General features: G+C 36.6%; 1 protein-coding gene across 1 annotated transcript; it reads left to right on the plus strand.

Annotated features, from left to right (window-relative positions):
* Positions 1–4,105: 4,105 nt before the first annotated feature.
* On the plus strand, positions 4,106–118,935 carry LOC149783613 (uncharacterized). The gene is made up of 5 exons (XM_089931865.1): positions 4,106–4,372; positions 93,226–93,363; positions 93,818–94,384; positions 95,885–95,997; positions 116,005–118,935. The coding sequence occupies exons 1-5, from the start codon at positions 4,207–4,209 to the stop codon at positions 116,356–116,358; spliced, it is 1,338 nt and encodes a 445-aa protein (XP_089787991.1). The 5' UTR covers positions 4,106–4,206; the 3' UTR covers positions 116,359–118,935.
* The last annotated feature ends 25,244 nt before the right edge of the window (positions 118,936–144,179 follow it).

Here is a 144,179-nt window from a genome sequence, read left to right on the forward strand (position 1 = left end):
ATTTATTTGTAAATAGTACGCTACAGAAACGAAGTAATGTAACTGATGTATTAAAAATAAATTCACAACCCTAGATTAATCAATACACATTAACAATATTAATGCTCACATAGCATTAATCAACTGCATTTACGGACAAGACGCTATTGAATGTTAGTGCTGTCAGAGTTGCCGCAATTATAGTACAGTTGCGCAGTGTGTAATCAAGCTTAGGAAAGCATGACACAGCTCATGTGTTTGGAGTTTGCGGAACTAAGAAACCACATGTTAAGGAACTTAAAGATGTAAAACCGTAAGTATGTTTTTGCCATCCTTATTACCAACTGAAAAAGATATGTTTCTGCCTCGTCACCTGAATGTACTTGTTATAGCACCAAGCTATGTCATGACCTGCATGGCGCGTGCCGCAAGCCTAAAACCCAAACATGGCATTAACAAAGGTAACGCGGACAATTGCAAAGCATCTGCTGTGTGACAGTCCATTCAGCCACCGGAAATAACAATTCTTCCTAGGATGTTTTGACTCATAATATTAATTTTAAAATATCTAACCTGAATAAACTATAGTTCCAAATTAATGTTTCTGTTCACGATCATTATTCATGATTATTTTATATTTCCAGTGATGAATAATTTTAGTAAGTAATTACACTCAAACGAAACACAATAGTAAGACATAGTCTGCTTCCGTTATTTTAAGGAAAGAAGAAGTACTGTATCACACAAACTACATTGTATACAAAACTAACATACAAAATTAGAAGCAGGAGGAGGTTCAAAGTACATTTGTATAACATTATAAGTTGTCAACAAGATATCGACTATTACACCAATGGACAAAACTCGTATTAAAATAAACTTGTATGCCTCCTTTGATAATGATCCTGATATTTAATATATTCTCACATAGAAATATTCGCTATGTATTATCATGTTTGTAAAATCGATGTCCCAAGTCAGGTACACCATTAGGTTGTTTTTGGATGTCCCAAGTCAGGTACACCATTAGGTTGTTTTTGGATGTCCCAAGTCAGGTACACTATTAGGTTGTTTTTGGATGTCCCAAGTCAGGTACACTATTAGGTTGTTTTTGGATGTCCCAAGTCAGGTACACCATTAGGTTGTTTTTGGATGTCCCAAGTCAGGTACACCATTAGGTTGTTTTTGGATGTCCCAAGTCAGGTACACCATTAGGTTGTTTTTGGATGTCCCAAGTCAGGTACACCATTAGGTTGTTTTTGGATGTCCCAAGTCAGGTACACCATTAGGTTGTTTTTGGAGTATGGTCAAACGCAAAATACAATTACATCTAACATAATAATGGAAGAATAAGAATACGAAAACCAAGAACACAAATCCATGCGAATTAAACGCACCTAACCCCTCTCCACACGAAGATAACAATTTATATAATGAAGCACTCATTCAGTTATGTATGATTAAAAAGTACATGAGAACAAATATTTTGGAAGACACAAAATATATATGGGGCAACATAATACTCACAAACAAGAAAAACTTTATCTTCGATTAGAATATATATGCCTTGATGTATCTGATGTTAATGTTGTATAAATGCAACATCAAACTCAACTTTAATAATTACTGATTTTTGTTTTTTATCTTGCCTGTGAAAGTAAGGGGGTTGTGATCACTGAATACATTAATCGGAGAAAGAGTGAACTATGATTCACATTAAATGTTTGCAATGCCAAATGTTTGCAATGCCAATATCAAAACGGACCTTTTGTTCTCATTTGTGGAAAATAAATTCTCTGGTGCTTATTTGATATTTTAGAAAGATATTGCATACTGGATGATCTACGCTATTTTTGTCTTCTTGAATGAATACTGCTTATACTACATGATCACTTTCCGTAACATACATTCTAAAGGATTGACCAAAATTCGGTTCAGGACGACCTGGTGTACACTTTACTTCCTGGCATGTTTTATACCAAATAAACTTGGTTTTGTTACTCAAAATGTTGTCATGGTTTCAACATTTGTGGAAACATTGGAGCACCGCTTTCGATAATATAGAGCCATGCCCAAAAATCGCATTAAAAATTCTTTGTCCTGACACAGGGAACTGACACAGGGAACTCAGAAAAAGCATTTAACCTTAACTTATATAGGTTTCCTAGAACGTTTCTCTCGATACGTCATATAAATGTATAGCAAGCACAGCAAATACTCACTTTATAAAGTTCATCTGGAGTTGTCAATGTCGAACACAGTATGCCATTATTCTGCTAAATAGTTCATCGCATAAAGGAATACGTCGAAGATGAGCCTTAGGTGTCCTCGGATCAGCTTTTCTTACTATTTGACAAGTGAGACAATACCTACAATATTCAAAAACATTACTTTTAATTTCCTTGCGAATATAAATCATATAAGATCATTTAACAGGACACACGCGTTTCATGGATTATACTACGAATTTCTGTCGATATGACGTAGGAAAAATAATGTGATAGCTCAGTGACCACTTTTCACCAGCCGGTACCTCAGATGGTCTCTCTCCATCCCTTCAAAAGCACCCCATTTATAACAAAATAACAGGTACATTTTTGACAACATTATCAGTAATAGCCCTCTGAAACAAACATAAACTTTCAGGTATTGGTCCTTTTCGACAATGAGAGTTTTTCGTTTGTCACCCTTATTAGAATAAGAAAAATAAGTAAAATGACGATCACTGTGATAAAAATACATTACACGGTATAAACTAAACAGCAGTAAAGAGCGAAAACTAACGCGTTTTATACAGTTCAAAACCTTTTTTTCCCTAAAATACAATTTGAAAATTTAAAAAGAACTTACATTATTGTGAACTAAATCCCAAATAGTCCTAACAGTTTATGAAAGGTCAAAATCTGTCAGTTCCAAATGAATTTAATTTTTTTTAAATAGAAATCCAAATGAAATTGAAAGTTGAAAAGGTCGATGAGGTGCCTATAATGGCTGAAGTGCAAAGAGTCTTTAGCCGTATCCCATGAATACAAATCAAGAATTTGATCCTTATTTGAAATTTCGCTATAATTCAAATCTCCAAGAATCTCATTTGTGATGAAAACTCTGTATTTCAAGCTGATAAATGATTTGGAAAACTATAGCCCAATGAATATCCAGAAAAACACAATTATATTGAACTTGGGTCATAATTAATATTTTCTCAAAAACACTATAGGAATGTTTGCTTCTGGAAGTTTCATATTCTGGAAGCTTATAATCAAACATCAGAAAATAAATAAATGACAGCTAGCAAACTATGCAAACTGAACATACATAACTGATATAATCCAAACATGTTCTTGTCTGAGTTCACTTTAATTCAAAAGTAATATTTCTGTCCAATAATTATTTTTTTCATCAGCATCTTGTATTTCTAGTGAATTAAAATTTGAATAAATAATTTCACATAAATGAAAAGCTTTAAAACAACGACAATATTGACTCTGTGCAAAACAGTAAGATTGACTATGTACACAAAAATAAGATTGATTCTGTACACCACAATAAGATTGACTCTGCTTCAAATATTATAATCTAAGAATGAGTGATTTCCCAGGTGCAAAACATTTAAAACAAAGCTAAGACACAAATAAGAACCCGGAGTAGCGTCAAAATATCATTTGCAGAACACCGTAAGTTATCAGTACTAAACTTCAACAAATAACATGGTACAAATCATGTACCCTTGGCTTTCCATGGAGGAAATCCAATGTCTTCGACTCCGATTAATATAAGCATGTTTACCTCTAATTGGTAATGTATAATGTTAACGAAAGATAAAGAAGGACAAAGTATAATAATTCAAATATATGCATTACTTATGTGGTAGCATGTAATATATACGGACTGGAAATGTGATGAAAATGATGAAAATGAAGAAAACGTATGAAAGCATGGATGTGAATCAATAACATTATGAACATAAGTTACATGATCAAGTAGTTTATTTGTGAATCAAAAGCGCTAATCAAGGTTAACCCAAACGCGATCTTAAATCATGCAATGGGTGTCGATGTATAGGAAGAATTGTGCAAAAAGAAAACATAGTTGAATATAGTTGAGCAACGTAACCCGTACTAACACACAGCTGTTGTTCATAATACGATGTAGGCAGGTAACGCCACTGTGCATACAATCTCCTGCATTAACGTTTCTCTTTCGGGACACTGTCAACACGTCCTTGCGATGAGGCGTTTTAGAAAGTTCAAACTTTTGGTATCAATTGTCATTTTTGTTTGGGGATTGAAATGTTTATGTCAGTTCATATTTCCTACTTTACTTCATATCTTCGAGAAAATGGACGCGACATACAATATGCATGGCATAGTAATGATGCAGCAGAGAACGTCTGGTGAGTATATTTTACCTTCATATCACACTGGGTAATAGCAGGCGTTTTTGTACATTGCAGTCGTCGTCTGCTACTTGGGTACGTAAGGATTTTAAAGACATTAGCCAAATATATCCTTATGTCTCCAACAACATGCGAAAATTGCATTGGAAACATATTCTCGCTATTAGTTAAAAACTTGAATATGGGGATAGTATGTTTTGTATGTTCAAGTTGTTTTTGCGACATTTTTAACAGTTCTTTTATTCTTCTATCAGACCTCTTCCGCATGTTCAACGAATTTGAGAAACCTTTCTTCATTAACATTGTTAGCAATAGCAGACTTTGCAAAGTTCCCCAGCCTACGTTTCGGACTCTATACTGAGGTGGTATCACACTGCCCTACTATATGCAATGAGTTTTAAATTGTGCATTACAGCTCTTAAGTTCTTATCTACAATAATGTTAGGTGATTGAAACTCCTTAACACATTATATACAGAGGATGTAACGGTGTTTGTCAGAATTTTGTTCTGCTCTTTTACCGTATACACGAATCGATGCATTGTACACCCTCCAATAATTTGCGTACATATTGAAGTTCATTTAACATTTTGGATTGTTTTACAGTTTATGTTTGGTGTTTTAAAATTGTTAATGATACAATATTATATGCTGTCGTGGTTATTACTGGAAATAACCACAACATTTGCATTTTCTATATTTTATTATTCCTATAAAATATATAATTTCCTTATTTCTCGAACTCTATCAACTTGCTTACATAAAATAACTGAGAAAACGATTTGCTGTTTATGGGATGGCACTGAGAATTATTTCCTATTCAGCTCAATAAATGTATCGATAGACTTAGTATGCTTAGTGTTAGTATAGTAATCCAAAGGATCTTTAAGCTGGCTATAAAGGTGTACATTGATATAGAAGAGCTGGAGAAACGGATAAAAATAGAATACATTTGATACATGTGTAGCAAGCAAAGTATCAAAGTATACAATAAATATAAATGCAGTACGCATGCTGTAGGCTTGATTTCACCTTGACATTTGAAACTACATTATCAGTAAACACACTAAACGTCTGTAAATACATTAAAACAAGACAGTCAGAAAGCAATTTGGTCTTCAGACATGTTGGTCCTAAAATGACACATACTCCAAATGGGTATAATTTCAATCTCATCGTTCCATTCTATATTGTTTAAAATATTTCATAATTCTAGTTTGAACTAGAATTTTATTTTCCCTCCCAATCAGGAAGATAAAGACATACACAGTTGTGGGCTTGCTTCCAACTAGCCTAAAGGAATATACGTTTATCAGTGAGATGCATGAATTGATTTTTGTTTTCTAAATTATATTGTCAATTTCTTTTTTTTATAAATATAGCAGGTATACAATTTTATAAAATTACGAATTATTACTTAGATGTAGTTGGTCAGATGCATTGCTATTTGATCTATATTATGTATTGTAATATGGTAATAAAATATTAAATACTACTTTGCGTGATCAGTGTGTGTCTGTGCTTTAAGATGGGGTGAATTAGTCAAAACCTTTCATAGTATCAAGAAAGTGAGCCGTACGTTTGCTGAAGTAAACATGATGATATGAGTCTAGCTCCATGCATGGTGTCTTGTTGATTGCATAACTGCACGGCTAAAGTACTAGACCTTGTTGACAAATTTGGATTCATATAGAATAAATATTCGACCCTCCTTCGTTTATATTATTGCGTCTTAGTTCTTTATGTAAGGGATATTGACTTAAAAATTAGCTGTTCCTAGCATACATATCAGACTTAAAGGTATAACGTACTTCTGATCATTTAAAAGGATGTTTAATTTACCACACTTATTCATTGGAATTAGAAAGTGCTCAGATTCTCGGATTTATTACCTGTTTTGGGATTACCGTGAGTTAGTTTAAAGACATTTTAAATTATATCATTGTGATACGTCGAGACTATTGGCATCGCAGCAAAATATTGTGATCGTCATTCAGAATGCCACTGAAATTCATTTATAATATTTGATATTTTTGGACATGTGATATAAATATGTCTATTCAGGATTACATTCTCCACACTTAAAGTTATTTTCAAGATTGACTTTGCATTCTAGTAACATAAATTTAAATTACAATTTACAAAACTTGTTGGTTTTCGTACCTTCTGTTACATAGTTTAAGACCATAAAGTCATATCAAGAAAACTGGGATGCTCATCCGCAATACGAACTTCGTTAAAATATAATAAAGAAATTACAATTGCTTGTGAAACTTACTTTTGCTTTTGCTTTATAATTTGTTTGATCCCTGATATTTTTATTTCCCAACTGTATGAAACATACAGTGAATCCAGCAAGTTTCACCATGTAATCTAAAGTGGAGAACATTGGTTCAGGAAGAGTTAGAGTCCTTGAAAATGATGAACATCTTGAGCTTGAGTCGTAATAATATCCATATTAGCAACATCTACTACTGCTTGACGCCTGGAAACGATATTTATTTGGAGCGTTATTACCAGATGCCTTGAGGAAATCGTGTAACTTTCTTTTTTATTTCTGATGCTGAACATGTTAGAATTTAAATATATTACTGTTAATCGTTTTGTATCTTCCATGTAACAGTAACAGAAGATTGCTCAAATAAGGTAATGTAAATTGTACTGGGCTATCTGAATATTCATTCTGTTTGGACATACACGTATATAAATAAGATGGCCTCGCTGTCTAATATAAAATGGTCGTCACACAATATTCCAGGATGGCTTATTTTTTTTTAAACTACAGCTTGTACATATTTTGCGAAGAGAACTGCGACGTACATTTTCACACTCTAACATATACATTCACACGTTAATTAATTATGCTTTGTGTTTGCGCAGTACACTGACAAGAAGTCCGTTTTGCTGTTTCATTTATTCGGCCTTGTATCGACGTTGGTCAATACTGAGTGAGGTTATTGAAAATAATAATGTTAGGCGATTACATAAGATCAATCAATAATGTGTTGTCTTATATATTTAATTTTCTTTGTTTGTTAGTTAGTTTCATTTTATGTTATTTCATTACATGATATTTTAATGTAACATTGTATTTAGATTTGACCTTGTCCAAAACTGAGTTCATTTGTGCTTGATCAAAATTGATTTTATATTTTATTCATTATAAACAACTAATAAATAGGTAAATTATTATCTGTGTGAATGGACTTAAAATTACTATTATTATTATTAGAAGAAGAAATTTGTTTATCTGGGTCAAAGAATTGGACTTTCTGAGTGTAATCCAGTTATGGTTTTGATTTTGTAAACAAGAGGATCATTCCAGATGGTTATTTTCCATTATTGTATATATATTGTAACTGAAAGGATTTTATCATTATTGCTTTAACATCTAGCACTTTATATTGATATTGTGTTGTGATCAGTTGGGATGAGTTGTAGTTCTTAAAATTTGTTTATTTATGTGATTATTTGATCTGGAAATGGAAACAATATTCTGATAAAAATACAGCTATTTACTGTAATTTATAGTGTATTCAAGCATGGAATTATATGTCTGCTATTCAACAAAAGACCATTGTCAGATCGATATACTAAGAGTGATAACAGACACGCCATCAATGTTTTTAATATTTATTCTAGAGACACGCCATTGCTATCAATGTGTTTAATATTTATTCTAGACTGTTTCTGAATTTTATTCAGGACTTTAAATTACAAGGATTTGTGTCTGTGATTCATGCATTAGTTCGAGATTTACGTCTGAATTCCTTAAGTTATTTTTCCTCATTTTCACTTGTAATCTAAGTTAATAAAATATTTATTAAATTTTACGCAACTTTTTGTATTGCACTGTTTTCTGTTACTTCTTTTAAGACCATTACATATTGGCATTGTGAAAATGAAGATTATTTTAAAAATATTTCATAAAAATTAAACATCACTGTGATGAAAAATTAGATACTGCGCCTTTACAGCAATATAAAAAATTGTATGCAATCAATAAGCACATTTGAAAAGATTATCTTGGAAATTAGAGGAACAATAATTTCATATGTTCAACGCGGGAAAAGATGCTTTAGATTAACACGAAGATCCCCAATGCAGAGATGAACAATTCATGCGAAAGAGCGTAAACAAATTACTAAATGTGTTAAACAGATGAAAGAGAAAGTATTACGATTAAATTATGGATGTACTTAGGGTTTCGGCTAGAGCTATATGGATCAAAGTACAAAATATGACAAAATATTAACCATCTTAAAGCAATTGTTTTTACATAAAGAAATCATGCCGCCTGGTGATAAAGAAATGTTCTTGATCAAACATCCATAAATAAAATGATTGACGAAAATAACTTGAAACCCATGTTTTAACAAGATCGTATGGAGGCTTTTAATCATTTGACACTGCATACACCATTACTGTAATCCTGCAATAGATTTAGTTGAATAATATATGATAGATTCCGTTGTTTGCCATTAATGATATGAACCCATTACCAAACCGTTCACATTTATATATGAAATGTAAAGGCGTTCTGCAGATGGTATTATGAATCATATACGGTGGCGAGTGTGGAAGTTTTAGTTCTTGGCACCAATTTTAGATAGTCTCGTTTCATCATATGTAAATGTTTGACATAATAGATATTGACTCCCTATTTTCAATTAGGATTATTATCATATGCAAACATTTACGCTGACAGTCAACAGGTAAAATTCAGATTTAATGTTCTACTCCTAAGAAAGCACTTAGCTTTCTTGGATAACAAGTGTATTCTTAATTCGCAATAACCGTATACCATTCTTCGCAATAATCAATTATAATAATTTTTAATTTATAATATGTTCAGGTTCCCATTTCCCACATTGCACATCCAATTTTGTCTTTCGGTACTGTTGCAAAAATTACAATATGACATTAGATGCAGTAATTAAAGTATAATAAAGATTAAAGAGTACTACAATTTATAAGAGAATACAAAGGCATATTCTATAAAGAGTAAAACAAAGATATATATATATATATATATATATATATATATATATCTTGCGATAACTTTATTCACTATATCAATTCTAACTCAAAATTTGATTACCCATCTCAACAAGATAAGAGGAAACTACTACAGGAGTAAGATGTTTTACTTGTATAACTCGTTAGTAACATGCAAATAGCCTTGACCTATTTCTATTATAGAATTTACAACACCTCACATCCTTGAATATTTTCCCATATACAGCAGTATTATTCAATCATGTCCAGTAACCGTCTCTGCATACCATAGCATAAGAGACCAATCCACAAAATTACAAAACTATGTTTCATGTTTCTATTTGAAAGTTCCATTAAGGAAGAAGAGCCAAAATATCATCTTTTTGGAGTATCTAAATATATATAATTCAAAACAGTCACAGCTGAAGCTTTATAGAGACATATGTATAGTTTTATCCTTTCAAACGCGTACTAAAAATAATGCTTTCATAACATTAATAGGTTTATAAATAATTGTATATATAAGGATGGGATATAGGTACATTCTGATATTTATCACAGACATATGTACTATTCGCGATGATTTCGTAGCTTTCACGAATAATAATACCAAAACGGTCGTACAAAATAAATGCAATACCAATTGTGGCCATGATTTAAAACAAAATTTAATAAATTATGATATGCATACGATTATTGGTAACAAAAATGCGTGTGGAGCTTTTTGTGAAGAAATGATTGAAAACAAGGAAATATCAAGTTGTATAAAGTCGACTTCTGATTTAGAAAAATACAGACTATCTTTCTGGTTTATTACTACGATCACAATTTCAAATATTATGGGAAGTTTGATCAAAAAATGTTTTCAACAGAATCAGGGTCATTTTAAACTCAGTTGCATTCCATTTGATATGTTGCCTGCAAAGATAATAATATCTCAGGTAACAACTGCTATAATGATAGTTTTAAGACTGATTAAAAGCAATTATAGCCGCAAAAAATGGATATTCATGAAAAGCAAAGATTATCTTTAGAATGAAGGACAGAAAAAGCTCATGATATAATTATTTTATTAAAAATGATTGTAAATAATATAATATAATATAATATAATATAATATAATATAATATAATATAATAATTTTATCAATGTTGAACGTTAACCTTTCAATTTGGTAGAAGGTAAAAGGATGTTTATTGCTTTTATCATAAAAAATTAAGTTGTGCAAATTTATTTTTAAAAGAAAGATACGAATTTCCTTTCATGAACATAGAGGACATTATAATGAATTCGTCTGATTTGTACAATGTCCTCGTGTTAATAAAACGACGCTGTCCTTGTGATCGTTGGTGATATCTTCGTGATCATCACACAGTTTCTTTCAAAGAAATTGTCAAGGTTTTCTGTTAAACCGCCCGAACTTCAAATATCCTATGCAAATAATATGGAATCAAATCGTATTTGTTTTGCAAGGTAAACTGTAGGCACACTTATCTAAATATTGGAAACGCATTTCTGCATTTTTTTTGGGACACTGTATTGTTTGTACTGTTCAAGTATTATTGTAAAACGGAATTTTTACAGTTTACTTTCCAAAACATGATCGAATATCACCTAATATTTCGTTTGACAGAAAGAGTAGTGCCTACTTTTATTATGGTTTGCCTATTTGACAGAAACGAGTAATGCCTACTTTTACTATTGTATGCGTATTTGACAGAAACGAGTAATGCATACTTTTATTATTGTTTGCCTATTTGACAGAAACGAGTAATGAATACTTTTATTATTGTATGCCTATTTGACAGAAACGGGTAATGCATACTTTTATTATTGTTTGCCTATTTGACAGAAACGAGTAATGCCTACTTTTACTATTGTATGCCTATTTTACAGTTAAAAGACGATTTGCATTTTAGTTCTTAGGATTGCATGGTATAATAAATGTCACTACACACATTTAATGTTTGATATGGATCTTAATTGAACCTTATGATTGCGTTGTACAATGAATATCACTACACAAATCTAACGTTTGATAATGAGCTTATTTGAACATTGAATACGTGAAATAGTGCAAAGAGGTTTATTTTGTATTTCTTTCAAATCAAACCACGTGACCTCCAACCAACTATGCTTGTAATGAAATGACATTTCCCACAATGCAAATGAAAGATAGTTATAGTTTACAGTGAAAACGGTGTTAAAATATGATCCGCTTTTATTTTGCGTATCGAAGCATTCTGAAAACTCTTTTTTTGAAGTTCTGTGGCGCTACGTGACTTGCATTAATGAACTGTTTACACATCCGTCCTAACATGTATTCATACCCATTAATATTATACAACTGAGTTCAGGTTATTCAAGGAAAACACATATCAGTTGTTAGCAGCATTCAATGGCACGATAACTGGAGACGATAACTTAATTTAACGCAGTGACTGAAAACACCATATATGACCCGGCTTTTTCATTTGAATCACATTGGTCGGTGGAATAAAAATATCCAAGGCAAATCAGTTGTGAATTTGGCATAATGCCAGAAACGCAGTTGAGTTGGATGATGTGGCATGTCTAATTTAGGACCTACAGTGTTCTTTTGAAAAGCAACTTTATTTTTTTGCCTATCTTTTTACGATAAGATTTCATATCTTGCTGGTATCAGTATTAAACTTGTACCTGCATTCGGACGTAAGTGTGTTATTCTATGATAAGATGTGAAAACATTATGTCAGTAAAAACTTGTCTTCTCTTATGATGTAGAAAGAGGAGCGAAACATAATTACATGCGATTCAGTTCGTTACTTTTTTATCTAAGTTGTAAGAACACGTTTATTCAACGTACATATTTGTATTCTGTGTGTGTATAGCTACTCATGTCTACCTCCACTATTCATTATTGCTGAGTCTAAAAGTCACAAACGGTTAGTCAATTAATGAAAGCATCTTTTTAAATTCCGAAATACATTTTCAGTTTTTCAAAACAATAAACAATTCACCGAAACATAAATACATTTTTAGCTGATTATTGCTACCGATTTAAATATTACTATTCGACATCAATTTATTGCCGATAACTTGGCATTGTGGAATGGTCTCTGTCTAGATTTAAACAGATGGTTTAGAATCATATTTGTCAAGGTAGCGAAAGGTGGGTGTTCAAGGGAGATTTTAGTGTAGTTTTTAATGCCCTGTTTCCGTAAAGAAAAGTATAACCAAAGTTATCATGAATAATTATTGTACTATTGATTCGTTACATTAGGATATATATTAAATTCATGCCTGAATCAACAAGTTCTGTTGTCCTTAGTTGGCCCTAGGATTGAATCCCGATCAAATGGATGACATGTATATGAGTTATAATGAACACCAAACACGTATGCAGAGTCAACATGAACGATTACGTTTTGCCTGCCTATGACGTGTCATTAATCACATGTCAGTTAATAAAAGCGCTCATGCAAAACGTGTACAACATTGTTATAGACTCTAAATGTAACATTTCTCAAATCAAGATTCTTTCTTCATTTATTATTGCCTCTAATGTGCCATTCTTCAAAAATAGATGCATTATTCCTTTGATATTGCCGCATTATTGCTGTTCTTTTAATCAAGATTCATTCTTCCTTTGTTATTGCCTCGTAATGTTTATGTTCCCCAAATCAAGATGCAGTCTTCTTTTGTTATCGCCTCTTAATGTACAATTCCTCATATCAATTATCATTATTGCTTTCTTAATGCAACTTAATGTGTCATTCCTCAAACAGAGATTCATTCTTCTTTTGTTATTGCCTCTTAATGTACCATTCCTCAAATCAAGATTCATTCTTCCTTTGTTATTGCCTCTTAATGTACCATTCCTCAAATTAAGATTCATTCTTCCTTTGTTATTGCCTCTTAATGTACCATTCCTCAATTCAAGATTCATTATTCCTTTGTTATTGCCTCTTAATGTACCATTCCTCAAATCAAGATTCATTCTTCCTTTGTTATTGCCTCTTAATGTACCATTCCACAAATCAAGATGCATTCTTACTTTGACGTTTCGTATAAATGTATTCAATTAAATGTAATACTGTTTTAGATCCCCACATAGTTGAAAATTATGACAGTTCTGGGTGACCTTTTAGATCAGATAACGACCAATTTTCAGAACATCGGTTTTGGTGGAGCGATCGAGGTATTCAAGGATGCCAACATGTGTGGTTTCAGCAGTATCTCTTTGAAAGGTTTAAAAGATGGCAAACCATTAACTTGGAAGATCTTTAATGGTTCTCTACAGTCGATCACGATACCATTAATAATATATTATGTTTCTGTACAAATGAATGTCCAATAAATAACATAATGACCAGCTCCTTTCCGTTTCTAATTGTTGTTTTTCTGTGCTACATTCATTAGGGCCAATGATTCTTAATTGGCGAGTTCAGCCGCTCTATATGACATGATGCTGCTTTAAGATTTATCCCTATATATGATTTTTTGAGAGGTTCAGCGCCGTACACGTTTTTCATTTCGTTGCTAATTACCGTGGGGAGGTTTACTCAAATACAATGGTTGCTCATTGCCTTATTGAAGTTGAACTCTTAAGATGGCTTAACTTAATTATGGCGGGAATGTTTAGCTGTATATTGGGCTGACGCTGATGGACGTAAGCACTCTAAAATCTATATACACATTGTGAAAGTTAATGTTGATGAAAAAATATTTAATTTATTATATGGGTCCTTCATCATTCATGTGTTGTTTTACGTAAGTGTCGTCTAAAATAAAACTACCTAAATGGTAACTCCAAACCAATGTATTTATTTCACTTAGTCAATGATTATTTATGTTCGAGTATCATTGAATAAAATTTAATTTTAATTTATATTTAAATCAATGAAAAACTTAAATCTTTTATTCGCCAAATTTCGTGCAGATATCAAATATTGTATTTGTCTCATACACATATCTTACACATTTAAACTCTTGTACTTATTGCATATGAATTCAAAGGAGTACATACAATATGGTCAACAAGAAGACAGCACTGTATGGTATCCAGTGACGGACTTCCTTGAACCAATAACCATCCAGTCCTGGATAACTAATGATATTACATGTTTAGACATGCCTGATCTTGTTCGTTTACTTTCCGTCCCATATTCAAAGCCTGTTTCGTTGCTTGTATATGTAAATATGTGATGAAAAGATAAAGACAAATTCGTTGTTTGGCAGGTGTGCACTGTTTGTTTAAAATATGCACATGAACAAAAATATGTTTCTCATATGTGATTAAGATATATCAAATGCGTAGAGAAAATAAAATATGTTTAACTCCTGTGGAAAATGAACATGTGCAGGGCGACGAAAATATGTCTTCCCAAAAGACTATACACATCTATTTGAAATACATCTTATGACTCAACATATTATGAAGCTTTAAACCATGAACATTTATGACCATCTCAGCTCTTTCCATTATTATCGTAGTAATTTCAATGCAGAAGATGTGTGCAAAACGTGACACGGATAAACTGTAAGGAGGTTTTTCTAGCTGTTGGGATGAGTTGAAAAAACAAGAGTCGAAAATGCAATTTTTCGTTCACGCAGGTTGGTGTCATGATCTTAGGTTAATCACAAGACTCTATTCAATATTCGTCATGTTTTTCTTACATTTATGGTAATTTAAAAATTAAATCTACAGCGAAACGTTTATATTCACACCGGGATCTCATTCTCATTAAATAAGACATGTTTCTCCCCCTCTAGTTCTGTATATACTGGTGTGTCAGCAGTCTCTTGTTGAATCACAGAAAATATTATTCAAGATTTTGAATACGGTATAATTTCCGGTAAATATCTTTGTCGCAGAATTACAAGAAAAAATGAGTATTTCCAGGACAAAGAAACACTTGAAATTGAATAATTTGAAGAAAATAAAATTCCATTCCCAATCTGTACACGACATAAGACAACATGACATCTCGAGTGTTAAGGCACCACTGATATAATTCTTATCATAGCATCATTTTTAAAACTAACTGAAACGCAACAGAGATTCTCGGGTGGAGGTCAACTGTTCATCGTTCTGGAAATCCAGTAAACACTGTTATATTAAAATAGCATGGAACGAAAACAAAATGTTTTAAAACTAACAGACAAACAATTAATTCAAATATACATAACAATAGAAAGACAGAGACAGAGCTAGTGAAACACTTAGGGCATGTGTTCTTGGTTGTAATCGTCCGTGTATTAGATTTTAGGGATTCGGTTTTCGTTTTTGGGGAGTCAGTGCTTGGAACATATTTCTTAACTAGAGTACTTAGCCGACAATATACGTTATGATGCATGTCATTTACGAGACTTTATAACAGTTATATGAGAAGATGTTTCCATATAACGTTCTTCTCACGTCTTGTTATGCAAAGTATTTACTTATGATTAATGAAATGTTGTTGTATATGGTGAGAGAGAGAGAGAGAGAGAGAGAGAGAGAGAGAGAGAGAGATAATAAAATAGCATTGCCTATTAATTAAAAAATATTGTATCTTCAATTTTTGTTTTACTAAAAGGGAAGTTGGTAGCGAATTTGGGTATTACAATAATCAATAATATAAATGCAAGTGAAAGAAATTCTTTAAACAATTGTTATGGACTACAATTATCGGCTCCTAAAATACTTTTTTTTTATAGAAAGCCGCAGAAACCTGGCGCTGATTTAAAGTTTTCCTTATGTTTTATATATGGCAACAATTAGCGGCTCCTAAAATGACGGTGATTACAATTGTTCCCTATGTTTTGGTTTGGAGTAGTTTATTCATCGTTAATCAGTAGGGTATGTCTTCCTTACGGGTAAGCTATAGTGTTTCTCCGTAGACTATCTTTAGGTAAAGGGACTTTTATTGTTCAAGATTGTAATGGTAAACATTCATTCTAGGCCCGATATGTTGCAACAATTTTTTATATTCTTCTTTTTTTTTTTTTTTGTATTTCATAATGCATTGGAAACGTTGGTTTTTCTTAGTTTATACGCAGTTTTTGGACGTATCCTAAACATCAAACATGGACATTCGTCTACTGCGTTTATTCATCGGGATTCAGAAAGAAGCCATCGTCCTCCCCATTGCCATTCTCTGTGTATATGTACGTCATCAGACAGAAGACATGCTGTAACAGCTTATGTTTTTGGGTAACACGTGAAATTTTTCTGGTATACACAGTCAAAAGGAATGTGCATGCTCAACACAATTGGCTGACTTATAATAGAAAAGAATTGATACGTAGTGCAGGAGATCATTTACAATTTTTCATAAACGTTCGATCTTTATTAAAATAATAAACACTTGTAGTACAAAAGAAATAAAATTGATTTCAATATAATTTAGTGAAAAATTCCTTTCAATACATTTTAGAGAAAAATTTAATCCCAATAATTAATTTTGCTGAAATTTCAATCCTAATTACAATCCTATAGGACGTTTTCAGGATATTTTAAAATAAATGTGTTTACTAATTTAACATCGGAATAATTATTTGCATCAGGTGTTTATACCGTATTTTGTATTTCATATTGTGAAGTACAAATATTCGACTTCTAATGGTTTAATGCCGGATAATACAAATGTGAAAGAAGAAAACATGTAACTGTGTATTTTGGGATTCCTGATATGTAATCAAAAAGTGGTTAGAGAAAACCTACCTGTAGTAATCTCGCGCTAAAGATGTTTTCGGTTGCCAATGTCAGTCACCTTGAGGTCAATGAAAATAGGTCAAATCAGCTGATTACAAATCATGCTCAGGTATTTCATTCTTTCAGTAGAGAGACTCCTTGGGTGTAAGAAAAAATATATTTTAGAAGCAGTTGTGGGGTTGAATGATAGCGTTGTTCTTTTTAGTTATGTTTAGTTAGGATGGTAAAATCAATATATACAAATTATAATCCCAGAATTCAAAAACACTAGTCCTATCAATGAAACGTTCTAAGTAAATCACATTTCAAATCCCGATAAAAATCGAAGATCGAAGGAGACTACGTATGCAGTTGTCAGCGTTGTGCGGGTGTGTGAACAGTCTCTTGTTGAATAACAGTCTTTGAATTCGGTATAAGTTCCGGTAAATATCCTTGTCAAATAATTACTAGAGCACTTTATAATTTCCAGGGAAAACAAACACTTGAAATTCAATGAAACAAGAATTTGAAGACAATAATAATTCAGCCCTAATCTAGACATGACAAAAAACAACTTGATATCGTAAGTGTTAATGCATTACTGATAAAGTTCTTATCATAGCATCAGTTATAAAAATAACTCAAACGCAAAACAGATTCTCGGGTGGAGGTCAAGAGTTCATCGTTCTGGAAATCCAGTAAACAATATTACATTACAATAGCATGCAATGAAAACCAAGTGTTTTAAAACCAACAGACAAACAATTACTTGAAATATACAGTACAATATATATATATATATATATATATATATATATATATATATATATATATATATATATATATATATATATATATATATATATATATATATTCCTCCCTTTTTTAGATCTTAGTGATTCGGTTTTTGGCTGTGGGGTCTCAGCGCTTGGAACATCTCTCTTAGCCCGAGTATTTAGCCGACAATATACGTCATAACGTATGTCATGAGACTTTATGACAGTGGTATGAGAAGATGTTTCCATATAACGTTCTTCTCACTTCTTGTTATGAGAAGGATTTACTTATGACTAATGAAATGTATTTGTATATGGTGAGAGAGAGAGAGAGAGAGAGAGAGATTTCAGGCTCTCTTAAACCACGTGTCACTTTTAATGGTGTAGATGTGTCGATGTCTTGGCGAATATTACGAACGGAGGTACGGGAATGACTGTATGGAAGACACGCCCTCTTAATTCACCGTGAATTAACTTTCTTTAAATAATCGCTATATAGAAACTTACATTCTTGACATACATCTACAAAACGTTATATTTCAAGTGTTTTGCAATAATTTCCATAGGATGTTTTATGTGAGTAACTTTGCGCTGATTACGCTGGGGAGAGAGCTTAATGTTTTGTTGCAAAATTTTTGGGGTGTGCTTGGCAGTATTATGAGAATAAATCTGATCACCTCTGAGCCAGGTTATGCTCATGCAAATAATTTACAACCACACAGACACATATATGCATATAGTGTAAGTGTAGGTCCTATACTAGCTGTTTATGTGGCAACAGTTTGATAAGAAACTTAATTGAACCTAATGATGCGTTGTACAATGAATACCACTACACAAATCCAACGTTTGATAAGAAACTTACTTGAACCTAATGATTGCGTTGTACAGTGAATACCACTACACAAATCCAACGTTTGATAAGAAACTTAATTGAACCTAATGATTGCGTTGTACAATGAATACCACTACACAAATCCAACGTTTGATAAGAAACTTAATTGAACCTAATGATTGCGTTGTACAATGAATACCACCACACAAATCCAACGTTTGATAAGAAACTTAATTGAACCTTATGATTGCATTGTACAATGAATATCACTACAAAAATCCAACGTTTGACAAGGAGCTTCGTTAAACATTGCATACTTGAATTAGTGCAATGAGCTCTTTTTTATTTCTTTCAAATCAAACCACGTGACCTCCAACCAACTATGCTTGTTAATGAAACAACAGTTCGCACAATGCAAATCAAACATAGCTATAGTTTACAATTGAAACAGTGTTAAAATATTATCAGTTTTTATTTTTAGCAACGAAGCTTTCTCAAAACTTTTTTTGACTTACGTGACTTGCATTAATTAACAGTTTGCACATCCGTCGTAACATGTATACATGCCTATACATATTATACAACTGAGTTCAGGTTATTCAAGGAAAACACATATCAGTTGTTAGCAGCATTCAATGGCACGTTAACCTGAGACGATAATTTAATTTAACGCATTGACTGAAAACACCATATATCACCTGTCATTTTCATTTGAATCACATTGGTTGGTGGAATAAAAATATCCAAGGCAAATCAGTTGTGAATTTGGCATAATGCCAGAAACCTAGTTGAGTTGGATGATGTTGCATGTCTACGTTAGGTGCTACAGTGTTCGTTTGAAAAGCTACTTCATTTTTCTACCTATCTTTTGTAAGTCAAGATTTGATATCGTGCTGGTATCCAGTACTTAAACTTTTACCTGCATTCGGACGTAAGGTTGTTATTCTATAATAAGATGCGACAAACATAATGTCCGTGCAAACATGTCTTTTTTATAATGTAAAAAGAGGAGCGAAGCATGATTACACGCGATTAATCCTGTTACTTTTTTTTATCTAAGTTGTAGGAAAACGCTTTATTCAGTGTACATATTTGTATTGCTTGTGTGTATCACCGCTCATGTTTACCTGGACTACTAGCTATTGCTGATTATAAATGTTACAAACGGTTAGTCAATTAAATGGAAGCATTTATTTTATTCCGATATCCATTTTCAGTTTTTCAACAGCAATTTAGGGCCTATAAAGAGCCGTTGTGGAAGGGTCTCCCTCTATATTTAAACAGATGGTTTATAATCCTCTTTATCTAGGGGGCGATGGGTACGGGGTTAAGGGGAGAGTTTTGTGACTTTTCCAACGCTCTGTTTCCATACATAACTTTATAAACGAAATAATAAGGAATAGTCGTACTATTCATCCGTACCAATAGGAATATAAATGCATATGGCTTATACTGAATACCAAACATGTATGCAGAGTCAACGTGAATTTCTGTGTTTCGCCTGGCTCTGACTTAGCTTTAATTACATACCAGATAATACAACTGGTCATGCAAAATGTGGACAACTTTATTATAGACTCTGAAAGTATCATTTCTCAAATCAAAATTCATTATTCCCTTGATAATGCCTCGAAATGAACCATTCCACAGATCAATATGCATTATTCGTTTGTTATGTCCTCTTAATGTGCAATTCGTCAAATCAAGATGCATTATTCTTTTGTTATTGTCTCTTAATGTACCATTTGTAAAAGTAAGATTCATTATTCCTTTGTTATTGTCATTTTTGTCATTCCTTAAATCAAGCTTTGTCTTCCCTTGTTACTGCCTCTTAATGTACCATTCCTCAGATCAGGATGGATAATTCGTCTGTTATTGCCTCTTAGTGTTCCATTCCTCAAATCAAGATTCATTGTTCCTTTGTTATTGTTTCTTAATGTACCATTCGTAAAAGTAAGATTCATTATTCCTTTATTATTGCCTCTTCGTTTGCCATTCCTTAAATCAAACTTTGTCTTCCCTTGTTACTGCCTCTTAGTGTTCCATTCCTCAAATTAAGGTTCATTTTCCTTTGTTATTGTCTCTTAATGAGCCATTCCAAGTATAAAGATTGATTATTCCTTTGTTATTGCCTCTTAATGTGGCATTCCTCAAATCAAAATTCATTCTTCCTTCGTTATTGCCTCTTAATGAGTCCTTCCTCGAATCATCATTCATTATGCTTTATTATTGTCATTTAATGTGTCATTCCTCAAACCGAGATTCATTCTTCATTTGTTATTGCTTCTTAATGGGCCATTCCTAAACTCGCGTTTCATTATTTCTTTGTTATTGCCTTTTAATGTTGCTGTTCCTCAAATTAAGATGCATTATTCCTTTGTTATTGCTTCTTAATGTACCATTCCTCAATTCAAGATTCATTATTGCTCTGTTATTACCTCTTAATGTTCCATTCCTAGATTCAAGAGTCATAATTCCTTACTTATTGCCTCTTAGTGTGTCATTAGTCAAATCAAGAGTCGTTATTACTTTGGCATTGCCTCTTAATGTGCCATTCATCCAATCAAGATTTATTCTTCCTTTCTTACTGCATCTTAATTTATTATTCCAGAGATCAAAGTGATTTATTCCTTTTATTCCTATGTTATTGCCTCTTAATTTGTCCTTCCTAACATCAAAATTCATTATTCCTTTGGTACCGTCGCCTAATATGATATTCCTCTTATAAAAGATGAATTATTCCGATAGTGTCCCCTCTTAATGTGCCATTCCTCAAACAAAGATTCATTCTGCCTTCATTATTGCCTCCTAATGTGCACTTCCTCGAATCATCATTCATTTTCATTTTGGAATCGACCTTTAAAATGCCATTCCTCAAACTGAGATTAATTCTTCCTTTGTTATTGTCTCTTAATGTACCGTTCCTCAAATCAAGATTCATTATTCCTTTATCAATGTCTCGTAAAGTCCCATTCCTCGTATAAAGATTCATTCTTCCGTTGTTATTCCATTTTAATGTGCCATTTCTCAAATCAAGATTCAGTCTTCCTTCTGTATTGTCTCTTAATGTATCCTTCCTCGTATCATCATTCATTATTATTTTGTTATTGCCTTTCATTGTGTTATTCCTCAAACTGAGATTCATTCTTACTTTGTTATTGCCTCTTAATGTACCATTCCTGAAATCAAGATTCATTATCCCTTTGTTATTGCTTCTTAATATGTCATTTCTAAACTCACGATTCAATATTCCTTTGTTATGAAATCTTAATTAGCAGTTCCTCAAATCACGATTCATTCTTCGTCTTTTATTGCCACTTAATGTTGCCATTCCTCAAATCAAGACATATTATTCCTTTGTTATTGCATGGTAGTGTGCCATTCCTCAAATCAGAATTCGATATTCCTTTGGTATTGCCTCTTAGTGTGTGATTCCTCAATTCAAGATTCATTATTCCCTTGTTATTGCCCCTTAATGTACATTCCTCAAATCAAGGTTCATAATTCCTTTGTTATTACCTATTAATCTACCATTCTTTAAATCAATATTTATTATTCCTTTGCTATTGCCTCCTAATGTACAAATCCTCAAATCAAGATTCTTTCTTACTCTTACGTGTCGTTTAAATGAATTCAATTAAATCTAAGAATAGTTTAGATCCCCACATAGTTGAAAATTATGACGCTCTTTGGATTAACGTTTAGCTCAAGAGAAATTTTCAGATCCTTGATTGGGTGCTGCGATAAAGCATAAAACGATGGCAAAACATTAACTTTAAAGATCATTAATGGTTCTCTACAATCGATCAAGAAACCATTAATAATACATTGTTATGTTTCTGTACAAATGAATATCTACCATAGCAAAATGTCCATCTCCTTTTCGTTTCTAATTCCTTATTTAATGCAAAATTCATTAGGGCCAATGATTCTTAATTGGGGAGTTTAGCCGCTCTACATGACATAATGCTGCTTTAAGACTTATCCCTATATATGGTTGTTTTCGAGAGGATCAGATCCATACGTGATTTTGTTCTGTGCTAATTACCGTGGGGATGTTTACCTAAATACAATTGGTGCTCATTACCTTAATGAATTGAACTCATAAGATGGCTTAACTGAAAGCTAATGTTCATACAAATATTTAATTTAATCTATGGGTTCTAGCAGCAGGGGGGGCGAATCGGACATTTTGTCCAATCGTTATTTGGCTTAATTATTACTTTCTGCAACTCAACGATCTAGTGTCGTCAGCGCCTGGTAAAAAAAAAACGACGACGTCGTTGGGGGTTCGTCCAATCGTCATTTGGTTTAATTAACACCTTCTGCGCGCCGATCCCCAGCGTCGTCAGCGTCCGGTAAGCACATCGACGACCGCGTCGATGTCATCGCCCCCCCCTGCTGCTAAGTGGTTATTTACAATGATCTTACAAACAGAGTGATCACTAACTCCTCCTCTTGTAGATCAATTAGGTTATTTGACTGATCGGTTAGTCTAAAATTAATTCTCGTTAAAAACCGATCATGGCATCGCATATAGACCGGATTAATCGGACTCTCAACGATTAAGAATCCCGGAGGGGCTGTTGGTGAAAATGAATAAAGGATATACCCCTGTTGAGCTTGATTTGATTGCTTGGTATCCACCTGGTAACTCCCTTCGATAGCATCACACACTAGATTAATTGCTATCACCGATGCGATATTTACGTTGTATGGAGCAATATGCCTACCATCATCTCCGTTATCGTGTCTGAGGATATGAGTTGATGAACTGATAAAATCATTAAGAGACTTTCTTAGTTCTGGCGCGTTGTATCCCGGTAGTCTTAGACCCTTTCCGGCCACGGGTCGTTTTTTTTTGTAGCCTTTCCCGGTTGCCTTCTTTAATGCCATTCCCGCCGCGGTACCAACGGCCCCCAACGCCGCCGCCTTAGCCACTGCTGGTGCGGCCGCGGCAATCAACGCTGGAATCGCAGCTAACAGCGGAAATATCCCACCGGTCTTTTCCATGTTTTTAATTGCTGCGGCGGAAAAATCTATTTGAACACCCTTTTTATTCTTCATCGCATCATTGAAATGTTTTATTTGACGCGCCGTCAACGATATCTTATGATTACCACCCGCCATCTGTGACGGCTTCAGCGTTATTGTGGTCCCGCATTGTTTAGCCGACTTTGATCGTAATTTCTTGACTTGACCATCAGTCAACTCTACACTGACGAAACTATACGACATTTTATTGTAGACGCGTTTGTGTTTTCAATTACATGTTTTCCACTGGCGCATCAACGATTCTCATTCGTCCACCAACACCTTCTAGCAGCATTGATTTATCGCTGAGAATGACAGCAACCGCTCTATAATTAACATTACCCGGGGCTATATGAGCTCGGAAGTGTATATCAACGACGGATTGTCTCGTTAAATCAAGATGTTCCAGCGAAAAATAATAAATCGGATACAGGTTTTTAAAATCAAGTTGTGATATTTGCAAACCAGTGTCGACGTTTTGATCACGACCCATATACGACAGCAATCGATGATACACACGTGCGATATGGTTGTCGCCGTAATTAAGCTGTATATCCTCGGATGGTTCCTGTTGTCCGTTTATTCTCAGCGAAACATCCCTGACTCCTAATTGATCAAATATCATATGGCTGCGTTCTTGACTACCCAATCGTTCCCTATTCTGTAGCGCTATGAATATATGACGCGGGGCTGAAACACCCTGTTTTGACGCCAAGTGCCATGTAAACGTATCGGCGACGTTATCCTCTTTAGCATCAGTTGTTACCGCTAGCCAACTCAACAACGATTTCCCTCCCTGTTCCATAAATGCTAATAATCGTGCTTCCGTGGTAACTGTTGGAGTCAGCACCGGCATCCACAATGCCATTTTAGTTAAAATGACTTTACCGGCAGCGACGCCAGCAGCACGCCATATTGCATTGTTATCATCGCCCCTTCGCGTCAGCGCGATTGTATAGGGCGGTATTTGAAGCATTTAACGGATTAATCGAGAATGGGCTTGTTATTGATCATATTAATAATAATAAGACTGATAATTCTCTTACAAACTTGCAAGCTATCTCGCAAAGTCAAAATACCAAAAAAGGGGAAACTGGTAAATACTCAAAGAAAGCAAAACCCGTAAAGTCATTTGATACAACAACTCACGAGGAAAAAATATTTCAGTCGATGAATGAGGCAGGAAAATATTTTGACATTTGTATCGCCTCAATACGAAGAGTAGCAGAACGAGTATATCAAACAGCGATCTCAAAAAGGACCGGACACAGAATTCGATTTTCATATATAACATCAAAGGGAGATAACTCGTTTTGTGATAGCGTCGCATGACAAGAGTTATGTCCCTTGAAGTCCAATTAATGTTGCGATTAATTAATCATTTTACGATGAAAACTAATGAAATACACGCTGTTATCTAACAGCTGTATTCTTTTTTTTAATGTTTTATTTGAGTATTTGGTTTCATTTAAATGCCGTGAAACACCATTAATAAGTATTTAAGGGTTTAACGATTCAAGGGAATTCAAATTAACACACACCTTGTGACTGACGCCGCTGTATTAGTCACTTTATATATAAGATGACTCGTTATAAGCCTGGGGCTTTCGAAAGCCAATTCAACTAATGCAACCGGGTTAATTTAATTGGATTGCTTTTGATTGGTTGAATTGGCCGTAGAGTTCCGCCCCGCCGTTTTATGTTTGTGCTGTCTTGTGCCGTCCCCATCATCCATCAATCATTTCATTGTAAATATATTCATCCTTAATTAAGTACATGTAGTGATGTCCCCAAGCATATCTTCTGGGCGGTCTACGATGACGTTTGTCACCCTAGGCCTCCCTCCCGGAGATGTATGTTTGGGGTTCCAAGATGTGAATGTCCTTAATTAAGTATATGTGTATGCCTGTAATCTGCCACAACACTCGAGTGGAGATTTACGGCATTGTACTGTCCATGTATGCCTGTAATCTGCCACAACACTCGAGTGGAGATTTACGGCATTGTACTGTCCATACAAAAAACGGGGTCAAAAATGACCCCCAATAATTTTATTAAACTTTAAACTTAAATTTTATTAAAATTTTTGATATTAGAAATAAGATGTTTATAAGAATATGGATTCCCAAGACATCAATAATATATTAACTGAGATTTCAAAATTAAAAAATCAAGGAATTGAATTATCTGATGGTCTCGACAGTGAAAAAATATTATCCGATTATGAGATTATTAACGAACAGTCGAAACGGGGGCGTTTTACCCTGGCCCGCGAGTACTTTTTTATAAAACGATTACAACATACGATTAATGAGAACCTGTACCACAATGACGCAAATGCATTCATTGGACTATTCACTGCCGTTGAAATAATACGAAAAAAACTCGGACGTGTTTATGAACGACGCCGGGAGATTTCTAGTAAGATCTAAAACATTAGAAGGATTATAGACGAAAACTCCGTGGAGCCCCCGATGGTACACTCGGCGGAAAATTAGAAAATTGCGGATCAATTTACAATAATGGTAGGTGAATCACTTACTACTCGGCTAGCCAGAGAGCGGCTAGCAGCGCTTAAAAAGTTTATACCGTTACGAGACAGAGTGAGAGAGAAACTTCAAACGCGACAACAAATGCAAACCGATTTTACTGTTGGAAGCGAACAACTCTTTGCCCCGGTAACTAAAGCGACCAAAGATGTTACGGCGGCAACTGTGCCCGTCCTCGATGCGCTTGAAAAGATAGCGGCAGAGACAAAACAAACAAAAAGGTCTTTAGAAACACTCCCTGCAAAAATAGCGGCTGCTACAACACGGAGGCCACCACCACTCGCTATAACGGAACCACAAGACCCTTATGTTACAATGGCCGACGAGGAAGAACTAGGCGCTACTGCGAAAGAACCAGAAGAAGAAATACCAGAAGAAGAAATACCGGAAGAAGAAATACCAGAAGAAGAAATACCGGAAGAAAAAGAGGAGAATATACCCCGTATTGTACTCAAGAAGAGCACAATAGATGAAATTAGAGGCTTCAGCCATGAAGAATTAATTAATTTTGCTGCCAACAATTTTGCTAAGGGCATACGAGATAAGAAGCATATCAATAGCGGTTACGAGAAAAATATAAAGTCGTTAAAGGATTGGACAAGAATGGTGTATTTAGCGAGTAAATATAAAGATGCATTACCACTGCGTGATAATAAATATATAATATTCCACAATAAAGTAAAAAGTATAAAACCAAAAAAAGGAAAAGGATACTCTGTTGGTAAAGAATCCTACGGCGTTACCTGTCCTGGTAGTGTTCTCAGTGATATATCACGGCTAGAGGTACTAATTGGAGGAAAACGAGCCGGAAATAACTCTCCGGAAATAATCAATGAGGCCGCTGATATTTGCAAGCGGTTATTTGCAGGCGGTATTATGGACATTAATGCATATCGAACGCTCATAGACGAACTCGTGAATGATTAAAAAAATTATAAAATTATAAAATTATCGTTTTTGTTAATTTTTGACCGTTTTTTGACTGTTTTTGACCGTTTTTGACCGTTTTTTGACTGTTTTTGGCCATTTTTTGAGGGCAGAAACCCAAGGAAATCATTTAGAGAAAATCGATGTTTTTCTGAAAAATCGAGAAGAAAACGACTATAGGCAACAAAAAACGACCAAAAATGACTAAAAACCAGAAAAAAACCAGATTTTTATCGAGGGCAAAAACCCAAGGAAATTTTGATAAAATTTATTCCGGTTTTCCACACGGCGGTGGCTGGGGGGGGGTAATCAATCACTGGTGATCACAATCACTGGTGATCACAATCACTGGTGATCACAATCACTAATTGGAAAACTGGTGTTTTTAATAAGGATGATCATACACTACAACCACGATAAACCAGTACTCGTCTACGTGGTAAACTCGCGATTGCCTGTTTACCGCGCGTACTATGGAGATGGTCTCGGTAGCACCATTGCGGGGTTATTTACAAGAATGGCTCCAAAAGTAGCGCCGTTAGCCAAACAATTAGGAATGAAGGCTATTGATGTTATTCGTGATAAGGGTATTAGTGCCATTGGAGATGTTGCCGGAAAGGCGCTTTCAGCCGCGCGGGACAAACTAATGTCATTGGTGAAATCCAAGAGATTTTCAAAAAGAAAACAGAAACCACCGGTAATGCCATCAACGACAGTGATGCCTGCAAATGTCAGTAAAGTAATAAATAACGCCGTGGAAGAAAAATTAGAGTCGTTGGCGGCGACTCCGTCGTTGGCGACTTCGCCATCCGCCGATGCGGCAACCAACGCGCTCATGAACGCGATAGCGGGGAGTGGTCTACGACGAAAAAATCGCAATTGAAAACATCAACATGATAAATAATAGAATGTTTGCGCGTACCGCTGATCCCGCGTTTGATATGGATGCCCCAGTGCGCAGGGATGATTCTGTCCGTGATTATCAATATTATTCTTATTATGCAGCGCAACCCGACCTACGATCGCGAATTGAACTTCAAGTCCAAGATACCAGTAAATATTTTCTGCCGTGTGAAGCGTTTATCGAAATTGAGGGAGAACTCGTGACAAATGCCGCCGATAATGCACCATACGCAGATGACCATCGTGTTCGAGTTGGCTTCGTCAACAACGTTATCATGGCGTTATTTGAGAGCGCCAGATATCTTATTGACGGGCGAGAAATTGAATCAATAGAACGCGAGGTTGATGTTGCAACAACGATAATTGGGTTGGCGAGATACTCGGATGATTATACAAGATCGGCGGGCCCATCTATGATGTTTGCGAAGGACACCACCAATAACGCTGACCATATTCAGTACATCAACGTGCTGGCGGAAAGAGATACCGCAGTTGACCCACAGGCTGAAGCAGCCAATCCAGACCGCAGAGCAAGACCAGGCGCTAATTTCAATATTATAAAAAGCACCAACAATGATAAAACAACGAAATGTTGACGCCGTTACTTATCACAGCTTTTTTCGATACAGCGGCGGTGAGTGGACTCTTGATCGAATGGGTGAAAAATTTATTCCCGACATTATCATCTGGGATGAGATATGTACTGTTTCGTTAGATACTTTACAAATGTTTCTTGAGTGGTTGCTGCGCGCGAATACAGCGGTAATCATGTGTGGGGACCATGGCCAACCACCACCATTTGTCGGCGAGGGTCCACATGATTGGTTGAGCGGGTTCGTAGACTATTATGAAGAAACCGATACTGATTACCGAGCACTTGATGAACAACTGCGCGAGGTTAAAAAACTAATCAGATTACAGCCGGATAAAATTCAATGTGAAATAATTCGCGAGGTGATTCCGGAAACGCCGTTAAATGAATTCTGGGAAACATGGAGACCAAACGATTTGATTGTAGCGAGTAGAAAGATAGTCAGAGACACACTTCAGCGGAAGTTGTTTGCGTTGCATAAGGAAAAGTTTCCAACGCGTCCAGTGCCGTTATGTTATAGACCCGCGGACACACGGCGGCAGAACATTGAAGTTGAAATTCCAGCCCCGACAGCGTCGGGGACAAAAAAACAAATTCTCGTGCTGAATGATATCGTGCTCGTTGATATCGGTGTCGTCGAGGACGCGCTACGTGCTGATAAATCCCCGTGGACGCTAGGATACGCAACAACAATACATTCCTCGCAGGGACTAACCATCACGGACACAATTGTTTGGATGGTTGATAATCGCATCGAATGGTCGAATCTAGTCTATCTTGCAGTGTCCCGAGTACGGAGAATAAATCAGCTTCGAAGAATTGTTGTTGACGAAGTCAGTGACGGAGTCACCAACGACAACGACATTATCGATGCAAGCGTCATTGATAGAAAACTCTCGGGTTACCGCCAACAGGATAAAAAAAAACAGCGGCGTTTTGATATTGATGCCGAATTAATAACTGCGTTACGACAACAACAGAATAATCACTGCGCGAGTTGTAATTGTGTAATGCGCTGGCGTTATTCGGATAAAGACGCTCGCCAATTTACCGTGGACAGAATCGATAACAGTCTCGGTCATGTTAAAAACAATGTGAGGTTGACATGTCTTGAGTGCAATAGACGCAACGGCGCTAGTTAAGACCACGCGGGGGTAATTGAGTATCGTCAGGTATCACTTGTAGTTGCTCGCGTGTAAATCCGCGCTGAGGAGCAGTTGAATCCAGTCTGTAGATCGGTGGTCTACCAGTTGATCGTGTTATCGTTGATATGTTATGTGTGGTAACACTCCAAATAGGATCAGTAGCTCTTTTTTTACCGCCTTCAAGCTCTCCTGGTTCATATAGATATCTAACAGTGACATCGCCAAGAATCGGCTTGGAAACGCTATTTATTTTTGATTTTCCGGGTATATACACGTATTTAATCGCGTCGCTGGGCTTCATGTTGATTGCTCGGGTAATCTCGTTATTTAACGCTGCAATTACACCTGGCAACCTTTTAACCCATTCACGAGATCGTTTTTCTTGGATGAATTCCTTCGCGTATTGATATCCAAATAACCGTTCAGCGAGAGTCCGATTGAATCGTTCAACAATTGCCTGATCACGATGTAGCGCAGTATGACCTCGTCGTATCGCGACGCTATGATGTTTCAGCGTTGATAAAACAGCGCCGCGAAATTCACTACCGGGATCAACTTGTAATAGATTTGGCCAGCGCAGAGGGCCTCTTCGATAAATTCTTTCAAACGCAGCGGCTACTTCAGTTGCCGACTTTGTTTTTAACGGCTCCGCTTGTTTGTATCGACTCGCAACATCAACTACGGTTAGCGCGTATTTGTAACCGTTGTCATGCGGCAAAAATAGTATATCAGCCTGATGAACTTCATTAGGTACGCTGACATCAAAGGGCGAGAAGTTGATTTGTTTAGGCGGTGGTAGATAGATTTGCCATATAGCCTGTTTGGATAACCAATTAGCCGCAGTGGTCCTTGTTACCTTTGCAGCGCTTGCAAGCTTACCAATTGCGGCCTTCCCCTTCCAGTATCCTCTCGGAGAATAATAGATGGATTCCATGTTGTTATTAATTACCAGCGCCCATCATTAATTTACCTTTCATAGCCGATTTTACCAACCATGAGGCCAATTTTTCTTTGACGGATTTATCAGGAATAGCATTTAATGCGTGAATTAATTTTACATCCGGGATATGACGCTGTTGCAGATCGCTACTTTTGTAAGCAACATCATGAGCATGACACGCCTTATCGATAGCGTTTATTGGATACTCACCGGGTTTGGGCTGATTTTGATCATCGAGTCTAATATCTAATCGTGTTCCGGGGCCAAAGTAGTTATATCCTGGGAGGTGTTTTTCTCCTGGATACTTTGCCCACGGTGTTCCGGGGAGTTTTGCCAATTTGGCTGCGATGTCACCTCCTCGCTTTTTTTTAAAACATCTCCGGGTCTAATAGAAATAAATCTAAATTTCTTTGTACCGCATTGTACACACTTACCAGTAAGCGCCGATCTGTTATTTCTTGTTGTAGCGGTTGTCATATCATTTGTGCCAGTACGTACTCTACACTTCACACAATATAGATCCATAATTTATGTATAGAAATATGAATATAATTGATTTTTCGGCGACTAAAACAAGAGAACCAGTTAAGCATGTTGCAGCGTTACCAAACTCGATCCGGATGATTATCATCGGACCATCTGGATCCGGCAAGACGCAATTGTTACTCAATTTAATAATGAGATGGATGAAGTGGGATAAGTTGTATTTGGTTGCTCCTAGCGTAGATGATCAACGATGCTACGAGGTGTTGAAAGATTTCAACGAGAATGCATCAGCGATCGCTAAAAAAAATGTCATCGAGTTTATTACAGATATCAATGATGCACCGGGTATTGATGATATTGATGGCGATGTTAACAATCTAGTCGTGTACGATGATGTTATGTTAGACAATCAAAAAAACCCAGCTAGGATATTTTCCAGAGGCAGGCATAAAAACACCGACGTGATATATGTCACTCAACGATACACTCAGATTCCAAAAGTAATTAGAGACAACTGTAATATTCTTGCTGTGTTCAACGGCGTTGATACACACACGCTACGAAATATTTGGCAGACATGGTGCGGCGGTGACATGGACTTTAATGTTTTTCGAAACTTTTTTAGTCATGCTCAGTCGACCCCACATGGATTCGTAACGATAAATTTACATGATCCTCGGACACGATATCGTATCGGACTTGACCAAATATTCGGTTAGTTGTAAATAATTTTCATTGTAAATAACCACTTAGCAGCAGGGGGGGGGGGCGATGACATCGACGCGGTCGTCGATGTGCTTACCGGACGCTGACGACGCTGGGGATCGGCGCGCAGAAGGTGTTAATTAAACCAAATGACGATTGGACGACCCCCCAACGACGTCGTCGTTTTTTTTTTACCAGGCGCTGACGACACTAGATCGTTGAGTTGCAGAAAGTAATAATTAAGCCAAATAACGATTGGACAAAATGTCCGATTCGCCCCCCCTACTGCTGTTCTTCATCGCGTATGCGTTGTTTTATGTAACAGTCGTCTAAAAAAATACCTAAATGGTAACTCCAAACCAATGTATTTGTTTGACTTAACCGATGTTTATTTAAGTTTGAGTATCTTATCTTTTAATTAAATTTAATTTTAATTTATTTTTAAATCAATGAAAAACTTAAATCTGTTATTCGCCTTAGCGTGAAATACAAATATTCTGCTTATAAAGGCTTATTGGCGGATAATGCAAAATGTGACAGAAGACAAAGTTTAACTATGTGTTTTGGGATTCCTGATATGTAATCATTAAGTGGTTAGAGAAAAATTACCTGTAGTAATCTCGCGCTATATATGTTTTCGGTAGCCAACGTCAGGTACCTTGAGGTCAGAGAAAATAGGTGAAAACAACTGACTACAAATCTCTCTCAGGTGTTTGATTCTTTCAGTAAAGAAACTCCTTGCGAGTAAGACAAAATATATTTGGTATCAGTTGTGGGGTGAATGATATAGTTGTTAATTTCGTTTTGGGATTATGATTTTGTTTAAATATCAAATTAAGTAAGGTTTTTTGACATGACAATTGGAAGAAACCTTCGTTCTCTGGGAAAAGAAAAGCTTCAGTGGAAGTTCACTTCGCAACTCACAATAATTATGGCATGAACGAAGATTTATTTCTTTGTTTTAATTTCCACTGAAGCGTGAGCAGATATAGTTTTTATGAACCGATACTGTTATGGGTCAGATATAACATGCAGGTGGAAAAGACTATAGTTATCTATGGATGTCACTAACGGTTGTGCATTTACAGTCAGAAGTCACATTATTTATCACTGGTGAATTAGAATAAGCAAAATGACAATGTAACGACTTCCTTGCTATTTAGGATTCGTTTGCTTGCTTAATCAAAGCACAACCTACGGAACCACCGCATGCACACACAAACATCCCCTCACTGGTATACCTGTGGGCAAAGGTTGTGTTACCGTGACTGTTTAATGATTAGACCGTAACACGGGGGTGAATAAACAAAGACAATGTACTAACTCGGATATTTACGTGATCTACGGTGATGCACATAGTATAAGTATGATATATGTTTCTAATATTCAAATCTGAATTCGTTTGACTCTTTTTTGCATTTGGCGAATAGCGTGGGATTCGTCATGACAACTAGAACCATTGGATAAACATTTTATGAGTTTACTGCTTTGAGGAAACTTTAGGTTAAGTTATAATTGGTGCCTGTGCCTGTAAATACGAAATCCTCAATAACTCGAAAAATTTTAAACTAGACTGTTGGAATTATTCGTAGTGTTTTTGGCATCGGATTGAGTCTTTGGAATTAGCTGTACGAGTGGAATGTGCTATTCTAAGTTATGTTGTTTTAGATGCTAATTAACTGTTTTTGTTTTCTTTAGGAATTGAATTTTAGCGGCGATGTTGATTTAAGGACTCGGCGTTTGCTAGCACCGCTTGGTGATTTTACGATTGATTTTACGCCGTTTAGTATGAGCGCTGAAGTCCTGACATTTTGGTACTGGTCGAGATGTGATATCCTGTAGCAAGTTCAGTCTGTGTCGTCGTTGTATGCATGTTAAGCCTGCCTTTGTGAAGTGTGAGATACCTATTTTCTCATACGCTTCTCACAGAGTGGAAATCGAAAGTCATACAGTGTAAATCGAAACTCATACAGTGCAAATGGAAACTCGTACAGTGTAAATCGAGTGTGTGTGATTAGTATTTTTAACATAGCTTTAACAAATGTTTCAGTTATATCGCTACGATGTATGCAGTGTGGCAGTTTATAGTGATGTCTAGAACTGGGGCATCATCCCACAGCTATGTAGAATGATGTCCCACCCAGCCACATTAATAATCGAATATGGCTTGCGTCATCCTTACATTGAAGACTCAGCGTATCAAGAGCGTTATTTGTTTTGGGGGGAACCTGCTTTTAATATGCGAGATTGTGTAAACTTAGTCAAAGTAGTGTCATATTTAGTTAAACTGCATACACTTCGCTTGCAGTTTATATTTTTCTTTCGGCAATTAGTGTTTATATTGCATATTTAGTCCAACGGATCCTGGCTGATCTAGGGTCCAGATCCATTGATTTCGAGTCAGATTGAAAACATATTTGGGAATCTCAGATTGGGCTGGTGTTTGATTCTGGCGGAGTAACCAGTTATGATTCTTGACCAAAACTTTGACTCATGTGATCACTTGGGGACGGGTGATTTTCGAAGACTCGGGTAATGTGATAACTCTGGGGTATGTGCTATTTGTACTTACGTCTTCGTTTTTATGTTTGTTAGATTTCATTGACTATTTATTGATTGCATAGAGTCTATGTTGGATATTTCTCAACTGCAGTAATTGGTTTCTAAGAATATACTCCACAGTGTACAGCATTCACGAGACTTTACGAAAGTATATATTAGCTTTTCAAAAATGACCCTCCTTATAGTCTCTCTATATGATTACTTCCTGCTATCTTTAAGTATATATGTTTAGTAATGTGACATATGAATATAACTTTGTATCAGGACTTCAGGTCTTGTTTTGTATTGACTCTTTATAAATAATAATGCTCGACTTTAACAGACCTACTGATGAATCATGCAAAGGAAGAACAATCATGTAAGTGTGAAATTATAGTTTCGTGATGTGTGATCATTGGATGAATGGAGCAAAGTATATACAGTATTTCCACGTTTACAAACTTTTGAGTTGAGAACGAATTTGTCCTTGCGGTCCTAACAAATGGAGGGGGAGGTATTGGCTCACGCTGGTGCTCTATTCTGAAAATGCGTCCTCTGTGGCGTTAAATCCTTCCTTGAAGTTCGCATTTACCACTCTAGCATTAATGCAATAAAGAAGATATATTTATTTTTCTTACTTTATATCCAAATGAGAGCAAATATAGATCCACATGAGGCGATGCTGTTACCGGGAACTTATTATCTGTTGGTGGAAAAGTATAAAGTTATAGACATATTGTCAATCATAAGTATTGCTTTCTCTGGACAAGACATTATATCAGTATTGCTGCATTTCCATTTCGAATGGAGTGAATTGAAATGACTGAATTAGTTTCCATTTTAGATATTAAAAAGTCGTTTTCGCCTATTTGTGAAACATTCAAGTGAACTGTATCTTCTAATCTCCAAGTCCATTATACGCTATAGGACTTCAAGTATGCCACTCTCGGATAAAACGATTGCATTTGTTCGATTAATATCCCTAAAAACTAACCAGACCTTTAGGGCCGTAGTTTTAAATTGTTTTATTTATTAGTGTATGACATTCATTAATAAAAGTGTGATGGCCTTCAAATGTATCTGTCATGAAAATAAATACTCACCAGGCATAATAATGTCAACTCCCGCATACCCTAATACGCGCAAATATTCCATCGGTGTACATAACATTGTAGCAGTTGTTTACTTTAAATGTACACATTATTGACATTCTTACATACAGGACCCATTTGTAACCGACCATACATTTAGTGTTGTATTATGAATACTATAAATTTAGTTCTTTGTATGATTATGCCGATTAAACATTAACTGCTGATTACACAATTATGAAATAAGCAGCGAAATGTTATCTTTCTAAATAGGTTTACAAGATCTTAGATAGTAACATATTATATTGCCACGTAGCCTTCCTTTAGCGTACGAAGACAGCCTTGTATCGGGTCTAACCTGTCTGGCCTGGCCTTCCTTTAGCGTACGAAGACAGCCTTGTATCGGGTCTAACCTGTCTGGCCTGGCCTTCCTTTAGCCTACGAAGATAGCCTAGTATCGGGTCTAACCTGTCTGGCCTTCCTTTAACGTACGAAGACAGCCTAGTATCGGGTCTAACCTGTCTGGCCTTCCTTTAACGTACGAAGACAGCCTAGTATCAGGTCTTACCTATTTGGCCTTCCGTTAACGTCTTAGATAGTAACATATTATATTGACACGTAACCTTCCTTTAGCGTACGAAGACAGCCTAGTACTGGGCCTAACCTGACTGGTCTTCTTTCAGTGTACGAAGATAGCCTAGTATCGGGTCTAACTTGTCTGGCCTTCTTTTAACGTACAACGATAGACTAGTATCGGCTTTAACCTGTCTGGCCTTCCTTTAGGGTACGAAGACAACCTATTTACGGGTCTAACCGGTCTGACCTTCCGTTAAGCGTACGATCACTGCCTAGTATCGGGTCTCGCCGGTCTGGCCTTCTTTTAACGTACGAAGACAGCCTAGTATCGGGTCTAACCTGTCTGGCATTCCTTTAGCGTACGAAGACAGAATAGTATCTGGTCTCACCTGTCTAGGTATGCATATTGTGTCCCTGGCGTATCCTTGTGATGCTTCGTGGTAATTAACTCGTCCATAAACTCATAATGTTATTTTCTATACAAAACCAAGCTGGACCAGCATGTGACAAGTGTAATTTTTTTTAACGTGGAACCTCCGGCAATTTTTGTATCATAAATGTAAAACATTTTTTGGAATTTAATAAATCTAAAAACAAATCTAAGTTTGAAATTAACTTCCGTTCTGTGCTTTTATTATTTATGTTTGGTTTTTTTTCTATCAGAGTGCAACTTTAATCTGTCAACGAAATTTTAGTATGGCTTTTAGAGTAAAAGGATTTTGTTTTTGGGTAACAAAGCGATGGAATTAATGAAGAACTAACTTAGGAATGACGTAGTTTTTCAGGCTGAAAGGAATTTGCTATAATGGTTCATTTTTACGGGCTTCATGTAGATAATATTTTAAATAACCTGGTTGACACTATAGAATTTTTTGTGTTTTAAAATTAAACTTTAAAATGTTTCAAATCGTTTTAATATTTTATGTTTACTGGGGTGGATTGGGGATGTGTGGGAAGAATGACTGGTTTCCTGTATATATCAGTAATAATAATATAATTACCTTGACACAGTGGAAGTATCTTCAGTCCATAAATCTAGAACATTAAGTATTTGTAACTGAGTGACATGAGCGAATCGATTTAAGCGTCAAAATTATGCGTAAAAGCAGGGGACTTTTTTTTTGGCAGTCAATGTTGGTATTTTGCGATATTTTCATAGGATGTTATGTAGGAAACTTTGCTCTGATTACGCTTGGGGAGAGACGTTTACTGTTTTGTTGCATAATTTTGGGGGAGGGTGTCCTTGACAGTATTATAAGAACAAATCTGATCACCACTGAACCAGGCTGTTCTCATGCAGACAATTTACACACACACACACACACACACACACACACACACACACACACATGTGCATGTAGTGTAAGTGTAAGTCCTTTACTAGATGTTTTTGTGGCAAAGGTTCAAGGTTGGCTTTATTTACAGTTAGCATAGCATTTCCATTCAAAATCTTCACATTCTGTACTGTATAGATTAAGTAAAAATGTGTATAAATAGGGGTCTGGTAAACAAATATTTCATTCCTGTTTAATGATGATTCTGTGGAATTATTTAAAGATGAGCTCTGATATAATTTATGAGAAATTGTGTATTTAAATGATTCACGGGTGGGATAAACAAAATAATATTTTAAACATTAAAACTATAATTGACTACATGAATGAAACTGGTACGAAGGGTGCTATGGTACTCTGCGACCAAGAGAAATTTTTCGACCGATTAGAACAAAACTCTATACAGAATGTATTTTAAAAAAATTTGTTTCGGACCCAACTTCCGAAAATGGACCGAAATCCTATACACTGGAATAACTTCATGTGTACAAGTAAACGGGAAATGCACGAAAGAATTTGAATTACAACGATCGGTGAGACAAGGATGTCCACTATCAATGCTATTATACATAATGGCAACATAAATCCTAAGTCACAAGATAAGAAACAACCCAGAAATACAAGGCATAAAAATACCAAACCTAAAAAGAAAGAATTAAAAATGCAGATGATTGCACCAAATTTATAAGAGAGGGGAAATGCTATAAGCATATAGTAGAAGAATTTGAAAAAATTGGTAAAGCGTCGGGTTCCAAAATAAACCACGACAAGACCGAAATCTTAAAAATAGGTAACTGGAGGGGCAACCACCCTGTATTACACCCCCCACCCACCCACCTACTGAGAGAGATGGTAAAGGCTCTAGGTGTTTACTTTGGTAAAAAAAAAGAAGCTGTAGAAAAATGTAAACATATTATCAACAAAATAAGAGAAAATATCAAAAATATGGGCCATGGTGCCATTATGTATCATGGAGCGGGCCCACGTGGCTAAGACTTATTTATACTCAAATATTAACTATATAATTAAATCAATAGATATGGAGAATACAATTTTAAGCAAAATAGACAATGAAATAATAGATTATACATGGAATCATAAAATGCATTATGAAAAAAATGAGACATTATATAGGGCCAAAAGTAGAGGCGGCTTGGTGTTGCCGAGCCCCTACTACTAAAGTTAACTAACATAATCAATAGATTAAAATAAATACAATTAGACCCGGCTACAGCGTGGAAAGCACTGTACATGTACTGGTTCGGCTTCACCTTGAGAAACCGACCAGAGATATACAAAAATAACAAATTTAAAAAACTAAATTCGAAGTACCACGCAAATTTAAACATATAAGAAAACTAATATTTAAATATAGGGACAAAACAGATTTATGGAAAATAGAAACAAAAGCCACACTTGAATTAGGGAGGAGGTAACCAAACTGGACAAAAACTTGGAAAAGTTGGGGAAAAATAAGATCTGTCAAAACACAAAGTATAATTTTTAAATACCTGAACAACGCCTGGCTAACAGGCGAAGAACCAAACAAATGTGATCAGGATAATACCAAAATGCCCTCTATGTAAAACAGCGAACTTCACCAAACTACATACGACTGCCCAGTGTGATAAAACTAAACATAATAGAATAATATTAATAATGGAAATTTGCAAAATAATATAAGTATAACAAAAATAACATTTTATTCATAAATGTAGACTACGAAAACAAAATCGTTGTAAAAGTTATAGACTATGTGGTGACTACGATGATATCCTGTGGACATGTGATAAAGATTTCTAAATAAGATACGTGGTACAAATAAGAATATTAACCACAATACAAACTGTCTACTTCTTACGACGAACAGATACATACGTCAGGCTGATATAACGCAATTTATTTTAGAACTGGGGGAGAGAGGGGGAGTGAGGAATTGGTGTTACAGACCAAAGGGTCGAGTAGCGCAATTGCGAGCCGATGCCATACCCATACCCCCACTTCTCAACCAACAACAGCCATATTTCAAAGAAAATGTTAAATTATAATTCAAATATTTCAAAAAACCCATATAACCTTTTTTTAAAAAAAAGCAAAGAAAGAGAAAAGGAAAAAATGAATTCTTGAATTAATTTTTTAATTGTTTATTATTTTTTTTTATTTTTGTTTATTTTTTTATTTTTTTTTTTCTGAAGGAAAATTCTAAAGACATATATAGTAAGGGATACAGTTAAACTATATGGAGAAGTGAAAGGCGATGACATCATGGGGCTAAGCCACACAGCGCTACGCGAAGTGGACAGGCTCATGAAAGAGTCTTTGAAAACACCCCATGTAGAACATAAACAGACAAAACAGAGACACAAATACATGCTGGATAACACTTAGTTTTAAAACCCTACTAACTTCTATATCTTAAAAACCATACAGCTCCCGCACTGTATATTTGACCACTACACAATAATTTGGTCTCATAAACACTTTTGGATCTTTGAGTAAAGAATAATAAAATAAACTAAATAAAGGAGGCATAACTCGACCCAGAAGTAACACATAGAAAATAAAGAAGTGTGGAACTTGGATCGATCGTAACCTACCTATCAGCATCCTTAAACACTATTACGAGAAAGACACATATTATCACTCGAATAATACAATAGAATTTTTTTTTAAAAACAAAATCTAAATAGTACACCGTTCCATCGTCAAAATTCGAAAACCATAAAACAAATTCAAAGATAAAATATAACATATAATAACGGATCTTAAATCCAAATTAGGAAGAAATACAAATGGGAAAGATATTTGATATATACTTGCTGTCTCAAACATACAGAAAATATAGCATACGCACAATATAGCACCACTACATATAGCAAACACTGAGACCTAGGCGACCTAAAGCAAATGTCACAAAAATTGCAAGGGAAGGAACTTCGAGCAAGGTGAGGGAAGCCAGGTTCGGACGAACAACCGTTTAAATAACACTAAGCAAACAAATACCCCATCAAAAATTCTAAAAACTAATTTTTTTTATATAAAATTTTGTTTTTAAATAAAACATACAACATATCTGAGGTGGAAACACACAAACATAAAATACTTTTTATTTTTTTGGAAATGGGGGTGGGGCATCTGTCTGGTGCCCCCCCCCCCCCCAAAAAAAAAAGTAAAGTTAACGGGGGAAAAAATGAGCATTTAATAATCTGAAATATTTCCCTAAAGTCAAACCATATGATAACAAGCACGAAGCTTAAGATTGTATAGAGCCTTAACAGACTTCAAGCTCTCGTAGAAACAACTCTATCAATGCAGAGCTATGCTATGTCTGTGATAATGTTACAATCAAGTTGGAATGGGAACTAAATAGAAAATATGAAGAAGAAAAAAAAGCAGTTTAAATGAACACATCCGATTTGCAAATACTGCAGTGGTATTATCACATTTTATGATACAAATCGTAGAACATACTTTAAAGCAATGACCCGGAGTACAAGAAGGCGAAGAGCTATCAAACGACAGAATATATCCAATCGGAACAGTCGTTTCAAGTGCACGAGGAGCAAGGGTAGTTTTTATAATAAACTTTTTTGATTATCTCATACCCGCAAAAGCCCGATTATCACTCAGAAACACATTATCTAATAATACAGCACATTCATCCATTGGGATGGGTCTCGTACTGTGAATATAGAGTGTCAACATGTGAATAAGTACAGTCCGCGGGGTTGTTCCCCAATGAAAGGATGATATTTGTATAGTTATAGGCATATAAATATGTCAGTAGGACATACAGTTATGTTATTTATGTAACAGCTGGGAAATTGAAGATGAAATCCATATTGTATTACAATGACTAAAGCACACATAATTAAAATTTAAGTTTCTTCCAAAGTACTATCACGAATACCCATCTTATGTACAGGGTAGGAACTCTAATAGTAAATATCGACCCATACACGAATATACATAAAACTTATATACAGAATACACACCTCTATCTTCGTTGTATTTGAATTTGTTTATAATTTTAATAAAGGAAACTATGATGGAGTAAAGATAACGTGTAAATGAGGTGTCGTTTACCGTGTTGGCGTATCAACTATTTTCAGCTTATTCTTGATCACCTTAAAGATGTCGATCTCAGTTTCACATGACTTTTTTCATCTGCGGTAATAGTGCTGTCGTCTAGCGCGTTTGATTACAAATTTGTGATTTTTTTTATGAGGCGCCGTAGTGGACAAAAGCTTATCCAATTAGAACATTGCTTTTAAATTGTGAATGTCATATGTCCAGAATTCCATTTGCACATGTTGTGTTGAAAATCTTGTACTTTAAGTTCCATTGTCTAGGTCAAGATTGTATATTGTATCTGTTGAATTAAACAGTAGTGGCTGAAAGTTATATTTTCCATGTCGAGGTTTAAGATTGTGTCGTTTGAATTACACGACGGTGGTTCAAAGGTCAATGTCATGCTTCGAGAATTCCTAATTTACATAATAGATCAAAGAGTTTATGTTGAAATTTCCATTTCATATGTTGAGTAGTTAGATTTCATCTGCTGAATTTTACAGCACTTGTTGTAAATTCGATAAAGAAAGTAGAATTTCTAGATTGTATTTTCTGAATTTCACCGCGGTTGTTGAACTTGTAATGTCATATGTCGAGAGTTTCAATTTAACATGTTGAATCACATTGATTGTGCTGAAAGTTCCATTTCGTACGTTGAGTTTTCAGATTTTATATGTTGAATTACACAGCCGTGATTGGACATTTTATTGTGCTTCTCATAATTGTTATTTTTAAATAGTGAAATTATGGGTTGGTGTTAAAAGTAACACATCACAATATCCCTTTTGTACAATTAAATATAATATCGAGTATTAAATACATCATTCATGTATTCAATTATGAGGCGCAATTTCATTTCATGCATTTACAGTTTGAAAGTTGCCATTCACATGTCGAGAATTACAATGAATTCTTCTCGAGAGGTCGCCCTCGTGAACGGACCGCTTTATTTTTAAACAAGGCGGCTGCTTCTCGTTGTTGTGAAATTCAACAGATGAAATCCAAATACTCGCCGTATGAAATGGAACTTTCATCACAAACAGTTGCATACAACGTCTTAATTAGTGATTCTCATCATAAGATATTGCAATTTCAACCACCGCTGTGTAATTCAATATATACACTGTAAAACGTCGACATAGCAAATAAAATTTTAAACCACCATTATATAATTCAACATAATAAATCTAAAATCTCGATCTAGAAAATGGAACTTTAAAGACATGCAATTTCGTCCAAAACGTGATATTGGATTTCTTGACTTACGATATCGAAATTTCAACTGCATCTTTCTCATTAACCCAGCTTTTGACAAACTTCTTTAGCGGCTGTCATGACGTTTATGTGCTTTTGCATCCCTGTATGGAGTCGTGACGATAATATACCGGCCGCTTGTATATATGAAACAAAGCAGCTTCTTTGTAAATTTAAGTGTATAGCTACGTTTTAGCGTCGTTGCTTTTATCAGTTTGGTACCCTTATGCGTCATTCGTCAACGTACTCATTATTGTTATCATGGCGAGAATAACAAATGCGCGTCATACCCTGATGGCTAAATTTTGGGGGACTTTTCTGATCAACTGGACTAAGGTGCAGGTACAACATCGAAGTGCGGCAGGCTATAAATAGTATCTAGTCAATGTAACCTCTAGACACTTGTCACCGTTGGGTTTTTGTTGTGAATGCACAATGAAGTCCTTAAAACGATTGTGACCCATGTCACTGGAACGGCATGGTGAGTCAATGTTTCTTTTCGGGTGGGGGTGGGTGGGCACCAGACAATTGCGCCCCCTACTTGTCCAAAAAAAGGAAAGTGTTTATATGTATGTCTTTTCCCCAGGTGTGTTGTATGTTGTTCTTTTAAGAAAAGAATTCCGATGAAAAATTTATTTTAAAATAGTTTTTGACCGGGTATTTGTTGGATTTCCTAGTGTTTTCTACAGGGTAGTTCTTCCAAGTTGGTTTCTATCACTTTACAGGAAGTCCCATTCTTGATTTTCTAGTTGACCTTGACTAGAGGTTACCTATATCCCGTGTGTGGTATATGTATATTGCTATATGTACGTGTGCTATATATAGTTTTCTTTGTAGGGATAGCCAGTTATTTCAAATTTTAACCCAGTTGTCTTACAATCTTATATTTTATTAAAGGTTATATTTATTTCAAATTTGGAATTTGGCGAAGAAACGGTGGACTATTGATTTTGAAAGAAAAAAGAAGCTATTGTTTTATGTGTGTGTTGGTCTATGTCGTTCTTCGCTTAAGTTAATATGATTAGGTCGGTTGGGCTCGAGCAGGGGTCCACACTTTCTTTATTTACTGTATTTCTCCCTACTTGAGTTAGTCCGCCTTTATTTATTTAAGATTGTGTTCCCAGAAAAAACGTATGCTTCAGTGCTGTTGAACAACATTTAATATGGCGTTGCCGGGGACCACTTTCGCAAACTGTACTGTCCACTGCATCACAAAAATTACACATTGTTTTTTTTGTGAATTCCACTTGAAAAAATGCTCGCCAGGTTTGTTTGTTTGTGCAACATGAGATTATCCTTACAACCAGGGTTGTTGATAATCTATGCTATGAAAGACAATGCCACGTTTGCCTGCCCGCGATTACGTAAGTCAGGAACAAAGGAGTGGGTTAGCGCCATGAGTATGTCGATCCTGCACTGTCGTGGCGATTCGCGTTTGTACATGAGCCGCCCCGTTAGGTGTCAAAACTAACATGTAGATGTTAGAAGCTTTGTGCTCGAACAAAGGACCCTCGATGCTGTTGTAAATCTCCCCGCTTTGACAGATGGCCTGAGGCTCGTCTGTTAAACTGGACCGACTAGGGTAGAATTGATATCCAATCAGAGCTGAGGAAGGGTGGGGCCATCAATTCGAACCAGAATTTAACAGTCATTTGGGCTGGGAACGAGTTAGTCATTGTGAAGCATCGTGCTGACAAGTTGTAGCAATAACTCCGTGAGCCACTCGTGATTTGGCGGAACAAACCTTGGTACATTCAAGGACAAAAAGCTTCGTAAAGGTCAGTGAGTTATTTGCTCGATTGTTGCAGATTGTTACGGCATTGTAATTGTAATTATGCGCAGTATGTATATTTACTTACTAGAATCGTTAGTACGTAGAATTATCTTTGTATTGTTTAATTTACATGCGTACTTGAGAAATGAACTATGATTATGTAGATTGCTCGCTCGTCAGAATTAATATTGTAATTCGCTATTTAGTTACGTCGTGGTCAACTAGTGCATTTATTTATGTGATATTCTAGATTTTGCAATTGTTGAATTAAATTGTAACTTTCGAAATGGTTGAAGTGTGTAAATTTAAATAATATGGATATTTGAATATTTGTGTACACTTGTGGGAGTGTAATGTACAGAAATGCGTCGGAATGTTGTGATATTGTTGAGAATAATGAGATTAAGAATATATATATATATATTGATCTGACGCCATTTAGTGATTTCTGTATGATAAGTAGGATACCGCTCTTATTGTTTTCTATAAGAACGTGTGGGTTTTTCGATGTGCACGAATGCATGACCAGAGATGTAGATAGCCTTTATCTGATGATTGATTGATTGTTGATGTAGTGTGAGGCGAGATGGCTAACACAAATGCTAACGTCCTTGTGTTTTTCGTAAAGGAAGCTTTTTGGGACATAACTACAGGGTGGTCAAGTCCCGAGTGTCAGAGAGACAGGATATAAGTAGGCGGAGAACAAGCCTCGTTGTTGGAGAAAAAGAGAGAAAAGGAGACAAAAGGGGAAGAGGATAGGAAGAATCGGAGTACGGAAAACGCCGGAAGGAGGAAAGGAATTGGCGGAGTAAACACAGATGAGTAGAAACCAAGTACAGATGAAAGCCATCTCACACTATAATCACGTGATGAAATAGGTTGTTACATGGTCGAAAGGAAGAAGATTAGTTGAGAAATTAATATCGTTTAATTTATATTAAATTATTATTCTTTTGAATTTCACCTTTGTGTTCTTAATAATTTAATTGTCGGTATTGCTGACTCGGGGCTCGGAGCTTTACCTAATTTCACTTCCTACAAAAACGAGCCAGGGTGGGAATTCCACAGTAATTCAAATAAATATTGGGAACATCCCACCCCAACGCATAACAGTGGGTCACATAGAACTTCACAGACAATATATTGGTTGGTGTCAAGTTATTGTAATTCAATCGATTATTTAAAGGCGCCGTTCCGTTGACAATTTAGCGAACGCAGAACACTTCGATTGAAACGTGACGGTCGAGTGGCTATCCAACCAGGCAATAAAGCAGATATACTAGCCGAAGCCAGAAACAAATTCACGTGAGTGGTTTGACGTCAGAAGCCAAAATGAACTTCCTCGGCTGGGTGACTTTCTCTTACCAAACAACGTTTCCACTCACACGTATATGTACGCGTTGGCTGTCTTTGATGTCTCTGGTCAATACAAAGAAACTGAGACATTCAAAAATGTACAATCATTTTTGTCTGCTCAAAGTGCAATATCGCCAATGAGACTGTGCACTTTACCGCGTTGGCCTGTAGTTATTAGTGAAACTTTTTGATGCATCAATACACTCGTCCAAAGGCAGCACAAACTGAAGAATGATGTTCTATATGTAATCACTGTTAAACAATTAAACTTATTCGTGTTGTCATTGATAATGTCTGCGATTGCCGAAGAAGTGCTATCGCAATCAAATCTAACTGTGCGCCTGACGCGAAAACGCAATTATAGCGAGAACGTTTACCAGTTATGCTCTATCAGCGAAATGATGAATCGGTGCTGAAATTTATCAGAATATCACACGTTATTCTTTTCATGTCGATCGGGCAATTTATTTCGCTTTCTAGCGTTGGTAGGTCTGTGACTTTTACATCATTTTCGCGAATTATTATTTCTCAGTGTAGGGGGCAGGGTGGGGTTGCACGCCTATTCAATCAATCCCCAACCACAAACAGTGTTAGTAAAATGTTCAATAACACGTTGAAGTAAGTATCGCACAATCCCTGAGCGCTCTGATGCTAGAATGTCTACCACGTGGTCGTACATCGCATAAATATCGCAATCTGGTAACCGGATATACATCCTCATAGTAAAATTGTATCATTACCAGTCAGTAGTCCGAGGGGGGAAGTTAGATAATACTGCAACTTGCTGTCCGGGACTCTTCGCTCTTCGTGTATTGATACCCACTTGTCTCGTATCTGCCAAGCGTCGCTGTCCCGATTCTGTGCGATAAAAATCCTCTGAAGATGGTTGTTTCGGGTAGACAGCTAATAATCTCACACTCACATATATCATGCATGCGTGCCTCAACAACAGGCTCGATTTTGGATCGTGGTTGTAATTTCAATATGAGAAAAATCTTGTCTATTTTCGGGCGTGAATTGTTTATTTGCAAGTTAGATTGTGGCCAGTATTAAGCTAGCACATTTTTGTAGTTACGCCAACATTAGATAGATAGATAGATTGACAGACATATGTATATACATAGAGATAGATAGATATATAGATATTTCTATCTTAAAACAGAATGGGGTTTCTTTGCCTATTTGTCAAGTTATTGTCTACTGTGATCGTTATAGAGTACGTGACATACACTGATATAGAGTACGTGACATACACTGATACAGAGCACGTGACATGCACTGATATAATTTCTAAGAGCTTCCAATTACAACAGCTTCTTAGGAAATCCATATCCACCAGTCAGTTTGCAATACTCACGAAGCGTACGGATGTGGTACTGACATCAACGGCATACAACTATCTGCCGCTATCCTTGACCGACATCAACGGCATAAAACTGTCTGCCGCTATCCTTGACCGACATCAACGGCATACAACTGTCTGCCGCTATCCTTGACTGACATCAACGGCATACAACTATTTGCCGCTATCCTTGATTGTTCTTTGCTGGCATGTTCCAGTATACGTAATCGGATAGTGACGATGGTAGTTTTCTAAAGTTCAACCACATATCTGAGACAACTTGGAAGTAGTATCAGCTTAAAATTAAATTTAAATATAACTTAGTCATTGTTGCAAGACCTTGTTGCCTCATCTGCGCTGTAAAACGCATGATGCCGTATGCGTGCGAGGATATCTCGTGTTTTTGTTATATTTACGTAGTTACCACTTAAACACAATGGAATTGATATTTCTAACTATAAACGACCACCACACGCTTGGTATAAAGCAATTTTTTCAAGCAAGCCCCACACTCTTAACACGGAACGCTCCCCACCCACCCCGTCATTACAAACATTCTCATCTTGAATCTAATAATATTCATTCACACATTACTGTCCGCATCGATTTGTTCCTTCCCAAAAGAACCAATGCCCATTTGATTTTCCCAATCATACGAAGTAATAGGATAACTTTTCATTTCCAAATTTATTATTTGCGCGTGTTTGTTTCCGTTTATTTTTTTTTAACTCTTCGAAATTGCACAGTTCTTTTCGCGCTTGTTGTTGTTGTTGCATGGTATAAAGCCACTTTTCAGGACACGATAGGCTATACATGGCGGCCAGTATTAATGGTGGAGGAAAAACCTGGAAAAACTCCGGAAAGAGCCACCGACCCACGAGAAGCTACTGGCAAGCTTTCTCACAAACCCACATTGGCTGAATCCTAGACTCGAACCCACGCAGACAGAGGTGAGATGGCAGTGATCCGTAAAGGAGAGCGCTATAGATAACTCGGCAACTGGGGGACCCTCTTTTCGCGCTTGTAAATATTATCCCAATGGCGTTTAGAAACCCTTAAATCCGATCATTAGCACAGTATTTTTGAAAATTGCTATTGAGGTATTGCAAGTACTACAGATAGCCACGTGACTGCATTCGTGTGAGAATGTTTAGATCTAAGGTATCATTTATACAAAAAGTAATATTCCTTCTTTCCACACAGCCGACCCCGACCACCCAGTGTCAAAATTCAACCTATCCCACCTGTAATACCATTCTAATTACAAAGTCCTTTTTATGTCTTCTTCTCGCATGTCAGACTATGGTAATGAAATTCCAAGTGAATATTAAAGAGAGAGAGAGAGCTATATCCTTCCATCCATCCATCCGTGTATCTATCTATCTATCTATCTATCTATCTCTACATCTATCTATATCTATCCATGTCTATATCTATCAATATCTATCTCGATATATTTATCTTTCTATCTTTTTTTCTTTTATTTCGGTGGGGAGGGGGGGACCAGACAAATGCCCTCTCCCCCACTTGTCCAAAAAAGGAAAGTGTTTATATGTATGTGTTTTCCCCCAGGTGTGTTGTATGGTGTTTTTTTTTTAAAAGAAAATAATTCCAATCAAAAATTTATTTTAAAATAATTTTTGACCGGGTATTTGTTGGATTTCCTAGTGTTTTCTACATGGTGGTTCTTCTGAGTTGGTTTCTATCACCTTACTCGAAATCCCATTCCTGATGTTCTAGTTGACCTTAGCTAGAGGTCACCTATATCCAGTGTGTGTTATGTGTATATTGATATATGTATGTGTGCAATATATAGTTTTCTTTGTATTGATAGCCAGTTATTTTAAATTTTATCCCAGTTGTCTTACGATCTTATATTTTATTAATGATTATATTTATTTCAAATTTGGAATTTGGCGAAGAAACGGTGGACTATTGGTTTTGAAAGAAAAAAGAAGCTATTCTTTTATGTGTGTGTTGCTCTGTTTCGTTCTTCGCTTAAATTAATATGATTAGGTCGACTGGGCTCGAGCAGGGGTCCATACTTTCTTTATTTACTGTATTTCTTCCTGCTCGACTGAGTCCGCCTTTATTGATTTAAGATTATGTTCAAAAAAAAAAAAAAGGTAATTTTTATATTTCTTTCCCGCTAAATGGGGATTGATACACAGTACGGGAGCTGTGTAACAGAGACAGAGTGCAGAGTGAATTAGGTCGAGAGTAAATACGAGTAGTTATTTCTTTGTGTTGTACGCATGAGTTTCCCACCTGGAGATATTTCCAAAAACTCTTTCACGGACCTGTTCACTTCGCATAGCGCCATGTGACGTAGCCCCGTGACTTTATTATCTGGTACTTCCCCCATTAGGGATCCCTGTTTTTCTCATTCCCTATACCCATTAAGAATGAGAGAATGATGACAAAAAAAAAAAAGTTTCTTTAGGTTTAGGAAGTTATATGACTGGACGATTTGAGTCATAATAACAATTTATGTGTGAGATATTTCTACAAATATTTAGTTTTAGGAGGTTATGTGACTGGGAGATTTTTATATTTACTTGTTAAATGTTTGAAATTTAAATTGCGATTGAAATTTTTAAAAATAGAATTTTTTAAAATAATTTTTTATTTTATTTTTCTTACCACTATGATCTGGCCGCAGGCTTTCATTGTGTCGACAATATAGTCAGTTATTTTATACAGTGTTTCTTTGTCAAATCTCCCATCTAAGTATAGTAAGTTTTCTTTTCTATATTTGTCGTTCTTACTAATTTTCCCTATAACTCTAACTATCTATCTGTCTATCTATCTATCCCGACTGTTTTTGTTACGATTAAAAGTCTCCTGTCGATAGACCGCTCCGGTGGCCTAGTGGTTAGAGCGTCTGCCTCGGATGCGGGAGGTCATGGGTTCGGTCCCCGGCCGAGTCATACCAAAGACTTACAAAAATGGTACTAACATCTGCCTTGCTTGGCATTCAGCATTAAGAGGTTAGTGTTAGGACTGGTCGGCCTGGTGTCAGGATAATGTGACCAGGTGGGACATCATGCTACATGTCTGCAACATGATGCCCCAGTGCTAGACATCACTATAAACTGTCACAGGGCAGATATCACAGCGGTATCACTGAACACTTGTAAAAGCTACATTAAAAAATTCAAATCACATACACACACACTCCTGTTGGTAACTGAAGACATCTAGTTTTTCAGTAAATAAACAGCTGAAATTAAATCTTATCATAAATTACTTGTCTATAGAAATACCACAAATGACAGTATCTGATATAATACCCAAATAATATTTATCTACATATTTGGATGACACTTAAGAAACCGGCACTTCAACAATAATAATTTATCACAGATCCTTCATTCAAGGAAGTCGACCATGGGTAGAATATATTAGGAGGTGTTTACGAACTGCGGAAAGTCGGTAGACAGTGGCTCATAGTAGAGATATTTATCCGATGTGTCATAAATATGTGCCAGGAAGTCTAATAACTTGTGTTGTTGTTCAATATTTGTTTTGAGTTGTGATAACACTTATTAATGGTTGAAATCACTGGTTTATACTGTCATTTCCTTTATATTATGTAATGTACCCCGACCACCCAGTGTCAAAATTCAACCTATCTCACCTGTAATACCATTCTAATGACAAAGTCCTTTTTTGTCTTCTTCTCGCATGTCAGACTATGGTAATGAAATTCCAAGTGAATATTAAGAGAGAGAGAGAGAGAGAGAGAGAGAGAAAGAGAGAGAGAGCTATATCCTTCCATCCATCCATTCGTGTATCTATCTCTACATCTATCTATATCTATCCATGTCTATATCTATCAATATCTATATCGTTATATTTATCTATCTATCTTTTTTTCTTTTATTTCGGGGGGGGGGGGACAAGACAGATGCCCTCTCCCCCACTTGTCCAAAAAAGGAAAGTGTTTATATGTATGTGTTTTCCCCCAGGTGTGTTGTACGGTGGTTTTTTTTAAAGAAAATAATTCCAATCAAAAATTTATTTTAAAATAATTTTTGACCGGGTATTTGTTGGATTTCCTAGTGTTTTCTACATGGTGGTTCTTCTGAGTTGGTTTCTATCACCTTACTCGAAATCCCATTCCTGATGTTCTAGTTGACCTTGGCTAGAGGTCACCTATATCCAGTGTGTGTTATGTGTATATTGATATATGTATGTGTGCAATATATAGTTTTCTTTGTATTGATAGCCAGTTATTTCAAATTTTATCCCAGCTGTCTTACGATCTTATATTTTATTAATGGTTATATTTATTTCAAATTTGGAATTTGGCGAAGAAACGGTGGACTATTGGTTTTGAAAGAAAAAAGAAGCTATTCTTTTATGTGTGTGTTGCTCTGTTTCGTTCTTCGCTTAAATTAATATGATTAGGTCGACTGGGCTCGAGCAGGGGTCCATACTGTCTTTATTTACTTCATTTCTTCCTGCTCGACTGAGTCCGCCTTTATTGATTTAAGATTATGTTCAAAAAAAAAAAAGGTAATTTTTATATTTCTTTCCCGCTAAATGGGGATAGATACACAGTACGGGAGCTGTGTAACAGAGACAGAGTGAATTAGGTCGAGAGTAAATACGAGTAGTTATTTCTTTGTGTTGTACGCATGAGTTTCCCACCTGGGGATATTTCCAAAAACTCTTTCACGGACCTGTTCACTTCGCGTAGCGCCATGTGACGTAGCCCCGTGACTTTATTATCTGGTACTTCCCCCATTAGGGATCCCTGTTTTTCTCATTCCCTATACCCATTAAGAATGAGAGAATGATGAAGAAAAAAAAGTTTCTTTAGGTTTAGGAAGTTATATGACTGGAAGCATTGAGTCATAATAACAATTTATGTCTGGGATATTTCTACAAATATTTAGTTTTAGGAAGTTATATAAATGGGAGATTTATATATTTACTTGTTAAATGTTTGAAATTTAAATTGCGATTGAAATTTTAAAAAATTGAATTTTTTAAAATAAATTTTTATTTTATTTTTTATTTTATTTTTCTTATCACTATGATCTGGCCACAGGCTTTCATTGTGTCTACAATATAGTCAGTTATTTTATACAGCGTTTCTTTGTCAAATCTCCCATCTAAGTATAGTAAGTTTTCTTTTCTATATTTGTCGTTCTTACTAATTTTCTCTACAACTCTAACTATCTATCTGTCTATCTATCTATCCCGACTGTTTTTGTTACGATTAAAAGTCTCCTGTTGATAGACCGCTCCGGTGGCCTAGTGGTTAGAGCGTCTGGTTCGAATGCGGGAGGTCATGGGTTCAGTCCCCGGCCGAGTCATACCAAAGATTTACAAAAATGGTACTAACATCTGTCTCGCTTGGCATTCAGCATTAAGAGGTTAGTGTTAGGACTGGTCGGCCTGGTGTCAGGATAATATGACCAGGTGGGACATCATGCTACATGTCTGCGACATGATGCCCCAGTGCTAGACATCACTATAAACTGTCACAGGGCAGATATCACAGCGGTATCACTGAACACTTGTAAAAGCTACATTAAAAAATTCAAATCACATACACACACACTCCTGTTGGTAACTGAAGACATCTAGTTTTTCAGTAAATAAACAGCTGAAATTAAATCTTATCATAAATTACTTGTCTATAGAAATACCACAAATGACAGTATCTGATATAATACCCAAATAATATTTATCTACATATTTGGATGACACTTAAGAAACCGGCACTTCAACAATAATAATTTATCACAGATCCTTCATTCAAGGAAGTCGACCATGGGTAGAATATATTAGGAGGTGTTTACGAACTGCGGAAAGTCGGTAGACAGTGGCTCATAGTAGAGATATTTATCCGATGTGTCATAAATATGTGCCAGGAAGTCTAATAACTTGTGTTGTTGTTCAATATTTGTTTTGAGTTGTGATAACACTTATTAATGGTTGAAATCACTGGTTTATACTGTCATTTCCTTTATATTATGTAATGTACCCCGACCACCCAGTGTCAAAATTCAACCTATCCCACCTGTAATACCATTCTAATGACAAAGTCCTTTTTTGTCTTCTTCTCGCATGTCAGACTATGGTAATGAAATTCCAAGTGAATATTAAGAGAGAGAGAAAGAGAGAGAGAGCTATATCCTTCCATCCATCCATTCGTGTATCTATCTCTACATCTATCTATATCTATCCATGTCTATATCTATCAATATCTATATCGTTATATTTATCTATCTATCTTTTTTTCTTTTATTTCGGGGGGGGGGGGGGGAGGGGACAAGACAGATGCCCTCTCCCCCACTTGTCCAAAAAAGGAAAGTGTTTATATGTATGTGTTTTCCCCCAGGTGTGTTGTACGGTGGTTTTTTTTAAAGAAAATAATTCCAATCAAAAATTTATTTTAAAATAATTTTTGACCGGGTATTTGTTGGATTTCCTAGTGTTTTCTACATGGTGGTTCTTCTGAGTTGGTTTCTATCACCTTACTCGAAATCCCATTCCTGATGTTCTAGTTGACCTTGGCTAGAGGTCACCTATATCCAGTGTGTGTTATGTGTATATTGATATATGTATGTGTGCAATATATAGTTTTCTTTGTATTGATAGCCAGTTATTTCAAATTTTATCCCAGCTGTCTTACGATCTTATATTTTATTAATGGTTATATTTATTTCAAATTTGGAATTTGGCGAAGAAACGGTGGACTATTGGTTTTGAAAGAAAAAAGAAGCTATTCTTTTATGTGTGTGTTGCTCTGTTTCGTTCTTCGCTTAAATTAATATGATTAGGTCGACTGGGCTCGAGCAGGGGTCCATACTGTCTTTATTTACTTCATTTCTTCCTGCTCGACTGAGTCCGCCTTTATTGATTTAAGATTATGTTCAAAAAAAAAAGGTAATTTTTATATTTCTTTCCCGCTAAATGGGGATAGATACACAGTACGGGAGCTGTGTAACAGAGACAGAGTGAATTAGGTCGAGAGTAAATACGAGTAGTTATTTCTTTGTGTTGTACGCATGAGTTTCCCACCTGGGGATATTTCCAAAAACTCTTTCACGGACCTGTTCACTTCGCGTAGCGCCATGTGACGTAGCCCCGTGACTTTATTATCTGGTACTTCCCCCATTAGGGATCCCTGTTTTTCTCATTCCCTATACCCATTAAGAATGAGAGAATGATGACAAAAAAAAAAAAGTTTCTTTAGGTTTAGGAAGTTATATGACTGGACGATTTGAGTCATAATAACAATTTATGTGTGAGATATTTCTACAAATATTTAGTTTTAGGAGGTTATGTGACTGGGAGATTTTTATATTTACTTGTTAAATGTTTGAAATTTAAATTGCGATTGAAATTTTTAAAAATAGAATTTTTTAAAATAATTTTTTATTTTATTTTTCTTACCACTATGATCTGGCCGCAGGCTTTCATTGTGTCGACAATATAGTCAGTTATTTTATACAGTGTTTCTTTGTCAAATCTCCCATCTAAGTATAGTAAGTTTTCTTTTCTATATTTGTCGTTCTTACTAATTTTCCCTATAACTCTAACTATCTATCTGTCTATCTATCTATCCCGACTGTTTTTGTTACGATTAAAAGTCTCCTGTCGATAGACCGCTCCGGTGGCCTAGTGGTTAGAGCGTCTGCCTCGGATGCGGGAGGTCATGGGTTCGGTCCCCGGCCGAGTCATACCAAAGACTTACAAAAATGGTACTAACATCTGCCTTGCTTGGCATTCAGCATTAAGAGGTTAGTGTTAGGACTGGTCGGCCTGGTGTCAGGATAATATGACCAGGTGGGACATCATGCTACATGTCTGCGACATGATGCCCCAGTGCTAGACATCACTATAAACTGTCACAGGGCAGATATCACAGCGGTATCACTGAACACTTGTAAAAGCTACATTAAAAAATTCAAATCACATACACACACACTCCTGTTGGTAACTGAAGACATCTAGTTTTTCAGTAAATAAACAGCTGAAATTAAATCTTATCATAAATTACTTGTCTATAGAAATACCACAAATGACAGTATCTGATATAATACCCAAATAATATTTATCTACATATTTGGATGACACTTAAGAAACCGGCACTTCAACAATAATAATTTATCACAGATCCTTCATTCAAGGAAGTCGACCATGGGTAGAATATATTAGGAGGTGTTTACGAACTGCGGAAAGTCGGTAGACAGTGGCTCATAGTAGAGATATTTATCCGATGTGTCATAAATATGTGCCAGGAAGTCTAATAACTTGTGTTGTTGTTCAATATTTGTTTTGAGTTGTGATAACACTTATTAATGGTTGAAATCACTGGTTTATACTGTCATTTCCTTTATATTATGTAATGTACCCCGACCACCCAGTGTCAAAATTCAACCTATCCCACCTGTAATACCATTCTAATGACAAAGTCCTTTTTTGTCTTCTTCTCGCATGTCAGACTATGGTAATGAAATTCCAAGTGAATATTAAGAGAGAGAGAAAGAGAGAGAGAGCTATATCCTTCCATCCATCCATTCGTGTATCTATCTCTACATCTATCTATATCTATCCATGTCTATATCTATCAATATCTATATCGTTATATTTATCTATCTATCTTTTTTTCTTTTATTTCGGGGGGGGGGGGGGGACAAGACAGATGCCCTCTCCCCCACTTGTCCAAAAAAGGAAAGTGTTTATATGTATGTGTTTTCCCCCAGGTGTGTTGTACGGTGGTTTTTTTTAAAGAAAATAATTCCAATCAAAAATTTATTTTAAAATAATTTTTGACCGGGTATTTGTTGGATTTCCTAGTGTTTTCTACATGGTGGTTCTTCTGAGTTGGTTTCTATCACCTTACTCGAAATCCCATTCCTGATGTTCTAGTTGACCTTGGCTAGAGGTCACCTATATCCAGTGTGTGTTATGTGTATATTGATATATGTATGTGTGCAATATATAGTTTTCTTTGTATTGATAGCCAGTTATTTCAAATTTTATCCCAGCTGTCTTACGATCTTATATTTTATTAATGGTTATATTTATTTCAAATTTGGAATTTGGCGAAGAAACGGTGGACTATTGGTTTTGAAAGAAAAAAGAAGCTATTCTTTTATGTGTGTGTTGCTCTGTTTCGTTCTTCGCTTAAATTAATATGATTAGGTCGACTGGGCTCGAGCAGGGGTCCATACTGTCTTTATTTACTTCATTTCTTCCTGCTCGACTGAGTCCGCCTTTATTGATTTAAGATTATGTTCAAAAAAAAAAAAGGTAATTTTTATATTTCTTTCCCGCTAAATGGGGATAGATACACAGTACGGGAGCTGTGTAACAGAGACAGAGTGAATTAGGTCGAGAGTAAATACGAGTAGTTATTTCTTTGTGTTGTACGCATGAGTTTCCCACCTGGGGATATTTCCAAAAACTCTTTCACGGACCTGTTCACTTCGCGTAGCGCCATGTGACGTAGCCCCGTGACTTTATTATCTGGTACTTCCCCCATTAGGGATCCCTGTTTTTCTCATTCCCTATACCCATTAAGAATGAGAGAATGATGAAGAAAAAAAAGTTTCTTTAGGTTTAGGAAGTTATATGACTGGAAGCATTGAGTCATAATAACAATTTATGTCTGGGATATTTCTACAAATATTTAGTTTTAGGAAGTTATATAAATGGGAGATTTATATATTTACTTGTTAAATGTTTGAAATTTAAATTGCGATTGAAATTTTAAAAAATTGAATTTTTTAAAATAAATTTTTATTTTATTTTTTATTTTATTTTTCTTATCACTATGATCTGGCCACAGGCTTTCATTGTGTCTACAATATAGTCAGTTATTTTATACAGCGTTTCTTTGTCAAATCTCCCATCTAAGTATAGTAAGTTTTCTTTTCTATATTTGTCGTTCTTACTAATTTTCTCTACAACTCTAACTATCTATCTGTCTATCTATCTATCCCGACTGTTTTTGTTACGATTAAAAGTCTCCTGTTGATAGACCGCTCCGGTGGCCTAGTGGTTAGAGCGTCTGGTTCGAATGCGGGAGGTCATGGGTTCAGTCCCCGGCCGAGTCATACCAAAGATTTACAAAAATGGTACTAACATCTGTCTCGCTTGGCATTCAGCATTAAGAGGTTAGTGTTAGGACTGGTCGGCCTGGTGTCAGGATAATATGACCAGGTGGGACATCATGCTACATGTCTGCGACATGATGCCCCAGTGCTAGACATCACTATAAACTGTCACAGGGCAGATATCACAGCGGTATCACTGAACACTTGTAAAAGCTACATTAAAAAATTCAAATCACATACACACACACTCCTGTTGGTAACTGAAGACATCTAGTTTTTCAGTAAATAAACAGCTGAAATTAAATCTTATCATAAATTACTTGTCTATAGAAATACCACAAATGACAGTATCTGATATAATACCCAAATAATATTTATCTACATATTTGGATGACACTTAAGAAACCGGCACTTCAACAATAATAATTTATCACAGATCCTTCATTCAAGGAAGTCGACCATGGGTAGAATATATTAGGAGGTGTTTACGAACTGCGGAAAGTCGGTAGACAGTGGCTCATAGTAGAGATATTTATCCGATGTGTCATAAATATGTGCCAGGAAGTCTAATAACTTGTGTTGTTGTTCAATATTTGTTTTGAGTTGTGATAACACTTATTAATGGTTGAAATCACTGGTTTATACTGTCATTTCCTTTATATTATGTAATGTACCCCGACCACCCAGTGTCAAAATTCAACCTATCTCACCTGTAATACCATTCTAATGACAAAGTCCTTTTTTGTCTTCTTCTCGCATGTCAGACTATGGTAATGAAATTCCAAGTGAATATTAAGAGAGAGAGAGAGAGAGAGAGAGAGAGAAAGAGAGAGAGAGCTATATCCTTCCATCCATCCATTCGTGTATCTATCTCTACATCTATCTATATCTATCCATGTCTATATCTATCAATATCTATATCGTTATATTTATCTATCTATCTTTTTTTCTTTTATTTCGGGGGGGGGGGGACAAGACAGATGCCCTCTCCCCCACTTGTCCAAAAAAGGAAAGTGTTTATATGTATGTGTTTTCCCCCAGGTGTGTTGTACGGTGGTTTTTTTTAAAGAAAATAATTCCAATCAAAAATTTATTTTAAAATAATTTTTGACCGGGTATTTGTTGGATTTCCTAGTGTTTTCTACATGGTGGTTCTTCTGAGTTGGTTTCTATCACCTTACTCGAAATCCCATTCCTGATGTTCTAGTTGACCTTGGCTAGAGGTCACCTATATCCAGTGTGTGTTATGTGTATATTGATATATGTATGTGTGCAATATATAGTTTTCTTTGTATTGATAGCCAGTTATTTCAAATTTTATCCCAGCTGTCTTACGATCTTATATTTTATTAATGGTTATATTTATTTCAAATTTGGAATTTGGCGAAGAAACGGTGGACTATTGGTTTTGAAAGAAAAAAGAAGCTATTCTTTTATGTGTGTGTTGCTCTGTTTCGTTCTTCGCTTAAATTAATATGATTAGGTCGACTGGGCTCGAGCAGGGGTCCATACTGTCTTTATTTACTTCATTTCTTCCTGCTCGACTGAGTCCGCCTTTATTGATTTAAGATTATGTTCAAAAAAAAAAAAGGTAATTTTTATATTTCTTTCCCGCTAAATGGGGATAGATACACAGTACGGGAGCTGTGTAACAGAGACAGAGTGAATTAGGTCGAGAGTAAATACGAGTAGTTATTTCTTTGTGTTGTACGCATGAGTTTCCCACCTGGGGATATTTCCAAAAACTCTTTCACGGACCTGTTCACTTCGCGTAGCGCCATGTGACGTAGCCCCGTGACTTTATTATCTGGTACTTCCCCCATTAGGGATCCCTGTTTTTCTCATTCCCTATACCCATTAAGAATGAGAGAATGATGAAGAAAAAAAAGTTTCTTTAGGTTTAGGAAGTTATATGACTGGAAGCATTGAGTCATAATAACAATTTATGTCTGGGATATTTCTACAAATATTTAGTTTTAGGAAGTTATATAAATGGGAGATTTATATATTTACTTGTTAAATGTTTGAAATTTAAATTGCGATTGAAATTTTAAAAAATTGAATTTTTTAAAATAAATTTTTATTTTATTTTTTATTTTATTTTTCTTATCACTATGATCTGGCCACAGGCTTTCATTGTGTCTACAATATAGTCAGTTATTTTATACAGCGTTTCTTTGTCAAATCTCCCATCTAAGTATAGTAAGTTTTCTTTTCTATATTTGTCGTTCTTACTAATTTTCTCTACAACTCTAACTATCTATCTGTCTATCTATCTATCCCGACTGTTTTTGTTACGATTAAAAGTCTCCTGTTGATAGACCGCTCCGGTGGCCTAGTGGTTAGAGCGTCTGGTTCGAATGCGGGAGGTCATGGGTTCAGTCCCCGGCCGAGTCATACCAAAGATTTACAAAAATGGTACTAACATCTGTCTCGCTTGGCATTCAGCATTAAGAGGTTAGTGTTAGGACTGGTCGGCCTGGTGTCAGGATAATATGACCAGGTGGGACATCATGCTACATGTCTGCGACATGATGCCCCAGTGCTAGACATCACTATAAACTGTCACAGGGCAGATATCACAGCGGTATCACTGAACACTTGTAAAAGCTACATTAAAAAATTCAAATCACATACACACACACTCCTGTTGGTAACTGAAGACATCTAGTTTTTCAGTAAATAAACAGCTGAAATTAAATCTTATCATAAATTACTTGTCTATAGAAATACCACAAATGACAGTATCTGATATAATACCCAAATAATATTTATCTACATATTTGGATGACACTTAAGAAACCGGCACTTCAACAATAATAATTTATCACAGATCCTTCATTCAAGGAAGTCGACCATGGGTAGAATATATTAGGAGGTGTTTACGAACTGCGGAAAGTCGGTAGACAGTGGCTCATAGTAGAGATATTTATCCGATGTGTCATAAATATGTGCCAGGAAGTCTAATAACTTGTGTTGTTGTTCAATATTTGTTTTGAGTTGTGATAACACTTATTAATGGTTGAAATCACTGGTTTATACTGTCATTTCCTTTATATTATGTAATGTACCCCGACCACCCAGTGTCAAAATTCAACCTATCCCACCTGTAATACCATTCTAATGACAAAGTCCTTTTTTGTCTTCTTCTCGCATGTCAGACTATGGTAATGAAATTCCAAGTGAATATTAAGAGAGAGAGAAAGAGAGAGAGAGCTATATCCTTCCATCCATCCATTCGTGTATCTATCTCTACATCTATCTATATCTATCCATGTCTATATCTATCAATATCTATATCGTTATATTTATCTATCTATCTTTTTTTCTTTTATTTCGGGGGGGGGGGGGAGGGGACAAGACAGATGCCCTCTCCCCCACTTGTCCAAAAAAGGAAAGTGTTTATATGTATGTGTTTTCCCCCAGGTGTGTTGTACGGTGGTTTTTTTTAAAGAAAATAATTCCAATCAAAAATTTATTTTAAAATAATTTTTGACCGGGTATTTGTTGGATTTCCTAGTGTTTTCTACATGGTGGTTCTTCTGAGTTGGTTTCTATCACCTTACTCGAAATCCCATTCCTGATGTTCTAGTTGACCTTGGCTAGAGGTCACCTATATCCAGTGTGTGTTATGTGTATATTGATATATGTATGTGTGCAATATATAGTTTTCTTTGTATTGATAGCCAGTTATTTCAAATTTTATCCCAGCTGTCTTACGATCTTATATTTTATTAATGGTTATATTTATTTCAAATTTGGAATTTGGCGAAGAAACGGTGGACTATTGGTTTTGAAAGAAAAAAGAAGCTATTCTTTTATGTGTGTGTTGCTCTGTTTCGTTCTTCGCTTAAATTAATATGATTAGGTCGACTGGGCTCGAGCAGGGGTCCATACTGTCTTTATTTACTTCATTTCTTCCTGCTCGACTGAGTCCGCCTTTATTGATTTAAGATTATGTTCAAAAAAAAAAGGTAATTTTTATATTTCTTTCCCGCTAAATGGGGATAGATACACAGTACGGGAGCTGTGTAACAGAGACAGAGTGAATTAGGTCGAGAGTAAATACGAGTAGTTATTTCTTTGTGTTGTACGCATGAGTTTCCCACCTGGGGATATTTCCAAAAACTCTTTCACGGACCTGTTCACTTCGCGTAGCGCCATGTGACGTAGCCCCGTGACTTTATTATCTGGTACTTCCCCCATTAGGGATCCCTGTTTTTCTCATTCCCTATACCCATTAAGAATGAGAGAATGATGACAAAAAAAAAAAAGTTTCTTTAGGTTTAGGAAGTTATATGACTGGACGATTTGAGTCATAATAACAATTTATGTGTGAGATATTTCTACAAATATTTAGTTTTAGGAGGTTATGTGACTGGGAGATTTTTATATTTACTTGTTAAATGTTTGAAATTTAAATTGCGATTGAAATTTTTAAAAATAGAATTTTTTAAAATAATTTTTTATTTTATTTTTCTTACCACTATGATCTGGCCGCAGGCTTTCATTGTGTCGACAATATAGTCAGTTATTTTATACAGTGTTTCTTTGTCAAATCTCCCATCTAAGTATAGTAAGTTTTCTTTTCTATATTTGTCGTTCTTACTAATTTTCCCTATAACTCTAACTATCTATCTGTCTATCTATCTATCCCGACTGTTTTTGTTACGATTAAAAGTCTCCTGTCGATAGACCGCTCCGGTGGCCTAGTGGTTAGAGCGTCTGCCTCGGATGCGGGAGGTCATGGGTTCGGTCCCCGGCCGAGTCATACCAAAGACTTACAAAAATGGTACTAACATCTGCCTTGCTTGGCATTCAGCATTAAGAGGTTAGTGTTAGGACTGGTCGGCCTGGTGTCAGGATAATATGACCAGGTGGGACATCATGCTACATGTCTGCGACATGATGCCCCAGTGCTAGACATCACTATAAACTGTCACAGGGCAGATATCACAGCGGTATCACTGAACACTTGTAAAAGCTACATTAAAAAATTCAAATCACATACACACACACTCCTGTTGGTAACTGAAGACATCTAGTTTTTCAGTAAATAAACAGCTGAAATTAAATCTTATCATAAATTACTTGTCTATAGAAATACCACAAATGACAGTATCTGATATAATACCCAAATAATATTTATCTACATATTTGGATGACACTTAAGAAACCGGCACTTCAACAATAATAATTTATCACAGATCCTTCATTCAAGGAAGTCGACCATGGGTAGAATATATTAGGAGGTGTTTACGAACTGCGGAAAGTCGGTAGACAGTGGCTCATAGTAGAGATATTTATCCGATGTGTCATAAATATGTGCCAGGAAGTCTAATAACTTGTGTTGTTGTTCAATATTTGTTTTGAGTTGTGATAACACTTATTAATGGTTGAAATCACTGGTTTATACTGTCATTTCCTTTATATTATGTAATGTACCCCGACCACCCAGTGTCAAAATTCAACCTATCCCACCTGTAATACCATTCTAATGACAAAGTCCTTTTTTGTCTTCTTCTCGCATGTCAGACTATGGTAATGAAATTCCAAGTGAATATTAAGAGAGAGAGAAAGAGAGAGAGAGCTATATCCTTCCATCCATCCATTCGTGTATCTATCTCTACATCTATCTATATCTATCCATGTCTATATCTATCAATATCTATATCGTTATATTTATCTATCTATCTTTTTTTCTTTTATTTCGGGGGGGGGGGGAGGGGACAAGACAGATGCCCTCTCCCCCACTTGTCCAAAAAAGGAAAGTGTTTATATGTATGTGTTTTCCCCCAGGTGTGTTGTACGGTGGTTTTTTTTAAAGAAAATAATTCCAATCAAAAATTTATTTTAAAATAATTTTTGACCGGGTATTTGTTGGATTTCCTAGTGTTTTCTACATGGTGGTTCTTCTGAGTTGGTTTCTATCACCTTACTCGAAATCCCATTCCTGATGTTCTAGTTGACCTTGGCTAGAGGTCACCTATATCCAGTGTGTGTTATGTGTATATTGATATATGTATGTGTGCAATATATAGTTTTCTTTGTACTGATAGCCAGTTATTTCAAATTTTATCCCAGCTGTCTTACGATCTTATATTTTATTAATGGTTATATTTATTTCAAATTTGGAATTTGGCGAAGAAACGGTGGACTATTGGTTTTGAAAGAAAAAAGAAGCTATTCTTTTATGTGTGTGTTGCTCTGTTTCGTTCTTCGCTTAAATTAATATGATTAGGTCGACTGGGCTCGAGCAGGGGTCCATACTGTCTTTATTTACTTCATTTCTTCCTGCTCGACTGAGTCCGCCTTTATTGATTTAAGATTATGTTCAAAAAAAAAAAAAGGTAATTTTTATATTTCTTTCCCGCTAAATGGGGATTGATACACAGTACGGGAGCTGTGTAACAGAGACAGAGTGAATTAGGTCGAGAGTAAATACGAGTAGTTATTTCTTTGTGTTGTACGCATGAGTTTCCCACCTGGGGATATTTCCAAAAACTCTTTCACGGACCTGTTCACTTCGCGTAGCGCCATGTGACGTAGCCCCGTGACTTTATTATCTGGTACTTCCCCCATTAGGGATCCCTGTTTTTCTCATTCCCTATACCCATTAAGAATGAGAGAATGATGAAGAAAAAAAAGTTTCTTTAGGTTTAGGAAGTTATATGACTGGAAGCATTGAGTCATAATAACAATTTATGTCTGGGATATTTCTACAAATATTTAGTTTTAGGAAGTTATATAAATGGGAGATTTTTATATTTACTTGTTAAATGTTTGAAATTTAAATTGCGATTGAAATTTTAAAAAATTGAATTTTTTAAAATAAATTTTTATTTTATTTTTTATTTTATTTTTCTTATCACTATGATCTGGCCACAGGCTTTCATTGTGTCTACAATATAGTCAGTTATTTTATACAGCGTTTCTTTGTCAAATCTCCCATCTAAGTATAGTAAGTTTTCTTTTCTATATTTGTCGTTCTTACTAATTTTCTCTACAACTCTAACTATCTATCTGTCTATCTATCTATCCCGACTGTTTTTGTTACGATTAAAAGTCTCCTGTTGATAGACCGCTCCGGTGGCCTAGTGGTTAGAGCGTCTGGTTCGAATGCGGGAGGTCATGGGTTCAGTCCCCGGCCGAGTCATACCAAAGATTTACAAAAATGGTACTAACATCTGTCTCGCTTGGCATTCAGCATTAAGAGGTTAGTGTTAGGACTGGTCGGCCTGGTGTCAGGATAATATGACCAGGTGGGACATCATGCTACATGTCTGCGACATGATGCCCCAGTGCTAGACATCACTATAAACTGTCACAGGGCAGATATCACAGCGGTATCACTGAACACTTGTAAAAGCTACATTAAAAAATTCAAATCACATACACACACACTCCTGTTGGTAACTGAAGACATCTAGTTTTTCAGTAAATAAACAGCTGAAATTAAATCTTATCATAAATTACTTGTCTATAGAAATACCACAAATGACAGTATCTGATATAATACCCAAATAATATTTATCTACATATTTGGATGACACTTAAGAAACCGGCACTTCAACAATAATAATTTATCACAGATCCTTCATTCAAGGAAGTCGACCATGGGTAGAATATATTAGGAGGTGTTTACGAACTGCGGAAAGTCGGTAGACAGTGGCTCATAGTAGAGATATTTATCCGATGTGTCATAAATATGTGCCAGGAAGTCTAATAACTTGTGTTGTTGTTCAATATTTGTTTTGAGTTGTGATAACACTTATTAATGGTTGAAATCACTGGTTTATACTGTCATTTCCTTTATATTATGTAATGTACCCCGACCACCCAGTGTCAAAATTCAACCTATCCCACCTGTAATACCATTCTAATGACAAAGTCCTTTTTTGTCTTCTTCTCGCATGTCAGACTATGGTAATGAAATTCCAAGTGAATATTAAGAGAGAGAGAGAGAGAGAGAGAGAAAGAGAGAGAGAGCTATATCCTTCCATCCATCCATTCGTGTATCTATCTCTACATCTATCTATATCTATCCATGTCTATATCTATCAATATCTATATCGTTATATTTATCTATCTATCTTTTTTTCTTTTATTTCGGGGGGGGGGGGAGGGGACAAGACAGATGCCCTCTCCCCCACTTGTCCAAAAAAGGAAAGTGTTTATATGTATGTGTTTTCCCCCAGGTGTGTTGTACGGTGGTTTTTTTTAAAGAAAATAATTCCAATCAAAAATTTATTTTAAAATAATTTTTGACCGGGTATTTGTTGGATTTCCTAGTGTTTTCTACATGGTGGTTCTTCTGAGTTGGTTTCTATCACCTTACTCGAAATCCCATTCCTGATGTTCTAGTTGACCTTGGCTAGAGGTCACCTATATCCAGTGTGTGTTATGTGTATATTGATATATGTATGTGTGCAATATATAGTTTTCTTTGTACTGATAGCCAGTTATTTCAAATTTTATCCCAGCTGTCTTACGATCTTATATTTTATTAATGGTTATATTTATTTCAAATTTGGAATTTGGCGAAGAAACGGTGGACTACTGGTTTTGAAAGAAAAAAGAAGCTATTCTTTTATGTGTGTGTTGCTCTGTTTCGTTCTTCGCTTAAATTAATATGATTAGGTCGACTGGGCTCGAGCAGGGGTCCATACTGTCTTTATTTACTTCATTTCTTCCTGCTCGACTGAGTCCGCCTTTATTGATTTAAGATTATGTTCAAAAAAAAAAAAAGGTAATTTTTATATTTCTTTCCCGCTAAATGGGGATTGATACACAGTACGGGAGCTGTGTAACAGAGACAGAGTGAATTAGGTCGAGAGTAAATACGAGTAGTTATTTCTTTGTGTTGTACGCATGAGTTTCCCACCTGGGGATATTTCCAAAAACTCTTTCACGGACCTGTTCACTTCGCGTAGCGCCATGTGACGTAGCCCCGTGACTTTATTATCTGGTACTTCCCCCATTAGGGATCCCTGTTTTTCTCATTCCCTATACCCATTAAGAATGAGAGAATGATGAAGAAAAAAAAGTTTCTTTAGGTTTAGGAAGTTATATGACTGGAAGCATTGAGTCATAATAACAATTTATGTCTGGGATATTTCTACAAATATTTAGTTTTAGGAAGTTATATAAATGGGAGATTTTTATATTTACTTGTTAAATGTTTGAAATTTAAATTGCGATTGAAATTTTAAAAAATTGAATTTTTTAAAATAAATTTTTATTTTATTTTTTATTTTATTTTTCTTATCACTATGATCTGGCCACAGGCTTTCATTGTGTCTACAATATAGTCAGTTATTTTATACAGCGTTTCTTTGTCAAATCTCCCATCTAAGTATAGTAAGTTTTCTTTTCTATATTTGTCGTTCTTACTAATTTTCTCTACAACTCTAACTATCTATCTGTCTATCTATCTATCCCGACTGTTTTTGTTACGATTAAAAGTCTCCTGTTGATAGACCGCTCCGGTGGCCTAGTGGTTAGAGCGTCTGGTTCGAATGCGGGAGGTCATGGGTTCAGTCCCCGGCCGAGTCATACCAAAGATTTACAAAAATGGTACTAACATCTGTCTCGCTTGGCATTCAGCATTAAGAGGTTAGTGTTAGGACTGGTCGGCCTGGTGTCAGGATAATATGACCAGGTGGGACATCATGCTACATGTCTGCGACATGATGCCCCAGTGCTAGACATCACTATAAACTGTCACAGGGCAGATATCACAGCGGTATCACTGAACACTTGTAAAAGCTACATTAAAAAATTCAAATCACATACACACACACTCCTGTTGGTAACTGAAGACATCTAGTTTTTCAGTAAATAAACAGCTGAAATTAAATCTTATCATAAATTACTTGTCTATAGAAATACCACAAATGACAGTATCTGATATAATACCCAAATAATATTTATCTACATATTTGGATGACACTTAAGAAACCGGCACTTCAACAATAATAATTTATCACAGATCCTTCATTCAAGGAAGTCGACCATGGGTAGAATATATTAGGAGGTGTTTACGAACTGCGGAAAGTCGGTAGACAGTGGCTCATAGTAGAGATATTTATCCGATGTGTCATAAATATGTGCCAGGAAGTCTAATAACTTGTGTTGTTGTTCAATATTTGTTTTGAGTTGTGATAACACTTATTAATGGTTGAAATCACTGGTTTCTACTGTCATTTCCTTTATAATATGTAATGTACAAGTGTACATGTGCGTAAAACTTTGATTTGTAGGCAGCATTAAATGTTGAGAAATCTGTGAGAGAGCGAAATCTAAAAATAAGAGAAGTTGGCAAAAGTATGTACTGTTTGAATGTCTCCATTACGCCATGTCAATCCTTCAAATAATCAAGCGCTCTCCGTTACGGATCACTGCCATCTCACCTCCGTCTGAGTGGGTTCGAGTCTCGGGTTCGGCCTATGTGGGTATGTGAGAAAGCTTGCCAGTAGCTTCTCGTGGGTCGGTGGTTCTTTCCGAGTTTTCCCAGGTTCTTCATCCACAATTAATACTGGCCGCCATAAATATCTTATCTTGTGCTGAAAAAAGGCGTTAAAACTCAACAACAACAACAACCATCTACCGTCTTCAGTAGTACTTCCGCGTGCTGGTTCTCAAAAATCTCATTCAGTACCTAACAAAAAGATGAATAGAATTAGAAGGTAAAATCGGTACACCGACAGCATTAAACAGAATTTAAAGAATTTATTTTCTATGGTTTTGTATAAATTGTGAATAATAATACCATACTCTCCACATTGAACGGATGCTACTGTTCACACTCACAATCTATGGGTTGTCGGTTTGACAAAGAACTTGAACGACATCCATTGATACAGAGGTGTATATCCAGGCAAATAATGTAATTTACCCCCTCTGTCTCAATACGACAGTGTAATTAGCCTTTACAATTAAACTCAATATATCAAGTATTCAAAACATTTTGGCTTTAGAAGAACTCTTGTTTTGTTCATTATGATGAAGCTCGTTAGCCTTGTCAGGCAGTTCATCTAGGAGAAGGAAACTGTGATTCAAAACCAACCAAGTCCCATCCATTGGATTATGGCTCCACTGCCTTGTGGATATCTCCGGGAGAAGGAAAGGCTACGGGAGTAAACCCAGACAGAAAATCAGGAGTGGAGCCCCTAAGGCGGCTGGGGGTCGACTACGACCTCCTTCCGGCAGCTCCTGCATCCAAACTGGTGCCAAATGTCATGCTCAGCATTCCTTTGGACCCCACCAGCAAGGACGAGAGGGGGATCCTGACGTCTGGGCAGCCCAGGATCTCCATACTCCACGCCCAGGCTTGCGCCCTGGAGAGGACACTCCAGTCTCGCTACTGAGTGAAGAAACAACACGGAAGCTGACAGTTTACGGGTTATAAGTCCCACCCGATTGGCGTAGGGAAGGGGCGCCACGGGTCAGCTTTGACGGTGGGAGAGATCATCGTGTCCCACTAGCCAACTATCGCCCGCCTCAAGCCAGGCAGCCCCCGGTCAATAAGGTGTTGACCCGCCATCGTCTGCCTGCTCCAGTGGGTGTCTGGAGCTCAGTGTGTTGTTCAGCATGGCAAGCAGACGGTAATTCCACACCAGACAAAAGAAACAAGAAACCAATAAAGAAGACTCCAGCTCTTCGATTTGCAAGCTGGAATGTGCGCACCATGTGTACAGGCATTTCCGACGACCTCAGAGAAGTGGATGACACCAGAAAGACAGCCATCATCATCCCTCCAGGAAACCAGGCTCGCCTCTAGTGGCTCCCTCAGAGAGGAAAACTACACCTTCTTCTGGAAGGGTCGAGAACCTGAGGAGCCCCGTCAGCACGGAGTGGGCTTTGCCAACAAAAACAATCTTCTGGCCTCGGTTGAACCTCCCACAGGGGGCACTGAGCGTCTCTTGTCCATCCGCCTCACCACTGCTTCAGGTCCTGTCAACATCATCAGTGTCTACGCCCCAACCCTCACGTCATCAGAAGACGTGAAGGATCAGTTCTATGGGCAGCTGGACGAACAGATCAAAGGATGCCCCAAAAATGAACCACTATTCCTCCTCGGCGACTTTAATGCCAGAGTAGGTGCGGACCACGAGTCATGGCCTACCTGTCTCGGATATCATGGCACTGGAAAGACCAACGAAAACGGCCAGAGACTGCTGAAGCTATACACCTACCATGGCCTGTGCATCACAAACACCTTCTTCAAGTGTAAGCCACAACACAAAGTGTCATGGAAACACCCCAGATCTCATCACTGGCACCAACTCGACTTGGTCATCACCAGGCGCTCTGCCCTTAACAGCGTCTTCTCCACCAGAACCTACCACAGTGCAGACTGTGACTCCGACCATGTACTTGTGAGCAGCAGAGTGCGACTACAGCCTCACACGCTACACCGCTCAAAACCAAAAGGACGTCCTCGTATAAACACTGCGCAGATGTCAGTCCCTGCCAAGGTGGAGGAGTATGTGTCTGCCCTGAACAAAGCTCTCCAGGACCGGCTTGAGTACGACGATACAGCCAAGTAGAACGCCATGAAGGGTGCCATCTACAGTACAGCTATGTCAACGTTTGGCAAGAAGGAACGACCCAGCCAGGGCTGGTTCAATGCACACCTATCAAGGATGGAACCACAAATCGAGGAGAAACGAAAAGCCTTCATAGCTTACAAAAAATGCCCTAATGAACGGACGCTTGCTGCTCTCAGAAGTGCCCGAAGTAACACCCAACGCATTGCTAGACAGTGTGCGAACGAGTACTGGCAACAACTGTGTGAAGGGATCCAGCGCAGTGCCGAGTCGGGACACATCCAAGGTATGTACAGTGGCATCAAGAAGGCTCTAGGCCCTACAGTGAAAGGGGTCGCTTCCCTGAAATCCCTGACGGGAGAGAAGATCACAGACCGTGGGCAACAGATGGCCAGATGGGTGGAGCACTACTCAGAACTATACTCCCGAGAAACGTCAGTCACTGATGCAGCCCTCATCAGCATAAAGAATCTGCCCACCATGGAAGAGCTCGACAAAGTGCCAACCTTAGAGGACCTCAGCAAAGCAATTGACTGCCTTCCAAACGACAAAGCACCAGGTAGTGACAGCATCCCGCCCGAAGCTATCAAACGTGGAAAACCAGCATTGATTAAACCACTGCACGAGTTACTTTGCCGATGCTGGGAGGAAGGAGTAGTCCCCCAAGACATGCGTGATGCCACAATTGTGACCCTTTACAAAAACAAGGGCGACCGCAGTGACTGTAATAATTACAGAGGGATCTCGCTCTTGAGTATTGTGGGTAAAGTGTACGCCCGCATCATACTCAACAGGCTGCAGTTGCTGGCAGACCGTGTGTACCTTGAATCACAGTGCGGCTTCAGAGCAGGCAGGTCGGCGACAGACATGATCTTCTGCCTACGACAACTCCAACAGAGGAGCAGAGAGTAAGGTCAACCACTCTACATGATGTTCATCGACCTCACCAAGGCCTTTGACTTGGTCAGCAGGAAGGGTCTTTTTGAACTTCTGAGTAAGATCGGTTGCCCCCCAAAACTCCTCAGCATGATAATCTCTTTCCATGCAGATATGAAGGGAACAGTCCTGTATGATGGATCCTCCTCAACCTTCTTCCCAATTAACAGTGGTGTGAAGCAGGGCTGCGTGCTGGCACCAACACTTTTTGGGATCTTCTTCTCCCTGCTCCTGTCCTACGTCTTCGACACGTCCACGGATGGCATATATCTACACACCAGGTCCGACGGGAGGCTGTTCAACCTGGCCCGACTGCGCTCAAAGACCAAAGTGAGAGCTGTGCTCATCAGGGAGATGCTTTTTGCAGATGACGCAGCTCTTGTGGCCCACACCGAGGAAGCCCTCCAGAGACTGGGAGACCGTTTTGCTCTTGCCTGCACGCAGTTTGGTCTCACCATCAGCTTGGAAAAAACAAATGTCAGCGTGCAAGATACCACCATTGCCCCTTCAATCAAAATCAGCGGTGTCACCCTGGAAGCAGTCAACAACTTTACCTACCTAGGGTCAACCATCAGCAACATTCTCTCGATTGATATGGAGCTGGACAGAAGGTTTGGAAAGGCAAACACCATCATGGCTCGATTAACGAAGAGGGTGTGGGAAAACAACGCGCTGACAGAGCACACCAAGGTCCGAGTCTACCAGGCCTGCGTTCTCAGCACCCTTCTATATGGAAGTGAGACCTGGAGTACCTACATGAGGCAAGAACCCCGGCTCAACTCCTTCCATATACGGTGCCTAAAACGCATCCTGAAAATTAGCTGGCAAGACCGTGTTCCACACAGCTGGATCCTGCAGCGTGCAAGTACCCGCAGCATGTACTCCCTGCTAATTAAACGCCGCCTTCGATGGTTGGGTCACGTCCGACGCATGGAGGATGGAAGACTGCCAAAGGACATCCTATATGGACAGCTGGCCACTGGCATGAGAAGAGTCGGACGCCCCTCACTCCGTTTCAAAGATGTGTGCAAGAGGGACATGAAGGCATGCAACATTTCACGCGATGGCTGGGAAGAGCTGGCCGAGGACCGAGGCACCTGGAGACTGATGGTAAACAATGGCATATCAGTCGCTGATGCGAGGAAAGGCCAGTTGGCGGCAGAGAAACGTAAGAGAAAGAAGAACGCATCAGCAACCACAGTAACGCAGACTTCCCAGTATGTCTGCACCAACTGCAATAGGGACTGTCACTCACGTATAGGCCTGCACAGCCACATCAGACGATGCCAACAGAGACAGACAACACCCCAAGGGCGCTATTCGCATGGTCTTTCGAGACCGAGTCGCCAATGATGATGATGATTAATTAGCCTTTACAATTAAACTCAATATATCAAGTATTCAAAACATTTTGGCTTTAGAAGAACTCTTGTTTTGTTCATTATTATTAACAAGAAGTATGAAATAAGCATTGGCATGCACATTCATTTTTTGGGGAGGGGGTAGGATAAAATAATAGTGGGGGAGTGGGCATAACCAAAATCAAAGAAACACACACACACACACACACACACACACACACACACACACACACGCGCGCACGCGCTCGTCATGGTAAAGCAGGATTCGTTTTGGGGGAGTAGGGGTGGGGCTATTATGATTTGCAAACACCCTCACCCTAAAATCGCCCTCTGCAATTGATTCTTCTTTTCCTTGGTATGTTTGTGGTGATAGGTAGGGGCTGACAACCAATAATATAGCATGGTAAAGATGTATACATATTTTACCCTCTCTAGCTCTCGCGCTGTAAAAGATTTTCTTGGTCTACATGATGGGGACGTCCATTAATTATGTCAACAATTTTTAGGCAATTTTTTAACCAACACCCTCTCCCACTTGTCAACAACTGTCAAACTTTCAGTGATCCCCCTAATAAAATTTTACCCTCTCCTACAAACTAACAATATTGTATACGGCTGGCTTTTATGCTAAAAATAGAATTATGGAAATTAAAAGGTCTACAAATAAATTTTAATATATTTATTTTACTTGTTTAACAGATTTCAAATTGACTATAACACTTTGAATTCATGAACAAATCGAGAGTTTATATTCTAGCTTTCGTATATAGGCTACAGCAATTTTACAGCACATGCGAATGGGGGGGGGTGGCATTTGCCTGAAATGAACAAGAGTCTGTTATCAAAGTGTACAATATTTGTAAGGCATTAAGGTTACTGCATCTGGTTGAAGAAGTTGTACGCTTGTGTAGGCTACATAATTTATTTTATGTATTATGTTAAAGATGACTGTATAATAGTCAAGCTCTCAAGTTTCCTAGGCTCAGTTATCCATCCTTATAGGGATAGCTCATGGACTTCAATATATATAGCATCTATACATATAACAATGATGCTATTTAATAGAAGTCCATGGATAGCTTTTCTATTTAGATGTCTATGGCTCAGTGCAGTCTTTGAATTTAGTAACAGCTTCCCTTAAAAATCTGTCTACAGTCTACAATCTACATTGAATAAAAACAAAATATGATGATGCAAGACTATGACTTCCTTGGCAAGAGCTCAACCGGTTATGGATTAAACTGGTGGGCTGTTGACGGGCGAGCGAGTGTGTGCCATACCAACGCACCGACTAATTTCCTATTTTTTGATTTATTAAATTTATTGTAAAAAATAACATTGTTGACGTCAATGTATCTTGAACTCCCACCTCCCCCATGTCAACAATTGTCAAACTTCTTCAAACCCCCTCCCCCCATTTTGTTGACATAATTAATGGACGACCCCTTGTTCTTATTGATCCATTTAGTACGTACTCAAAAATCTGGCTAAGCTTGACCGTCCCTCTTCCCTATACACATGCGTACATTTTTACACCCCAACCTGCGTACGTACGCTAGACGCACTCCCATTGCCGAATTTTATAGAACGGCGTATATTTAATCCACGCATAAACGACCAAGGATTAACAATATTAACGTTTTTAATAAAACATAGTCCACTGACGTTGAATGTCTGGCTGCATCAAAAAAATAAGCTGTGTAACTTTATAAAGCTTGTCTGGTGTCCGCCAAAATTCAAACGCCGACCGCCAAAATTCAAACGCCGACTGAACCCAGTCGAACAGGTTACGTATTAGAAAAATTATTACGCAAGCGTATGCATTTGGGTTAACCCCCTTCCCATTCCATGCACAGGTACTCGACGCGAGCTTGATGTTAAGAAAAAAAAACAACAATAATCTAAAGGAAAAAAATCATACAGAGTGACAAAAATACCTTAGATTACCCCGATGACCCGTTTTGACATAGGACCCTCTAATCGTAATATATAAGAGAGAAGGTACGGAACTTCCAAATACTTCGCTCCACCCATGACCCTCGATTTCCTTCTGCTATTTCCGTCTTTAAAGGCACACGACCATACTATATGGCTTGTTTTACTTCTGAGATATTTTTCTATCCATCAAACCATCATTGACTTTTCTGCGTTGTACCAAACTGAAGTTACGGGCTCCGAAACGTGCGATTTTCGCGAAGTTTTTCATTGTGGACACTTCCGTGCTCATCCGAAAACCAGTGACAAGAGCGATATGGACAATGTTTTCAACTCCTTGGTGCATCCCTTCTTGAATTACAGAACAGCGGTATATGAAAAAGTAAGTTTTTTACTTACCATTAACTCGATTCAACTTTAGGAATCCTGTTCCATGCAAGAATTATACATTGTCTTCTTCACTGCACAACACATTGTATACATGCATCTCTATTTTCAAAATAGGCGGCACTAACGTCAACGCCGATATATGATTGGCTCAAAAGGTTATACTTATTATCATAGGAGCACGGAAGTGTCCATCATTGGGGTAATCTAATGTATTTTTGTCACTCTGTATGATTTTTTCCTTTAGATGATTGTTTTTTTTTTCTTAACATCAAGCTCGCGTCGAGCCTTGTGATTCCATGCGTACTTACTAAATAGACGATTCCTTACCTGGCAAGGAAACATACTTCGTACTGCATTTGGCAGGAGTCGTCTATTAGTCGTAAAACTGACTCTAAATATATAGATAGTATCAAAGTCATCGTCTCTCAAATGTTTACTGCATACCACTTGACTATTTAGCCTGTCACTAATCGGGTAATGCACGGTACAAACTACTGAATGAAACTAATGACGAAAGTAGAAATGCAATGTTTCCTGCACCACGTCACTTCCGCGACGTCTTACGGAATTTGCCGAGCGCGAAATTCGTAAGGAGCGTGATGCCTCCCTCGAGAATAAAAATCGATCTTGTAAGTCATTACATTTAGTAATGTTGAGGTATTTGATATGTAACCTTTACAGATCAGATCTATAAGACTGAATTTAGCACATACGCGAAAGTTGTGAGTGTTCTGTTACAAGTATATGCTCTTAAATGTGTAACATAAAAGAGTGAAAGGCATCCAGCTTTCTAAACTTTAACAAATAATTTATTTCCCTACGGTATTGCGAAATGAATCCAAAATTAATCCAAGAATTAAAGACACTTGTCCTAGTTATTTTAAGTCCTGAATATAATTCAGTTAAAGTCCAGAAACAATCCCAAAGTCGATGACATGTCGGTGATAGTATATGAAGCGCTATACATTCCTACAAATGTCTTTATCCAATAATTTTATCACAGCACTTTAGTATTTCCAGAGAAAATAATCCCTTGAATTCAATAACATGAAGAACATAAAATTCATCCAACTGGTGACAAGATAATACAGCTTGCAAGTGCTAGATGAATAAGTACGATGGGCCAAGTTCTCACAAATACAACATTATATAGTTTTCTACTTGTCCTCAGGTTAAAATTAGGATTTTATTTAAAAACAAAAAACTAATGAAAATAACATTCTAGAATGATACTGATGTTTAAAAAATCAAAACCATAACCTATAAAATTCCAATCCAAAACCATGAACAAAATATCTATATTTACTTCTTATATTAATACAGATCTTGATATTAAGTCCATAAACACGGAGAATAATTTAGCTATGCATTAGTTGTTGACATAAAATGAAACATATGTTGCTTTTTGTCTAAAATAGAATCAATTCAAGGAGAAAAGAAGTCAGTTTTTTACAAGGTCAAGTCCAACATACAACGTTAATTTCAATATTATGCAAAACAATAAAGTTTTTAAAAATTAACAAACAAACAAACAAACAGTTAAGTTAAATATACATAACACGTCCCCTCATAAAGAAAAGAAAGATTTACGCTATATAACAATGTTTTACTTTAAATCAAACATACATGTGGTAAACAACATAAGATGAAATCTTGCGAATTACATAAAGTATATATGAGCCAATATATTTTACATACGCGTTAATGCGCATTGGCTATTATATTTTCTTTTCCTCAGATGTGATTGACGTAAATATTTTATTCCTCCAGTAACAAATTCCACCTTCATAATCTATGATTTTTATTTTTCATCTGGCCGATTAAAGTAAGTGGGCTGTGATCACTAAACACAATAATCGGATAAGGAGCTCAACTACTGTACACTTCAAAGTGTTGTAATGCCAATATTAAAGCCGAAAATATTCCTGGATTGTGGAATAATGTCTCTGGTGCCTATTTAGTTGTTTGTTTGTTTTTTATAGCAAAAGGGCACACTGAATGATCTACATCATTTATGTCTTCTTAAATCAATGCTGCTCAACCCCAACATCACTTGCTCCAAATCCAACAGCACTTGCATCAACGCAAAGATTAAATGATTGAATGAAATTTGAAATTTTAAGAACTGGTGTAGTCTCAGGTATGGCCTTTAATTTATCAAAGCCTCGTAACCTTTTTTAGACAAATCAAACTTTGTTTTCTTGCACAATAAATTTGTCAGGGGTTCAGCAATTAAAGAAACCAAATTGAATCAAAATTTCCAATAGCATCCAGGCATACCCCAAAATCACATCAGTTGCTTTTCACTGATAGGCAATGAAATACAGAGACAGCCTTGACCTTATCATATTCAGGTTTAACTTGTCCATGTCCCACGATGTCCTAGAAATGTTACATAAGCACGGCCAAATCACGTTTGGATAAATTAATTGTCAAATTTGCAACAGTGAGTCTGTCAAAGATTTTCCGAATAGTCGCTAAATGATCTTTCCAGGTGTCGTTGTAGGTGATGACATCATCAAGGCAAGCACATAAGTATCGAGACCAGATGTAATCATGCTCATTAAACGTTGAAAAGTACTAGGCGAACCTTTAATTCCAAACGACATTAATTTATATTGATAAAGTTCATCTGGAGTCCCGAATGCCGAACTTTCATTTGCCCTTTTCGTCAGTGTTATATGCCAAAATCTTTTCAGAAGGTGAAATTTGGTGACATACTTTGCATTTCCAATTTTATAAATGCAGTCATCGATTCTTGGTAATGGAATGAATCTTTTTTAGTCACACTATTCGCATTTATGTAATCAGTGTACATGCGGTATTTTTTGGCTTCGAAACATGTACACATGGTGAATTCCAGTCACTTTTACTCTTCTCTGAGAAATCATTCTTCAGTAGATACTGAACTTGTATTTTCTGTTTGAGAGGGTTCATCCTGTATAGGAGTTGTTTAACAGGATTGAAATTTACAATTTCAAGGTCATGGTAGATTGTATTAGTTCTTGTAGCAACAGCTGGAAATATTCAAGTAACAACTGCTTATGTTCATTCTTTTCTTGTTGCTGCAGATGTGAACGTTTCTTGTCCAGATAATTCATAATTTCTGAATTCCGAAGATTTGTTACTCCAAAATCAATACAGTCCGATTGCATTCCATCGCTTAAATCCTCAGCCTGTAGGACAGGTACAACTAAATTAATTGCTTGATTAACATGGCTATCTCTATCCTCATTCTGGTACTCCATTAATTTATGTACATTCCAGGAGTACTATTATTGTAATTGAACTATTTCATTTTCTTCTTAATTTTGTAAGGTCCATACTACATGATCTGAAATGAACTGTGAAGAATGACAAAGAGAGAAAGAACCGAACTCAAACGTTATCTCTAGTGTAGCTCTATCTAACCTTAATTTCCCATTTGACTTTAGTTACTGGATGCCTAATATATGCATAGCTTGCTGAAAATTCTAGACCTAAAATTTGACAATTGATCGGTCTGGACAGATTTGGTGGGGCCGAGTTGAGTATAAAAACTTTATCAAATCGCTTTAGTTATAATATTTACCAAAGGAATTTCCTCGGGGAATCTTGTTCATGCACACATTGTGGTTAACAAGTATAGGTTACCTGACTTAGTCTTAGGTAAGGGACCAACACAATCTAGCATTATTCTGCTAAATGGTTAGTCAATTGCAGGAATAGGTTGCAGATGAGCCGTATGTATCTTCTGATTGGGGTTTCCTGCCATTTAACAAGTCTGACAAGATCTGCAGTATTTACAAACATCACACTTCATTTTCGGCCAATATAAGTCATTTAAGATTATGTGATAAATCGTTCTAATATCTAAATGACCAGCGAAATGAGTTTCATGGGCCAGACTAAGAATATCCGGTCTGTACAATTTTGAAACTACAATTTGATAGTTCACTGACCACTCTTCACCAGCAGATACATCAGGTAGTCTCCATTTTCTCATATGAATTCCATTTTAACGGAATAACAAACTGGCACATCTGTCTTCAGTTTCACTAATGGCCATTTGAAACAAACAGGAGATCTGATGGTATTTTTACCGTCCGAGGACAAGTGATTGTCGTTTGTCATCCTGATTAGAATAAAGAGAATGAGTAGTTAAAAAGTTGATCACTGTAATTAATACCCTTTGAGTGATCCAAACGAGGAGTAAAATTGACCTCATAAAAAATCTGACCAATACACGTGTCAGCTAAAGGAAATCTTTCCTGATCAACATCATTGTCAAGAGTCTTTTTGACCATAATTCCAGTAACTGCTCAAGCTGGGTATAAATCATGGAATTCTTTTTTCAAGACAAGACTTTTCAGATATAAGTGGTTTAACCACAACCTTATCTCAAGCTAACTCCGCCATTGCCTGTCCCATGCCCAGGTGTAAAAGTAGGAGGGTTGGGCGTGGTGTTTGAAACCCGACCCTGTAAAACCCAATTCGCTACAAAAATGAAAACAGAAAAGAACTAGAAAGAACCACATGGGCACAGAATCCTCACAGCAACGTTTAGGACCAACAAGGAACAAATAAACATGAACGTCATATAGTGCTACGCTCCTACAAATGACGGTGAAGAAAAAATAAGAACACTTTTACAACAGACTACATAATATAGTAGAGAACTTCCCAGACAAAGACATCAACATCCTCATGGGTGACTTCAATGCCAAAGTCGGGTCAGATAACACAGGGTATGAACAAGCCATGGGGATCCACGGCCTGGGCGAGATGAACGAAAATAGAGAGAGATTTACAGACCTTTGTGAACTGAACAACCTGGTCGTTGAGCGTACCATCTTTCCCCACAATATAATCCAAAAGAACACATGGATATCACCAGACCGTGTGACAGAAAATCAGACTGACCACATATGCATAGCCAAGAAGTCCAGAAGATCCCTGCAAGATGTGAAGGTGAAGATGGGAGCAGATCTGACATCTGATCGCCACTTAGATATCGCAAGGCTGAAACGTAAGCTGAAAAAGAACTGGACGAGCAGAAAAGAGAAGAAAAAAAGGTATAGCATCAGCCTGTTGATAAATGCAAAACTAAGGAAGAATACAGACTGACGCTTAACAACATGCACTAAGTGTTTCAAGAGCTTCTTGAAGATGAGGAAGACAATGATAGCAACAGATGGCAGAAAGTTAAAGAGGCAATAAAATCAACATGCCAAGAAGTACTAGTCCCAACGAAGTACCAGCAGAAGGAATGGATTTCAGCCGAAACATTGCGCAAAATCCAGGAGCGTAAACAGAAAAAAGCAGCCGTAAATACCACTAGGACAATAACTAAAAAAGTAAAGGTACTAAAAGAGTACACTGACGCCCACGGAGAAGTGAAAAAGAAGCATCAAGATAGACAAGATAAACTACGTTGAAGGAATGTCAGCAGAGGCAAAAAAAGCGACACGAAGTGGAAACATGAAGAAGCTGTATGACATCACCAAGAAGATGTCCGGCAAGTACAGCAAAACAGAGAGACCCGTAAAGGACAAGCATGGAAAGATAATAGCAAGTACAGAACACCAAATTAAGAAATGGGCAGAACATTTTGAAGAACTTCTGAACAGGCCAGCCCCACTTAATCCCCTAGAAATCCACCCAGCCAACGCAGATCTCCCCATAAACTGTGACAATCCCACCAAAGACGAGATCAGGAAAGCGATCACCCAGCTGAAGAACGGCAAGGCAGCTAGACCTGATGGCATCTCAGCAGAATCCCTTAGAGCAGACTTAGATGCTTCAGTGGAAATGCTATATCAGCTCTTTGAGAAGATCTGGGAGGAAGACGAAATAGCGACTGACTGGAAGGAGGGACACCTCATCAAGATCCCAAATAAAGGCGACCTCAGCAATTGCTTCAACTACATAGGAATCACACTCTTATTAGTACCGGGGAAAGTCTTCAACCGGGTCCTCTTGGAGAGGATGAAGAAGGCCGTTGCCCCACAATTACGAGATGATCAAGCGGGCTTCCGGCAGAACAGATCGTGTACAGACCAAATAGCTACTCTTCGCATCATAGACGAGCAATCATTGGAGTAGAATTCTTCACTCAACATCAACTTTGTCGATTATGAGAAGGCATTCGACAGCGTGGACCGACAGACACTCTGGAAACTTCTTCACCACTACGGCATCCGAACCAAGCTGGTGAACCTGATCAAGAACACTAAAACAAAGAATGTCCTGCAGAGTCATCCATGCAGGACAGCACACAGACAGCTTCCTAGTGCAGACTGGAGTGAGGCAAGGCTGCTTGCTGTCGCCGTTTCTCTTCCTTCTCGTCATCGACTGGATTATGAAGACGTCCAACAATGGGTGGACAAATGGGATTCAGTGGACATTGTGGAGTCAACTGGAGGACCCGGACTTTGCCGATGACCAAGCACTCTTGTCCCATAGTCAGCAGCAAATGCAGGACAAGACCGACGTACTGGCAGCCACATCAGCACAGGGTGGTCTACACATCCACAAAAACATGACCAAGATCATCAAGATCAATTATACCAGTAACAACTCAGTCACAGTGCAGGGAAGTCCTATGGAAGAGGTGGAGTCCTTCACGTACCTGGGCAGCATTATCAACCGGCAGGGTGACACAGAAGCAGATGTCAAGGCAAGGATTGGAAAGGCGAGAGCAGCTTTTATACAGCTGAAGAACATCTGGAGCTCCAAAGAAATTTCCGTAACTACCAAGATCAGACTGTTCAACTCCAACGTGAAGTCAGTCCTACTGTCTGGCTCAGAGACCTGGAGAACCACCAAGGCGACCGTAAAGAGAGTTCAGACCTTTATCAACAGCTGCCTAAGAAGAATTCTCCAGATCCGCTGGCTAGACACCATCAGCAACACCAATCTGTGGCAGAGAACCTCTCAGCTTCCGGTAGAGGACGAGATAAAAAAGATAAGGTGGGAATGGATAGGACACACCCTACGTAAGCCGCCAACCAACATTACCAGAGAGGCATTGAAATGGAACCCTCAAGGCAAGGCAAGGGGAGACGGGGACGACCAAAAACACTTGGAGACGCGACCTTGAGGCAGACATCACTAAGATGGGTAAAACTTGGAGTCAGCTTGAAGGGATGGCACAGGACAGACGCCTCTGCCGATCTTTTGTGGGCGACCTATACCCCGGTAGGGGTGACGGCCAAAACTAAATACCTCAAGCTAGGCCATGGCCAAGTTATACATGAACGCACTCAATGGGTAAAGACAACACTGATCCGATTGTCACGGGTCTTGAGACTACGTCTGATGACAAATTTACACAATGGAGAGGAACATTAACAAAGCCACACTATACTTCTTGAAAAATAACATTAGAAAAGGACTTCTCAGAAGAAGACAAAACACCTGATAATAAATGACTCCTGTGTCCCTTAAAATTTTAATAAGGTTCGGATTGGCCGAATCACCCATGATTGACACAGAACCCATTGACATGAATGATTCTCTATTCTCCATAATCGAATCAGATTGGAGTTTATAAGACTCAACAAATATACTGCTTTCAATACATGATCGTGACCATGACCTCTTAAAAAAAGAACATTTGGAATAACTCTGTCTTGATGCTATTGCTGTTTTTTAATTTGTGGCAATCATAAATAACGTGTCCTTCTTCTTGGAAGAGGTACACGTAGGACGAGATAAAGATTTCTGATCAATCGTAAACGACAAATTGATTCTAGATGTTGTTCCAGATTGAGATTTGGAAGGGGTCGTATTAGGCTAAAATATTTTTTAACAGAAGACTGTTGAGTGGAAAACGAACTGGCAAAATAAACTTTATGAGCTAAGATATACCTGTCAGGAGCACGAACATTATTTTCTAAAGTTCCGACCTTATGCTCATCAAGTTAAGTCTTAATTTCACTATGAACACAGTTCTTGAACTCTTGATCTTTTCAATCTTGATCAACATTTTAGTCTAATACCACCTATCAAACAGCTGCTCTTTTTCTCTTGCACTTTCGACATGAATTTGTCCAGCTTCTTTGTTATGGTTCCCAAATCGTTGACGATAAGCCCCAGGCACTAATTCACAACCCTTTAAGATGCATTTCTGTGTCTTTCTTTTCTTTTTTTTCACCTGCATATGCATTTGTTTCTCTTCTTTCTGTAACTGCGTTTATCTCTCCTCTTTCTCCAACTGCATTTTCCTCTCTCTCTTTCATCTTTATCTAATTGCATTTGCTGTTGTTTTTCCTCTTGATCACTAAAAAGCTTAACCATAATTCCAGGCTGCATTTTACATTTAATTCCTTTACTTTCATGTTTGAGTCTGAGTCTGATACAGACTTACTAACTAAATCCACAGAACATTCATCCAAAATGATGAAAGAAAAAGAAATAAAACACTTATGGTATTGCGAATTAAATCCCAAAGTAATCTAAGAATTACAGGCACAAGTCCTATTCAAATTACGTTTGAATAAAAATCAGTAAAAGTCCAGAAACGATCCCAAAAATGATGTCGACGACGTGTCTGTTATAACGTATGGAGTGCTTCTGTGTCTACAATGTTTTTTTTGAATCACAGATATATAACGCCAGGTTTGCATATGCTATAAATTCCTGTGAATGTCTTTATCCAATATTTTTCTCAGATCACTTTTGTTTTCCCAGATAAAATAATCACTTGAATTCAATAACTTGAAGAACATATAATTCAGCCAAACGGCCACAACATAATACAGCTTGAAACTGCTAGATGTTAAAGCACGAATGACCAAGTCCTCACTATTACAACATTATATAATTCTCTACTTGACCGCTGGTCACTTTTAACATTTTCTGTATTAAAATCCTCATGGAAACAAAAACTACTGGAATGATCCTGATGTTTACAAATCAGAAACATAACCTGTAAATTTCACTTAGTAAAATCCAAAACCCTGACCCATATAAACATATTTATTTATTCTATTCATAATAATCTTGATATTAAGATACATAGATAATAATTTAGTTATATATTTTTACTGATGTATCATGAAATAAAAAAATTAAATAGTCAATGTGGTCAAGCAGAAATAAACTCCAATTTTTTTACAAGGTTAAGCACAGCATACAATGCTACATTACAATAGCATGTAATGAAATAAAAATGTTTTATGAAAGGTAACAAACAAACAATAAAATTAAATGTACATAGCAGCACACTAGTATACCTTTAAACACTGATAAAAGAGATGTATCTGTCCTTAACATAGGTACGATTTTACATCTGGTGATGATTTCACTAAGAGGACTGTGTCGATACATTGACTCTCGAGGCCATCACGACTGCCTAGAAAACTTTAAACCTATATTTAGATTTAGCATACCACATACACTCATGTCTGATCATAAGTCGACAGTTTGAAAGCGTTTCAAATAAAAAAGGCGAACATCTCCCTCTCAACGATACAAAAGGCTAAATATGTTATAATCATACTTTGTACATAATCATGACACAAAGGAAATGAAGCTAAGATTAGAACCTGCCACCCACAAACATGGCACACAGAAAGTTGGAACACATTTATGTCACATTCACCCCAAATAGGCTGATGATGGGATGAGAAGCGTCTCTTCGCAAACTTTAGTGAGCGAAAGGCCTGGTGAAGCCCCGAGAAATCTTCAAAATTTCTTGATAAAATATATAATGGCAATGTTGGCACAAGATAAATTAGGCTCTATTATACGGCATCAAAACGTCACCTATATCCTGCTTAATGTCCCTTGCAAACTTTGTCTATCGTGTTATTTCTAATGTTTAAAATGAAACATTTCAAATTACGAGTATGAATGTGTTAGCGAAAAAATTCTTGTTGCAGCACATTCGTATATTAGCTGTAATGTAACATCCGTATATTAGCTGTAATGTAACATCCGTATATCAGCTGTAATATAACATCCGATTTTTAGATGTAATGTAACATCCGTATATTAGCTGTAATGTAACATCCGTGTGTTAGCTGTAATGTAACATCCGTATATTAGCTGCAATGTAACATTCGTATATTAGATGTAATGTAACATTCGTATATTAGCTGTAATATAACATCCGTATATTAGCTGTAATGTAACATCCGTGTGTTAGCTGTGATGTAACATCCGTATATTAACTGTAATGTATCATCCGTTTATTACATATAATGTAACATCCGTATATTAGCTGTAATGCAACATCCGTGTGTTATCTGTACTGTAACATCCGTATATTAGCTGTAATGTAACATTCGTATATTAACTGTAATGTATCGTCCGTTTATTAGCTGTAATGTAACATCCGTATATTCTTCGTAATGTAACATTCGTATATTAACTGTAATGTAACATTCGTATATGAACTGCAATGTACCGTTCGTATATTAACTGTAATGTAACATTCGTATATTAACTGTAATGTACCATTCGTATATTAACTGGAATGTAACATTCATTTATTAACATCAATGTGACATTCGTATATTAGCTGTAATGGAACATTCGTATATTATATGTAACGTAATATCCGTATAATTAGCTGTATTGTAAAATCAGTATATTAGCTGTAATCTAACACCCGTATCTTAGATGCAATGTAACATCCGTATATTAGCTGTAATATAACATTTATATATTGGCTGTAGTCTAGCACCAACATATAGACTGTAACGTAACACCAGCATATTAGCTATAATCTAAAACCCGTATCGTATTTGTAATGTAACACCCATATATTATCTTTGATATAACAACCGTATATTCGTTGTAATATAGCACACTTATATTAGTTGCAATGTAACTACCATTATCTCCGATCTGGTGGTCAAGTGGTTAGAGCATCCGCCCCGGGAGCGAGAGGTCGCGGGTTCGAACCCCGGCCGAGTCAAAGCAAAGACTTATACAAATGGTACTAACATCTGCCTCGCTAGGCGCTCAGCATCAATATGTTAGAGTTATGACTGTTCGGCCTGGTGTCAGGATGTCACGGGGTGGGACATATGCCACATGTCTGTGGCATGATGCTAGACATCACAATAAACTGCCACACTGACGTAGTGATATGACTGAATAATTGTTAAAGCTACGTTAAAATGCCAAATCACACACACACACACACACACACACACACGCACGCACGCACAAACTATCATTAGTTGTAATGTTTCACCCGAATATTGGTTGTTATGTTACACACGTATATTCGTATATATAATACAACATCCATATGTGTGCTGTAATGCAACTTCTGTACATTGTAGACTTTCCATAATCAAAAAAGTAGCCACAAAAATCTTAGAATTCCGTTAAACGAAGCTCAATAAACAAATGCGCATACTCCAAATTTATTGCAAATGGTATCGCATGTTTTTCAATTGCAATATATAAAAGTAAAACACCACCTACGATCCCCACTCCCAGCTTCCTAAAAACTTGGGACACATGCAAGTACTTATTCTTTGTTTACGTTTCCTTTATATTTCTACAAACTCGTACTTCTCCGTTTTAACTTACAACGGACAAATCTGTCCTAATATTACTCGACCGATCATTTATAAAGAAGGAATTGTTCCCCTTTTGCTTAATACTAGCAGAAGGTGACTCCTGGGTTTAATAGACCTTTAAGTCATAGCCATTTAAATCTGTCTTCTTTGGTAATGGTGGCAGGGGGATACATCCTCAGAGAACGAAAGCGCTTCGTCATTGGCTCAATTTATGATGCTGTTATCAGCATGTCACCAGAACGTATAAATCGGACGTAACATGGGGAAAACAATCATTACAAGCCGTTGAGTACTTCTTCTGTCGGGCTTCACAGCCACGCTACTTCCTACAAATAATTTATTACGGCCACGCAAACTGGAATTAAACTTTCACATGTCGCAGTCACTATTTGCGTTTCACTTAATAAATGGTATTGAGAGTAATAGTTCGAAGAAAAGTCGTTTTTGAAGGGCAGAGATGGAATAAGAACACGAGACATCATATATCACACTAAATCTCTCTCTCTCTCTCTCTCTCTATCTATATCTATATCTATATATATATATATATATATATATATATATGCACGCACACAGGAGATGTGCCATTTGCATTTAAAAATCTTTTCATAGCTTTGTTAGATGTTTGTTATTAGTTATTTGATTATGAGTAGTCAATGTTGGAGAGTTATTTCTCATCCCGATTAATTAGCCAATTTTCAGGAACAGATTTTATAACAGTATTCACGAGCCTTTATCATAGCATGGATTAGTTGGTGTAATTGTGTACGCGTGCTTGAGATGGGGTTAGAGCAGGATAAATGACCATGAGGCCAAGTATTTCCTATCTTAATGTAGAGGTTCAGGCTATTTAGCTGTACGCGCATATGTGTGCGTGTTTGCGTGTCTGCGTGTGTGTGTGTGAGTGTGTGTTTGTGTATGTGTGTTGGATATTTAAGGTCGCTTTAATAATTTTTCAATCATATCGCTACCGTGTCTGCAGAGTGGCAGTTGATAGTGATGTCTAGCATTGGGGCAGCATGACACAAACAAGTAGCATCATGTCCCACCCGGTCACATTACCAATAGACCAGGCCGACCAGTCCTAAAATTAACCTCAAAATGCCGAGCGCCAAGCGAAGCAGCTACTAGTACAATTTTTTATAAGTCTTTTGTATGACTCGGGTTGGAACTCAGAACCTTCCACAACTTACGACACCGGAGTGGTCAGGCTTGCTAGTGAAATATTGTAAATGTGAAACAAGGAGCAAATGTGAAGCAACTATGTCATGTTTGAGTAACATGGTCATATTCTGATCAGTAGGGTAATTCCGACTGTGGATGAACGTTCTTCTGTTTATGTAAATTACTTCCTGTGTTCTTTGTTTTTATTTGTGCACATGCGTATGCAAATTAGTAAAGATGTTTCCAGACGACGATGGGATCGCTGACAAAATGAGGTAATCGCCTCAGTATTTACTCTTATACGCGAATTCAGAAGTGGCATTCGAAAAACAAAATTATTCAGGACCCTAGTCAGGCATCAATCATTCAAGATTTGTATAGCGTTGAATAACATCATAATCATGTTATCATAGCTTTAAAATAATGCTTTGTCTCGCTACAAATTTAAAAATTGCACCAGTTTTATGACAAATAACTATATTATGAAATGTCCGGTACAGTAGTACAGGTTCTTTTGCATAAGAGGGAAATTTCGATCAAGAACACAAGCTTGAAGAAAATGTGAATTACGATTAGTTTGTGTAGAACTTTAAAAAAACCCAGGAATAAATATTTTATAAAAATCAAATAAAAAAATAAAGGTATACATATAGATACAAATAAAATGTTAATTCTCTCCAAAGTTATCTCTATAACAACAACCACAGTTATCTAAATGACAATAGCACTTTCTATCTGATGTATTTCTATCAGAAAAAATGAAAACAATTTAATGTTTTTAAATCTGTCAAGATAAACAAAATATTTGTATTTTATAGCTGAAACTTGTATATGTACGGTCAATATATGGTGGTCGGAATTACACATAGCAGATGTCGGAATGAGCTACAACGCGGTCGGATTTACCACCTGCGTATATAGTGGTCAAAAAAACACTTTTCAGTAAGAACTCAAATTATACACATTTCGAATAATGAAACTTGTTGCAGGAAGCCGCCTTGACTGCTTCCGGTATTATAGTAGTCGGCTTCAATAATGAAGTTGTCGATATCATGTTAACGATCTCAGTGGTCGGAATGTGACCCAATTACCCTAATACATGTAGCAAGCAAGGCGGAAGTCACGGAAATCGTGAAGTTAAAGTTCCACAATTTGTACCCAGTTGATGGTGAGAAGAAAAAGATATTAGTAGTCTTTGCTTGGTAGGTGTTACATTCACTCGATATATATATATATATATATATATATATATATATATATATATATATATATATATATATATATATATATATATATATATATATATATATATATATAGCCGAGTTTCATTTTTAAAAAATGTTGTTTACCTAAAATATTTCAAATGTCATTTGCATACATTATTGAAATAATAGTTCATATCAATTAATTGGACTCAGGTTGCACCCAAAAAATCTCAGTCTCTCTTTCTTCCAGTTTTGTGTTTACGTAGTCATTTTATACTAATGATGGGAAAACGGTGTTCGTGAAATATACTTCAGCCCGAATAATTAGCCAGTTTCCAAAGCCAAACGGCAGAGAGTGCAATATTGGTTGAGTTCAGATCAGGGCCGGATAAGTAGGCATGTAGGCAAATTATTCCTATTTAAAATTAACAGTGTTGGTTAGAAATGTATTTTTATGTGAAATATATGTGATAGGGACTGATATGTTGCAAAATGGAATAACTGAGAATGGATACGACTCTTACTGTTGGCACGATGGTAAACATGGCTCTAAGTCACACGTGGAACGAAGCTCAGAATAGTGGTTCGACTGACACAGGGATATAGTATAGAGTAGGAAAATGGTTCACCGTATTTGGTGTTTGAGTTGTGATTTGTATTTTATGACACTGAAGTAGTGATGGTTCTCTACTAATTATTACAAGGACAGCCCATACAGTTGTGAAGTTGCCGTGCAGCTGTGAGTTTATGATGCAAATGTTAAGTTGGTATATACTGTGGTAACTGACTGATTAGGGCGCGTTATTAGAACTTCCAGAGGACAATTGTTTTTGTGGAGAAGTCCTTCGAAATAAGATGAAAACAAACAGTTTCGAGTCTAATCGACGCAAGTGTTTGATTTGCTGTATAAAGAGGTCCCTTTGTGTATAGCAATAATAATAAAGAGAAAGGGATGAAGATAGTTACCATACGTATGATCCCATGAATGTTCACACCCAGATATAAAAAGAAAGTACCCAGACACGTAATTAGGAGGAAAGTTATATGTCGTTGAGTCAGTCTGTCTTGACGTGGTGCTGTCACTGTGGTATCATCTATCTTCGTGATCTTCAGCGACTCCGACTAAGTCGACGTTGCCTGTCCACTAAAGTGAATATGTCGTCTTGATGCAATTCTGTTTCGACGACACTGAATTCTTTTTGGTCGTCCGCACTCCAATCTATAAAGTCGTTCCTTTCATTCATTCTTTTGTCCAAATCTTCGCATTCCTTGGTTAAGCGCCGAAACTCATATTCAAAAGAAATTGCTGTCTTTAGTGCTATTTCGGTAGTAAGCCTCCATTTTCAGAATTGTGATCGTCCAGAAACCGTCTTGATTATGTTATTACTCCTTGACCAATCCCACTGCTGCCACCAATGTGTTAAGGACACTCACTCGGCTACACTACCCGGAGTCTCGCTATCTCCCGCTCTTTATGATAGGCCTTTGTATTTGTAATGATACTCCGATGAATCTGTTCTAAGACTGGTGCTCCAGAATGCGACATATTTCCACGGTCATATTCCTGGTTTCTTGACGCCGACTGAATCGCTGTTTCGCTTACTGGGTATCAGGTGGTCGCCAACTGTGTCGTCGATACGCCAACTGTGTCGTCCATACGCCGACTGTGTCGCTGACTTGGTCTCAGTTTCGCGGACTGCGTCACTGATTGATTCGCAAATTCCCCGACATGGTTGCAGAGTTACCGACTGTCTTTCTCTGGTTCCCGACTTGGTCACCAGGTCGTCGACTCCGTCGCTGACCTTGTCGCAGAGTCGACGTCTAAGCCGTTGTCTGGTCGCCGACTTGGTCGCAAAGACGACAATTTTGTCTCAGACTTGTTTTCGCGTCTTTACTCGCTAAAGACAGAGAGAGACGACAGTGCGAAATGATGAGAGAATAGTGACCTTCAATCAAAAATTGCATTGTCGCAAGATCTCAGAGTACCTTGGTCAAACACTGTAGCGCCTGTCTTTTTGGTCGCGAAAGACCACGTCCCTACACTTTTACTATTCCCTGGCTCGGCTCCCTCTTGTCCGACAAAATACAACCAAATGTGTTTCCTTTGGTGGATAGTTTTACTGCTTCACTTGCAAGAGGACTTTTTCACACAATACGGCTTCACAACAAACCACCGTAGCAGCCACAGTTGGCTCGTATATAAACCCAAGCTGAATCATATAAACCATACAAAGATAATAGATGGTACTACAGAGCCCGCTAACATAAAAAATCAGAATATAAACTTTAACGAAACGAACATTACATTAACGAAACGAAAAATCTGTCCATGTTTTTTTTCTTTGCGTGTGTGTGTGAGTGTGTGATTTATATTTGTAACGTAGCTTCAACACTTTTTCAGTCATATCGTTACGATGTCTGCAGTGTGACATTTTTTAGTGATGTCTAGCACTGGGGCGCCATGCCGCAGACATGTATCATGACGTACCACCCAGCCACATTATCCTGATGGTATCACGGTACCAATTGTTTTTCCATATACCTCAATGCTAATGTTTTGTGAAATAAATATACTTTCTGTCCTACTTGGGCATGCATGTCACACGCTGTCATATAGAACAATGCTAGATTGTCAATTTGACAATGACATAACCAGGTACTTCATTGCATTTAAGAGAGATAACTCTACTGGAACTAGACAGGGGTAAGAGTTATCTAGTCACAACAAGCACATTTTCAGTCATGTGTACCATATTTTAAAAAAATCATAAAAAATACAAAATATGATCTAGATAGAAATTAACACAAACTCACATGTTGCCAAGAGGCTCAACTTTTTTTTAAGCCAAACAGAAAGTACAAGTCTTACATAATGCACCAATCACAGCTAGTTTTGTTCTTTAATTCTGAATACAATGTTCCATACACCTTAAGCTCCGCCCACCTGGACTTGCGCAATTGGTACCGTTATACCTGATATCAGACCGATTAGTCCAACCATTAATGTCTTAATGCTGAGTTCCCAACGAGGCAGCTGTAAATATCATTTTACAAGTCTTTGGTTTGACTCAGCAGTGGTTAGAACACGCGAACTCCCGCATCCGAGGCGGATGCTTTAACCACTTAGGCCGCCAGAGCGGCCTATGCATTGTCTCGTGACAATTATAATTAAACAGGGTCAAAATGCAATTCCATAACTAACTGGACTAGTTTACTTTTTATAACTGATATGTATGTGGGAGCTTAACCCGCATCCTTTTGGCCAGACGTCGAAAACATTAATCATTGAACCACTGCTGCTACTCTTAAACACATAATCGCACATGTAGTCATTATTGTTAGTAATAACCAATCGACCATTGCACATTTATAATATATAAAATATTATTATTTTTAGTAACATTAATATCCGTCTTATTAAGTTTTATGTAGCTATACACCATCGCTAGACTGTGTATCGCGTACCATGGTCTGTAGCGATACACCATGGCTAGACTGTGTATCACGTACCATGGTCAATTCCATTCCACGGTGGTCAAGGTCATTTAGAGGGTAGATGTAACCCTCTGACCTGTTTCCTATTCAAGGTTATTTAGACGGTAAATCTAACCCTCTGACCTGTTTCCTAGTCAAGGCCATTTAGACGGTAAATGTAACCCTCTGACCTGTTTCCTAGTCAAGTTCGTAACTTTTGAAATGCTGGAGGTATAGGTGATGAAACTTATGCAATATATACATCATGATGAATGCATATAATACTCATTCCCTAGCTCAAAATTCAAGGTCATTGAAGGTAAAATACGACCTAGTTCCAGGTTATATTATGTCTTTGTCGTGTCTGTAACATTTGAATCTTTACACATATTTAATACGCTCTAACTAATTAACGCTTCTTGCTGAAAAGATTATTGTTGTGTACGTATTCACGACCTTGCTTGAAGGTCATTGTCAAAAAAGGAAATCATTGAAGTTGTACGACCTAATGTTATGACACGTAACCTTTTCTATTCGGTTGCTTTGGAACTAGTACAGAAATTTTTACTGTATACAGACGATGCTCATACAAATTCGTTACGAACAATAATCAGGTCCCTGGGTCAAAAGTCAAGATTGTCTGAAGAAATTAAAATTTGTGAAACCTGTCTTTGTAATCTGCTTTTGTTCTTTTCGATACCTTCAGAGCCATCTAATATATTTTGACGAACCTTCACCCAATAATACTTCATGACTATGCTTTGTCACATACATACAGTATATGCAGAAAGGTCAAAAGCATGGCACTGGATAATGACCTTATCATACCACTGATTGGAACGCTTCTTTTCTTTTCATTATTTTTGACAGGATGATGATGATGATGATAAGTCTGATGACGATCAAGATAATGATACTAATAGTAGTTGTTGTAGCAGTATTAGTAGTAGTTGTAGTAGCAGTAGTAGTAGTAGTGGTTACTGCTCCAGTGGCCGAAGTGGTAAGAGCGTCCGTCTTGGATGCGGGACGTCGGGGGTTCTAACCTCAGCCGAGTCATGCCAAAGATTTATTTAAAAAATTAGTACTAGCAGCAGCCATGTTAGTCGCTCATCATTAAGAGATTAGTGTTAGGACAAGTCGGCCTCGTGTCAGAATAATGAATGGGTGAGACACCATGCTACATGTTGGTGGCATGATGCCCCAGTGTTGACATCATTTTAAACTGCCACACTGCAGACATAGTAGTAGTTTGAATGAAACATTTTTTAAAAAACTATGTTACAAATCCAAACCACAGACATTATTATTATTATTATTATTATTATTATCATTATTATTTAAGGTCTGAAAGAATCCCAACAGAAGACAAGATGGGTGACAAATATAGAATCCGTTGTTACAGATTATGGACGGGCCTGTGCGTTAGAAGAGGCACATAGACGCATCGAGAATATCCAGGACAGGAGTCAGACAGATAATCGTATGTAAAAGGAAATACTCTTGATACGAAACTATATAAAGATGAAATAAGTAAACATGAAAATATCTAAATTAACGAGTACAAATCTTGAAACATATTCCCATATGTTATGTTCAGTTAGTGAAATATACCGATCACTGTTATTCAATTACCTTACATGACAATCCCATATTTCTTCATTTTCGACAAAAGATTTAAAAACAAATAAACGAACAAAGCTAAGGAACGAGCAACTATTTGTACAATAAATTGTGTGATTAACATTAAAAGTGATTCATCAAACTGTAGTCTGGTTTGAATGTAACAAAGGGCGCTAAAAATCAAATGTAAACAATAAGAAACAAAAATAAGAAGATAAATCTTAAATTGATATCAGGAGCACTTTTATCAGACGGTTTCAGAAACGATATTGCACGTGAGATGTATAAAGTAAGTTAATATCTAACTTTTTCAGGTCTTGTGCCAGTTGAGAAGAATGAGAACTGCGTATTTATTCCTCTCGGACCATTGCTAATTCCAGAGAAAGCCAGCAACGAATCTGACTGGGCGTATCAACACAAACTTAAATGTCCGGATATGTGTTTGGAAGTGCCTCAGAGAAAGCGTCTCCGTCTTGGCCTTGACTGCAACGACGGTCATGAGAGACTTATTGTCACAGAAACCGCGAATCTATCAGACGTTTACCACATCTCTTACGGGAATCCTTGTCTACATCGAATAATTAATAAATGCTGCGATGATGGCAAATCTATTCCGAATGTGTTCCATTACGTTTTGTATGGCTACAAAGCCTTGAATATTTACACACTAATGAGTTTACTAAGTGCAGTTCGATTCCAAAAGCCTTGTCTCATTTTAATTCATGGCCCAAACCTACCATTTGGAAGGTATTGGGACTATTTCATACATATATACTCCAATGTCATACACGTCGTACGGGACATGCCGACTACAATGGGTGGAAAAAAACTCGGATTCAAAGAGCATGGGGCGGATATTGCAAGAATCGAAGCTATAAAGGGTAACATTTCTTTCTCGATACACGAGATATCTTGTTTCAACTTTAAAACAATTACATGGCATGATGGTTTAGATTCTAACACATTGATGTTTAAAACGTAGGTCATGCTATATTTCCTTGCCACTTAAGTTTCAATAATTAATGTGCATCAAGATTAACACCTTAATTGTTTGCCAAAATAACATATATAACCACAAATGTTTGCACATAACCAATTAGGGGAATCAGCTTTTTTCTGATATAAAATGTGGAGAAAAAAAAAAACATTACAGATTACTTGTTTCAAGCACTTGTCTCCATGTACTAATTACTTGGTATTCAGTGCTCCAAATGCAAATTACTTTATAAATACATGTCAAGTGTTTAATTACTTAACATACAGGAAGTTCTGTTCAAAATAACATTTTTGAGTCGTGTCAGTAAAGTTCGAGCATCTTATCGTCATACATTATGAAACCTTGTGTAATGGCAAATCATAGTACAGTGAAGCATATATATATATATATATATATATATATATATATATATATATATATATATATATATATATATATATATATATATGGTTTTTATCAACAAAAATACAATTTATATTTGTTTGTTATATAATGTGAAGTTTGTTTAAGGCCTTGTTCTAGGTTATGCATATTTACGAAATTCCGGTTTGATTGGACCAAGGCTGGCTGATACGAAGTCAATTTCAAAGCAAATATGTAATTTAGTTGTATTTATGAAATGGATGTAACGTCAATATCCTAGTTTAATGTAGCTATTTCAAACTTGTTATGACTTGTGTTATACAGTAACAACAATACGTGACAGTCTTGATACTGGGCTAAGCCGGGGTATAGACGGCTTATGTACATCGTATGTAACTTGCATATGACTAAATTCTTATCTATAGTATTATATGGACTTTTTCAATGAATGTATTGCAAACAGCTATTTGAACCCCGGCCAAACCATGCCAAGGACTTAAAAAATGTATTGGGCAGCTGCTTTGCTCGGTGCTCAACATTAAGAGGTCGTTTTTGTGAGGATTGTTCTGCCCTGAATCAGGGTAATTTGACTAGGTCCAACATGATGTAACAAGTCTAGGGCATGATGCTACAAGTCTAGGGCATGATGCTACGAGTCTAGGGCATGATGCTACAAGTCTAGGGCATGATGCTACAAGTCTAGGGCATGATGCTACAAGTCTAGTGCATGATGCTACAAGTCTAGGGCATGATGCTACGATTCTAGGGCATGATGCTACAAGTCTAGTGCATGATGCTTCAGTGCTCGACATCACTATAAACTGCCACACTGCAGCCATCTTAGCGAAATGATTGATATAGTGTTAAAGCCACACACACACACACACACACACACACACACACACACGGCTAATCAATAATAAGCTGCACTTTTCAGTCTCATTAGCTACAGTCCGGTAGATAGTATGTTCCTGTTTCTGCAGGCTTATTCTGTTTTTTTATATATATATTTATATTCAAGACTATGGCGGTATTTATTTCGACTACGATGAAGTGGTGGTTCGTTCCCTGGACCCGCTCAGAAATAAACCTTGTGTAATGGGAAAGGCGACGGATGCAAACCTGTCATGCGGGGTAAATACATTTCTTTCTATACTATTTACGTTTTCAAACGGATTCTAGAGGAAACCTGAAATTTAAGGTTATATTCAGAGCTTTGACGATCGTTCTATGGCATTTGTACGTTGACTTTAATATAACACTACTCTATGGTCTTAAACTAGGTAATAAATAAACCCTAAACAACATATTTAGTAAAACTTGATAAACAAATTTAAAATCTGAAAAACGTTAGCTGAAGAGAAACTTACAGTATTGTGAACTAACTCCAAGTTTATTCTAAAGGTTATATTACAAACAGAATAACGTTTACCAAGAGAATGCTAGATCTTGAATGTGATGTGTATGTGTCACTAGCCTTGAATGCGTTGAATTGCCCAGAGCCTACATCTATCACAAGGTCATTTTCCAAATATCCTTTGAATTAATTCATAGTAATCGTGAAATGTTGCTTTAGTCCATTCATATGAGCACTTTGCAATTCCAATGAATGATTTAAACCAAAATATCCTCTCAAGTCAAATCAAAACAAAATATTACACGCATGTTATGTCTGAAGTTTTAACTCGGAGAATGTGACTATGGTCAAACAGCATTGCAGACCTCTTGTAGAACTAAAGTTTAAATTCTGTATGGGACACATACGTATCGAATTCAGTTCCAATACGATTATACTTTAATCTATTTAAATCGTAAGATCATAGATACATTTGCATGTTATGTTTATACGTGCTCATGGCCCGCCAATAAAATAACTACATTAACTACATTCATGCCTTTGACTTGCAAAAACTTCGCTGCGTACATATTATTATTGTTTGCAAATTTCTTTCGTGACAAAGTACAGTCCATTAGAGACAAGACTGACAACACAAATTAGAGACAAGACTGACAACACAAATTAGAGACAAGACTGACCACACAAATTAGAGACAAGACTGACAAAACAAATTAGAGACAAGACTGACATCACAAATTAGAGACAAGACTGACAACACAAATGAGAGACAAGACTGACATCACAAATTAGAGACAAGACTGACAACACAAATTAGAGACAAGATTGTCAACACAAATAAAGCTGATTCATCCACACCATTCAGTTGTGAAGCAGACTAGGAATTGCAGCTTTCAACAGTAATTGAACCTGTCTCTAAGGATTTGGTACACATAGCGCCGGAGTACCCATTCAGTGTACTAAGAACGTGCATAGGCACCAACCCAACAGGCACCAGAAAAAATTCAAATTAATTGTTAATGATAAAATTGAATGAATTATATATGACATTTTCGATCTGCATGTACCAGTATTTTGGTGCTGAACGATGGCAGCACTGGTATTTTCCCACCACTTTAGCTTTTAATGTTTTCTTGAAATTTCACGGGGGTGTGGGGCACCATAATAGTTTCAGTGCTTAGGGCCCTGGATGACCTTAGTCCGGCACTGGGTACACAGAATTGTGTTAGAGAGCACCTCAAAGTCATGTAACTATATCCGATTCCTACATCACTCTTTCTCCAGTGCTTGGATTCAGTATAGCTTTCAAGAACATGTCTCTCATCCCGGGGATTCACTATGTTATCCACACTTCCCTCTGATGAAAGGGATTTCCTATGCTATCAATAATTATCTCATCCCGGGGATTCGCTATGTTATCAATACCTCGCTCATATCCCGGTGAATCCCTATGTTATCAATAATTCTCTCTCAGCCCGTACAGTCCCTATATTATCAATACTTCTCTCTCATCCCGAGGATTCCCCATGTTATCAAGACTTCCCTCTCGTCCCGGGAATCCATATTTTATCAATATTTCTCTCTCATCCCGATGATTCCCTGTGTTATCAATACTTCTCTCTCATCCCGGGGAATCCCTATATTATCAGTACTTCTCTCTCATCCTGGGGAATCCATATGTTATCAATACTTAAATCGTATCCCGGAGAATTCCCATCATTTTTCAAAACTGCCGTTATAAATCCTCTGCTGAAGAATCTGACGGATCACTATAACTACCGACTTCTTTCTTACCTCCGCTTCGTGACTAAAGTCGTAGACAAATTTTCTCTACAACAGCTTGTATCTCATCTAGTTTGAAGTAGTCCTTTTAGAAATGAACAATGTTCAATCACAGTATCGGCATCGCCATAGCATTGAAATTGCCTTTCTTAGGATAGTAAACAATCTTCTTTTTGCTTTTGATAGTGGAAACGTTTCGGTTCTCACCCTCCTTAATGTTTCTGTGCCAGTAGACATAATACGTATATTACTTCACCGTCTCAGCATGTATTTGATATTCACGATACAGGCTAACTATGGTCAAAATCCTACCTACACAACAAGACAAATCGTCTTCGTAAATGAAACATTTGCCAGCCCACTTGATCAAAGTTATAGATTTGAAAGCTTTGCTCTCGGTCCCGTTTTGTTTTTCTTTCATTATGCTTAGTCGCTCTCGAGTGTCATCGATCGACATCAGGTATCTCAGAAACTGTATGCTGATGACATTCAAATATGCAATGCTAGCTGTTCAACTGACGCTGAGGCTACCATTCAAGACTTAGAGAGGTGCATTTATGACATGAAGTCATAGATGAAATGTAACGAGGTGCAAATGAGTGACAATAAAACTGAAGCCATCTTTAGCGTCACAAAAAATACTTTCTCATTCACGTCCATTACCCCAAACAATAAGTATTTCCAATACCATCATTAAATTCAGACAGTATGTGTCAATGCGCCGTTGCCGTACATCAAAATGGAATGGCCATATGCAAAACTGCATATATGTAGCTGAAACTCATCAGCTCCATTCGCACTTTTCTTTTAGTTGATTCAACTCAATACACTTGTGTGTTCTTTAGTAATTTCAAAACTAGACTCTTGTAATTCACTTAATTCTATCATGTCTGATTATTTACTACAGAAACGTTTAAAACAAATCTGTTAGGGTTATTCTTAAAGTGCAAAGAGCACAGCACCTATCCACCCACCCCTTATCTGTAGCCTCCGCTGGCTACCATTTTGATCCAGAATCAAACATAATAGATGATCACTCAACTACATTTTGTTGAATGCCTACAATTCACCCATCTGACCTCATCCGTGTGAATACCACATCTAGAAACTTACGCTCCTCATCCGACACTTGATTCTCATTATTACAACTAGTAAAACAAACTCGTACAAGTACAAAGCTACGTAAAACCAACTATCTATTGATTTTAAATATAAGGGCATTTCAAATTGTTCTTAAACCTCACCTAGTTCGGCTACAAGAAGAGACTACAATGCTTTTCTTTTAACTCCTTAATTGTCTGTTTGTTTTGGTTTGGAATTTCATGGTGAATGGTTTTCAGTATTGTCCTTATTTACGTCTTATTTAATATTTTAAAGCGTGTAGACCTAATGAAGATTAGAGGATGTACTAAGTTTACATTACTAGATAGATATATGGATAGATGGATGTGATATGATATGATATGATATGATATGTTATTTTCTTTTCATGCGTTAACACCAGATATATATATCATTGTCAGGTACCAATAAAAACCTAATATTTAACGAGTGGCAACAGAAGATGAATTATGTCAGGTACTAACGTAGGAAAGACAATTTTTACTGTGTACCAAATTATTACTTGTACCAAACGTGCTCCAGGATCGAAGTTTAGAAGATCAAACCCATTGTACAGCACAACACGCGAATTCCCACCATTTTTTAAATTCGCCGTACTTTCATACTTTTTGAAAAAGCGGTTGGATAGTACTGACCTAATCTGTCGCAATAGATTACATTTTTGTCATTTTGACTCTGTCTGAAAAAAATCGAATCAATCCGTTCCATCAACATTTCGCAGCGATTTATTGTTGTAGTTTTAGAATTAAAGGGAAATAACTTCAGAGAGATGCAAAGGCCCCTTGTCAAATTTCTTTATCAAAGGGTAAATTTCATGTCTGTAATGCAAGGCGATTTCCAATTAGTTGCTCTTGCTCACAAAATACTAGCCTTTTTTATTTTTTATTTTTTTATTTTTTATTTATATTTTTTGTGGGCAAACACGATCAGACGTAGCATGGCATGATGGGAAATCTAATCTTTTCACGTGAAAATATTAGGATAAAGGGGAAAACTGCTTGTGATTGAACGATAGTTGGGCGGCAATGATTGCTTCCTATATATTTTTTTCTCTCCATTTTTGCTACTTATATGTACCAAGTAAAGATAAATGGTATTCGGTGGTGTCCTTAAGGATGTGAATTTTAACAATACAAAATTAATAAACCACTTTTTGGAATACATTATGTTTCCTCGATAATACGTTACTCGTTATTACATGCTAGGAGTGAAGTACTTCCACCAATAGCAGACTCTCGTCACATACGGGTCTATTTTGACTCATTCTTGTAACAAACGTGCTCAATGGCCATGTGTTTGTCTAAATGGAACCCCTGTGCCTCCAGTTTTCCTTTGGACAGAGGGACATTCCGCCCTACTTCAGCATGCATGGCATAACCGTTTTAGAAAACAATCTTAGATTGATAATTTGGCGATGACACTGTTATGTATATTCAATTTAATTGTTTGTTTGATAGTTTTAAATTATTTACATTTCATTACATGCTATTGTAATGTAACATTGTATGCTGGAATTGACCTTGTCCAAACCCGAGTTCATTTCTTCTTGACCTGATTGACTTTTTTTTATTTTTTTTTTTATTTCATTTTATGTAAACAACTAATAATAGCTTCATTTTTCCCTAAGTGTATGAACTTAATATCAAGACTTTTAATCATGTAAACAATAAGGAGAAAATACGTTTATTTGGGTCAGGGTTTTGAAGTTTCCTAAATGAATTTTACAGGTTATTGTGTTTTAAATGAACAAGGCTCATTATATCATTCTCGAAGGATTTTGTTTCCATTGGGTAATTTTTTTTTTAAAGAAACAAAAAACGTTAATTATGACCTGAGGAGTTTTTCATTAGTACTTTAATATCTTTCACTTTTAAGTTGTATTATATGCTGTGAACAGTTTGGGCTGAATGTTTTCTTCAAATTATTGAATTCAAGTGAATATTTTCTCCGGAAATACAAACGTGCTCACATAAAATTCTTGGATAAACACATTCACTGGAATTTATAATATATTCAAACCTGGAATTATATTACTGTGATTCAGCAAAAGACTGTTGACATATCAGTACTCCACAAGCTAAGACATTCATATCACGTCATCGCCATCAGTTTTGGATCTCTTCAGATCTTATAATGAGTTTTATTCTGGACTGTACATTACTAGGACTAATGTCTGATCTAATTCTGGGATTATTTTAGTAATTAATTAATACCATAGGTTCTTTATATTCTTTTTCACTGTGTATTCCAGGGGAATAAATTATTTGTTACATTTAACTGATTGCCCTCCGCTAGTTTCCGTTACTTTGTTTTAGACCATAGATTCGTAACACATGCATGTACTCCGCATGAGTTAACACGGATAACTCTAGTAGAACTAGGTAGGGTAAGAGTTGTCTTATCACCAATACACTGATGTGAATCATATTTGCAATAAATTGTACGGACCGCAGCATGGGCTAAATATATTTATCTTAATCTCTTTTGTCACTCATCTATTTTTAAATCCTAATAGAAACTACAAAATCTTATATGATACACGAGTCAGGGCTAGTTTTGCTGTTTATATTCGGGTATAGTGTTATGTATATTAATAGGCAATGTCACTGAACCGTTTCAGCTGCTGCTTGCAAATATCTTCCGTGCAAAGTACAAACCATTAGGGATAAGCTTGACACCACAATTTCAATTGACTCGTCATCACCATACAGTTGGGATACAGAATTTGAGCGGCAACCATTAGCAGCATTTGATCCTGTCTATACGGACTTCATACGTACAATCCAGAAGAAGAGTGCACCAAGGTCATGTAAACTTGATCCAATTCAAACATCACTGCTGCTTGAGTGCTTTGATCCAGTATTGCCTTCACTAACTGATGTTATTAATACCTCTCTCTCATCCGGGAAATTCCTATCATTTTTCAAAACTGCCATGGTAAAGCCTTTGCTGAAGAAACCAACACTAGACCATAACGATTTAAGGAATTTCCGCTCAGTTTCTAATCTCCCATTCATATAAAAAGTCTTAGGAAAGGTTGTTCTATCCCAGCTTCTATCTCATCGGAATTATTTTTAGCAATGTACAATCTGCATATCGCCCTTGCCACAGTACGGAAACTACTCTTTTACAAGTAGTTAATGATATTATCTCTGCGTTGGATAGCGGAACGATTACAGTCCTTACCTTCCTTGATTTATCTGCAGCATTTGACACAATATACTATGCTATCTTACTTCACCGTCTCCAGCATGTATTTGGCATTCATGATACAGCCTTACTTTGGTTCAAGTCCTACTTGGTCAACAGGAAACAAATTGTATCTGCAAATGGAATACACTCCAGCCCAGTTGATCTATGTTGTGGTGTTCCACATCGGTCTTTTCCTGGACCTGCTCTCTTCATTCTATACACTCAGTCGCTCTCAAGTTTCATATGTCATCATCCAGTGTCTCACCAATTGTACGCTGATGACACGCAAATATACAAATCTAGCCTCCCAACGGAAGTTGATGTTACCATCCAAGGTATAGAGAGATGCATTTCTGATGTGAAATCATGGATGACACGTAACGAGCTGCAGATAAATGCTGAGGCCATTCTGATCACAACACAAAGACATTCTCATTCACATCCTTTACCTCAAACAATAAATTATATCAGCAACACAAACATTAAATTCACACAGTCAGATGCACGAGGTCACTAACCACAATCCTTCCACGCCTGTCGGCCTATCGCTTTGCACCCAGCCCTCTATTTAACAGGAACATATATATTTTCTAATTGCTTTGTGATTATAATTCAGGCAATATGCCCGTCTGCCACAAACCACTGTAGATCACGCCTTCTAAGCACTTACCGTGGACTGTGTTTGATTCTTTGGGATTAAATAACATAAAATACGCTAGGAAAAAATAAGACAAAAAATGAAGTCAAATGTAGGAAAGATAGGGTAAAGAAAGACAACAACAAAAAAGAGAAAAGTCTTAACTTAGCGATCTTATCTTGGATAAATATTCATCGGTTAAAGGATAATACCCGGAGATATCTGCTACTACATCCATTGCAAACACCAGAACTGCAGTATGCATTCCCATCTGAAAAAAAGTGTAAATAGTTTCAGTCATGTAAATCCATATATATAGGTCACATACATGAACATAAACCATATGCTTCCCCCTCCAAAATGCTAGGAAAAAGACAAACAAAACAAAATCTAAACAAACTTGCCAAAAACATGATCAATTTTATAAATTTTCAACTTTTAAGGCTCGTATTTATCTCATACTAAATTGTCTCATTATTTCGATAAATAAGCACAAAATATGTGAAGTTATATCTCTTGAAATGTCGTATGTGGTGAAAGGGAGAAAACTCACTGTGATAACGATGGTGTACTTCCCCAATCATCTACCGCCGAATCCATGTAATATAATAAATTATATCATGTAAACCTACATTGTATTTAAATTAACTAAATTCTACAAAAATAAATCATTATGTCAGCGTCAATTTTCTATATTTAGCACAGAGCTTGAGGGTGATTTAATTTTGTTGTCAGTGTCATGGAAGCTAAGATTGTTGAGTTTCACCATCATGATATATATATATATATATATATATATATATATATATATATATATATATATATATACAACAAATATAACGGATTCCTCGGGTCCTACAGTGTTCTCTCTCCTAATGTATGTCTTGCTCTTCTGGAACTCGAAGGACTCTGTTTGCACATTTTTTAATTGTGTCATATCCGTGTAATGTCCAATATTAGTTGGCCCAAATAATTCATGCGCGGTACATTCTGTTTATTTTTTTAAATTAATTATATTCATTGACTTGAAGAATATGACACATACATGCGATACCTCACGATACATACATGGGGTGCTTTAACTATTATGAGTGCGATACATTACGAAACATACATGGGGTGGCATAATTATTAAAAGATTTCAATCATACTTTAGTTCAGAGAAACAATGTAGAATTTCTAAACAGTTAGTCTGTGAAGCTTCATAAATGAAAGCTAAAAGCTAAGACAAGAAAGAGTGAAGTATAGGAACGAAAAATATATATTGTTTATAATAATGTTTGAAATTAACATACTAATATAGATGTAAATATTAGCATTTCAACAAAATGATTAACGTGGCATATGTCTGTACTGATTCACAAAATACGTTACTAAAGAACTAATAATATAAATTGATATCCATCCAATCTCACGTGTTATCTGCATTAGTAAACATGTGATCGATTACAACTGTGTAAATTATAGCGACAAACAATTTAAAGACCTGAATAGAGATTAATTAGTTATTATATGACTCTAGTAAATGCTTGTTCAATGCCATCTTTTGTCATATTTCTCCAATTTACAGATTGTATAAGAGCTATATGTTGTCAAATTTCTTCAATTTACAGTTTGTATACGCGCTGTATGTTCTGCATTTAAATTCAAATAGTCTCTCTCTAAAGGAAAACCTTTGAAGGTCTGTGGATTATCGCAAAATTGGAAATTAACATTAGGCCACCATTACAGAAATGACACTTGAGGGACAATTATAAATTAACATTATCCCGCCACGTTTAAAATATGTTGGAAAGAAATCAATTGCCTAAACATTGATCCACACAATTACTGTGTACAGCTTCGTTAGAAATGGTAACATTATAACATGTTATGTTTGCGTTGACGGTAGAGCTTGAATTAAGTGATGAGAAGACTCAGACAAGCGCCTGAGAAGATCTATTGTGAAAAAAAAAGAGGAAAAAAAAGGAAAAGGAGGAGTAGTGATGATTGGTCAGTCATCAATGTCCAATGCAGCGCTACAATCTGCAGTATTGCATCTTGAAAAAACTTAAGTGTTTTCTTTTGTCAGAGTCGCAGCGAAATGATTTTTATTACAAGTTAAAGAAGGTGACCCGAGTGCAGATTTTTGATCTTGCGAAATTTAACAAATTTGAGTGTGTTTAAGCGTATCTTTGAGAAGCTGCTTCTTGATGAGCATGCGTCGAAATGTAAGACCGTCTCTGGATAGAGCTTGATGGAAAAGTACGATAAGATTATATCGGAGGAACTATCATAGTCACGGAATGGGTGGGAATCCACGAGTTGAATTGTTCAGGATAGCCAAACCATATGACGAAAGATTGTTTCCATTTGGTAGAAATGATTTTGTCAACCCAGAAGACGTCCTGGTTTGTTTTTTGTAATTCCTGTTCGTATAAAGACTCTTGGATGGGTTCTCCTAAATAATCCTGGAGGGTTATGTAATGGGAGAGGATTTTTGAATGGTGTCGACAACAAAAACTTCTTCAGTCCAATTGGGAGATTATCTTTCTTTCGACGGTGAATGTTTGTCTGCTGATACCGACGCGATTTCCTGCATTGAATTTGGGTCTAAAAGCTAGGACGTCTGCGACCTGTTGCTTTTGGTGTTTGGGGGAAGCTTATGCGGGAGGCATTCGAATCCTTCGATGCCATGCATGACTGTAGTGGTCAAAGAGATCTGGGAGGAAATCTAAGTATCGGTTAGTATTATCGCCTGTGAATACTTTCCACATAGGATTTTTGAGAGTTCTGTTTAACCGTTCGACGACAGAAGGCTTCAGAGGATTATTTGTACTGTACAAGGTGATATTATTTATATCAAGCCAGTCTGAGGCGGTTTTGTTGTAAATTTCGCTCCTGTGATCTGTCAAGAGTTGATGTGGCTTTCATTCTTTACGATTTTTGCCAGCACCTCGACGATACAGGTTCCGTTTCTGATTTTGATAGGAATGACCCAAGCATATTTACTAAAGACGTTGATAAGGGTCATAAGATAGTGGAAACGATAGTTGTACGGCTATAGTCTCTCGTATTGAGGAGATCTGTTGACCGCAGAAGAACTGCATAATCTCGCAAGCAAGCATTTTCCATAACGTTGAGTCATCGTCGTAGACGTTGACTAGATATTAGTCTAAGTCTACGTCGATGACGTCAACGTTGTGGAAAATGCTTGCTTGAGGATTTATGCAGTTTCTCTGTGAGATCTTCTGCTGCATCTTTACATGTCTTACACCTATCCCCAAATTATGTTTACTGCCAATGATGCACTTTTAACACCACGAGATCATGATGGTTATATGAGGACTGGATATTATTGTGAAAGTTGTAAAGCAACTTCAATTGGAAATTGTCTCTCCTGTCTTTTTATATAGCCGACGTAGTACCATCCACAGGTGCTATCATTGAATTTTTGAAGTTGTAACGAGTTATAACCTCTCCTTTATGCATTGTTTTGAGAAATCGCACGACTTCATCTTGAGGAGGTAAACCTAGCGAATCGAAATACTCCGCATTATCACACGTTGACGCTGGCGAACCAGTGAGGGCCATGTCCATCGTAATAATTTGTATAGGTTAATGACACAGCTTTCGTCGGATGTGATTGTTCAGGAATTGGATCTTCAGAAAATCACCACTGAAATGTGGAACGCTGCATCCATAGAGATTCTACAAATTGAGGTTGCCTAAAACGTTTTATTTCGAGTCTTTACCACGCGTGGCTCCTGGCAGCCGGAATCCCTTCCCGAGTTCAATTAATCCTGGCAGTAACGTTCTAGTGATCCCTGTTAACAGAGGTATGATAACCCCTCTTGTTGGACAGATGCGATGAGGGTAAGTTAAGAACGAGATCGTTTTGCTCAGCGTTTTGCTTTGACAGATTCGTTTGACGATACGTCAACACGAGTTGTTCGTATTCCATGAATGCTGAGGCCTTCAACTTGATGAAGATATGTCTTTTATACCCGGCTGCCGCGGCCATACTTTTCTTCTGATGTGGTGACAGCATAACTGCGATTGGAACATATGACATGGTGTTATATGAAATAATATCATTTTTGGGGGTTTCTTTTATTTTAGTAACCCGTGGACGAGGTGACAATGGCTCGTTTTTGACGAGCTCCTCTGCCCGTCACGGCGTTTTTAGTAGCTTCGTTGGTAACCCATGTGTCTACAGCCAGTGCAAAGGGTGCGAGGACAGCAGTAAATAAGTTGATGCGGATGCTCTTTCGTTTGTTTTTTTTTTGTCTGTCGAAGTTAATGGTGTTCAGGATCTGTATAATACACCATGTCGTCCATGTCTTTTGGTATTCTGATTGGAACTGGATGTTGTTCTTCTGCGCATGAATTAGACCAGAACCTCAGCCACTCTGGAGATTCCATGCAGGGTCATCTAAACATGAGCGTTCACAGTCTCACAAATCTCGAAGATGTTGGTTATCAATATCCGGACTCCAATACCACACGCTGTTCTCACGTTAACCTACTCACACAGACCAAATTATTTCTGGTGGGTTTGAGCGGAAAATCTCAGCATGGATTGAATGAGCTTGTACGGACTTCCTTCATCAGCGTTGGGGTCTTTTTAGCGCGTGAGAGCTGACGATCTCGGTGTAGCCTTGGCTGTGAAAAGCTGGCGAATCCAACTCTGGAAATGTGCACGTCGCTGGAATCTTTTCCAATGCAGATCAGATCACTAGCGATCTAGTGATGGTGTCTCTGATTTTTTGAACCACGTCTCAAAACTCAAAATTCCAGACGTGTGAGGATGTACATCGCACGCAACACAAGATCGACCATGATATATCACTTAGGAACTTCCGATCGTTCCCTATGGATCGATAGAGAGGCGAGTGGAAATTACACTCCCATTACGTTTCCTACTGTGGAAGGATTGCACGTCAGCAACTCGAGTTATTACTCTTTGGTGGAGATCAGTGATAGTCAAATTCGTCCGTTAAGAAGGACACCTGTCCAAATCCACATGATGCATGGATTTCCTGCCAAGTAGCCAATCACGGATAACATTCAAGCTATTTGTTTTTCCCAGTTGAACGTGTTTGCAAATACTACATTATCCACCACGTGTGGAAAACATACGGGAACACTCACGACGGCAGTGGAAGCTAAAATGGTAGTGACGGATTATCCACCCGCTGACAAGCAATGAAGTATCTACAAACACGAACGCGGACATGAGCCTCGTCAGAAACAGTGTGGCTTATGTCCAATCTCCATTTAAAACAGGGATAATAACTGCGAGATTGTCGTTTCAATGTCGTCCGATTACTCGTCGTCGTTCAAGATCTATCTGGTATTTTCGGCAAATCTTGTGGTAGTCCCTGGAATTGTAAGCGAGTGGGCGACCAACGGAGTCACTTTTAATTTCTGGATACAGATACGGATTACCGATGTCATGGTGATATGGAACATTAGTGTCCGAGAATAAAATAGTGGAGCGAAAGAATCATCACATTCTTAAAGGATAACGTGTCTCAATTTGACTTGCTGCTGCAGAGTTTAGTGAACTCAGAATGATCCTTGAATTTAACCACATTGATAAAAACTTACCTAAATAACATCTTCGCTAACCAGAATCGTATCACCGCTATTATCATTGGCCAGTCTGCGTCTACAAACATGAGTACAGGCGGTAAAAAGCGCATCCCGAAAATAATTTCGATGATTCCGTTGATTGTCACAGCCACGTTAGTGATTTCCACGTGAGCGATGGCTAATCAGATAATGTGTGTGATTTTGATTTTGTGTGGAGCTGGACTAGCCATGCAGACTCTGATAAAATCAATCGATCCGTGACTGGAGGCCAAACATAATAGTACCAAACAGGCTATGTTGACCTATAAGAAAATGCTCAATAACATTAGTTCTCATCTGCAAGTGCTCACTTTGACATGGCGTTACTGATCAGCTAAATGAGAACCATGGACCCCATCATCGTGGACATGGTAGGTAATCAGTGTATGACAAGTAGCCGATTCGAAAAGGTGTATGACCAGAAACATGGAGAGCATGTCTGACAAAGATGTTTTTTTGGACCGACATGATCTTGCATCATCCCGAATCGCTTCACAAAGACATCACCACGGTGTTACAAAATAACGTAACCGGGCACATCGAACTGACGCTGACCAAAGTTCAAGGAGCATTGAGTGGATAGTCCTTGCTTACGCGAGAGCTACGGGCGGACTTGGCTCATGGTGGTGTGGTGAAGATCTACTTGGACGAAAAGCTAATTAGACACCACTGCATGACCCGTATGAGTTACAAAACGTTGAACAAGATTTTTACATTATCCTAGCATAGAACCACTGATGTCGAAGAGATGGTTGAGATCATATCAGACCATACGCGGTCTTACCTATATCATTGTGGAAATGCTAGAAGATCTCGAGGAAGCCATTGTCAACGCTTTCCATCTTAGCATTGATATCATCGTGGATCACACTCTTACCAAAATCGTGCACATAGGGCATGATCTCGTCTTGCTCACGGAAAGAAGCAGAAAAACACCAGACCACAGTTTCACGCTCAGCATCACCTACGATAAAGAACACATCTTCAAGCATTGCATCTCCTGCATGCATAGAAAAACTCCTCAAGCTGCTATACAGATCCTGCGCATAATAAAAATGGAGTGAAAACATGTTTTTTTGAAATTTCGTCCTATCCGTCAGACTGATATCTGAATTGTACAGCCGATAATACGAGATATCTCCGTTGAGATGAAAGACCTAATATCCAGTTGAAACCACTCCTCGATGTGCTTCAAACACGAAACGATGACGGTACATCGTAGCCCTTACTCCTTGGACAAACAAACAAATGATGGATTATCTCCTCGTGTTCAATCTCACCGCATGTCAGAGTACGTTACGAACCTCTCCTTCATCGTTAGCCTCGTATAGACTAAACAAGGGTTGCACTTTCCTCTGCGGGATGCTTAATCTTAGCTTGTAACTCGTTGAATAGCCCTGAAAAGGTTATTTTATTCATGGGTTGTTCTAAAGTTTTCGTAGTAATATTAAATCGCCCGGATGTTTCGTCTTTCACAATGCTGACCAACTTGAAGATGACCAAAATCTCTGTTCTGACATACCGAGCAGGGTTTTGTCCCTGGATTTCAACGTTTAGTCAAAGCTTTATGTATATGCGCTGTACTCCTTAGTACATGACTTGATGCACTTTTCTGTACTACTTTGACACTTGTGTGTTGCACGCATACGCATGATTTTATATAATAGAAATTAATTATTGCATACAATTAAGGAAATAACAAACTGAATAAGTAATTAAAGAAATGAAATACATGACTAGATTATATACATCTCTATCATCAGAAGGATAGACCAAAATCTTGCATATGGAATCTAATCCAGGACCAGAGTTCATCCTTCGTCATAATATTGTTCGTTGACCCAGGAGCCTAGCTCAGTCGATATCAGGTACTCCGGTACCGTATCCCAGATTCAGTGCAGCTCTTTATGAGCTCATCGAACGAGTCCGAATAAATTAGAGGGTCTGCTCCGAGTTGATGTCTGCCGTAAGTTTGTCAACAAGTACAAGATTATCGCTGGAAAAGAAATCGTCACCACGCAACAGTATATGAAGCAACTGCGAGACAAATACAAAACACTCACTGGAAAAACCGCTTCAAGGACACACTTCTTCGACTTTAGCATGACATTCTCAGTCGATCCTATTAATATGTTACCGAGAAAACACAAATAAAATTGATCCACAAGCCCTTCAATGACAACGCGATAAGATCACGCATCTTCCACCTCCTATACGTACTGGAAAAGCGTACGGAGGAAGTGACAAAATATTAATCTACCATCAGTCCGTTATTATACAGCCTGATTCGGCTCATCGCTCCTGCAGCATATTATTATGTTGTTGTTGTTGGGTTTAATGCCATTTTTCAGCACACAATAGGCTATGCGTGGCGGCCAGTATTAATGGTGGAGGAACAACCCTGGAAAACCCCCGGAAGAACCACCAACCCACGAGAAGCTACTGACAAGCTTTCTCACATACCCACATTGGTCGAATCCTAGACTCGAACCAATGCAGACTGAGGTGAGATGGCAGTGATCCGTAACCGAGAGCGCTTTAGACCACTCGGCTAATCGGGGCTCATGCACATTATGCACCCTACTGTGAAAACAGAACTGCGTGCTCATACAGCCATCCACCTGAGTGTCGCTCTCAATGTTCATCTGTTCAAGGAACACACCGACGTGTGGATTAGAGTCAAATATCTCATCGTATATCGCAGTGATGCTTTCAGTCACATCGTTGACATATCTCGTTCGTTTAATCATCGTCACATGGAAGTCAGGATCAGCTTTGATCTTTGCCTGAATCTATTTTATCTCATGTCCAACTTCCAAATTCACACCGTTACGCGGTAGTATCTCAAAAAAGAAATTTGGAGATCGTGATCCTCTCCTGCAACGAAAAGGAATTTATCCCTTCGGATACAACAAGGTGTGATCCAGATTCGATGAAACCTCATTATTAGGTCTGTAGACATTCTTTTCTCACTTACATCTTTCCAAAATAACGGCAGAAGAGTATAGGTACGCGAATAAGGTACGGAACGAGATCAGATATTCATCACGACCTGTACACGAAGACAGATGTACTTCTACTCATGGATGTCTTTGAAAATTTAAGACAAATGTGTCTAGATCATTATCAACCCAATACAGTCTGGTATTTCACCTCCTCTCCAGGTTTCTCCTGGTATGCCCTTCTCCAGACGAGTCGCACAACTTGAACTATACCAAAATCCTGACATTTTCATGCTCACTGAGAGCATGATTCGAAGAGCATATGCATCATCATCCAAAAACACGCCGTCACCAATAACAAATACATGTCCAATTACGATCCCACTCAAGAATCCACATACATCCACTAAATCCATGCCAATAATTTATTCGATTTGGCCATGTCGCAATCCCATCCCGTAAATGATATTCACTGGATCGCCGGAGAACAATTCTCCATGAAAGACAAGCATGATATCAGGATGACGCATTGGTCTATTTTGCCCACGTTGATCTGGAGTATCCACCCATATTCATAGCGAATATCCCTTCTATCCTGAACTACTCCTCATCACACTCTCGATACTTTCTCCCCAACAACTCAAACACAAACCAGACGATAAAAGACTCGTACACAATCTCCATCACAAACCACACTACAAGATATAGTATTGACTATTCAAACAAGCTTTTAAACACGTACTTGTTCTTTAACAGGTTCATCGAGTTCTAAAGTGTAAAGAGTCTCCATGGACTAAATCCTACGTCGATACCCAGCAACGAGCGAAAGCCACGACGGACTTCTGTGTAAATATTTTCTTAAACTCGTAAACAACAGCGTCTTCGGAAAAATCGTGGAAAACATCAGACGCAGAATGATAATCGCAATCATCAATACCCAAGATAACGAGATAATCTCGTAGCCAACAATGTCTTCGATAGCATGAAAGTATTTGACGAACAAATCATCGTTATCGAATCCATAAAATACATCCTGACCGTTACCAACTCGCTCGTCTATGAAATGCACAATGATGATGTCTACGCAGATCTATATCAACATCGAGATCTCTTTTTCACAGTGATGGTATCTACGCAGATCTCTATCAACATCGAGATCTCTTTGCTCTTAGCGATTATCCAGAAAAAAAAACCAACACTTCTCTGTAATGACAATGAAAAGAAATTTGGAAAGTTCAAAGATGACACATGTTGCATATCAAAGAATTCATAGGACTTCGATCCAAAATGTATTGCGTTACGCTCGATGACGATACGATCAATAAAAAAGATAAAGGAGTTTAAAAAAAGATAGTCATGGGTCACATTATCACTACCTATCATTATAGAGAGTCATTACAAAGATATCTACAATACATCAGCTCTCCACAAGAACTTTCCGATCACAACGACATCAACTCTCCACCCTACTCAACAAAAACTTAATATGCTCTTTGGACGATTAACGATACTCCACAGATAGTATTTACATACTCGCCCACGGACATTATCTCACGCAATGAACAATGGTAGCCAGAATACCCCTTCGAGCCCAGGTGAACCAGAAACCTCATATCACAGTAGTAGAATCTTATGAGGGTTCTCACTCACCTTGACCTCACAGTGCGATTGGTGCGCCAGAATCCCCGTTCTTCTTTACTACTTGGTAGTCCTTTCCTTGGATACACCAGTGCATTGCAACATAACAAAACAACACATTAACCTGACTTGTGCGCAAAATATTTCTTCCCCACCCTTGCAGATTTTGTGTCATATTTCACTATAATAGACTGTTCTACGTTTAAGGAAACATTACCCTTTAATTTTTATATTGCACACGATTGAAACCATGTCAACGAATTGTATAGTTACATTGTTTAGTTTGTATAATTTTCTCTCCCCTTTCTATCTCTTCCGTTCTTGCTCTCTGTCTTTCTGGCTTTATATCTCTAAGTTCTGATTAAAATACCAAGTAGTATTAACTTCAAATAAAAGTCAAAGCAAATATATGCTACATGACATGTTACATTGGTTCAAATCCTAACCATGCGCACTCAAAAAATGGCGGCCTACTGGTACTTTTCGGTTATAGTCATTATTCTTTTAACCCTATTTAACACAGGACTCCCGTTTCGCTCTCACGTGGCGTAAAATAATACTGACATATCTGGTGATAGAAGTGGATATTTTTGTTTTTTGTTGTGGGGTTTTTTTTCTACATTTTTTATTCATGACAAAGTAGGTTATGATTAACATGGGATTATTTTATATAGTCAAGACAGCAGAAAAATACATTAGATTGAACTACTTTTGGCGGGGATTGTCGATCATCTACATTGTTCAATAGTTTCAGGATGTGTTGTAAAGTTCGTCCTATTGTTAATAATATCCCACTTATTTTGACCGTCAATAATAAAATAGGTAAGTTTTACTTTTGTCGGTTATACTTTTAATATTTGGATGGAACTATGTATGTATATATATATATATATATATATATATATATATATATATATATATATATATATATATATTACCGGAAGATTTGAGATTATATTTAATTGTTCGTCTTTCTTATGTTAAACATTGCATGTTAAGTATCGTTTTGACCATAGTGTTATCTATATTTACATTTGCATTCCGTCAAATTAACTACCACTCATTTAGTCATGTATCGCCATAATTTCATTTGTAAATATCTCTGCCTGTCTCTCCATCATTCCATTTGTAAATATCTTTACCTATGTCTCCATCATTCCATTTGTGACTATCTCTACCTATCTCTCTGTCAGTACAATGATATATATATATATATATATATATATATATATATATATATATATATATATATATATATATATATATATATATATATCTGGTAGATTTGAGAATGTATTTAATTGTTCGTCTTTCTTATATAAAACATTGCACGTTAAGTATCGTTTTGACCACTTGTGTCTACTTGTATTTCCATCATTGCAGTTGAGTATATATACCTATACCTGCATCTCCATCATTTAATTTGTGTCTGTCTCTATCAATATGTACGTCGTTACATTGTGTATATCGATCTGTCTCTCCACCATCCCATTTGCGTCTATCTCTAGCTGTACATACATAGTTCCATTTGCGTCTCTCTATTTCTACTTTTATATCCATCATTCTTTTTGTGTCTATGTCCATTGTAGTTTCAAACACAATTGACTATTTTTACATCCGTTTTCAATGCTTTGTTACAATATTGTTTAACAAAAGAAAGCAAATAGACACTATGAATCAGACATAAACTGTTTAAATTGAAAACTATTAAATTAGGCCTACCTGACTATTCTCATGTTTAAAGTTATAAAACCGTTGTTTACTGATATAAGAGTTTAAAATCTAGCCTTTATTATAAGCTTAGAATGTTCTGAAAGTGAACATGTGTTGAGTTTGATATAATGTAAACTTTTGTTAAAAAACTACTATTGAAACACAGATCAAGTTATGAAGTATATATAACAGGTTTGCCAACAAATCTTCATTCTTACCTGAATATCAGTCTTTGGAAATATATGATTCGATATTTTTTGTTCATTTACAATTTTGATAGGCATCATTTATTGAATTTATAAATTGGAATTAGAAAGTTATCATTAACATTATCGGCTAAAATACTAGTTTTTGATTATTTTAATTCATTTAAAGACATTTTGGATTTTATTATCGTGATACATCCGGACTATTAGTACACCGGCACATTCAAGGCAATTGGTATATAAGCACATTCATAATGAAACTCATTAGGAACATATGTACTTTTGGACATACGATAAACTCTTTTTGGAATTATTTGGGATTTAATTCACAGTATTGTATGTTTATTTTAATATTATTTGATGAATTTTACAAAACTTGGTTGCGCTTCATTCGTTTGCTTGGTGTGACAAGATAGAGTCGTAGCAGTGTGCGTTTGTATTAAAATGTGTTGAAATTTATATCCGGACCAAAAGGATATGAAGTACGTTTCGCAATCAAGGTTATATACTAAATTTTTGACGAAAAGACCATAATAAGTTTTGATACTCTGCTTGATAAGTTACGTGTAATTGCATTTGAATATTACCTGGCGAAAATGACACTGATGACAAGAAAATGGCAATAGCTGAAGAATTATTCTGAAATATTCTAGAACGTGTATTTACTGACGAAAGTAAATTCAAATGGAAATCAAACGACTGTGGAGTCATAACATCGCTATAGACGCTACAAGCTACTATAAAAAAAAACAATATACTACCCGAATATTAGAAACAAATATGGCATAATACAAACAACATCAACATAATACTTTTACGGCACAGTCTAATTCATTTATATGTTGACTGCTTTATAAACTACATTGTGACTTCATGCTCTTTTTTCGTTTGACACGTGAAACGCCTGTTGTAACAATCATACATTCTACATTTCAGGTAATTTTAGCGCAACGAAATGCAACGTTCATACAGAAGTGGTACGAAGGCTACCTGACCGACTACAGACCCAAACATTGGGGTTGGAACTGTTTGTTCTATCCCACAAATCTCGCCAAGAAATTTCCCGATTTAATTCATATAAGTGGATTTAACTTTACGACACCAAGTTGGAAAAATTTGCCATTATTATTTAAACGAAATTTTAATTGGTCAAAAAGTTATGCTGTTCATTTATACATTAGATTTTATCAGCAGCAGACAACCGTTGATAGTATTAGGTCACTTAATACCACAGTAGGAGCCCTAGGACGGCATATATTTTTTGGGAACAAAGAACTTTGTACAGAGTGAGAATATATATATATATATATATATATATATATATATATATATATATATATATATATATATATATATATATATATATATATATATATATATATATATAATTCTTCTCAGTCGACCATGGTACATATTCAACAGTGTGTTTGTTTCTTTGTTACTACTTTTAGGAGAATGATTTTACTCCTTATAATGTTAGGTCACTTAATATTACAATAGGAGCCCTATGAAGGCGTATATTTTTGGGGAACATATAACTCTGTACAGAGTGACAGTGAGTGTATATATATATATATATATATATATATATATATATATATATATATATATATATATATATGATCCTTCTCATATAAAACAGTGTATTTTTTGTAATACCTTTGATTTATGAAGGAGAATGGTGTTATTCCTTATATTTTCTGTGAACAGCACAGTAGAGAACAAACGGTAAACTGGTGACATTCACGTGCGTGATCTAGTTAGAAAAAGTATGGTAGTTCAGCCTGGCAAAAAATATGGCAAACGTATTCGTTTGAGCATCAAATTAAAAGAAAATTTGCTAGTAGGTGTAAAAGTAAAGTATTTTCACTCATTACCGGATCCAAGCATTGCGTCCGACATAGGACGGGTTCGGCCGATATGCGGAAGGGTCTAGTAAATGTTTTGACGATGCTATCACTAGGGAAACTGGAGATTAGCAGTGTCATCCCCTGGTCAGCTAATATTCACAGATGCGTGAAGAAAATTAGATTTCTTCCTTTTTATCAGCTGGAGCTCTATCGTTTGGTTTTTGGTGGCTTCAATTACCGTTCTTAGGTCCTCGGTGTGTTACTCTGCTGCGAACCTATTTTTTATCAACCACTGTTCCGCTTGATAGCTAAGATACACTCGCTTGCAGTTGTTGACTAATCCGCTAGTTATTTTCTGCTTGTGGCGGGTATTTTCCTTTAGCCCTACATCTAAACTGAGTAGTCCTTGAAATATATATATTGTTGTTGTTGCTGTTGTTATTGCTCTTGCTTCTGGACCTGTCACGGATCAGGGTGGTTGACGACTTGTTTTCTCTGGAATAGTTTTGGTCTCCTCTGTTTCCCTCTTTGCTTCTTCCTTTTCTCTTCTATTCCGTGCCTGTCCCCTTGTTGAGTAGTTCTCAGTGAGTATATTCGAGAGGAGGTGTTGATCTCTTTGAACGGCTTGGAGGTCTTGTAGACTGGGTTTCCTTGGGAGGTGTATACGATGTCGGTTGGGTCTGCCTACGTTATATCTTCCTCTGTCGACCCGTAGTTCATCCTCGCTATTAATTGTTGTATTCCCAGATCATGAAAAGGGTTTCTATTTTCACATGATCTCTCAAGCTCCATCCCGAAGAGACTGTTATGCCTAGGCCCTTCAGTGCGCTTAGTATGAAATCGGAAATCATCTCCGTGGTTATCACCTTTTCTGCTTATATGTTACTGCTCGCTCTGTTAGCTCCCAACTTTTTAGTTCAGGATGTATGTATGTATGTATGTATGTATATATATATATATATATATATATATATATATATATATATATATATATATATATTTATGAAGGTCCCTAAATTTCATGATTTATTAATACTAATCTATATTGCATTTACCTGAAGTAAATGCTCCATGACCACATGAATAAGCATACGTGGACATGACTAATTGAAATAACTCAAAATATATAGGAAAATGATGCAAATTACGTTGTTAAAGTATGGTCCCACCGAAATTTAAGCTCGGTTTTCTGGATTCAAAGTCCAAGGTGCTAACCATTACACCATGGGACTCTCCCTTAAAATACGTTTCAAACTGGAAACTTATCCAACTTTGTGTATGGGGAAAATGTAGCACTTTTCGCATGTTGCATTGATTTCACATTGAAACAGGAACATGAAATTCACGAACTATCTAAAAACCAGAGAATAGAGTCGATGCAAAATATTACAAGATATATCATTAATTTGATGAAAGTACTTTATTTGACAAAGTAATTATTGTATACTTTGGTTATTTTCTGGTAACATATGTGTATCATCTGTTACGTATATTACATGTACTTGAACTAACTGAACTATTATCAAATTTGACGCAATAGTTTTTTGCAATATAATTGAAATGGATGAATGTTTTAATTTTGAATTTAAAAGAAATAATTGAAGGCTTTGTATATTTTTATTTATCCTTTTTAAAATTGCTGTTACGCAAATTATACGGATTTGATCTTTTGTAATTCAGACCTCGAACATCATGGAAGATATATCTGCAGTCTTCAAACTGTAATGATAATAATTTAATTATTTTGTTGCTTCGATTGTCTTTACTGTTTAAATGTTAATTGTAAGAAGTGGAAAGATGAAAGAAAAAGTTCGTCTCTTAATCCATCAGCGAGAGAACCCACGTTATTTGAAACACATCAAATTCAGTATGTATTACAGAATAGACAGTTACATTATATTTCTAATTCTCTCGTATATCCAAGTTTGACTAGTAAAATCTCGTAGGAACCAATATTTGATGACATCGATTGTCGAGATTATCCGAATAAAAGTGTTGCAGTCAACGTGCATACTCATTACGCTTTATCAGATTCTTTCAATTTGTTTCAATTCAGTATTATGAAATGTGATCAAATAATGATGCTAAAGTTGATATGGTAACTGCTGTAAGTCCCTTTATAAGACAACCTCGTTTTAGGATATTAACATATCGTTTCTACAAAAACATGCCTGCATACCGACAATGGGCTTAAAACAAAATTACTATTACATGTCCCACCGAGATTTAACTCTGATCGCTATATTTTGAGTCCAGTGTGCTGACCATTTCACCATGGTTCCAACGTATACCGTGAGCTTGTTTCTGTGAACGTATAAGTGCTTGCACGTGTATGTTTTACCTTTCTATTGCAAATTAAAAGCCCCAAAATATTATAGAATTACAGAAACGGGCCCTAACGATGCATCGCACTAATGCAGTACCAGAATACACTCTCAGATTACTCTCCCAGAATATACCCTTATATGGCATTTAATTATAAAGTCAAGACTCTCTCTTCAAGAATGTTATTTTCGATCATGGCTCTGTTTTTCAAGTGGTTAATTAATATGAATAAAAACAAGTCCAGCCCAAACATGACGGATGAATAATACAATTGATTAAGCTCAGATCGTAAAGAATAATTTCAATACAAACTAGATTATATAGCCGTCTACTTTACCTTAAGTCACAACTAACATTTATTAAGAAGAAATAAAATTACCTAATTGAAAAAGACCTTCTAGAATGTTCCTAATATTTACAAACAAAAACCTTAGTTAAAACTCAAAAATCACATGTGGTAAACAATACGTCCCTGACTCAGCTCAAAATGTTAATACGAAACTGTTTCGGTTGTTAAAAAATAAAAGTATCTTGAACGTTTCAGGTCAAATAAAGAATGAACTTGACTTTGGACAAGGACAAGTCCAACATGCAATTTTACATCACATATAATGAATTAAAACAAACCAAACAGAATCAATTAACAAGTAATATGCACGACAGTGTGTGTGTGTGTATGTGTGTGTGTGTGTGTGTGTGAGAGAGAGAGAGAGTTTTTTGGCGCATTTTCCAACTTTAGTGCCTGCTCCGGCGTAAAGAGTCGATTGGTTGATATATATATATCACTACCAAAGGTAACACGCCCCAACAGTTCCCAAAGTTATAAAGAAGCAACAGAGGAGGCCAACATACCACTTGCAGGACGGTCCATTTTTGAAAACTAATGCTTCCTACGAAAAAAATGAAGAAGAAAAAAGAAGGCGGGGTGAATATATCACTGCCGGAAGGTCTATTTTTGAAAACTAAGGCTTCCTACAAAAACGAAAAAAGGTAAATAACGTCAAACTGTTTTTTTATATATTTTTTTATAACTTTGTTTGCCCGTCGGGACACTTATTTGTGGTCGCGCCTCCTCTGCTGCTATAATTAGATCATTATTTATATATCAATAACATGGCACTAGCTATGGAATCTTATACAGCTAAATTAGCTAGAGAAAGACTGGAAGCAATCCAAAGGATTTTGCCTGTTCGTGATTCTTTTAGACAAAAACTTCAAGAACGTCAAGAATCACAAGTTGAATATGCAGAAAGTACAGCCAAATTATTCCAACCTGTTACTGAAAACAACTAAACCCCTTCTTCCTCAACTTGAACAAAATAGCTGAAAAAAACTGAAGAAACATCAATACTTTTACAAGATCTTCCTGGTCGAATGCCTCAACCAGCAAAACCTATTACTGACGCGAAAAAAAAAACTGACGAAGAAATAGTCGAAGAATTACGTAATAAATTTACTGAAGATGCTTTAAAATTAATAGATAGAACTGATCCAGATGGATTTCCAGCTTTTGTTGCTACAAACTATGAAATGAGAAAAATATGTTGAGACCAACATATGGAAAATATATTTCCCGTATATAACACTGGGCTGATGTGTTTTATAAAATTAACACTGGAAAAGATCGAACTGACACAAAAAGTGTACATAGAATACATCACGGCGGTAGACGATGTGCATGTTAAACATGAAAAACAAAAACAGCAAGAAATGAAAGAACAAAAACTACAAAAGAAAGAACAAAAACGACGAAAGAAAGAACAATAGAAAGACATTCTTCCATCCGTTCAAAAATTAATTGATATATTTAAACCTGGAAAGTATGAAAATATTAAAAATAAGAATGATGATCAATTAGTTGAGCATAGTGCCGACGATTCTAATTATTTGTCTGATGTGTATATAGAACATCATGGACTTTATGATGAATGAATATCGGAGACGACCTTTAGAATGCATCATAATAAGGGTGGTATTAGTACGGGTGATCCAGACTTTGATAAGTTCTCTGCAAAGGTAGATCAGCTAAGAACAAAACACAAGAAAGATATTGATTCATCAACGGTTCCACTTTCTAAATCACCTACTAAACCACAACTTCCTCCGCAAGAACCTGGCATTCGACTTCCTACACCGCATCAACAAATATAACGATAAAAATCTCCCGGGTCACAAATTATTACTCGGTCACAATCTTCTAGACCTGATATCAAAATTACAGATGGTCTTGAATGAATTATTATAAATAAGTTTACACCTGTTGGTTTAGAAACTATCAGAAGTAAGAGCCATTCTGAGGTAGCATATATTGCTGCAAAACCTAATGAAAGTAGTAAATATTTATTACCTGGAGAAAATCCAGGAAGAAGATGGGTTAAAGATGTATTGATGGTTAAATATGGTCCTGAACGATATGATGATGGAGATTTTCAAAATTCATTTCGTAATAAAGTGAAAAAATGAGAAGATGAATTGAAACAAGAAAAAGCAGATGTATTTGCTGAGTTGTTTAAAGATACTCAAAGTTCTGAACCTAAAACAGGAAGTGGTTTTATTGCTTGTCCTAACAAGTGTTCTTTCTGACGTTGATAGATTAATAATTCTGATCGGAGGAAAAGGCGCTGGAAATAATTCGCCGGAAATTATTAATAAAATATCTGATATTTGTTGAAGATTATTTACTGACGGTAGTATGGATCGCAACATTTATCGTTCGCTCATCGATGAAATTGCTGATGATTATCACAGCGACTTAGCAAACAACTAATTAATCAACACGTAATTTTAAAAATGATTGTACACAATGCACAACGTAGACCCGAAATGGTGGGGGTAGTGAACTCACGATTTCCAACTTACAAAGCGATTCACAGAGATGGACTTTGATGATGTTGTTCAAGGTATGTTTAGAAGGATAGCCCCAAAAGCAATACCGATTGTAAAACAATTAGGGATGAAGGCTATTGAGAATGTTCGTGATAAAGGCATCAGTGTTATTGGTAATCCTGCCAGCAAAGCGTTCTCGACAATGAAGGATAGACTAGCTCCTCGGTTAGTACGAAAAAGCTACAACCACGAGTGAAACTGGCCAGCATTGAAGTTATGCCTGCAAATGTCAATAAAATAATAAATCAAGCCGCAAACGAGAAAATATCAGAGTTGGCTGGTGAAGCAGAAAAACTATAGCTTCAAGTTTGATAGCAGGAAGTGGTCTTCGTGTTAGAAGATAACAATTTTAATAATATGTTCAAACGTGTATCATATTCAGCATCCGATACAGACGCACCGGTTCTTAAAGATGAATCTATACGCGATTAACAATTTCATTCTTATGACGCACAATAACCAAAGCAGCGTGGGCTAGTTGAATTACAAGTTCAAGATACAAATAGATATCTCTTACCCGCTAAAGCATTTATTGAGGTAGAAGGTACAATTATAAAAGCAGACGATGCTGAAAACAAAGCTGATGTTTAGAGTTGGTTTTGTCAACAACGGTATCATGCCGTTATTTGACAGTGCCACGAAAATCATGGACGAAAGAAATATTGAATCAATTCAGAAGGACGTTGACGTTGCCACGACGATAATAGGGCTAGCAAGACGTTCCGATGGTTATTTAAGTATAGCTGGTCCGACAATGATGTTCGCACTGCACTGACCACAGATTGCATACTATAAGACGACCAAGAAACTTTGCCGATAACGCCGAGTCTGACGTGTGGCCGGTGTCTCGTGCTGTTAATCAATATTACAACTTAGGATTTTTATCACGACGATCAATGCTGAAAGATGGTCGTAGAAGATTTTCATGCGCAATTCCACTGTCACATACTTTTGGATTTTGCAGAAATGTTAAAAAGGTTATCTTTGGAGCGAGACATACAGTTGCAAATGTAAGAACAGCTACTGATGCTGATGCAATTTGGCGACCTGCTGGTGATGCTGATAAAGTAATGCTAACAAAACTTTCGTTGTGGATGCCAGTAATGACTCCAACGATTACCGAAGAACAAAAACTACTTTCTTTTATGGATTCAGGTGGTAAATCCTTACTATCATGGTTGACGTGACAACAGACAGAGCTTAGAGTTCTGTTCATAGTTTATTTGCATGGCACATAGCATCACAGCAGGGTGTTTCCACATCACTATATATATTTGTTGCTTTTCAAGATTTTGCGCGAATAAATTCACAAACACGTAGTCATATGATATTTGACAAAATTGGAGGTTTCTTTACGGATAAACGGGCATCAAGAACAAGCTGAAGATGTATTGTTAAATGTTGATCAAAGTCATGTAACTCGTACATATCGTCGTTTGATAACATTTATGGGACGTGACACAGGGTTGCAAATATTTTTACGACGTTGTATCCGATTTATTACTTTTCGCTGGAGCATATTGATTTATCTAGATAATTTGTCTTTGATATTCACTTTCGAGCTCAAGTAACACAACAATTATTCATGGTGCTTATAGAGCAGTTGCAGTTATTCTTTGAAATAAAGCAATGTTACTTGAAGGTGCTGGTGGAAGAATTGACACACCAGTAGAAAACATATAATTAAATCACTTATCATATTATAACAATGTCGTATAGTCACGTTAATGTCACTCTAACTTCCGGTCAGATGAAATATTACAATCAAAACTTGCAAGTAAACGCGGAATAGAAATATCACTAAAAAAGATAAAATTTCTAGTGGTGGACCAAAGAAATTACTATTAACCAAGACTCAACTTAAACATTTTAATAAAGCTTTAGAATCATATTGAATTCATGCAGCCATTATGGATTATATCACCATGATACATCAGGACTGTTGGCACATTAGCATATTTGAGGATATTGACCTATCATCAAGTTCAATATTGGAATTTGCTTGGATCACTGCTGGAATTCATTTGAAGAAGAGAACGTCAAATCCAAACACAGAATGAGAGAGCTGCAGAGAGAGAGAGAGAGAGAGAGAGAGAGAGACAGAGACAGAGAGAGAGAGACACAGAGAGAGAGAATATAGGCAAATGAAAATAAAAAAGAAGAGAGTGAAATAAGAGAGAAAAATAAAAAAGGAAATACTAATTAGTTTTAAAAATTATAACTGAATTTGGAAAGCAATCCGTCCCTTTACATACGGCTTGTGTTTTGATGCTGTCATAAATAATGGTAGCACACATTTTATAGAAGAGGACGTAGATCAATATGGCATTCGAATAATTTTTTTTACAAAGTGTACTTATTGGCAACGCTAATAAAGTCTACACTTAATGGTCATTGCATCAAAATTTTAATTATGATGTGGTTAAGAAATGTGTCTTAAGGAGTTTTGTGTTGGTATGTGACGTATCGGTAGTGCTCGGCCAAAAAGGTTGATCAAGAGTTCAATAGGTTAAGACAAGTTATTTTAGTTGAAAGGTTCAAGAATCGCGTCCTTAGTGACGTCAATACCTACACTGACAATTAGTAGGTGGAAAGGTTAGAGACTGCCGTTCATGCAGCTCATAATTATTCTTTAACTCAAAAGTTTATTTTGTCTGTAAGTCTTCTTCTCAGCAGTTTCCTGGTAAAAATCATCTCGGCCACGTATCAGTACTTTCTAGTCTCAATCTGGCACGTTTTAGGTATCATACCTATAACAAGATCGATAAGGAATCTTTATCTCTTCCGATGTGCTCGTATTGCACGTATTGCATGCTATTTCTGATTGATACAGAATGAAAATTAAGCAACATAATAAACACTGACTTTCCAAATGCTCTTACTTGTAAGAGGTTAAGGTCACAGTCCTGTATTAAAACCAATACATTTGTTGGGTCAAACGAACCAGTCTGATTGAATTATTGAGAATTATAAGCTATTGGTGCTGAAATGTTCTATATCACTTGTGGACATTTCTGCTAAGCCTATCCCTAATAAACTATTAAGGGACACATGAGCTTCTTATATTCGTTTATTATCAGGTGCATTGCCAGTAACGGAGGAAATAAATCTAGTTAAAGTATTCTTATTCCGGTCACAGAGTACGTCTTTATATTACTTCTCCACTGTAGCGAACTCATGACTGTTGGTTTCTGAAACACAGTGATCCACCTTCTAAACTGCAATGGCCACCTACCCAATAATGTTTGAAACCGAAGAATTAAAAAGAAAAAACAGTAGTAAGATGAGAAGAAAAAGAAGACACTAACTATTTAAATTGTATTATATTTTAATTAAGTCATCCAGATAAGCATGCATGAATATGACACATATGTCACTGTAATATAATGAATGGCTGTATAATCATTATCTTCACACATATGTTTACTATAAAAGATGAAACAAGACGAAAGTAAAGTTGTATATATATTTATTGAATAAATACAAGAAGCTGGCCACAGACTGCATGTTGAACCCACTCATGAACTTTATTTACAAGGTCTGATATCATGGTATTAAAGTGAAATCAATTTTCAACAAGCTCTACCTTTGGGGGTAATCTAGAGTGTTGGATGAATAAAAGAACATAAACTTCCATATAATGGCGATGAGTCTTGACAAAAATGGTATCACAGGAAGACATGTGCAATACTGCTGCATGGTTATATGAAAACATCATCTTAGTTATTACTGCTGTCTCCATAAACAATCTCTATTATAGTCAAACAAGGTAGTCCATTCCAATCTTGATGAGATGTCAAACTGTCAATTTGTTTTTGGAAGGAACATCAAAATGCGAGATAATTACATTTGTAAAGTGTAAATATACTTGAGTAATTCAAATAATCAGATCTTTACTTATTCAAAGAAAGAGAGAAAGAAAATTAAATTATTTGTTCTATAATTCCAATTATATGTAGGGGCACATAAGTCAATTGTTTTCGCACGGTAACGCTCGGCATGGCCTTGATCGCACCAGCATAATCTGCAAAAACAATACCCTTTATGGAATACTAACTTCGCATTGACTAACTGAAAATAAATTGTAAATAAATACAGGACGTCATTTTCTGTTAACCAATGGGAGGACAGCATTACATTCGTCGCTTTGATCTGGCATATTAAGCGGGAGCGATCAGGGCATTGTCAAGCAATACTGTGGGAAAATGATTTGCCATTCCTTAAAGGTATGATATTAGTCAAACCTTTGAAGGGATACACAGTCGAACGCCTGAGCTAAATATATGTACCACATTTATTAAGCTACGCAAGGCGTAGCCTGAAATATCAGCGTTTATTCTTAAATAGGTCGCGCGAGGAAGGAGAGAAGTGTCCTCCCTTGTAGTATTTATATAGTACATTACATATATGACATGTCAATTTTAACCAACGGTACAAGCCCCTATGGACAAGCTCATTGTAGGAAAGGGATATAAATTATAAGCAAGTTGTCACACATGATAACGAATGAAAGAAAGAACAGCTGGTTTTGGACGAATAAAATAAATACATTTATAACGACTTTTTTTGTTTCTTACCAGTTTCATCCAGTACGTCTTGTCGTCTCTCAAGAGGTAAATGTCTTCAGTCTCAAAGCAATGCAATCCATGTACACACGAAATCACGCGCCAAAAGCACCGCACTCTATGAGTCGCACCGAGCTTTAAGAAAACGCACTTTCGGATTTTATCACCAGTTTACCATTATTACAAAATTAGTTTTATTTAGAATCACTAATAAAACTAATAATTGTTTGTTTGAGTACCATTTATGAAATTTACAGTGACACTGCAGAGAAACGATGTCCTGATTGGATAACAAAAATGTCAGAAGTTTCGCGCCTTCTGGTTGGCTAAAGGTTTGTCCACGAGAGCTCCGTCAGAGGAAGGCCGCAGATTGTGTGTGCTATACACACGGAGTCTAACTCTCTCTCACATATTACCGACTGTATGAGGACTTTCACAATAACACGTGGTTCATCTGTTATGATCATTCTCAACTAGTTTCCGAAGTTTCATTTCGAGGACTAGTGTGTTAAGTCCTCACAATGTAGTCACGATGTTGGTGTGCATCCCAACTTAGGTCCTCGCAAGTACACCAAAGCCAGACACACACACACACACACGCAAACACACACACACACATACACACACACACATGCATACATACATACATACATACATACATACATATATACATACATACATACATACATACATACATACATACATGCATGCTTGCTATAGTATGTCCTTTCAGAAATTCTTCTTGTAAACGTATAAAATGCCTCATAAGTTTAACTTTTGTACTTATATGTTATAAAGTTTTCAATACAGTGTTGTACATTATTGTTATATCGAATGTCTATACAAATATAGGCTGCACATCATTCTTAATATCGATTTTCTGGAGTTTTAAATTACAGCTGCCATCCGCTATGTCTGTTCAAGTTAGGAAAGTTGAATTACAGGTTGACACTTTGTTTCGTCACTGTTCGATTTTAAATAAGTATTGCATGTCCATTCAATTATTTTAGACACTGCATACATCGCTTGTAAAGCTCTCTACGTTACTTTGAGTTATCTTTGACTCGAAAGACAGGCTATCAAATGTTACCTTTGCAGATGAAACATTCGACAGATGAAAATTTCAAAGGCTATCAGATAAGTTTTACTAGCAAATACAGAAAGATTTGAACATATATTGAATGATCTTTGTGTACACATCGCGACAAGTGCTCGCTGTCACGTTATGCATTTCGAGTTCATACGCTTTGTAGTTATCTATCTATTTAATGGTTTGGTCAAAATATCGAATCTAATTGACCTTTTTCTCACATGCAGTCTATACAGTTATTGCAAGACCCGTAATTGTATTTAATAACGACATACATAATTTTATTTATCATTTATTTCAAGGTAATCAATCGATTTACCCTTAAATTATTTTCACATAATGCAATGAAACCGAGTCGTGATAAAGTCCAATTAATATTGTGTTCGGCATACAAGGAATACTTAAGATCATCCGACGAGAGTTGTGCAGCTAGGTTCTCTCATCAATTCAACGTACCAGCCCCATTTGCACCTCTAGACGTGATTTATATCTAACAAACCATTTACATGCCATATCCATTTACCAACCATATGCATGTTATAGCAACAACCAGTCAAATGAATAACATTGCAATTTGCCAACTATATAAATACCATGGCAATTTACCAACAATATGCATACCATGGCACTTTACGAACCATGTGCATGACATGGCAATTTACCAACCAAATAAATATCATAGCAATTTACTATTTTGCATACCATGGCAATTTACGAAACATATGCATAACATGGCAATTTACCTACCAAAGGAATATCATAGAAATTGTAAGTATTTGCTTATGAATTTTCCTGTTCACTTACATGGGTGTACTTATAATTGTGCAGATGCGGAAGGCTTCTGACGCATGTCATCTGCAACACCTTAATATATTATCAATCTCTTTTTAAAGAGTTTCAGTTTTCGAATCTTCTTTGAAAATTCGCTGCAGCCGGAGAATTTTAGTGATATATTTTTATGAAGATTTTTCTGTTTCTGTGTGTGTGTGTGTGTGTGTCCGTGCGTGCGTGCGTGTGTGAGTGCACTTTTCTGAAATATTGATTCAACTGAAACTGACGGTCAGTTTAAAGCTAGTGAATGCTTTCTAAGTGTGAAACGATTAATAGGTCCTACTGAGTTTTAACTCAGATCACAGTTTATACGGGATACATTCAATTTATAGATAGAGAAGCTGTCATTCCTTCAGATAATCAGGCAGTATCGTGGCTCAAATGTTGAAAAATCGGAGTTACTCTGACGTGCTTATCGTAATTTCTACTTTTGTTTGAGATCGCTTGGGAAGATCCTGATATATAGGAATGGAGTTGTAAGCTGTTGTTACTATGCGAGAGTTTACAGCTCTAAAGTAATGGGGGGGGGGGAGGGGCGAACGAATGATAAGGGGACTTCTTTATTAATAAAGGGTCCCGGCCCTTGGGGGACAATAGGAATTTAACATAAGAAATTTAACATGGGTGTTCCATTGTCCCTATATAGTCTTAATCAGCCAAATAACTGAACATGGTTGGGCCTGTTTAGGGACAAGGGAACTAATTTAATAACAATCAATAATCAAATGATTCAAATTTCCAATTCCATTCCTTCCGCTTGGACGTTCAGTAAGATTACTGCATCACTAGATTAGCAGTGTGAGATTGATTTCCACCTGTCCTTACATTTCTACTCATCTTTTGTATATTTTCACTCTTCTATTTCTCCCCATTCCGTTACCTCTACATTCCCAAGCTTCCTCCAAATTCCTTCTTCTCCTTTTTACTTGACTTTTTCTAGACTTCTTCTCCGCCTCCTCCACTTTCTCTAGACTCCTTCTCTTTCTCCTCCACTTTCTGTCCGACTTCGACTGTTTTGGCTGGTCTCAAATCCGTCTCCATTTCTTGAAGACTCGAGACTCAATGGAACCGGAAGTTATGTGTCCCCTAAAATGTTTCTAGTGAAAACACAAGGACGGTACAATATAATTCCTTAGCCCTCTCATCTCACACTACACTCAGCCTATCATCAGATAACGGCTATTAAATTTTTTCGGTCAGGTCTTCATTCACATCGGGATACCCATACGTTCCAATTGCTTCTTATACATTCTTCAATAAATTGCATTACATCAATACATATTTCTAATCCCGTTATATTAAGCATAATCACAATAATCAGACGTATTTCTTTACCTTACAACTTATGTAATGTACGCACATTTTCAAATATCCATTCTCTGATATATGTACACGTTCATATTAACTAATTTTACATACTTCAACCATGTTTCCAAATTCACAATTCAAATTCTAACATAAATGCAATGGTTTACTACAAAAAAAACACAATAGCGAATTACAAAACTAATTCTGACCACAAGCTAAAATTTACATAATTCCGACATGCATCTAATAATTCTCTACGTAGGCTCAAGTCCATTTCTTAAATACGCATGTAATGGAAACACTACAAAGGTAATTATACATACTAAACGATCCTAGTAATTAAGTATACATGCTACAAATAATTTCAATTATTATGCTGTAATAAAATCGAGCAAATAACTTACTGACCTTTTCGTAGCTTTGTCGTTCCTTCAAATTTGACTTTAAGTTTAGCCTATAGGTTTTGCGGCCAAATTACGAGTGGCTTCTTCTCGGAGTAAACAGTATTGATCTACAATCTCTTTAGGCAAATGCTCAATTTTCTCGTAAGAGTACGGAGAGTATCGTTCGGGCCTGAATTGTAACCACAAACTCTATCTTAATTTCAATAGGATACCGTTGTGACCCGATCCAATCAAATTTAACGGACAATGTTCCTCTCGCTGTCTGTCAACGTGGGGACGGATAAGAACACAAAGACGACTTTTCTTTTGATCTGTGAACTAACTTTGAATAAAGAGGTGTGATAACGGCAAGCCTTTGTTAAGTGATGTGATCGGTCGCCTTTCCAACTTACGTTTCCGGTCTTTGGCTGGTCATGGTAACCGTGCGTAAGAGTTCAACACTAACCATGCGGCTATATATAGAGATCAAACACAAGGCTGCGGTAATATTCCCAAGACAGGTAGAGTATAGCTTATACATGACTCTATAGCAGGGGCTTATCAAATGTGACACTCCTCTTTAACGTTCTCCTCTTCTTCTTTTATTATCTTTTCATTTTCTTCTTTTTTAATAATTTCTTTCCATCTTCTAATTTATTCTTTATCCTCTTTTCCTCCTTTTCTTCTTTTTTCTCCTTTATCATTTCTCTCAATCTTTCCTTTGTCTTCTTCAAATTATTGATCTCCATCTTGAATATGTGTGGGCCATAACACCCATCTTGAGTCTGTGTGGGCTATAACACCCATCTTGAGTATGTGTGGGCTATAATACCCATCTTTCAATCTAACCAACATCTCTTCCACCGTACCCTGATAGTCCACCACTTCCTGCAACTTACGCGTCTTGTCCATATGGTTTATTGTCATGGTTACATTATTCAATGCTGAATGCTGCGATTGAGGAAGGCTACACTTTACATACCTGAAACACGGAATAGAAGGAAAACATCCATTCTCACTAATTATCTATACCACCTAACAAGCAACCCCACAGTGATGAGAATGCTAACCTAAATTAATTTGTTTACAAGACAAGACATTAATACCAACAAAACCCAATTTATTTTCTATCAGTACATAATGGGAAGGAAAGTTGTACAGAGACAAGTGTTTTTTGTCAAGGAAAAAACAAGCACACATACACACGCATAAATGTACGCGCACACACACATACATACAGAGACAAACACTATTTTTCGTGTTTAGAGATATGGTTTTTTTTTAATGGAAAAACACATGCACACAAACGGACGCGCACACACGTACACACACAAACACTATGTTTTTTTGTTCAGGAGTAAGTTTTTTGTTAAGGAAAAATCAAACACATACACGCGCAAACGTACTCACGCAAATATTCACGCAGAAACAAACATACAAATAACACACACACACACACACACACAGATACACAGCTGATGCGCGCAGGAGATCTCGAAGTTAATTATACATAAGTTATATATAGATTTGAGTAGTCAGCTGAGCTAGTTTATGTGATCCGTTATGCTTAAGAATATTTGTGTATTTAGGGACATATGATTAGATACGCTATAGTTATGAGTATTAAAATGTTTGCGTAGTTTTAAGGTCAATACCATTGTCCCTAAATGTGTCTCTATAAGTTCCTTTTTCTTATCCCATCCCTGTATCCCTTTTTTATTTGTTTGTTTGTATAGTGCCGCCATGGTGTCGGTAAGTAAGTAAGACGAAGAGTGCTGTTCGAGAAGCTCCGAGATTTAGCTGAAACGGTAATGAGATCTCGTAGTTATTTTTCGATGAATTATTAATAAATTTGATAAGTTAGCTACCTTTTATATTCATTAGATATTTATGTCAATTTTTGTCTTTATATTGACCATAAAGTGCCTCTAAGTATGCTGGGGCCCCGAGTGGCCGAGTGGTCTAAAGCGCTCTCCGTTACGGATCACTGCCACCTCACCTCTGTCTGCGCTGGATCGAGTCTAGGATTCGACCAATGTGGGTATGTGAGAAAGCTTGCCACTAGCTTCTCGTGGGTCGGTGGTTCTTCCCGGGTTTTTCCGGGTTCTTCCTCCACCATTAATACCGGCGCTATACATAGCCTATCGTGTGCTGCAAAATGGCGTTAAACCCCACAACAACAACAACTAAGTATGCTAATTGTATGTCCCTATTTAAATGTCGCTATTTGTGTATTTCATGGTCAACTTTTACTAGAGACTAAATGGCTGACCTGAATAAGCGCTAATGTAGGTAAGTAGTAAGATAGATAGAGAAAAATGAATTTGATAAGGACAAAGGAAGTTTTATAGAGATACAACGACCAATACACACACACACACACACACACACACACACTACAAACGGTATGTGTTAGCTCAGAATGTAAACAATGAAGATAAAAGTTTACAAAAAAACTATCCCTTTCACAACAAAATATATTAATACTCGCATTAATTATACCATTTAACACCCCCATTAATACGTTATCCCAAATATCCTTTTAATATCTCAGAATGTAAAAGAAGATGAAATCTCACAAGAAAGACTATCCCTTACACCAGCAAAATATTATCCACCACACCACTATGCTATTCAATATATACTCACTTTCCTAAATTCCTTGTGTTCGCCTAGAATGTAAGCGAAGGAGATGAAATCTCGCAAAATATCTATCCTTTAGACCGCAAATTACAATTCATTTCACCTACTATACCATCCATTAAATCATACTCACTATCCAAACGCCCTGTGTTAGTTTAAAATGTAAGAGAAGGAAAGAAAATCTCACGAAATATAATATCTCTTAACTACTACAAAAAATATGTTCATCTGTACAATGGTCTATGTATAGCCACCGGAGGAGCTATAGGAGACAGAAGGTAAACACCCTGGTACGTTAGGTCTCGAGTCTCTGGGAGACAAGAGAAGGAGGTAACGGAAGTGGAAGAAGTGGAAGGTGTGTAATTCCCAGAATAACAATGTAGGAGTAGCTTATAACTTCCTTGTGTAATTCTCGCAAGATGGTTTGGTGACTACTGACGTTTAGTTTCAAGACTAATATTGTCCGAACACACACAAGGACATTGGTATATTCCTCTAGCTATCTAGTCTCACACTAAACAACAATCTTCATCAGATAAGCCATTACCTTCTTTGGTCACGCATGCGTGCACATCGAAATACCCATACTTTTTGGTATCGTATACACGGTATCAACTGCTTATCATGCATATATCAATAGATTTCGTCACATCGGTATATATAGATTCTCAACCTTATTATACAGAACAATATCACATAATCAGATGCATTTCTGTACATTACACTTCTACAAAGTGTACACAGATATCCACATATCCATGCACTGATATATCCTTACACATTATATTCCCACAAAGTATACACAAATAGTCAAATACTCCTATTAACTAATGTTGCACACTTCAACCATTATACAAAGTTATAATTCAATTCAACATTTGCAAATCTAGAATATCACATGAATAAATGCACGAGGTTACTACGAATTAACCAAATAACGAATTACAATATTAATTCTTTACATAAACATTGCTCATATCTCAAAATATGCATGTAGATCAAACACTACAAATGAATAAAACCCTACAAATGGCTGAAAGATACCAATACTTAATAAAAATGATATTTTTTACTAGGATGAACCAGGAAAAAAATGAAGCAATTAGCTGGATACATTGGATAGAAAATGAAGTAATTAGCAGGATACACTGGATAGAAAATGAAGTAATAAGCAGGATACATTGGATATAAAGTGAAGTAATTAGCATCATACATTGGATAGAAAATGAAGTAATTAGCAGGATACATTGGATATAAAGTGAAATAATTAGCTGGATACATTGGACAGAAAATGAAGTAATTAGCTGGATACATTGGATGGAAAATGAAGTAATTAGCAGGATAAATTGGATAAAAAGTGAATTAGCTTGATACATTGAATAGAAAATGAAGTAATTAGCTGGATACGTTGGATAGAAAATGAAGTAATTAGCTGGATATAAAATCAAATACTGCATAAACAATATGTGTAGAAAAAGAAATACCTGCTTAAAAAATAAGTGTAGAAAATTAAATAGCTGCTTATACAATATGTGTAAGAAATGAAATACCTGCTTAGACAATCTGTTTAGAAAATGGAATATATGCTTGGACCATCTGAGTTGAATGATTACATACTTTGATAAACTGGAGTAGAAAAATGACGCATTTACCTGGATATGATAAAATATGTTGACAAGAAAGTTATTTCCTTTGACAAATTCATAAAGACGTTGCTAGGCAGTTTATCTTTGCAAAGAAATACTATAAAAAAAAAAAAAATACACAGCTACCTTGAACGTGAATTCGATAGACGGCTGGTGCATGCGATATAGCTTTAGGGAAACACTGTGAAATAATGTATCCTTATGTTAAGATTGTGCAATCTCTCATTTATGTTGGCCATGGTGGTTGAATAAAGCCAGTAAGTGGTTAGGAGTTGTGACGCAACTAGAAATAACTTAATGTTTATTTTTTTTAAAAAAAACAACGAGGACACGGTCTTGAACCCCTAATAACAAAATGTTGGTGACGACAATGATCTGATAATTTATTTATCATCCGGTCTGATACAAATTCATTTTGCTACACATCTGTACGGGTCTTAGCACTGACCATTCCTTACACGTGGAAATTGAAGTCTCGATACAAGTCGAAGTCAATGTACATTTTACTGGGTCTCCCAATAAGTGGAGATCAAAGTACATTTAATGGAGTCTCCCAATAAGTGGAGATCAAAGTACATTTAATGGAGTCTCCCAATAAGTAAAGATCAAAGTACATTTGACTTTTTCTCCCAACTAGTAGAAAAGGAAGGAAATTATATGGGAATGTGACATAATTTTAATCTGTATTGGCTAATGTGCATCAAAGAGCTATTTTTTAAAATCTCCTCAGTGGTGGTATGCAACGATATATATATATATATATATATATATATATATATATATATATATATATATATATATATATACGGACGGTATTTTCAAAGTATGCATAATTGTGTAAGACTGAAAAGAAAAAAACTATGTTTATCTGGGCAAGAAATGTAAATTGTCTCGACAAAGAAATATTATTTTATTATTGATTTTGAAATATCATTTTCGAACTGTACTTTTAGCGTCTTCGATCAATAATAACAAGCGGCAACTATTAACAAAATCAAAACGTTAAGCAGATGTTGCTGATGGCTACATTATAGTAACGGCTATTAAGTAATCATTTATTGTATGCCTTTCCCTATTTGTCATTTGGTTTTGTCTTCGTGTAAATTAAACTGACTCTCTCTCTCTCTCTCTCTCTCTCTCTCTCTCTCTTTCTTAGGCTCTCTCTCTCTCTCTCTCTTGATCTTTTGAGAGTAACCATAGTTAGGTAGGACCCGAGTGCCCGAGTTGTCTAAAGCGATCATTTTTACAAATCAGTGTCCTCTCACCTCTATCCACGACGGTTCTAGTCTCGGATTCGGAAAATATGGATATGCCAGAAAGATGGCAGCATCTTCCTGTGAGTCGGTGGTTCTTACCGAGTTTTTATTATACTTATTCGACAAATTATAATGGTCTCCCGTAAAGCCCATCTGGCTCTGAGAAAGGCGTTAACTCCCAAAACAACAATAACAATATAGACGGATTCAACATATGTGCGAAAAAATACCAATTTATCAATCTGTTAAATATCCTTCGTCCAGTTCTATAATATTAAAAGAAAACCGCATTCGACACGAAAAAGTGGATAAATCTTGACTTGATAGAATGTACTTTTACCATCTGGTAAAATATCAAACACAATTGTAAATAATAAAAAAATATAAGGAATGAAAATGAGATGAATATATTTAATTTAGAAGAATGAATAATTCGAAAACTAAACTGGCTAAACAAGTTCAAAGAAAGAGACGCAAACATATATCACAGTTAAACGACATATGTTATAAAATAACGAAAACTAGGAGTTAATAAGAATCCCTTGGAGTGAAATGTTCTGGCTTTTTATTAAACAACTAAAATACTCACTAAAAGTATTGTGAATTAAATTCCAAATAATCCTAAAAGTTCTAACAAAAGTCCAAATATATAGATTTGTCTGAATGAAATCCAATGTTAAATGTACTGATATACCAATTGTCTTAATGTATCCCAATGTTATAATCAAGAATGTCTTTAAATGAATTCACAATAATCCCGATTTAGTGTTTTAGTCCAAAAGGATAAATAAAACCTTGCAATTCAAATGAATATTTTAAGAAAATGATTCATTTCACATTATAACTGAGTACGACGATAAATGATTCGTTATCTTGAAATTAAAATAGGAATGAAGACATTGTTTACCAAAAGCTCTTTGATATTCATCCCCACTTGAACCATGTCGTATTAACATTTTCTGAAAAAATTCAATCACCTCAATGGAAAATTACCCAAACTGTAAACAAGCTCGTTTCCAGAACCTTCAAAGGTCATAATCAAAGCTAGGTCTTGAACTCAAATATCAGTAAATAACCTAGTTATAACTTATAAACAAGACAAATATCAGGTACGATCTAAAACCCCATCCTCAGTCATGGACAAAGGTGATGCACACAATGCAAATTAAATTTGCATAACAATTATCTTTATGAAAATTATGTAAAATGTGTAAAGTTTAATCGGGGCAATGTAAATATATGTTTTGATAATAAATTAATCAGGAATCTTAGATGAACATTTCTGGGAAATTTTCGTCCGCTACTACGGTTATACTAAATTTTAGTGCTCTATAATTAGATTCAGATTTAAGCATCTGCGCGTTGGCATGAGAGAGAGAGAGAGAGAGAGAGAGAGAGAGAATGCAAATTTCCTATTGTAATATTTTACATTAAATAGGTTGTCATAGAATCTTTTTATTAGATGAAACACAATAAATTATCTATCTTATGAAAAGAAGCTGAAATTGTAATAGTAACACGTGGGATCAGCTGTGGCGGTTTAGTAGCTAGTTTGTCAGACTCGGAATTAATGGGTTGTGGAACTGGATTCTGCCAAGGTCGCTGAGTTCGTTTATCATAATGTTTCTCTAATACAGTTTTACTTCCCTTGTATCAGCATTAAAAATTCGTTCCTACCTGAGCAGTTGGCATCTATCATGTAATGAAACTGATAAAGGTGAAACAAATTCATAACACTCTAATGGTAGCAATGGACGTAGATTTGGAAAAATTTAAAACATAGGGCAACTTTTTTTAAAAATGATATAAGTATTTGCACATTTTATCGCACTCAAATGTTCGCTATGCGGTATGATCTAGGGACATAATTTTTTGGCTGCCTAAGTTATTATCAACAGTCAAATAGGGGAAATAATCCATATTATTATTGTAACATATGGATTTATACTTGTCCCACGAAATAATTGTCATCCACCTGTAGCCCTATTGATATGTTTAATATATTCAGAGGTTCCCATAAAGACACACAAACACACAAACACACACACACACACACACACACATATATATATATATATATATATATATATATATATATATATAAAGGAAGTTCGTGCTACTATTACAATATTTAAAAAGCATATCTACAAAACCAAAACGTTCCAGCGTCGAAGACCAACGAAAGCTTAATATTCAATCTAAGCCATCTGTCTCTTTGTCTGTTTCTGTCTGTCTGTCTCTTTATATATATATATATATATATATATATATATATATATATATATATATATATATATATATATATATATATATAAAGAATGCATATTTCTATTTGTAAATTTTTACATAAAATAATTTGTAATTAGGCTGTCAAAGCCATATCATTTATTAGATGCAATATATTTTATTAGATAAAATACAATACATTATTTTCTCTTATGAAATGAATCCGAAAATGTTTTAAATAATACGTGGACTCAGATGTGGCGGTTCAGTAGCTAGTTTCTTGGACTCAGAATTAGTGGGATATATATTAGTGAGATAAAATTAGTGTGTGTGTATTGGGGATATATGGTCCGACTAAAATGCTATGATAGCTGGACAGTTGATGTGAAAGATCTGCGTAATACAATTATGTACGCCTTCCAATAAAAAATCGTTGTTTAAATGATCAGTTCTGAATAAATACCATCTGTTGCAAATGCTAAACCCTCATCTTCAAAGGCTGATGACGTTGACAACATATACTGTGTCTTTGTTTTCACCGCTACGTGACCACGCTCTCTGTATTAAGCCAAGATATACCGTGTTTGTTTCCACTGCCACGTAGCCACGCTCTCTGTATTAATTAAGCCAAGATAAACTGTGTCTCAGTTTTCACCGCCATGTTGCCACGATCTCTGCAGTCTATTTAGAAACTCCCAAAAGCTTTCCTTGTTTATGTAATTCCTGATTCTATGACTCCACAATAAAACCAAAAATATGGTAAAATTTATCTTTTCTGGGAAGACAAACAAAACAAACTCGGATGTATAAAGCTGGTCGTTTAGCCCCAATATTTGACAATTTTTTTTAAATAAAAAAACTGACTGTATGAATGTCATGCACGTTTTTTTTTCTTTTCTGAATGTTTATAGTTATGGTATTGTGTCACCTGATCCGGTCATGTGATAGGCCTGTTTCAACGAATGCAAGTCAAAACTCTGCATCTAATACAAATTATTTCTGATGTTTGTTTTTCTTTTTTACAGATCGTCTTGATTTGATTGCTAATTAATTTTGAAAGGGCGAACTACCGCTTTATTTTCATTGGCCGTTATTTAATGTAAAGTTTTATACCTGGCTTTGAAATCAAGGTTTATTTTTTCCCTCATCAGTAACGCCGTTTTGAATAGTTAATGTGATTACTATCTTTATATTGAACCGCAATGAATTGTGCATAACTTGTTATAATCTAATTACCTAGGATTATTATTACCATGGCGTTTACTAGACTCGAGAGTTTTCATTGTTAATCTTGGTCACGGATCCATAATACAATAATATATGCAAATACAAAACACACCACTTAAAGTGTACACATGTGCGTATTGTGTTTATATTATCTGCTTTCTGTATTTTCGTGTTTACCAAGCAAATTGTATATAAATAATGTGAGGAACAAAAGGATTTTGTGTTGACATAAAGTCATGTTTGTTTTTTCTAGAGATGGATTATTATACCAAGATTTGTCTGAATGATTTTATCTCGGATACTGTTTTCAAACGAATACTGCATTATATTCATCTTCTAAATACAGCAAATTACTGCTGTAGGAAATGTTACACAAACAATTTTGAAAAATAAAATCATCAATCTCTAAAAAATGTTATATGAACATCGGAATCTCGAAAAAGCTTTACGGGCATAAGCAAGTACTTCCATGGTAACATTTTATATTTTTTTTAAATTATAATCTTAAGTGTGAAGTATTTAGACATTGGCGAAATAATTTTCGTATTTTTTTAATTCCTATATTTTCAAATGGTATAGATATATCCTTATATTTTTGCATGTGAAAATATCAGACTTCTCCTCCGACCATGCGACTCTTGATCGTATGAGCCAACAAACCTTGATCGTGCAGCATACTTTTAGAGGGACGACCTCAATAATCTCTGGATGGATACTTTACAAGGGAACATTCGTGGTTTGCCTGTGGAGTTGAGATAACGCATTCTGAGATAGAAGATCAACATTATTATGGACTTTTACAATGCTTTCGGATCCATTGTTGAATTGAACGCTGGACTTTGATCTTTGCGTACTCCGATGTGGTGGAGTACATTGTGGTGGGACACACCTATGTGCCGTTACTGCGTGTCATTCCTTTCAAAGTACATTATTTCACGCCAAATGACCATGAAGGTGGGAACACCTATCAATTTCACCGCGTATGTGTACATCCTCACTTTTTGCCCGTCAATAAGTTGTATATCGACAGTGTTAACATGGCTATAAAAGGACATAAAGGGACAAAATGTTCTATTCTCCAAAGGAAAGTTACGGTGAAAGTCCATTTTCGAAAACAATTCTCTAACGAGTTGTGAGTCAGGTACCCAGTGTACCGTGTAATCGTTCGACAGCGAGGACATGGATTAGAAGATATGCTGAAATAGGCGTTTCGTTCGGTGGCCATGGTTTTGAAGCAGATTGTGACAAGGATTGCACGCCTTGGAAGACTCCGCGATGACGAATGGCAAAGTTCTACAAAATGTCATAATCGACAAACAAAACCCTAAAAAAGCTATCTTTAGACCAGGAAAAAAATGTCTTGCATCAAAGGGACAAAGACATTTTGGGTCGACAAGAAACTCCTATAAATGCCCTGGACGCTACTGAGTCAGGCGTTCCTCCTTTCCTGGCGTTACAGCAAGGACAAGGCAGAAAGAGGCGACGAAGACAATTATCCAGAGTACTTCACACCTCCAGATCTAAAAACAAACATGTAACGAAGAACCGTCCGAGACTTAGAAACTTGTGATTATTACATCAGAGAGAAAAAATGTAAAGAAAATGATGCACTGGCAGTATTGTGTCTGTTCCTTGTTGGAACTGAATCTGTTTACCATGCCAACAATCACGACGACGATGCAAGAATCTCATTTGGTAGAATTTCATCCCGTCTCCTCTTTGACGGATTCAGATTCCATCGAGCTAAAAATCAAATGACAGCCCAAGGATTACGTCGATCTGAATAGCAGTTACTTATAACTGAAAGGCCAAGCTAACACTAATCCTCGAGTAAATGACATAGTTACCAAGAACAATTACCCAAGGGTCGAATCAATGGCATCGTCAAGATTTCAGCGTTCAACGGAGCCTACAGTGAAAATCATTTCGAGTTTAAACATTACAAAGTGATCAAGATCGAATTCAGTCTGGTTGAAAAAACCTTGTGTACCAGACCTTTCCAACCTAAGTTTGGTAACTAGAAGATTTATTTGAGATCATACTTGATACTGTACGAAGCTACCGGACAGTTAGGCTTCAACGCCAATCACGTTATTACGTACGATGATTATGCAGGACGCTACGCATTGTGGGATTTCGATTTCATTCCAGACCTTATAAAATCTGGCCATATTTATATGGAATTTCAGTTTGCAAAGCCACTTCCATACCACACGGTGAACGTCATGTTCTTTACCGAATATAATGATACGACATAAATCAATAGTTTGAGAGAAGACATTCTAGATTATTAGAAACTATGGAAGACACATATCCCTCTTTAAATGATGAAGTATCTATGGAATAGAATGGAAAAGGGAACAGAACCCAAAGACAGTGACAAAGAGGTCATAATGATAAGGTCACGATAGCCATAACAAGAAGAACATTTAGTCTCGCGTTTTGCCAAACCCCTAGCAGAAACAAATTATTGAATTTATCAAGAAAGAATGATGTGTATGTCAAAACGACCATCCCAGTCTAATTCAACTCGATAAATATCTGATGATGACTCAAGAAGGAAAATTGGACGTGAATTTGGAGGACGATTGGGGTCTCAGCTCAGATAAAAGCCGTGTTTCATCAGTGGTATAAAGACTTTCGTGATTATTCCTCTCCTCCACTGATTGCTCTAGAGATCTATCACATCGAAGCTCTCTTGGCTCAGAGTGTGGAGACGAAGCGAAAAACGTTTACTTATCAGAGATTTTATAGCATCAAGTTAGGATTGAATAGATGACTTATCATTGCCTGTCAAAAAAACTATTTAAAGCAATGGATACATGGTAACTTTATTGCTTTTTGAACAACAGTTCGTACACTGCTTCTTGGAATCCTGTCGTGTGTAGTAAAGATGAACTGCCTCATTGCATCCCTCAAGAACACCAAGCTTATATCATCAACACGGAAGACAGTCTTCTCCCAGGAACTGTCTACTTCGTTAAAGAGGGCTGAGTGGAGTATTTTGATTCCTATGGCATACCAAATTTGAAAGACGACATCATCGACTTTATGAGATTCAATAATGTAAAATTAAGAGTCGCATATTTCACGGTGTGTTGATAATATTGTGTTTATTTTCTTGATCAACGTAGCCTTGTATATTCCTTAGAACATTTAGTGACTTATTTTCATCGTAACTCTTGTATAAACGACTAAAACGGAGATCGATATTTTTGTGACCATAATGACTATCCTTTGTCTTTATTAGGAAACTCAGAGTATATCAACTTCACTTAAAAAAATTTGTCAGACTTCTCAAAATTGATTTGTTTGTTTTATGTGAATTGTTGGTTGTTTGTTGTTTCAATCAAAAAAATGTTGTGTTTTGAAAAAAGGTTATCAGTCGTTTGTTTTGAAACGTTTTGTGACTATACATGTTCTTTGACTTTTCTCTATCCATCACCATAAAGAGCAGCGGCCATAGCGTGGTACTGATGTTTTACATCGTGTCCGCCCTTGAGCCATCTAAAGCGAGGAAGACTCCAGTCTGACCATCCATTGTTGACTCATCAACGTTTGAAGATGCCTTCTAACTTAGCTAAACTAAACAAAGCATACGTGCATTTGCATCGTGTCAGGCAAGGCGTTATACCCAAGCCTGAAGAGATAGAGAAGGTCGGGATGCTGAAAGAGGCCAAAGACCTGATAGAAGATGTCTTCGGAGAACAAATCAACAAGGAGAAAGAAAAATCGACGGTGAAGTACAGACTTCGGAGGCCGAGAGATCAGAGAGAGCAGCAGCAACAACAGCAGGAACCAGACAGATGTTTTGTCGACTGCTGTGTGGAGACGGGCGAGTTATGCTTCTCTTTCCGAAGAAGCAGACCTTATCCTGTGGAAAAGCCTGCCGCCAGACGGGGACGAAACTTTATACGATAACATATTGCCCTAATCCCCGACCACAAAACAACCATTTTCAAAGCTATACCAATACTCTAGAAAAGAAATACTAGTCAAATTGGTAAAAAGTTGTGTGCAAGTGTTTGTTTGTACAATATAAAATAGAAGTGTGTCTACAAGCACTTCGTTTCTCTAGTTTGTCAAATAGTATGTGTATTGTGTATTTGTGTTTGTAGTTAGTTTGTGTAGGTATAAAAAGTGAGTATATCTTTTATTTCCGATCGTTCAGTGCTTGTTTTGGTGATGATATGGATCTTGTGAAATTTGTTATCAGATGATATATTCCTGCGAGTCCGCACTTCAGACATATAAAGCAAATGCGTTCTTCAGTCTGGCTAACAAACGTTGACGTATCAACTTTGAAACAATGAGCAGAATTGCCCAACCCTTGGGGCTTCAGATGCCCCTGGAGTTTGCCAGGCGCTTTCTAGATAAGCTGGCTATATAGGTCATAGCCGAAGCTGCCCGACTTGAAAAAAACAGGAGGAAGAGTAGAAACATAAGAAGAGGATAACCAAAAGAAGAGAGGGATCCTTCCTCAACTCATGCCGAGACCTCTGTATGAGGTCACGCTTGAGGTGAGGTCACCTACAAGACCAGTAGTAGCATCACAGCCAGTACCAGTACCACGTCAACGTCAACAACAACAACAATAAATACTACTACACACACGATTACCTGAGATAAGGAGAACATATCATCCCAGATTGCAAAATAGAAGGCAGAGGGAAGTCTTCACTATCCCGCAAAGTGAAAACTGGGATAATGAGGCAACTCAGCTCATCTTTGCGCTCCCAAGAACAAATGTAAATTGGGAGCATGACTGGAGTAGAAGATGTATCTGTGCTGCCCGACCTGGAGTTGCCAGCATTAAGCTGGTACATCTGAAAGTTAAACACACCACCCCATTTTCGTGGCTACCCACATCTCTAG

This window comes from Sinohyriopsis cumingii, chromosome 14 (genome assembly GCF_028554795.1).
Source record: "Sinohyriopsis cumingii isolate HCF-2022 chromosome 14, ASM2855479v2, whole genome shotgun sequence".
Lineage (NCBI taxonomy): Eukaryota > Metazoa > Mollusca > Bivalvia > Unionida > Unionidae > Sinohyriopsis > Sinohyriopsis cumingii.

What these genes read in the sequence shown, in the direction of transcription:
- LOC149783613 (XM_089931865.1), top strand. Translation starts at nt 4,207, where the DNA reads ATGAGGCGTTTTAGAAAGTTCAAACTTTTGGTATCAATTGTCATTTTT. An exon ending in GATGCAGCAGAGAACGTCTG is followed by an intron (nt 4,373 to 93,225) that starts GTGAGTATATTT and finishes TTATTATTTAAG; the next exon opens with GTCTGAAAGAATCCCAACAG. An exon ending in CAGGAGTCAGACAGATAATC is followed by an intron (nt 93,364 to 93,817) that starts GTATGTAAAAGG and finishes TAACTTTTTCAG; the next exon opens with GTCTTGTGCCAGTTGAGAAG.